Here is a 113,939-nt window from a genome sequence, read left to right on the forward strand (position 1 = left end):
CAGAGTGTTAAATAAAGAGCGGAGAAATAGTTCTGATTCTGTTTCTTTATTCCTCTTTCTTGTGTGAGTGAGTTTGAGGGTGAGTGTAATTATGAGTGTGGTTTCTATAAAGAGAGAAACAAATTACAAATGAATAAATCAAACATATGCATACACTCATTCCTCTCTAAGCACTAATATACATTACTAAACAAAGCAAACAATAGTCAGTATATATAACTATACAGTATATCTCTTAAACTCTAATACTGTAAGCATAATGTAAAGATTCAAACACTTATTATAAAGGATCCTCAGATTTTCTATCATAGGTTACATTCCCACATAGAAAGCACTTACTGTCATCTATGATAATCCACTTTATAGCTTCAACTAACTAAACAGCTGGATGGTTTTATTATGAAAAAACCCCGTACTGAATGCTATATTCCATTCGAGCTAGCAAAGCCTTGACAGAGAAACCTCGATAGCGATCCAAATAACAATATTTACCACCACTTACTTCTTTATTTACTCAACCACAAAGTACTGATCAATCCTAACAACAAATATGAAAGTATGAACACATCTAAACACGATATTACATATCGTTAACTCGACGTACTAAATCAGACGAGTCGAAGCTCGAGCGTGAAATGAATGAACTGGGATATAATTAGCACCACGGTCGCATAGCGACTGCTTAAACTCCTAACTCTTATCCACATCAAATAACAGAAATAACTAGTTTCACAAATAATACAATATCACAGATGTACTTACTCTTCTCATTTACGCACACTCTGAAGAAAGGTGCAGCTCACATCTACAATCCGACCGACCGACTGACTGACTATCTCTATCGTACTGCATACTAACTGTGTGACGTCAGATAGTATACAAACCAGCGCGCGCTTCGGCTACCGTTACAAGCACTGAATAAACGGAAGTAAACGTGAAACATAAAGCCTAATATGGTCAACTACACTAAATAATATCAACACTGACATAACTTTGGGGCCTTTTCTACAGTGAGACCTTCGCTTGAAATTTGTCCCTTGATCGGAAAACAGCTCGGCAGGTGTTCCTCTACGGGAAATAAACCGACGAAGGGACATCAGAAAAGCATCCGTATCAATAGAGGTAAGGAGGTCCAAGTGCACTGCCCTCGTTGTGAGGCACTTGAAAATGATCCCCCATCTCTTCTCCCGGCGCCGGCCAACTTTGACCTCAAATGGCCCAAAGCAGTCCATCCCTGTAGAATAGAAAGCCGGCTTGTAAAGGCGCAGACGGGCTGATGGCAGGTCTGCCATTTTCGGCACTGCAGGTCTTGCCCTCCATCGCCGACAGTCAGCGCAGCTATACTGGTAGCGCCGGACAGCCTCACGCCCTCGCAGGATCCAGAAGGAGCGTCGAAGCTCAGCGAACACCCGCTCTGGGCCTGGGTGGCGTAGGCGGTTATCGAAGTCTTGGATCAAGAGCGTAGTCACTCGATGACCTGGGTCTAAGATGACTGGATGAAGAGTGGTCAGTTCTAAGCCTTCTGCTCGACGGAGTCGTCCTCCAACACGAATGAGCTCTCCCTTTTCATCCAGCTCTGGAGACAGCGTGCGGAGTCGACTGCTGCTGGGAACTGGTTTACCAGCTTTCAGGAGGCTGTACTCTTGTTGAAAACTATCCCTCTGAGCCCTCTGAAGTATTAACTGTTCAGCCTGTCGGTAGTCTTCAGCTGTGGGCTTATCATTAGAGTTGGCCGCCCCATGCAGCTCCTGCACTGTCTCATCCAGCAGCTCCTTCCACGAGCCGTATTGACTCACGTCTGAAGTCGACTGGCTTGATGCAACTGCGGCGACCCCACAGAAAGTAGACTTGCGCAGCTCTGAGGTATCTTCTGCTTGTTCAACAGCAGGGTCCTCTGGCCATGAGTCTGGACTGGTCAGGAGGAAGGCGGGTCCCAGGCTCCATCTATTTGGCTGAACAAGCTCTCTCAGCTTCTTCCCTCGTGTTACGTCATCAGCAGGGTTTCTTGCGGTATCAACATATCTCCAGGCATGCCTGTCAGTCAGCTCCTGTATCTCGGCCACGCGGGTGCCCACAAAAACCTTGAATCGGCAAGATTCAGACCTCAGCCATGTCAGCACCGTTGTGGAATCTGACCAAAGGATTGTATGATCAATGTGGATGGTAAGCTCCCTCTTCAGCACCTGCGAGAGCTGTGCACCCGTAAGGGTAGCACAGAGTTCTAATCGGGGCATAGAGTGAAATCGCTTGGGAGCAACTCTAGAACGGGCCATCAGGAATGACAGATACACTTCACCGTGTCTGTCAGTGGTCCGGAGGTATGCCACTGATCCATAAGCCTCTTCTGAGGCGTCGCAAAATACATGCACCTCTCTCTGAAGACCGGAGGTGTCCACGTCCTTCGACAAGTATGGTCGGGGCAGGGTGACTTGAGATAAGACTTGTAATTCTTCTTCCCAGTCTTTCCACTGCTGCAGAAGCTCCTGCGGTAGTAATGGATCATCCCATCCCCTGTGTTTGTCCCAAAGGTGTCGGACAATTATCTTAGCCCTGGTGGTGTAGGGTAGGATGAACCCCAAGGGGTCGTACTGACTCGCCAGCACCTTATAGATATTACGCATCGTGGGAACCCCGTACTCCACATGGCGATGCTTGTAGCCAAGTACATCCGTGTGGAAGAGCCAGCTTAGCCCTAGAGTAGATTCTGGGGTATCTGTCTTGTTCTGAGCCAGCCATAGCTCAACACTGGCAGAGCAGCTCTCTTGTGGTAGGTGACTTATTACACCTGGTTCGTTGCTTGCCCACTGACGCAGATCAAAGCCTGCAGACGCAAGAAGGGCTCGTAGCTTGTCTACTAGGTGCCTCGCATCAGCAATATTGGGAACACTCTGGAGGCAGTTATCTACATAAAAGCATTTCTCAACTGAGAACCTCACCTCTTCATCTGGCTGGCTGTTATCAGAGACGTGGCGCTGTAAGGCGAATGTGGCACAGCAGGGGCTACATGTTGTACCAAACGGTAGCACCTGCCACTCGTACACTGCAGACCGACCGACTGACTGACTATCTCTATCGTTCTGCATACTAACTGTGTGACGTCAGATAGTATACAAACCAGCGCGCGCTTCGGCTACCGTTACAAGCACTGAATAAACGGAAGTAAACGTGAAACATAAAGCCTAATATGGTCAACTACACTAAATAATATCAACACTGACATAACTTTCCGTATTAGCTTAAACGTTACCTGCTGCTCGTTTGAAGAGACTCGCGCGAACTGCTGCGTAGTGCGTACCAGAAACGTTAAATGCGTATGAGGCGATGCAAAGGAAACTCCGCCTACCACTTCTCCGCCAAATTGTTTTTTATATAATATTTGTTTGTATTATTATTGTTAGTGGCAAAGGTGTGTGTGTGTTTCATTTATTATAATATTTACAATAATTATTATTATTATTTACAATTATCAGAAAAGGGCACAATACATTTTGAGACAAAAGGGGCAGGGGCGTACAATTACAATGCAATTAATTCCAATGGCATTTAAGAGTACAAATAGTTTTAAGCATATTAATCACAGACAGTTATTGTTATGAGAGGGGGTCCTTGGAAATTTCTCTCCGCTCTAAGGGGTCCGGGGTCCCAAAAAGTTGAGAACCCCTGCGCTAGAGTATAGAATTAGCCCCCAGCTGACGTCGATGTGTAGACGTGCTAGGGTATAGGGTTAGACTCTGCCAACGTCAACTGTAGACGCGGTAGAATATAAATATTATAAGACGTAGTTAGGTTTAGGAAAAAATCTACGAGACTCCCAATTAAACATCGTATAAAGTTTAAAATATTGCTGATTACTTACAAAGCACTAAATGGTTTAGCTCCCCTGTATTTGAGCGAGCTCTTAACGCATTATAGTCCGTCACGTCTCCTGCGATCTCAAAATTCCGGCCAGTTGATAGTACCTAGAATATCAAAATCGACTGCTGGCGGTAGATCCTTTTCCTATTTAGCACCAAAACTTTGGAACAGTCTTCCTAGCATTGTCCGGGAAGCAGACACACCCTGTCAGTTCAAATCTAGACTAAAAACACATCTCTTTGACCTAGCATACACTTAACACATTATAGACTTCTATAATTCAATGTTAGGCTGCATAGATTAGGTCAGTCGGAACTGGGAACACTTCCCATAAATCCTGATGTACCTGACGTCTACGCTAATATTAGTCTCTCTGTTTATCTCGAGGTTTAGCGCAGTCCGCCGGATCCAGGCCGTATCCGGATCTGATGAAGCACCTGCGCCTGGACACGACGACAATGCAGTCCAGAAGTGTCAACTAGTCTCTCCACTGTGAAGGCCTCCCTCCCTTCCCTTTACCTCTGTACAGATAAAACTTTGTCGGGATAATTCCTGTTCAGGTGGCTACGCTTTTTGCAAATGAGCAACCAGATCGCATTAAGGGTTTTCTGTTAGAACAGTGTCATGTTAGCGCACCCTAAGTTAATCAATAATGATCGTTGCGATGGAAGTGAATCAATCAAAACTAAATTTAGCTAGACAATTACTTTATTCTAGAGCTGCTGTAAAGCCAAAACAATCTCTGTTACTTTAATTTCCTATCACTGTAAAGCTGATTTGAAACAAACTATATTGTTAAAAGCGCTATATAAATGAAGGGGACTTGGCTTGACTTAAAAAGCACAAGAATGTATAGAGTTTGGACCAATAACAGGGAACTCATTTACATATAGACATCTCGACAGTTTCACTTGGAATAGCTGACTTTGTTTTAGACAGAATTACGGCATTAAATTAGAAAACACTGAAAAATATAGAACAATATGTCTAAATGTTTGTGTTCTTTACATAAATTATTTTATTCGTCACAATATTTTTACTCCACCAAGTTCCAACCACAATTGAAAAGTATTTCTACCTGTTCAGGTAGTATAATGATCTCAATACAACTTTTAACACTAAAATTATTCAACTGATTAGAATGTTACATATGGGACCAGCCGCGTAGCACAAATAAAGGAAATAGGAAAAGAGCGAAATGCGGCATCTTGTTTCATAATTGTTGGAAGCCAAAAAAATAAAAATTAACTAAACACAGGCCTGCTTTATTCTTGAGATCAAGGGGCCCCCCCTGGTGGTTCGGGGGCCCCCTTGTTCGATTTCTTTAAATTTGTGTTGGATTCTCATTGGCTGTCAATGACTTTTTCAGGGATCGCTCTGAAAGTGATTCCAGCGATATTGCTCTTCGGTGTTGATATCGTTGTATTGTACCAGAACTCTGGTGTGGACCCTATATAGAACTTGGTGGCTCATGACTTTTTTGTAAATATAGTAAAGACTCACTTAGACTGAGTTCGCTATAGGATCCGTATCATCAGAAAAAAATGCAAATTAAATATATTATATAGCTTTACATATGACTAATAAATTAGAAATAAGTGTTTTAAAAAAAACGTATTAGTTGACTTTATATAAAAATGTGTTATGGGCTACTAATGTCAATAGAAAAATGCTGACACAAATTCCCTTAAAAACCTTGATTCCCGAAAGTCATTGAATAATTGAGCAGATGATACCGTTTTAGTAAGAATAACAGGAAAAGAAAACATAGACAATCACAACAAAACATGAAGGTTAAATAAATAAAATTGCAAATTACAACAATGCTTAGCTCAAAAAACACTTAAGCATCGGATCGTAGTGTTTGAACCAATCACACGGACCCTGCGGCTGGCGCAATGAGTTCAATGTGTGAACCAGCACAAAATGCTGGAACCCAATTCAGACTACTCTCCCACCGCTCTTTTATCTTAATATAAAATATTTATACATTTAAAGAACATTGACCGCTGAGACAATTAGTTGTCTTCATTTATGCTGGTATTGTGTGTCCTTTTTGTAGGCTAAATAACACTGTTTGTAAACTATTCTTTTTTCATACAAGGCGTAGTTTACATTAGTGTTTTCAAACCACAAAAGTGACAAAATTATAGCAACAGTTTGCTGCTCCTGCACTAAAGCCCATACACACATACAATAACTATAAAGATAACGAATGATAATGGCATCTAGTGCATAGACTTCTCGACCCAAACCCCAAAATGACCCGCAACCCCTTAATCTGTTCTTTCAGAGCAGTTTCACTATTAACCAACAACAGTGATTCGAAACGCTTAGTAATACAATTAAAAACAATAGGACAAATAAAACCGAAAAAAATATATGCAGGAAATGAACAATTTAGCCTACTACTAATAATAGTCTACTAGAGATATTAATAAAGTAATCAAATGTAAAAAAAGAAAAAGAAAATATTGCATAGCCTTCTCTGTATTAATTAAATTGATTATTATTGAGTTACTAATGTTATTCAGTGAAGAGCAGTGAATGATTCTCTGGTTTTCTTTTGTTGTTTGAGTAACATTAAATGACAGAGAGCCGCGGGTTTATTTAGGCTGCTGTCACTTTAACAACAAATACACAGACCTAATAACCTGAAAAGCATTCAATTGTTCTCCCAGTTGTTTATGTTGTTCACTGAAGACATAACTGCATTTCTCTGTTAAAGCACACGCCAGAAGGCCAAAGTAGCCTGTACTTGTCTGTGTTTCACTCCATCTCAACAGCGTCTCTTTTGCAGCTCAATACGCTTTTACACATGATTACATGATTTGACTGATTTGAATGTTAAGTATGGTGACAGGCAGCGCACCGCTAAAGGAAAGGAGCGGAATACTGCATCATGTTTTCATAATCAGAGGAAGCCAAAATAATTTTTTTTTAACTAAAACACAGGCCTATTTTATTCTTGAGATCAAGGGGGCCCCCTGGTGGTTCGGGGGCCCTACTCAACTTGGGTACTTTCCGTATAGGGAGGACCGGCATTGATGGCATCCACAACAATGTACCATAACGTCCTGTTTATTAAGCGCACGCTGCAGTCTGCAAATGCTCGAGTTCTTTAAATTTGGGTTGGATTCTTATTGGCTGTCAATTACTTTTTATCGTTCATCAACTGGGGGAAAATCGCTCTGAAAGGGATTCCAACGATATCGCTCTTCTGTGTTGTTATCGTTGTGGTGTACCAGAACTCTGGTGTGGACCCTATGCAGAACTTGGTGGCCTATGACTTTTTTGTAAATATAGTAAAGACTATCCCACGTAGACTGATTTCTTTTTTCATACAATAGTTTCAACAGTGTTCTTGAAGCAAACACTGTTGAAAAAAGTTGGATACATTTTTAATACAATGCGCTAAACCCACAACAGTTCGCTATAGGATCCGTATCGTCAGAAAAAACTGCAAATGCAATATATTATAGCTTTAGCCTACACATGACTAATAAATTACAAAGTCAGTGTTTTTTTTTTAAACGTATTAGTTGACTTTATCAAAAAATGTTGTGTGGGCTACGTCAATAGAAAAATGCTGACACAAATTTGATTCCCTTGATTCCTGAAAGTCATTGAATAATTGAGCAGATGGTACTGTTTTAGTCACATTAACAGGAATATAAAACATAGACAATCACAACAAAACATGAGGGTTTAATAAATAAAATAGCAAAATACAACTTATTAAATGCTTAGCTCAAAAAACACTTAAGCAGCAGATCGTAGTGTTTGAACCAATCACAGGGAACTCATTTACATATACCCACCTCGACACTGGACAATTTCACTTGGAAGAGTTTGTTTTAGACAGAATTACGGCATTAAATTAGAAAACATTGGAAAACATAGAAAAATATGTCTATATGTTAGACATATTTCTTTACATAAATTATTTTATCCGTCACAGTTTTTTTCTTCTTCCTCCAACCAGATTTGAGAAGTATTTCTACCTGGTGAGGTAATATATGGATCTCGCAAACGCATCATTGACCGGAGCGGTAGGAAGTTCACTGTAGAGGTTACAAACTGGGTGTTAATCACTCGTCCAATAAACCTCGGGGAAGGTCTGAGACAGGAGCCAATCGCTGTCCTCACAGGACATCATCTGAACGGATGAGCGAGTGCACAGGAAAATGGGTCAAAACGCGGTGTTCACGCACAAGACGTTGGTATAAGCAAAATAGCGAATCGACTGATGCGATCCCCGTGGACTTGGAAACACTCGCGGCTGGCGCAATGAGTTCAATGTGTGAACCAGCACAAAATGCTGGAACCCAATTCAGACTACTCTCCCACCGCTCTTTTATCTTAATATAAAATATTTATACATTTAAAGAACATTGACCGCTGAGACAATTAGTTGTCTTCATTTATGCTGGTATTGTGTGTCCTTTTTGTAGGCTAAATAACACTGTTTGTAAACTATTCTTTTTTCATACAAGGCGTAGTTTACATTAGTGTTTTCAAACCACAAAAGTGACAAAATTATAGCAACAGTTTGCTGCTCCTGCACTAAAGCCCATACACACATACAATAACTATAAAGATAACGAATGATAATGGCATCTAGTGCATAGACTTCTCGACCCAAACCCCAAAATGACCCCCAACCCCTTAATCTGTTCTTTCAGAGCAGTTTCACTATTAACCAACAACAGTGATTCGAAACGCTTAGTAATACAATTAAAAACAATAGGACAAATAAAACCGAAAAAAATATATGCAGGAAATGAACAATTTAGCCTACTACTAATAATAGTCTACTAGAGATATTAATAAAGTAATCAAATGTAAAAAAAGAAAAAGAAAATATTGCATAGCCTTCTCTGTATTAATTAAATTGATTATTATTGAGTTACTAATGTTATTCAGTGAAGAGCAGTGAATGATTCTCTTGTTTTCTTTTGTTGTTTGAGTAACATTAAATGACAGAGAGCCGCGGGTTTATTTTGGCTGCTGTCACTTTAACAACAAATACACAGACCTAATAACCTGAAAAGCATTCAATTGTTCTCCCAGTTGTTTATGTTGTTCACTGAAGACATAACTGCATTTCTCTGTTAAAGCACACGCCAGAAGGCCAAAGTAGCCTGTACTTGTCTGTGTTTCACTCCATCTCAACAGCGTCTCTTTTGCAGCTCAATACGCTTTTAGACATGATTACATGATTTGACTGATTTGAATGTTAAGTATGGTGACAGGCAGCGCACCGCTAAAGGAAAGGAGCGGAATACTGCATCATGTTTTCATAATCAGAGGAAGCCAAAATAAAAAAATCTATCTAAAACACAGGCCTATTTTATTCTTGAGATCAAGGGGGCCCCCTGGTGGTTCGGGGGCCCTACTCAACTTGGGTACTTTCCGTATAGGGAGGACCGGCACTGATGGCATCCACAACAATGTACCATAACGTCCTGTTTATTAAGCGCACGCTGCAGTCTGCAAATGCTCGAGTTCTTTAAATTTGGGTTGGATTCTTATTGGCTGTCAATTACTTTTTATCGTTCATCAACTGGGGCAAAATCGCTCTGAAAGGGATTCCAACGATATCGCTCTTCTGTGTTGTTATCGTTGTGGTGTACCAGAACTCTGGTGTGGACCCTATGCAGAACTTGGTGGCCTATGACTTTTTTGTAAATATAGTAAAGACTATCCCACGTAGACTGATTTCTTTTTTCATACAATAGTTTCAACAGTGTTCTTGAAGCAAACACTGTTGAAAAAAGTTGGATACATTTTTAATACAATGCGCTAAATAAACCCACAACAGTTCGCTATAGGATCCGTATCGTCAGAAAAAACTGCAAATGCAATATATTATAGCTTTAGCCTACACATGACTAATAAATTACAAAGTCAGTGTTTTTTTTTAAACGTATTAGTAGACTTTATCAAAAAATGTTGTGTGGGCTACGTCAATAGAAAAATGCTGACACAAATTTGATTCCCTTGATTCCTGAAAGTCATTGAATAATTGAGCAGATGGTACTGTTTTAGTCACATTAACAGGAATATAAAACATAGACAATCACAACAAAACATGAGGGTTTAATAAATAAAATAGCAAAATACAACATATTAAATGCTTAGCTCAAAAAACACTTAAGCAGCAGATCGTAGTGTTTGAACCAATCACAGGGAACTCATTTACATATACCCACCTCGACACTGGACAATTTCACTTGGAAGAGTTTGTTTTAGACAGAATTACGGCATTAAATTAGAAAACATTGGAAAACATAGAAAAATATGTCTATATGTTAGACATATTTCTTTACATAAATTATTTTATCCGTCACAGTTTTTTTCTTCTTCCTCCAACCAGATTTGAGAAGTATTTCTACCTGGTGAGGTAATATATGGATCTCGCAAACGCATCAATGACCGGAGCGGTAGGAAGTTCACTGTAGAGGTTACAAACTGGGTGTTAATCACTCGTCCAATAAACCTCGGGGAAGGTCTGAGACAGGAGCCAATCGCTGTCCTCACAGGACATCATCTGAACGGATGAGCGAGTGCACAGGAAAATGGGTCAAAACGCGGTGTTCACGCACAAGACGTTGGTATAAGCAAAATAGCGAATCGACTGATGCGATCCCCGTGGACTTGGAAACACTCGCGGCTGGCGCAATGAGTTCAATGTGTGAACCAGCACAAAATGCTGGAACCCAATTCAGACTACTCTCCCACTGCTCTTTTATCTTAATATAAAATATTTATACATTTAAAGAACATTGACCGCTGAGACAATTAGTTGTCTTCATTTATGCTGGTATTGTGTGTCCTTTTTGTAGGCTAAATAACACTGTTTGTAAACTATTCTTTTTTCATACAAGGCGTAGTTTACATTAGTGTTTTCAAACCACAAAAGTGACAAAATTATAGCAACAGTTTGCTGCTCCTGCACTAAAGCCCATACACACATACAATAACTATAAAGATAACGAATGATAATGGCATCTAGTGCATAGACTTCTCGACCCAAACCCCAAAATGACCCGCAACCCCTTAATCTGTTCTTTCAGAGCAGTTTCACTATTAACCAACAACAGTGATTCGAAACGCTTAGTAATACAATTAAAAACAATAGGACAAATAAAACCGAAAAAAATATATGCAGGAAATGAACAATTTAGCCTACTACTAATAATAGTCTACTAGAGATATTAATAAAGTAATCAAATGTAAAAAAAGAAAAAGAAAATATTGCATAGCCTTCTCTGTATTAATTAAATTGATTATTATTGAGTTACTAATGTTATTCAGTGAAGAGCAGTGAATGATTCTCTGGTTTTCTTTTGTTGTTTGAGTAACATTAAATGACAGAGAGCCGCGGGTTTATTTAGGCTGCTGTCACTTTAACAACAAATACACAGACCTAATAACCTGAAAAGCATTCAATTGTTCTCCCAGTTGTTTATGTTGTTCACTGAAGACATAACTGCATTTCTCTGTTAAAGCACACGCCAGAAGGCCAAAGTAGCCTGTACTTGTCTGTGTTTCACTCCATCTCAACAGCGTCTCTTTTGCAGCTCAATACGCTTTTACACATGATTACATGATTTGACTGATTTGAATGTTAAGTATGGTGACAGGCAGCGCACCGCTAAAGGAAAGGAGCGGAATACTGCATCATGTTTTCATAATCAGAGGAAGCCAAAATAAAAAAATCTATCTAAAACACAGGCCTATTTTATTCTTGAGATCAAGGGGGCCCCCTGGTGGTTCGGGGGCCCTACTCAACTTGGGTACTTTCCGTATAGGGAGGACCGGCACTGATGGCATCCACAACAATGTACCATAACGTCCTGTTTATTAAGCGCACGCTGCAGTCTGCAAATGCTCGAGTTCTTTAAATTTGGGTTGGATTCTTATTGGCTGTCAATTACTTTTTATCGTTCATCAACTGGGGGAAAATCGCTCTGAAAGGGATTCCAACGATATCTCTCTTCTGTGTTGTTATCGTTGTGGTGTACCAGAACTCTGGTGTGGACCCTATGCAGAACTTGCTGGCCTATGACTTTTTTGTAAATATAGTAAAGACTATCCCACGTAGACTGATTTCTTTTTTCATACAATAGTTTCAACAGTGTTCTTGAAGCAAACACTGTTGAAAAAAGTTGGATACATTTTTAATACAATGCGCTAAATAAACCCACAACAGTTCGCTATAGGATCCGTATCGTCAGAAAAAACTGCAAATGCAATATATTATAGCTTTAGCCTACACATGACTAATAAATTACAAAGTCAGTGTTTTTTTTAAACGTATTAGTTGACTTTATCAAAAAATGTTGTGTGGGCTACGTCAATAGAAAAATGCTGACACAAATTTGATTCCCTTGATTCCTGAAAGTCATTGAATAATTGAGCAGATGGTACTGTTTTAGTCACATTAACAGGAATATAAAACATAGACAATCACAACAAAACATGAGGGTTTAATAAATAAAATAGCAAAATACAACATATTAAATGCTTAGCTCAAAAAACACTTAAGCAGCAGATCGTAGTGTTTGAACCAATCACAGGGAACTCATTTACATATACCCACCTCGACACTGGACAATTTCACTTGGAAGAGTTTGTTTTAGACAGAATTACGGCATTAAATTAGAAAACATTGGAAAACATAGAAAAATATGTCTATATGTTAGACATATTTCTTTACATAAATGATTTTATCCGTCACAGTTTTTTTCTTCTTCCTCCAACCAGATTTGAGAAGTATTTCTACCTGGTGAGGTAATATATGGATCTCGCAAACGCATCAATGACCGGAGCGGTAGGAAGTTCACTGTAGAGGTTACAAACTGGGTGTTAATCACTCGTCCAATAAACCTCGGGGAAGGTGTGAGACAGGAGCCAATCGCTGTCCTCACAGGACATCATCTGAACGGATGAGCGAGTGCACAGGAAAATGGGTCAAAACGCGTTGTTCACGCACAAGACGTTGGTATAAGCAAAATAGCGAATCGACTGATGCGATCCCCGTGGACTTGGAAACACTCGCGGCTGGCACAATGAGTTCAATGTGTGAACCAGCACAAAATGCTGGAACCCAATTCAGACTACTCTCCCACCGCTCTTTTATCTTAATATAAAATATTTATACATTTAAAGAACATTGACCGCTGAGACAATTAGTTGTCTTCATTTATGCTGGTATTGTGTGTCCTTTTTGTAGGCTAAATAACACTGTTCTAAGTGTAAACTATTCTTTTTTCATACAAGGCGTAGTTTACATTAGTGTTTTCAAACCACAAAAGTGACAAAATTATAGCAACAGTTTGCTGCTCCTGCACTAAGGCTCATTCTATGAAGGTAAAATGATGCCATAAAGAATCGCATGCGCAGGGTAAGATTTGTGAAAGAGTATAAGATTGCAAGAGTAAATTAAATTTGCATGTGCTGTGCAAGAGAAGATTTGTAAAGGAGTAAATCGCCCTTCAAGTGTAATAAAAAATATTTGCAGCATTTAACTGATATTCATAAGTGTAATTCATGTATTTTGAAGCGGCAGCTTCATGCTAACGCGAAATAAATAGGATCTGTATTCTGCAGACTTTCATTTTTCCGCGCTTACACTTTTGCCACGGCTTTTGCGCACAAAAACGGCCAAAAGCATTGCAGGCCTGTGAACAGCATTTTGCAACCGAAAACAACAGAGGCAGGAACTGCAAAACAGATTAATTGCGTAAAATCAAACTTTGTGTAAAAAAATAAAGAGTTTATGAAATAAATAAAATGTCTAAATGACTCCTGCATAGTGCCGCTTTAATACAACTTGAGAAACCTGTTTATATTTATCGTTTTGCAAGTTTTTGAAGAGGAGGGCGGGTCTACCTTCATCATGTAGCCAATCAGATGAGCTTTGACACACGATTTACTCTGATCTGATTGGTTCAATAAACACGCCAGTCACCAGAAAACATCTTCATTTGGCTCAGAAAAGTTCTCATTGCCGAAATGGTACTTTTAATGCACACTAAGTAAATAAATGAACAAATAAACAAACAAATAAATAAATCATGATTGTTTAATAAGCTGTGCACCAGACTGACTGACATTCATATTGAATTTCGAGCTGGTGTTAATATTATTGGATTTTAATTTTATATAGGCCTGTTACTCCACTGAGCTGTTGTTAAACTTTGCAAACAAAACATTTAATACCCATTCTTTATGTAATAATACCATTCTGATGCAGTGTTTTTCACATCATGTCTCTGTTCATGGTATTTAACAACACTCAATTATATAATTTGAAATATTTTCTTGCACTGTTAATATTGATTCTGATTACTTCCGTGTGACTGATCAAGCTATTATATGTAGCTAGTATGAATAACAAAATACTTTCTCTGTGTCCAGGTTTGACTGTAATGAAAAACTGATACTAAATCAACATGAAGTCAACTTTGAGAAAAAGTAACTTATTATGTCTGAATAAAAACCCAGCAACCAGCCTTTATTAATTATTATTGCAGAGATGGGGTTTGGGGCTGGGGCCGTGGGACTGTTTCTGGGGGATGAGTCTGAGGGAAGAACAGGAGACATGGGTAAGGAGAATGCAGAAGACAAAAGGTAGGTGAAATAAAAAGTGTCTGGATCAAAAAATCTAATTACGTACACAATGCACTCAATGCCCAAACCCCATCTCTGCAATAATAATTAATAAAGGCTGGTTTCTAAAGTACTTCCTGTATTAATGTTCATGGGTAGCATAAATGGGTTCCATTCAGACCTTAATATTAAATAGTTTACTGTTATATGTCAACAAGATAAAAAAAAAATTTCACCTGGCTATACCCAATGTTTAGAACTGTTTGGGTAATTATGCAAATTAGCTAATACGTAATTATATTATGCACCGTTTGTCCATTTTAACAAACAATTTCAAAAAACTTGTAATACATTTTTTGTTTGTCTGGATGTAAGTAATCAACTCAGTGATTTTCATGATGATATCTAAAGGTTAAAATTTTTACCCTTTTCACGTGAGAAAAAAAATTAATAGGCGTATGAATGGGATATATTTGGGTCTTTTTCGAAACTTTCCCCTAATGGGATTCTTCAGGGCTTTTTTTTCCTTACTCAATACATATTGAGGATACAAAATCAGTTGAGTTTGCTTCTGTTGCAATTTGTTCAACCTTTTTTCATAAAATGACTGGACTATAAAGCAATTCGTTACCTCGCGAGACCTGATATCACACGATACTATAGAATCAATTCTTAATGCGCATGTGAACGCCATCAGCGTCTATCACAGGTTCACGTTTAAAGTCTGTTTAGAGAGAACGGTGTCGTCTTAGCGGCCCCTAATTTAATAACAAATGATCATTTAGACGGAAGTGAATCAATCAAAACTAACTTTAGCTGGAAAAAACATTTTTCAAGAACCACTATAAAACCAAACCAATCTCTGTTACCTTAAATTATGTTTATCTCTGTAAAGCTGCTTTGAAACAATCTACATTGTTAAAAGTGCTATATAAATGAGGATGACTTGACTTGACTTGACTTCCTAACACCAAAGAGTATAGACACTGAGGCCGGCGGCCCGCAGGCCCAAAGTTGCAAGGGTGGTTTTGCGGCTCACAGGCACCAGTGCGAGACGACCACCATTCAACACGAAATCAGTAATATAAACATTACAATGACTCCAAAGCTGTTTGGTTAAGGTAAAAAAGTTACTTAGTTCTGTTTTAAAAGCTTGGAGTGAGATCACATGCGGTTAGGGGATAAGCCCTAATGGAGCCCCGCCCTCACCCATCCCCGCCCCCAAGTTTTACCCATTGTTCATAATTAACCAGCACAAATTGAAATTATAACAATTGGTAGATCTGATAATTGACAGAGCAATTCATCACATCAAATATACTCTTTAATGTTATATTTCAAAATTACAAAAAAATTACAAAAATATAACAAATTGCTTCAAACAGTTCTGAAAAACAAATCTTTTTTGCTTTTCCCTGGCATCTTAGAAAATTACAAATGCAATGGAAATGATTAATGTATGTTTTGACAGGGTATAAAATATTACCCAGAGCACATACAATATTAATACAGTATATAATTTAAAATAAAATGAAGAAATACATCTTCATTCCTTGATTCCTTCCCATACCCACTAACATTTCCCTTAGTTTCAGATAACGAAAGCTAGCTAAACTGAGCCAAAGCTTCTGGCCTGGTTGCAAAGTAGTTGTAGAGTTTTTGACTGCATCAATAATAATGTATAGCCTACGATGGGGCGAGCTATATATTAAATGTTCAAGCCTAAAAATGTTAGACAAGCTTTCTTCGTGTGTTCGCACGATGTTTTTGTTACCTAGTAGGCCTAACGAACGTACGGTGGCTGAGAATTTTCCGTCAACTTCCGTGTGTTCGCGCATCTATTTTGCCTAATAACGAACGCAATCTAGCCGAGATACGTGCCTGGCGGCAGGAAACTTCACTTTGTGTGCCTGCGCCTCGTATACAACGTTATATATAAAGCTTGCATGACAACTTGGTTGACATTGCCTTTTCAGCGTGAGAAATACACGGTGTGGCGTGTGAGCGTGTGAACTGGTTGAATTGCGTGTGTCTCACGGCCAAAGAAGACTTGAGAAGATAACCAATGATAATAGCATCCAGTAAAACCCACGCAGACTGTTTTCTTAGGCCTATAATAGCAAACACTGTTGAAAAAACTTGGAAGCAATGTTAATAAATAAACTGTAAATCGAGTTGGCATGCTGAGGTAACCATATCAACAGTTCCCTGATCCATCATAAAAAAAAATGCAAGTGCAATTTATAATTGCTTTAAACATTAATCCCAAATCAGTGTTTTGTTTGAAACGTATTGACTATCCAAAAATGTTTTTCGTGAGACTACTATTAGGCAAATAGAAAATTGCGGACAAATTCCCTTAAAACCCCATTGAAAAGCCAATTGAGCACAATGGAACTGTCTAACTTATGTCTATTGACTGTCACTTTTCTAAAGGCAAATGCCACAATATATTTAGGCCTATATTAATTTAACTTTTGAAGGCTTCAATTAAGTATAAGAATTTGTCATCTATAAGAATTTACAGAATCTTTTTTATTTCTTGTCATGACAGTGGTGGCTGTTATCAAGTTAGCACCGTTTTACCAAGTGGGTAACTATGGTTACCACCACGGTAAATCTTCGAAAGGACAACAAACGCGTGGCTTCGGGGCTGATGACTCGCGGGTTTATCATAGAACAGTAACCCAAACGACTTTCCCGCTGGAAACAGCCTAGTCGCTCATATTTACTCGCCGTCTTAACATGCACACTCTCAAACGGTGTTTTTGATTCTTCTGTGAAGGCTGGCTGTGTGGTTATGTGTATTTCGTGCCTTCACTGCTCGGTGTTCCAGTAGGCTACCGCGCCCGGATGGAAATGTGTCTTCCGGGGAAAAGCTGCTTTCAGCAAACGAGACACCGAGCACATCACGGCACACAGCCTGGACATCTGCAGCTTTCAACAGAAGCTTGTGCCTTTCTAAGAACGCAAGTGGTTTAAGACGCAGATCTATGGCCAGACCTATGCGTCCCAGAAGGGAGAAGAGCCGTGGAAAATCTGATAGAGACCCGTAAGAGCTCAAACCTCGAATTTTGCTATTTCATTCTGATCTTAGTACCGTCATTCATGGATGTGCACGCAGAGGCGGGTCCGTTGCACGTGCAAGCGGTGGATGAGCCACCGGGAGGCGCCACCGTGACCGTGGATGCCGCACAGTTTCAGGTCCAAACGGTGCTGGGGATCGACGGGGAGTTCAGCGAGAATGACTCGCAGACGGTCGCTGTAGCTCAAACACCGCTGTTTGATCCGATCACAGAGATCGAGAACGACGATGGTGCGTGTGCAGGGACGGACACACCGGACGAGGACATCGACGGGCAGAGCGCGGGGAAAACGGAAACAGTGGGTTACAGTTGCAGCAACGAGAGCTGCATCCCGACCCCAGGCTGTCGGATCTGCTTTCAAGGAGCCGAGCAGGTGAAGTAGGACCGTTCAATGCAATCGTCTGCGCTATTTATTGTGGGTCTATGCATGTATGCGTCAGACCGACGTCTTTGGTTGTTCCAGGATTATGCGCCATTCAGAATTGAATTGAGAATGCCCCTACATTCCTGAATTTGAACCAAGTTTGAATTAAAGAAGCAAATGAAAAAGAAGTTTAGCAGATGCTTTTCCAGAGCGACTTATGAGTAACACCACAATCAATTTGTCAAAATAGTCAACCAACATTAGTAGTGCAAAATAAAGGTAACAAATAAATGAATGTATATATATATATATATATATATATATATATATATATATATATACAGGTCCTTCTCAAAAAATTAGCATATTGTGATAAAGTTAATTATTTTCCATAATGTAATGATAAAAATTAAACTTTCATATATTTTAGATTCATTGCACACCAACTGAAATATTTCAGGTCTTTTATTGTTTTAATACTGATGATTTTGGCATACAGCTCATGAAAGCCCAAAATTCCTATCTCAAAAAATTAGCATATTTCATCCGACCAATAAAAGAAGTGTTTTTAATACAAAAAAAGTCAACCTTCAAATAATTATGTTCAGTTATGCACACAGTACTTGGTCGGGAATCCTTTTGCAGAAATGACTGCTTCAATGCGGCGTGGCATGGAGGCAATCAGCCTGTGGCACTGCTGAGCTGTTATGGAGGCCCAGGATGCTTCGATAGCGGCCTTAAGCTCATCCAGAGTGTTGGGTTTTGCGTCTCTCAACTTTCTCTTCACAATATCCCACAGATTCTCTATGGGGTTCAGGTCAGGAGAGTTGGCAGGCCAATTGAGCACAGTAATACCATGGTCAGTAAACCATTTACCAGTGGTTTTGGCACTGTGAGCAGGTGCCAGGTCGTGCTGAAAAATGAAATCAGATGGAAGCATGAAGTGCTCCAAAATCTCCTGATAGCTAGCTGCATTGACCCTGCCCTTGATAAAACACAGTGGACCAACACCTGCAGCTGACATGGCACCCCAGACCATCACTGACTGTGGGTACTTGACACTGGACTTCAGGCATTTTGGCATTTCCTTCTGCCCAGTCTTCCTCCAGACTCTGGCACCTTGATTTCCGAATGACATGCAAAATTTGCTTTCATCCGAAAAAAGTACTTTGGACCACTGAGCAACAGTCCAGTGCAGCTTCTCTGTAGCCCAGGTCAGGCGCTTCTGCCGCTGTTTCTGGTTCAAAAGTGGCTTGACCTGGGGAATGCGGCACCTGTAGCCCATTTCCTGCACACGCCTGTGCACGGTGGCTCTGGATGTTTCTACTCCAGACTCAGTCCACTGCTTCCACAGGTCCCCCAAGGTCTGGAATCGGTCCTTCTCCACAATCTTCCTCAGGGTCCGGTCACCTCTTCTCGTTGGGCAGCGTTTTTTGCCACACTTTTTCCTTCCCACAGACTTCCCACTGAGGTGCCTTGATACAGCACTCTGGGAACAGCCTATTTGTTCAGAAATTTCTTTCTGTGTCTTACCCTCTTGCTTGAGGGTGTCAATGATGGCCTTCTGGACAGCAGTCAGGTCGGCAGTCTTACCCATGATTGCGGTTTTGAGTAATGAAACAGGCTGGGAGTTTTTAAAAGCCTCAGGAATCTTTTGCAGGTGTTTAGAGTTAATTAGTTGATTCAGATGATTAGGTTAATAGCTCGTTTAGAGAACCTTTTCATAATATGCTAATTTTTTGAGATAGGAATTTTGGGTTTTCATGAGCTGTATGCCAAAATCATCAGTATTAAAACAATAAAAGACCTGAAATATTTCAGTTGGTGTGCAATGAATCTATAATATATGAAAGTTTAATTTTTAGCATTACATTATGGAAAATAATGAACTTTATCACAATATGCTAATTTTTTGAGAAGGACCTGTATATATATATATATATATATATATATATATATATATATATATAGTTGGCTACTGTGCAACATTCTTAGACACTGTATTTTCACACAAAAAAGGCTTTAAGCCAGATATTTATCTTTTGCTATAGTGTGTCAGTATGAGATATCAGTTTACATTTCCAAACATTCCTTTTGCAATAATCCAGTGATATTATTGAATGCACTAGCAGTCTGAAACAGACCGGTGCCCCACACAGAAATCCAATCTCACATCATCAAGTCCATCTGGGATTACATGAAGAAAAAAACTAAAAACTGAGACTAAATCCAGGAGAACTGCAGCAATGTCTCCAAGACAAAAAAAAAAAAAAAAAAAACGACCTGCAAAGCTACAGTTCTGTACGAAGTTTTAGGCACTTGTGCAAAAATGCTGTAAAGTGAGGGTGCTTTCAAAAATAACGCCATAAATAGGTTTTATTTATCAATTCACTTCCATTAACTAAATCAAATCAATATTTGGTGTGACCCCTCTGCGTTTAAAAGTTTTTAGTCTGTTTCTTCATGTAATCCCAGACGGACTTGATGTGAGATTAGATCTCCGTGTGGAGCACCTGCTGTTGTAAAACTCCTTGTTCATACAAAAATCACTGGATTACTAAAATTAATGGCAAAAGGAAACTAAATGTAAACTGATATTTCCTGCTGAGTCTGACACACTACAGCAAAATAAATAAATAACTGGCTTAAAACATTTTCATGTGTGTGTGTGTGTGTGTGTGTGTGTGTGTGTGTGTGAGAGAGAGAATTATTTTTGCGAAGTAATGTATATATATATATTAACTTTTGTGGACAGGATGGAAGAGCAGTATCCCAGAATGCACTACCTGTGTTGAATCTCAGAACTGAATTACAATTCAGTAAATTCCTTTTCCTATCATTCCAATTCAACTTCAGTTTCAACTTCCTGTGAGGTGTGGCCAATGCAATTCAAATTCAAGCTCATATATTACAACAGAGCCAGTTCTTGAATTTTTGATCCAGATGTCCCATACGGATGTTGTCCTACACAGGTAACAACATAGCAAATCAGAAATACTGCACATCCAGCTGTTGACAAGTGTTAGGACACTCTGAGTAAAATAAATATTGTAAACATCCTTTTAATTGATTATGGGCCTACATAATTCATGCAATTATTAGAATATCGGAAACCTCAGTGATTCGTAATGCTTTAAACAGACAGTATGGTGGTGTGTGTGTGTTGGTGAGATCCATTAGAATATGTGCTGCTCCATTCATGTCTAATGCTCTTCACTTCCTGCAGCTAATGTGCTTCCTTGAGGCGCCTTGTGTTTGTGTGTGTGCAAAAAGTGTTCCACTTTGTTTCAGACTGGTTCCTAATGAGGATGTTTCTGAAATAATTCATGAATGCACAGATGAATCATTTCCCATCCACTCAATGAGATGAATCTCTGTCATTGTGTGTACAGTGTTTCATTCACTCAAGATGTTCTCGTCATTTAGACGAAACAGCTCATCTCCTCCACAAACGCAATGCTCAACTCATCTTCAAAGGCACACAATAAAACAACCATCAATCATCAGCTCAATCCTCTTTGTTTTATCATTGTGTGTTTTGATTGGCTGATTGTGTGTGTTGGCTGTGATTGGCTGCAGGGGGAGCTGCTGAGCCCGTGCCGCTGTGCTGGTTCTGTTCGACATGCCCATCAGCAGTGTCTGCTCAAGTGGATCAGTGAGAAGGGCTCCTGGAGCTGTGAACTCTGCAACTACAGATTCAACATCCTGCCTATTCATATCAAACCACCACAACAGGTAAACACGTACACAGTGATTTATAATATAGGAGTGTCTATTTACACTAACTCCTCCCACTGACGTCTGAATTATGGAAGATGCTAGATTAGGCGTGTGGCAGAAAGTTTTGATTCAAATCGACCCGAGTTCTAGTGCCGAACTCGTTCTTTTCCCATCACATCTCAGATTGGAAAGGCATTTATTTTCAATAAAAAGGAAGACAATATTTATAAGTTTAAAAAGCATCTATCTACTGTTTATACTTAATACAAAGAAAATACTGCTATTTTCACATAGTGTAAACAGAATCTATTGCTATTTAAACAGTGTTAATAGTGTGTTTTAATAGTGTAATAGCATTGCTAAGAAAATATGCTATTTTCACTTAGTGTAAATAGCATCTATTTATGCTGCCTTATGATATATTGGTCAAGACTTCATACTAAGATATTCACCAGCCAAAATACTTTTTTAGTTGACAAATTAAAGAATCGCTCAATTCTTATTCAGATGTTCTTTAGTTTCCACTTGATGATGGTGAATTGTGATTCTAATTATGCCATTATAAATGTTACTCGTAACAATTGTTATGCCTGTTAAAAAACATAACATATAACGAATAACGTAAGTCTTGCAAAAGTGTATAGTAATTATTCCTGGTTCATTTTGAATCAAAAAAATGATTCATGGTTCAGTAATGGCTCTCAACAATTTACTTACTGATTCAAATGACTAAAGGCCTGTTCACACCATGAACAATAACTATAAAGATAACGACATTAACATCCACACCAACATAAGCTTGTGGTGCAGTAATGTCATCTGCCGCTTTACATGCTGGAGCTCTTTGAAGTCGGATGGATTGTTATTGGCTGTCAATGTTTTTATTGTTCGTCAGCTGGAAATAAGATTTTCAAAAAGTGATTCCTTAGTGTAATTGTCATTATAGTTGTGGTGTGAACTGCACTATTCTTATAGAATTTAGGGCTGGTCCGAATACCATTTTTTGAGCTTCGAAGCTTCGGTATAATGAACATCGAATATTCGAAGCTTTGGAATCTCTAAAGCCTATGTCTGTCTGTCCGTTTCATTTTGATTATTTCGAGAACCGTTCATCCAAACGACTTCACAAGGGAGTGCAGTGTCGTATTTGGTGCAATATAGATAGACAGGCGAGACGCGACACGTTCAGAATTTATAAACTTTTAATAAACTACAGAACAGCGCGAGCCGGATGCGCGCGCGCCTCACGCGAGCAGAGCTTATATGCTCCGAGAATGGACACTGCACTAGTGATATAAAACACACACACGTCTGTTAACTTAAGCAATATTTTTAATAAGGTAGTCTAATATTTTTCTCACTAACAAATTACTGACAAAGTAGGGTAGATTTAAATAAAGAAGCGGCGCGCCTCACGCATGCAGGGCATATATGCTCCGAGAACGGACACTGCGCTAGTGATATAAAACACACACACACACACACACACACACACACACACACACACACACACACACACACACACACACACACACACACACACACACACACACACACACACACACACACGTCTTTTAACTTAAGCAATATTTTTAATAAGTTAGTCTTATAATGTTTTTCTCACTGACAAAGTAGGGTAGATTATAATAAATAAAAACGAAATTTAAATAAATAAAAACGAAATTTAAAAACAGAAAAACGAAATTTAAATTCAGAAAAACGAAATTTAAATAAAGAAAAACGAAAAATAAAGGTGACGTCCCAGTAAAATCTCAAAGTCTCCTATATTTAGCTGTAGATTAATTTAGATTGATAAGGGTAAAAAGGATAATACATTTTGTTTCTATTATTCTATGTTCCACAATGTCAAAGCAACGCAGCTTAACCCAAAATACAAGCTCATGCATGCACTTCTGTCCATACAAACTCCGCTGTTCTGCGCTCTAGTCAGAGAATACTCCCATTGCAGGAACACACTTAGTAGTCCAAGAAGAAGCAAATATATTTAATAACGAAGTTATATGTTAAGTATTATATTTCACCAGATTTTATAGTGTAAAACATATTCAAGCGCGAATGAGAACCGTTTCGAGGGGGATGCCAGGTGTGCAAAAAAAAAGAATATTCGAATGTCACATTTTCAAATCGAATACTAACACACCGAACGAATATTCGAATATCCGGGTAGAATTAGATCCATTATTAAAACTTTATAGTTATAATTATCGTTCTTGATGTGAACGCCCCTTAACAAGCGAGTTCACAGTGGTTTTGTGATTCGTTTTGACTGATTCTGTAAAACAAACCAGTCATTTGTTCATGAATCAGACAACACGGCTTGTGCTGTCGCCAATGTCGACTAGATTCTAAATAATGATAATAATAAAAAAATATATATTTTTGTCACATTTGTGTTTATATTAGTTGCAGTCTGGAGCTCTGACCTGTGACTGTGTTTGTATGTTTTGCCAGTGGCAGACTGTTACCATGACTCTGGTGGAGAAGGTTCAGGTCATTGCAGTGATGCTGGGTGGCATCTTCCTATTGGCCAGTGTGTCGTGGCTGCTGTGGTCCGCACTGAGTCCAGAGGCACTATGGCAACGCAGTGACATCCTGTTCCAGATCTGCTATGGCATGTATGCAGTCATGGACCTTGTGTGTATTGGTGAGACACTAATAGATACACTCAAACCACATTAGTCCTATACAAAGCCCTTTTCTCAAGCTAATATATGCCAATTTTGTGAATGCATGTCCATTTAACTATGGCTGACAAATCGAAAATAATCACACAAAAAAAGTTGGGCTGGGTTGACCATGTCTATAAATCGATTTTAATCAATCTTCATTGTGATAAATTGATATTGATTCAAAATCCCAAGATCTTTTAGTCTATTTCAGTTGATGCATCAACAAAATATCAAAACTTATTTTAAAGCTTATTTTACAGTAAGACTACGCGCTGCGTTACCTCACAAGTTTCATTCGTCTAATAAACTGACCTGTGTGAGTATTAATACAACACTTGTGGGTAGTTCGGTTTAATGAAATGTCCTTATTCCTTTATATCCGCGGGAGGCGCTGATATCTGTCTCTCATTAGCAATCGCGCCCTGCATCAAACCACAGTCATGTTAAAAACATCCATAAACATTATTAGATCCATCAGCATGACGACAAGTTCCATAATTCCGCTTATGCATTATCAACCTACGCCTTTGTTATTGTAAGAGGTTAGCGACCCCTAGCGGCGAAGAAAAATTACATATTGTAGCTTTAATAAAACAACAGCTTGTAAACAATGTCACATTACTGTAACGATGAGGCAAGGACGATGCGGAGAGAGAATCCAAATGCAAGCACTACTTTAATAAAACAAACAGGTAATCCAGGGCAAACAACAGAACATGGAACTCAGGGCAGGAACGAGGAACAGCAAACAGCTCAAAGCAACAACGACCGACAAACAACAACTGAAGCACAGAGGTTTAAATACACAGGCAAACAAGCTAAACAAGATAACAAGGGGCGGGGCTAATTAGAAACACCTGGAGAGACTAATAAACAAGAAAAACTACAAAGGACTACAAAACATGGCACAGGACAGGAAATAACAAAAGTCCACACAAGACAAGGAGAACACCAGACAGGAATCATGACAATTACATTCAATGTCCATAACTCAATATTATTTAGCTAGAAAGAGCATTGTTATTTTTTATTATTCATATTTTTTACTTATCCTGTTAGTGATATTTAGGCCCGGTTTCACAGACAAGGCTTAGATTAAGCCAGGATTAGGCCTTTAGTTAAATTATATTGTTAAATATTAGTCGTCGACCGATATTGTTTTTTTGATGACCAATGCCCATATCTTAGAGATATGGAGACGGAGAATGTGAGTGAGCGCTGTGTTCTTCTCATGCCTTGTTTATACTTTCGCCTAGCTTCGCAGCGCGAGCCTCCGCTGACTGCGCGCGCGCCTCCCCAAATCGATGAGGCATTTATATTTGACGCGCTTTGCCGTTGTACTATTCTTTGAAATGAAAGGGGGCGACTCGGTGTAATTGTCCTCTAAAGCATCAACACTCGTGAATGTTTATTGTAACACTTTAGTACATCAAAACCACACTACAAAATAATCGTGTAAATCTGTAAACCTTGAGATTATAACTTGTGACATTAGAAAAATAAATAAATGGATATGCCGATATTTTAAAAATGCCAAATATCGGCCTATATATCGGCCTTGGTGATATATCGGTCGACCACTATTAAATATAAAATCCGCCTTATGTGCAATTTAAATGTTTGTATACAACACTTACGAGTTTTGATTATTATATCTAAAAATAAATAACAATTTAATTTAATAGTTTGGTCTTGTTTAGTCACAGCTTTAGTTCAGTTCTTTTTTCCCTCAAGCAAATTTGAAGTACTGTACTATATATATATATATATACAAATAATCCATATCGAATCACATTGATATCCGAATCAAATCATGAAATCTTTCAATAACCAACCCTACTAAAAAATGTGTGTTTACATGTGCTAATAATACATTTTTGTTTCAGGTCTAATTGTTCATGAAGGTGGTGCTGTGTACAATGTACTCATGCGCTGGCGGGCCGTTAATCTCTTCTGGGATGTCCAGAACTACGATAAAAGCCGAGACCTGGAGACCACACACAGCCTTCACCGCAACCTGTGGCTGCCTCTCACACACACACACACAGTCTCCAACGCACACTCACAAACCACCCGACTGGAGTCATCACCTCGATGCCCCCTCCACCTCTTCTCCATGTGCCTGAATGTGACCTCTGACCTCTCCCCACAAGAGCAAAGCTCAGGCGAGCATGTCGTCAGGGTCACGTCAGTTTGACATGATATTAACTCTTTCAGGGACCAATCCACTCTCCCTGCACCATCCTGTTGTGGGAGGGGCTAACCAGTGGGAGGGGCCTCAGTGTTGGGAGGAGCCTTACTTGAAAAGCACTTTAGAAGATACGCAAACTGATTTAAATGATATATTGAATTGTTACTTCGAGCCTGGCGTTCGGGATCAGCCTTTGAGCTTCTAAGTAAGACTACAAAGCACAGACAGACTAAAATTATAATGCACACAAAATGTATTACTGCTGTTAGACGAATGAATGTTTCTTTTAAACTAACCTTTTTCGTTCAGGTTTTCAATTTCCATACTGATAAACTAGTGGTAGTCGCATGGAACTTTCAAATTGGTTGTGAAGCAGCCATTCCTCTCCTTATTCACCATGGTAAAATATATCCACACAAAACAAACGAGTGCTGATACATTTGAAAGAAATTCATGGTAGCTTTTCTAGGGCTAATCAATGTAATCAATTATGTAATAATTATAAAATAATAATTTATAACTACCCATTTTACAGAAAGAGGGTTTAAAGAATAACATTTTAGTACAAAAATATTGGTAATTCTTACCTCATGGTTCTAATTTTGTTTAGGATACATCATATTCAGTCAAGTGGTCATATACAGTCTAGCTGCAAATTTTCAAATACTAATTGATTTTATGAGGAAGTAATGGAGAAACGGGATATAAAAAAAGAAAACATTCAAATAAAATACCAAAAAACGACATGCTTTTATCAAAAATGACGTACAGTAGAGGAGCATAAGCAATTTGTCACAGTACTTACAATAATCATATACAATGCCAGGTTTATTAGAAAGCTAGATTAGAGAACAAGCTAGTGCATAGGAGCTCATTGCATTACATTGGATTTTTTTCTCTCAGAACTGTGAGTAGTGTTTGCTTGTGTAAAACATGGAACCACAATGCTAGGCTGTTGTGGGTGGTTGCATATGATATAGATGCAAAAGTTCAAATATTTAAACACAAGCTCAAATCAGATCCAAAAATTCTGCATACGCATATATTCGTAATGCTACACAGCTCCCAAACTACTCTCAATTGGAAATGAATGATGGTCTGTTGTTTGTCAGAGATAGTAAAAAAAAATGTACATTGATTTCGCAAGGAAGTAGTGGAGAAACCAAGGGATTTCAGAAGTTCAACAAACATTGAGAAAACGTTAACTTTGCAACAATGCTTTCTGTTGTAGGCATCTGTGGCAATGAAATTCATAAGATTGAGTCAAGCTCTCATTTTACACCATTCCCAAATGATTTTAAATTACCCTCAGAATGATCTTACACATTGTCATCTTCCAATGCTTGTGTGTATTACAGCAAAAACTAAATAGACTGACTTTGGATTATTAGACTCATGCAAAATTCATGAAGTAATGGAGTTGGTGGTTAGATATTGCAGTAAACTGTGTGATGCTGGTAATCATTGTGCCCTTAAGATCCAAACCCTGGCTGAGTGATTTCTGAAGCTACTTGAGAGAGATATATGTTATATATAATGTTAGGAGTGTAATAATTACAAATGTATGTTTTAACATCATAAGCACATTGAAAGCCTTCTTAAAACATCTTAAAAGAAGTCTACATAGAAAATGCAAATACATTCTATAGATTTTCACACAAAATCTGCACTGAAAATACTCAAAAGTCTGCTGATTCCATCTGGGCATGTTGTACTTCAGCTCTGGAAGCTTGACCAGCGTTCATGACTTGGTGCTAACTGATAAGCATAGCCTACAAAAGATATCATTTAGATGTCTCAGAGGCATCCAAAGTGTTAAATCAGATAACTTTCTGATGGTTCTGCGCTGCAAAGAGGGAACGTGGATGAACATTTTAATGAATGTAAAAGTCTTTGAATTTTTGTTATATTTATTGCCTATAAACTAATGCACAGTAAAGATACAAAATGAGAAAGATTTTCCTGTTTTTAGTGTTTTTATAGGCTTAGAGTAGAAAAATAATAGGACCAGAGGGAGGAAAAACCAATAGTATAATCACAATCTTGCAGTTCAAAAGAAAAGGTTTATAAAATATACAGCTCCTCAGAATTATATAATATACAATATAAACATTGCACATATAAAACCGACCTAAAGGACACTCTGTGTGTTTGCATATCTATGTTTGTGTTTTTTTTTAAAGGCACTGGATTGAGTGCTTCTTATTTCTGCCTGCAGAATTCCAATGAAATGCAACTGGACTTGATTTAAAAAGTTAATACAACATAAAATATGTGGTTTGATGAACAGACATGTACATGTGGCACAGTTTTAAGCACAACAACAGAATGTGTGTGGAACATGATAGTGTCTGTTGTGAAAGTGTCTCTTGTCTTTGGTTCTTTTGCACTCAGCATTGAAGGATCACTCTTTTTTGTGATTAAACATTTTGCTGACGTTTATCCTCAAAGGCACATTTAGGAAAAGAGTTTGTCAGGAATGAGAGATCACCAGTTGCTGCCGTGGCTGCTGATGGATTGACAAGTGCTGAAACGTTTCTTCACTATTAGACTGATGTAAGCCTTCATGAGCTTTGCGATGTCCATCACCTACAGAGACAATCAAAGAGGAAACCAGTGTTATTTTAATATCATTGATAAATTATTATAGTTTTTTTTTATCAATATTCTAAATTAGTTTTTATTTATATATTTTACACTTATTTTATTTTTGTTAAATAGTTAGTAATTGTGTTGTTTACTAGTTTTTCTTTAAATATGTCTATAAATATATAATAAATATTTATTTCAGATTTAGTTGTACTTATTTGTAGTACTTCAAGTTATACTAAATGAAAAGGAGAAATAAAATGAAAAAATTAATGTTAACGTTTAAATTAATGTCAGTTAACGTTTATTTTATTTCCTTTTTTTTTAAGGTTTTGATTAAACTAAAACATGGTTATTCAGACCTTCATAATGACACCAAAAAATAAAATGATGTAAATATGAGTAGTGCTTTCCTGTGAAAAACTTGCCATCACAATGCTAGTGTGTATGGGTGGTTGTTAAGTGGCAATGGTGGGCAGTAATGAGGCATTATTACTCAAATACTGTACTTAAAGGTACAATATGTAAGAATTTTGCAGTAAAATATCCAAAAACCACTAGGCCAATGTTATATATTTTGTTTAGTTGGTTACTTACAATATCCCAAATATTTCCAACTATTTGTAAATCGTGAGAAAAAGCAGGGGTGAGGAGTCGCCAGTCAATGGCGTCATATCTGCGTTACCCTCGGTTTCCGCAGGTTTGACCTCGCACTGCCATAGTAACCATGGCGACAGACGTGGACAACTGGGTTATGGCCGTTATGCCTAGCTGGACGCTCACGCTGTTGTTGTTTTGTTCAAACACTATGGACCATGGCAAGCAGACTTTGAAACAAAAAAAGGACTAAAACGAAGATAAGCATCTTTCGAGATGCCGAGAGCTCCACGTCCGCGACTTGACAGAGACGCGAGTGTTGTATGTACTTTATTAGACAGGTGAGCAAATGTACATAAAACTAATCAATGTCATTTAGTTCAACATGATGAAATGTTAGAATATGATCTGATATCTGATCTGATGTTATTCTAATGTTGATCTAGCTTACTGCTAGTCTCATACAGCCAACAAACAACCTAACTAACAACATTCAACACACTCAAATGCCGTTTAGTGTGATAGTGTAACTTAACTGTTAGAGCAAGTGAAACAGCGCTGCGTTACCTCAAGTTTAATTCGTCTAATAAACTGACCTGTGTGAGTATTAATTCAGCACTTGCGTGTAGTTCGGTAGAACGAAATATCCGTATTCTTTTACATCCGCGGGACTCGCGTTGCGTGTGGCGCTGGTATACGTCTAGCAATCGCGCCCTGCTTCACACCACAGTCATGTTAAAAACATCACTGTATTCACTCATCCATAAAAGATCCATCAGCTTGAGGACAAGATCCATAATTCAGCTTAATGTGGAATATACGTCATTAATATACGCCTTTGTTATTGTAAGAGGTTAGCGACCCATGGTGGCGAAAAATCCTGCATATTGTACCTTTAAGTACATTTTTCATGTATCTGTATTCTAGCATTAAGTTTGGGAAAAATTCACTCTACAGCTAATCAATGCATTATATCTTACTTTTTATTCAACTACAATGTCAAAGTTAAAAAACTAAAGACTCGCTTTGGCCCTGTTTACACCTGGTATAGAGATGCGTTTCAGTCGATCGCATCACAAGGAGTCGAGGGAGACACATTCCCATTTACACCTGGTGTTTTGTTCGGTCTCTTTTCTGATTTCTTCGAGGGGAGGGTCTATGGGCGGGTAAATGTATGGGCTTTTTCTGATCTTTCGATCCAAAACGAAATAAGCTCGTACAATTTACATATGAACTACACCGGAGACGACAAAACGAAAGAAAAAAACACACGGAGAGCATCAGATTTCGTTTCTGCTCTGAAGACTCGCAAGACCAGCCGAACTCTGAGTGCGTGTTAGAAATCAGGAATGAACATTGTGCTTGGTATGTTTTTCCTCTTCAAATAAACTTAGGTCTTTAGCCGACAAAATTTAAATCCCGTCTATTTAATTGGCTACCGCTTCTAGGCTTTCTTTTGCGGCTGTTCGACTACATGAGCATCTACACAACGAAAGCAATCCAGTCGAATGTGTTTTCAACTACCTCTGAAAGTAAAAGTGGACAAGTACAAAATGTTTTAGACCCTGTTTACACATGTATTTAGCCTCGTCCACTTGTGATCGGATCGACCAAAACAAATCTTTAATACCAGGTATAAACAGGGCCTTTGAGATATCAGATCCATGATGAATCATCATGACCCGCTTTTCTTTATCCATCGACCTGTTGAACTCATTCAAAAACCACACTTAATGATTCATTCATGAATGGACTGATTCGATTCTGCAATTCTCAAGCTAAGAACTAAAATCTGATGAGTTAAAAGTTTGAATCGTGGGTCTTAAGTTAACAACTCACAGAATAAATTGGGTTTAAACTAAAATGATCCTTAAATGTGGAGAAGAGCGAGAATTAAGATAATATAAATAAGAAATGTTAGTGTTGTGTATTGTAGAAGTATGGGAAACACTTTGTACCATGATAGTGTTGAAGAGCAGCTCTCGTCCCTCCACGCTGATCTTGTAGATGTTTGACTGCGGTGCACCAAAGGACAGAATGACCTCATAGAGAAACACCTCCAGAGGCCACGCCTCCCCACGCTTGTACACACACACACCCTTACGACTCACGCCCAACCACAGCTCTCCAGGATATACACCATCGACACACTGATGCACAGAGAAAATATAGTCAGACTGTATTACATGAGTGTCACTGTACCAACATTATGAGGACCCAAAATTCTTATAGTGTAATGTGTATTCAGGTTTCAGGCCACGCCCCCTACATTATGAGGACACCCCAATGTACACATACTAAATAATTCTTTATTCCAAATGTAAAAATGATGGGTAGGTGTACCAACATGTGTGTGTGTTCTCACCTCCACATCAAAGAGGGTTGAGCCATATCCCTGCCATTCCTTGATGAGACCCATGTACTTTTTCATGGCTTGGTCCTGTTCCATCCCCTGCAGTTTACGCCATTTCTCCACCAAACAGCTTCTCAGCCCCGCCTTCTCGTCTTGCAGCCATGCATCTATGGCCCCAGGCTCCTCCCCTTGGCGCTGTCGCCCCAGTGACCCCCGAAAGCTCCGCCTCAGAGTGCCTTCCAGGAAACTACCTCTTTTTCTGTCTGTGGATGGTGTGGCAGATGCAAAGCACCGAGCGGACTGCTGTACTCGAGCACGCAGACGGGCCATGGGGAACACCTGCTCCAACTCAGGCAAGACACTCTGCGTAGAGTAGTCTCCCATCAAATACTGTAGCCGAAGAGCAGCCAGAAACTGCAAAGTCTCTTCTGGGGCAGGATACTGACCCCTAATGACAGCTTCATGAGCCTGTGAGAGAGAGAAAGATTGAAATCGCATTTGTGAAACATTTACATTGAAGAAACTGCCCTGAAAATCTTTCGTTTTTGGCTTGAACGTCAATAGGTTTATTATCAAAAAATTGTACATGAATGATTGAGTGTGTATTTGTGTGTGACCAACAGAAAAGAAGACAACGATGATTATGATGATCTTAAAAAATGTGGCACTGTCGTTGTGAGATTCTGAAAACAGTGAGACAATGCATTTGTTTGCATGTGCACATAGACCAAAGATCAGGCCATATGTTGACTTTTAAAGCCACTTTTTTTTGTAATGACTACACAATGCTTTCAGCTGCCACATTAATGTAATTGTAATTTTCTCTGCAATTATTTGTAAATGTGATTAAATAATAAATATAAATGTATACATATTTAAGTGATTGGCAGCCCTGTTATTTATGTGTTTAAGGCCAGATATTAAACTGAAATCAGACCTGCTCAAACATGAATGCAAACTCCACACTGTCAGCAGGAACGCTCTCAGGTTCTGAGAAACAGAAAAGCTTGAAATAAAACTTCCAGCTCTCTCCTTCCTGTTCTTTATCTGCCAACCTGAATGAGAGAAATATAGAGAGTGAATAAATAATATCACAACATTTTTCCCACATAATGAAAACAACAATAAAATGTGCAATGATTTTTTTGGTAATATGATGCTTAAATAGCATCCGACGGAAATCACACCAGCTGATTAACAACCCAATATTTAAAACATAAAATTTTAAGGTATGTGATTCAAGGTGAGACTCACTTCTCAAACTTAGCGAGGACGTCGGCCACCACAGTCCTGCTCTCTATGGCTCGGTCTGTGATGTCATTATGTTCAAACAAAGCGAACATGTTCTTACAGTCGTCCATTGAGAGACCCTTCAGCAGCTTCTCAACCACCTAGACACACACACACACGCACGCACGCACGCACGCACGCACACACACACACACACGCACACACACACACACAAACACACACACGCACACACACACACACACACACGCACACACGCACACACACGCACACACACACACAAATATAGTTACTGTGGGTCTGAAGCTCACATGTATACGTGTGTGGATGTGTTTTTGTGTTGTGTACCTCTCCTGCAGTTGTGTGTGAGTTAATGGTGATTTTGCAGGACCCGCCACCATGGCAGTAAACTGTCGATGTCATTTCCTGTCTGCTCAGTATGGCCCTCAGCTCCTCCTGTGAAGGAACGTATTCGCGGCCACGCACGTGCCGCAATGCGTCTTGGGAGAATACAGCGTACCGTTCCATCTCGGTGCCTGGGTACAGCTCTCGTGTCCTGAGTAGAAAATCAGTCACAATTTATTTTTTAATTTATTAAGACAAAACAATATACATTTTTCATATATTATTTAACTATTTATTGGTTATTGTAGTATTGGCCCGAATTTTAATATCCTATCCTTTTTGAGGTCTTTCTGACTTAATTATTTGATCAGAATGCCAAAGTTTTACACAAATTATGATTTAAAAATCCAAAATAACAGTATTTATTTCCACTTAATTTGACACCATTCACTAAATGAAACATGCAATGTAATGTGACAATGTTGTGGACTACTGTTCGATTTCAGATTTATTTTATAAAATGGCCTGCAATAAATAGTATACACTACTGATAAAAAGTTTGGGGTCAGGAAGATTTTTTAAATATTTTTAAAGAAATCTATTGTGCTCACCAGGCCTGCATTTATTTGATCAAACTTAAATAAAAACAGTAATACTGTGAAATATTATTGTAATATAAAAAACCTGTTTTCTATGTTAAAATAATTTAAAATGTAATTTTCAGCATCATTACTCCGGTCTTCAGTGTCACATGATCCTTCTAATATGCTGATTTGGTGCTCAAGAAACATATCTAATTATTATCAATTTTATTTTACCATGATACATTTTTCAGAATTCTTTAATGAATGGAAGGTTCTTTAACATTATAAAGGATCAATTTAATGCATCTTGCTACTGAATGGTAGTGTACTGTGCAGTAAGCAAGTATTGATCTTAAATTATCTAATTTATCTCCTTTTTAACCCAATGGTATTCTGACAAGACAAAATACTCCAAATACAAGCCCACATGCACACTGACCTTTTCAAGTGAAATTTCAGGTATTTGAGAACGCTTCTGGAGGCGGGGCTAAATGTGCAGCACATGCAGGCTATGACTCGCCAGCCACTAATGTGTGCGGGGCCAGCAGGCTTCGGGTGGTGTGCTGTCTGTTTGATAAGCTGGCAGAAGAGCTCGTCTCTTAGGGGTCGTAGGTCATGCGCTGTCTGCAGGAGCCCCTGGATGTGAGGGATGGGACTGGCTTCGGCCTCAAGCTGATGAAGAACATTGAAGATCTTGAGGGCCTCAGCCTGCAGCGTGCCGTAATTTCTCCCTTTGTCAGCTAAAAACATGAATATACAGAGTGATTATTACCGTTAGGGTGTATTAGAACATTTATGTCAAGTCATATTTATTTATTTAGCGCTTTATACAATACAGACAGTTTCAAAGCAGCTTCACAGTAATAAACAGGACAATAACAGTGTCAATCAAGTTCAATCATTTTAAAACAACCTCAATTTCAGCTAAAATACAGCTCTACAGAAGGCAGTGTCAATGTTGATTCAATTCAGTTCAATAACAGTGTGAATGTTCATTAGTTATGAATCAAACTCAGTTCAACTATAAAAAAGCTCTACAGAAGATAATAGTGACATTATTCAGCTAAAGTCAGTTCAGTGTTGATTAGGTTCAGCTCAATAAGTGTTCAAGTTGCAGAGTTCATCAATAATGGAAAAAAAAATGATTCAGCTATAAAGCAGCTCTGCAGAAGACAATTATCATTATCTAGCTTAAATTAGTTTATTTTTTGTTCTCATCCAATAGTTTCAGTTAAGTCAAATTGATAATAATACTGAATTGTATTTTTGAAAAGTGTATTTTAAATGTGTGTGTGTGTTTCACTCACAGCTGAGCTGTGCATCTCCATAGGGTAAAGGCAGGAGGGCTGTATGTAGAGGGTGGTGTGTGTAACGCAGTATTGGGTTCCTCTTGTAGATCTGCTCCACCACCTCTGAATTCAGACAGTTCTCCTGAAAACAAACAATAACAACAACAGCATTTCAATAAAAGGATGTTAAAAAGCATAAATGCATATGCACTTGTGTGCGTGTTACCTTGATGTCCTGTATAAGTTGCTGTGTGTGTGTATCCATGAGCGGTTTGCTGTCGATGCCAGTCTGTACTGCGCTGGCCCATCGACTAGCCTCCGTCTGCAGCTTAGAGTACAGCCTGTATGAATGCTTACGACCAAACACGCTCACGTTCCAGTAGCCTAGAAGCACACAAATATAGTATACAGTCTGATAAAGAGTCTGAATGTTTGTTGGTATACTCTACTGTTTATGTGCAAGCATGTGTGTGCTTACCGGTCTCTTTGAAGACTCTCTCATCGGGAACGATCACGGAGCAGAGGCTGTTAAGCACTAAAGAGCCCAGTTTAAGAGCGTTTCTCTCCGAGCTTTTATAATAATCCACAGAATTGTGAGTCAGCACAAACCAGCGCTTCTTCAGCTTAAGATTCCCACGACTGCTGCCCCGAATCTCTTTATACAACCAACCTGGAAACCAAAACAGAGAGAGAAACAGACAGAGTGAAATTTATAATTTCACACATTTAAAAATTCAGTTTGTAGTTTGAAAGTGAACATTATAACATGTAATTGTGGTCTTTTCTCTTCACTCTTTATTTGTCCAAAAACTAAATAAACATCTTCAAAAATTAACCATCAAGTATGTAATACATATTACGTTAAATTAATATTCATTAATATAACTCATGTTCCATATCAAATCAATTAGGGTCATTCTGTGTGTCAACTCAACTAGAGGTCCCCAGCTCAAATTTTTCATTTTGTTCATATTTCTTTCTGAAGAAAGACAAACATAAATCGTAATATTATAAATCAAAATATGAATCCACTATTGTGTAGGATATCTTTAATACAGACATGCAAACTTTGGGGGAAAAAACACACACAAAGTGCTTTTCCCATTATGAATGTGAAATGTCAACATTGGCATATAATTCAACAAGGATTGCTTAAGTCAATAGATTTTACTAATAGGTCTACCTATCTATATGAAAATTCATTTTCGCCCACCTGTAATATGGATCCAAATCTCAGGTGAAAATTGTTATTTTGACCCCCCTCCACAAAATAGTGGATTACTCGGTAAATACACATCCATTGCATTTATTAATTTGGTTGATTTGGCATGACCCAATAATGAAATTAATTTGCATTCCAAAAATCATACAATGTGTCAAATCCTTAAATAATCATAATAAAAAATGCAATCCTGTTATTATCTAACAAAACTAAGTTTATCGTTCATCCAGCTTTACTCTGATTCTATGACTGACTAGGAAAAGTGATGAAACATCCTCATACAATGAGAAATAACTAATGTAAAGTATTTAATGTACAAATAATCTACAGACAATCCATTAACAATTGAGCATGGCTTTTGATTTGTGCGAGCAGGTGACCTCTCACCCCTGATGATGAACTCCTGTCCTTGCACACGTGTGTCTCCTTTCGTGCGTTGGAGCAACGTAATCCAGTGATGCATTTCTTCTGCTGACTCAGCCATGCAATGTAGAACACGATGGGCAGTAATTATAACGAAGGCATTTGGCCTGGATAGAGAGAAAATGCAAAAACATTGTGAATATTTTATTGTCTACATGATAACGCATGTTATCTCAATTATGTTTTTGTCAGAAAAAAAATAAAATGGCTATTGTGAAATTAGGTTTAAACATTTACATTCATTTCGCAGATGCCTTTATCCAAAGCCTTGTTTCAAATGAGGAACATTACAAACTGTGATAGAGTCAACAATATACAATATACAGTACAATGTGAAATATAAATTCATAATTACAAAATGTTGCAACTGAGAAAGTCACAATTGTTAGATATAAAGCCGCAATTATAAGAAATTTGTTTTAAAAAATGTAAACAAAATAAATGAACAGAATAGTATATAATCTAAAAATATAAGATTTATTATATATAATGTAAAATAATAGAAATATTTAAAGAAAGGTCAATAATACAAGTGCAGATGACCAAACCACTAAACTGCCTTTTAAATTTTTTGTTTCAAAAGCAACAAGACAGATAGAGAGGACAGTGTGTGTGTATACCTTTCTGGGTTGTCAGAAGCGCATACAGAATCAATCATTCCCACATCCAATGTGCCCTATGAAAAACACAAACATCTTTTCTAAATATCTTATGAATTGTCTCCAAATTTGAGTGTGGTCCTGGTAAACCAAATTTTTGATGACCAAATTTCTCCAAAAAGACAGTAATACCAGTAATTTTTGACCTAGTGGGGACATTTTTGGTCTCGATAAGTAAAATAATAAATTATGTTAGAGATTTCTGTGAGGGTTGTGTTTAGGGTTAATGGATAGATTATACAGTTTGTACAGAATGAAAATCATTATGTCCCCATGAAACGTGTGTGTGTGTGTGTGTATGTGTGTGTGTGTCTAATACTTACCACAGCATTCTGAGGATTTGCTTGTTCATCATGCATCTCTCGAATTTCCTGTTCTGTCGACATGTGCACCTGACTTAACACGCTAAACCAATGACTGCACACAACACAGAGAATAATTAAAAACCTCAATTGTAAACATCAAGGTTTAAAGCACACAGGATTAAAAAACACAAAAAATAACCACACTTACCTGGAATCTTCTGCAGTTTCTGCAACAAGGTGGTATGTTCTTCCTGGCATAACAATGTCAATCCCATTCTCCTTTCCTGTTACATCAATAATCTCTCTAATAAAACAACACAAAAAGAACAGGTCAAGTCAGCTTCATTTATATAGAGCTTCATACATTACAGATTGTTTCAAAGCAGCTTTACAGTTACAAACAGGAAAGTAATGATCAATGATGCAAACAGAATTAAACGTTTGCTGTAAAGCATCTCTAAAAAAGACAACAGTGTCATTATTCAAGCTGAAGCCCGTTCAGTGTAGATTCGAGAGAAAGATAAATAAACAAATACATTTTGTTGTCTTTTTGCGGTATTTGTATGTGCTATTAGTATTTTTGATTGATAGCTTAAGCCCTTTAAAAGTGTCAAGAATAATGAGGCAATAGAAAATGACCATAGCTCTCCAGATCTAGTGTCACACTGATTGTGTACTGAACTTCCTGAGGTCTTACTTAGCTTCGTGCATGTCCAGCATGCCTTTCATCCGCTCCTCTGTGTCGTTCTCGTAGTAGATGAGTTTGCTCTGTCGCAGGACGAACCAGCGGCGTCTCCAGTTGCGACGAGAGAGTGTGGAGGATCCTCCGCCTTTCTTCAGCAGCCAGCCCTGTTTGAGCGCCTCTTGTCTGCTCCTGAACCACAGAAACGTTTCATCCTTGAGCACACACCAACGACGCTTCCAGGAGTTCAACAGGCCACCTGCAACACACATCCAGGCACATTCAAGCTATTAAACGTGATAAAATCTGTCTCTTTCAAGCAAATACATTTTTTGTCCTAATCAGATACAGTTGCCACAAATAGTTATTGGTTAAGATTTTTTAATGATTTGTGCTGGGTAACCCCGCCCACTGAAATCTGATTGGTCAAAATCCTGCTCCACAAACATTAAACAATTTTAAGTAAAGTAAATTTGAATTTAATCCAAAAAAGTAACTATTTTTTTTATATATATAAATAGGCAGCACACCTAAAGCTGAAATAAGGTTCAAAACTGTACGCTGTCTTGCAAGCATGTAATTAAACAAACATAATAAAGGAGATGAGTTGAGAGAAAAGTTGGCAGGCTATTTACCTTTAATATAAAGGAAGCTGTGGAAGTAGGGGAGAGTGACACAACTATAGACAGAATCCCGTCGGTAAGATGATTCATCGTCGGTGTCAAACCTTTCAAAGTCATCTTCACTGTCCTCAAACTGAAGGAAAGAAACAGGGATACACAATCCGCAATTAAATGTAAACAAGCATTAACAGCACATGCTTTTAAAGTCATGAAATGACATTCACAACTCTTTTTCCTTCAGTAATGTTAAGTGCGCAACCATTCAAAAGTTTGGGGTGAGAAAGATTCTTTAATGTTTTTGAAAAAAGTCTCCTATATTTACCATGAGATTTATTTAATGAAAACAGAATTTTAGAATAATAAAAACAGCAATAATGGGAAATATTATTACAATTTTAACTTTTTTTCTATTTATTTTCAAATGTAATAGTACAGCAGCCATTACTTCAGTGTCACATGATCCTTCAGAAAGCCTATTAAAGGCGGGGCATACACTGTGCGATGTCTGTGCGATTTCAGCAAGGTACCTACTCACACTGAACGAGTAAATCGCATGCGATGTAAAGCCAAAGCTCGGGATTTATGTGCTCACACTATACGGTCCAAACGTCGAGCTGCGATGTGACTGCTGCTCACACTACACGTGTGAAATATGTGCGATAAACCCCCGTGCTGGGTTGGTAGACTATATCATGTATCCAGAGATATTGTCAAAACAAGCATCAGCTATCAATATCAAGATGATTTAGCACTTCCAATTTATGTATTAAATTATTATTAGTATTATTGTATTAGGGAAGGCTAATTTTATTATTAAATTGATCTGCTATTATAATTAATTTGCCACGCAATAATTTCACAGCACATCACCGCAATGCGCTGTGAGGATAATAAAATATTACATAGAAGCTTACTCCACGAGGAATAATAAAATAATAATAATAATATAATTATATGCCTATAATTCATTGTAATCGACCTAAATGTTTTAGACAATTTTCAATGAGAATCCTCATTGAAAATTGTCTAAAACATTTAGGTCGATTACAATGAATTATAGGCATATAATTATATTAACAGTCTATAACATGTCCAAACACTGCAATAATTAGTCATCAATGAAAATTAAAAACAGGTTTATTTAAAAAACATGGTTTAACAAATTAATAAAAGGTGCATGGTGCTCCATCGCAGGTGGCTTGGAAGACGTGGGTAATAACTGGGAAAACTGGAGGTAAGCAACAGTAATTTGTAGCTAGTTTGAACTACAGAACTTAAAGAGTTCCCTCTTTTCGTTTTTTTTTCTTTCTGCAGATTGTTTTCGCGCAGGCGCAGTGAGGGAAAAAACACTGAATTTAGGGCAATCGGTTCGTAGCTCTGCTTCAACTGTGCGATATAGTCACGAGGTTAATCGCCTCTCATTTCCCCTTGTATACTGCACGAACACTGCACGAACACTGCACGACAAACGACGCACGACAAAGCTGAAAATCGGCCCGACCCGAAAAAGAGTCGCACGAGTCAGAATTCGGCTCAAAATCGGATGAAATTCGCACAGTGTATGCCCGCCTTAACCGACAACAGAGCACCATGAACATGGAAATGTGTTGTTAAATGACAATAATTTTTAGGAAACCCTGCTCTACAAAAAAGAAAACCTTGAATCTTTTAATGAATCTGATTCATCAACCATGCAGAATGTGTATGTAAAACTCACTGAAGATTGTGGCCCGTCTGAGCTAAAGCGGTACGCCCCTGAGCTGACACTGGTGCTGGTTGCAAAGGAGCTGCGATGGTCACGTGACCAGTGGTCATTGTGAGGTGGGAGGCTGGGAGGTCGCATAATGAGACCTCCATCATAATCATCTGCATCATAATCTGAATCTTCATCGGGAGGGATTAGCTCCGCCTCTTCTTCCTGAACAGCGTGAGAGTAGGTGGAGCCACTGCTTGAGGGTGGAGCATGATAGGCTGAGGGCATGATGATAAGCGGGGCTAAGGGCGGGGGCATATGGTCATTAGCATAAGGATCCTCCTCAGAGGAATCATCGCTGGTGCGGATTCCACTGGTGCGCTGGCCGTCTGAGTGGCCGTGCTCGCTGGGATTAGGCGAGTCTTTAAACCCGTCATCCACTCCCAGACCTTCATCCACCTCATCTTCCTCACCTCTGGCTACCCCCTGCTGTGAGCCACTGGATCCCCCCAGCGAGCTCTCGATGTTACGCACGCACTCGTCGATCTCATCGAAGTTGAGCGATGTGAGGAACTGCTGCGCAGCCTTGCAGGCCTCTTCTTCCAGCCTGCGCAGCTCCTGATCACGCAGCCACTGCAGACGATGCAACGAATGTGTGGTTAGACTCTGCTCCTGAGCCTCTTTCTGTCGCCGCAGGCCTTCAATCTCACGCTCCAAACGCAAGATCTCCTCCACCTGTGATGCCTGGTTTGTTTCTCCTTCTAACACCTCGTCAAACACCTTCTCCGCCAATGATTTCTCTGCTACTGGGCTCTCAGGAGGGCCATTCTCAAATGGGCTACTCTCTGGTACAATACTGTTCACTGGTGTGGTACTCTCAGGTAATACATTTTGAATCTGCTCATTTTTCATTTCTTCCTTTAATCTTCGAGCCTCTTCTGCCTGCATAGAAAAGACTGCGTTACCCAACATGCAATATAAACAGAATGTCACTTGAGTTGGTTGTGTTTTGAATTCTGCTTTAAGATAGATAGATAGATAGATAGATAGATAGATAGATAGATAGATAGATAGATAGATAGATAGATAGATAGATAGATAGATAGATAGATAGATAGATAGATAGATAGATTTTTTTCCACTAACCGCTTGTGCCAGGAGCTCCAATTCCATGCACTGTCTCTCTCTAAAAAAATAAGCATCACAAGAATATCAGAAACTAACATTATAAACACAAACATAGGTATAATAATACAGGCAATTGTCCCACCTCTCTAGTGCCTCCTGTTCTTCTCTTCGTCTCCTTTCCTCTTCTTCCCTCTTCCTCTTCTCCTCTAGAAGGTGAATGTAGAGCCGTCGTGCCCTTTGTCCTCTGAGCCTCTTCTGTAGGGTGATGGTGGCCCAACGCATTGTCTGGAAGCGCCGGCGCCAATACAGTGCACGGTAGTTTTTCTGAATGACAACAATGCACTGCAACAGCCGCCTGTATTGCAACCTATAACCAGCAGAGGGCAGAGAGAGAAACAGAGGGAGTGCATTAGAGTTGACACCAAGCATGAGTAAGTTTATGTGCATTTGCAAGTGTAAGTGTGTTTACCGTGCTCTATAACCCAATATATGTGCTTGGATAATTGAAGCCGCTTTGAGCACTTCTGTTTCTCTTTGTTTCTCTAACCGCAGCTCCAAACTCTCTCTCATAAACACCTACAAAAATACAACCAATGAAAAGCCATCATTTACACCAGATCCACTAATCATGATGGATCTAGAATATAAAACCAATAAATTATTAGGTTTAGATCCAAGCATCTTTCAAACTGCTTCACTTTCACAAAAGCTTGCACCAAATTTTTCCAATTGCATATGCACCAGCCTATTCAGTATTCTTGATAGCTGATGCATTTAAAAAAAAAATTAATGGAAACATTTTAGGTTAAAATTTACATAAATGTAAAAGGGAGAGCGGTAATCTTAGGTTACCTCTTAATTTGGGTTAAAGTAACACCAGGTAACTTTTGCTCTCGGGGTCCCCCTACAGTTGGGAAACAGTATTGTCCTCTACTACTGTCGTAAACTCTGTCATCGTGCATTTGTTGACAACCATGATAGCCCTGAACACTGCAGGAGGAGGTCACATGCAGGTGTTCTGCTTGCATCACGTGTGAAATGTCTTCATCCCAGGTACAGTGGCATATATTTCAGCATGTCATATGAATATAATTTCATGGGTTTTATTTTTTTTTCTAACGACAAATGTTCGCGATGATCACGTTTACAAGCCAGTGTCATTATAGTAGCCTAGTCTATTGGTTACCGTTTTACTGAATCTATATGATACTTCAATGCAATGTTTGAGTGGTAGATAATAACCATATATCGTCAATATTATAATATCAAGCTACCATAAATAAATCTGCAAATTTTACAAATCGATTTGCATTATAGCTTGAGGCAAGACAAATAATCATTACCTGATTCAAGAAGATAAACGGAGGATAAAATAGCTTCCGTAACATAGTCAGGCAGACAAAAAAAACACCCCAGACTACAGGGTGTCATTGGTTGTTGCGTTAAATGTTACCCAGATACAATAGTGCTATTTTCTGATTGGCTAACAACACCAGACGAACAACACCAGAGGAGACGCGCTTGAATTCATGCCTGTTCCACAGTGAGAGCGGCACGGCCAGAGTTTTAGGCGCTGCGGCATATTAAATATACTACAAATAGTTTTTCAGCGTGAGAAATACAATGTGTGGCGGGAGAGCGTGACAAAAGACCGAAATGAGTGACTGTCACGCTCAATGCGTGACACTTGACAGCCCTGCGATTTTAAGGAAGTGGGGGTGGTGGTGGAAGTGACATATATGCCGTAAAGCAGTCGAGTTTTGTAGTTCTCTTTATTCGACGGTTACTACCCGAAACCCGAAGTTTAAAAGTACGATTAAAAACGCTACAGACCCCGTCAGGCTATGGCAGACGTGTGATTCAACCTATTGTAAGTCGATGTACCATCACAAGAGACTTGGAAATATATTATGAAGGTTGATAAGTTACCTGGTGTTACTTTAACAGTTAGCAAAGTAATGATTAAATTGTGTTGTGAAGAACTTTCCAAAAGTATTTTATGTCAGCTACCAACACAGTCCCACATTTCAAAGAACATGTTTCTCACCTTGGTTTTTCCCAGCTGCCATTCAGCACTACTGTTGTCATAGATCTGCAGCAGAAGGAAGCACCGCCCCTTGATGTCATCTGATAAAGCCACGCCCCTCATCAACACATAGTACCTGGCAAAAACAAAATAAAACTGTGATTGAACTGTCCTGCAAATATGGTTCACAATAAAGTCAGTTAACATTGTGAATCCTTTTATTTTCAAGGGAACAGAACAATGCAAAATTATGATTTATCATTTTTGATTTATAAAATTATACATTGTGTGACCCAAAAATTGGGAATGGTTTTGTTGCACATCCACCTGTGTGTATTTTAGACAAATCCAATTCCGCTTATATCAAACTGATCGGTCACTTTCCACAGCCTAAAAATGGATCTTACTTTTATACGCCAATATTGCATTCAACTCTGTGTCCATGTATCCACTATATGATTACCATTCAAAAATGTAGGAAATGCAGTAAAAACAGAAAGCAAGCAGTAATAGCACAATGTTAATTCTGGGTGTCAAACAGAGTGAGTTTTGTGAATAAGATGCATTCTATTAAAAGTGTTATTTGCATAGAAAGGAGGACTGTTTGGACTGAAAAGAATGACAATGACTTCATTTAACTATGCCTAAAGAGTTTTTGGAAAAACTTAAACTTTAAATATAAAAATCCCCTTTGCATTTTCATTTGATAAAAATGATGGAATGGAACATTTTCTGAATAAATCATTTTTCAGTTTCAGCATTTTTAGGGCACAAACCTGGAACAAAAATCATTGAACGTTCTCCTGACAGGAAACCCAGAACGTCTGATTTTAACCGTCTCCAACATCCCAGAATATCTCAGCTGGTTGAGGACTACAGACTGCTCAAACTGATCGGGCATCTGCGAAAGAGAGTGACAGAGACATTTTAACTATTTAAATCACCACATTTGCTCCATTTTAAAAAGTGTTTCAGCTTCAGACTGAAAAGTTAGAGGCCATAAATCTAAATTAGCTGAATTAATTCTGCTTTCAAATATAGACGGGTGGAGTTTTAAGTGGATTCATTCTTCAAACACACTAAGTGGGCCATCATCACCCCCTCCCCCTGACCTCCGACCCTGTGTGGGGGTGAGGTCGGAAACGGGGCGCTGTGATCCCCGCTTCTAAATGTCATCTCTGTGGAAGGAGGAATGAACCAGAAGGACTGGCGAATGAAAGTGAGATGAAGAGATGAGTGGTGAATGAGCGCTGTGAGAGGAAGGTCAATACCAAAACACACTCACACAATCATTCATTATAGTTAGAGGCACATTAACATACTGATACATGCAGCACAAGTCACAGAAAGCAGACAGGATCAATGTCAGGGTGCTTCATGGGGGGAGGGACAAAGTCTCTCTTTAATTTTCTCCCAGCAAAACAAATACTAGCCACATATTACATGTATTAAAAGGATAGTTCACTCAAAACTGACAATTTTGTCATCATTTACTCATCATATTGGTCCAAAACCTGTATGAGTGTCTTTCTAAAGTGGGACACAGAAGATATTCTGAAAAATGTATCAGTGTTTTTGCACATACAAGTTGTTTTGGACCACATTGACTTTCAAGGTATGGGCAAAACAGTCTTCAAAATATCTATGTTCTACAGAAGAAAGAAAGTCACAGGTTTGGAACGATACAAGTAAATTATGACTGAATTGTCATTTTTTGGGTGAACTACCCCTTTAGGAATCAAACCATGAGAACATAGCAAACATTTTTCATAAATCTGTTCTTTAATAAGCAAAAGCTTCTTAATTATCCAACAGGTAAACAGATAGACAGCAGTCAGACATCTGGAAAAACTCTCAGCATCTGTCTAAACACCACTGTATCAGTGCTGTTCTTCTACATCAACAATGTAACTGGCTATTGGCTAAACGTTTAGTTTAATAATATATGAACTCGTCTCTTACTGTACAGAAAAGTGTCCTTTCTCATCCTGTGCCCGTCAGCAGCTCTGAGTGAGTGTATGTTCACAACAAGCCAGAGATCAACTGGTCAGCTCACACACATACACACCCCCCAACCCCTCCGCTCTCATTCACACACTGCTGGTTACCATGGAGATCGGACCCATGCTGGGCTAATTTGTGCTCAAGGGGGAGGGGGGTGTTTGAGGGAAATGCATTGTGGGTAAAAAAGGGGCAGAAGCCACCCCAGCTGTTTACATTCAAATAAAGTGTGGGGACAGTGGATAGAGAGACATAGAGATACAGCTGAAGTAAACTTGACAGAAAGACAGATATACAGACAAATGTCTATAGATGTCATACATAATTGTACATTAAAATTATTTAATTAATTCATTAGCTGTTTATAATAAGCAATTTTTAATTTAATTTGTAATTAATTTTAAATATTTAGATAAATAAAAAAACAGATAAATTAATAGATGTCATATGTATGTTTTTGTAAATTAGATAATTTAAAAAATATATGTAAATTTTAGATAATCATTTAATTGTTTTACTACAATAAGTCAAGTCAAATTTAGAGAAAAATAAAGGAAAAATAAGAAAAAATAAAATTTAAATATAGTAAAAAATTTTAGTGGTAAAAAAAAGAAAGAAAATTGACATTTTCTTGAAGAATGATTTTTAAATATTTAATTTTGGATATAAGCAGACAAACATGTTAGACATAAGTAGCTGTAAATTATTTAGTTTTATTAAGTTATCGTGTTAGTTTTAATTGTTATAATAAATATTCTACATTATGAATTATTACATTATGTGTTAGCTTTTTCTTTTACTTTTTTGCATTTTATATATACTGTATACTTGTGCCTTCTGCACGAGGCAACTGCATATTGATTTACTTCAGCAAAGATTTGTTTATGCCCGATCTGAAAGTGACAGTAGAATGGAACAGAATTGATGTGTCCCATTAACACATCAGTTCTGCACTGACCTCAAACAACTGAACAAAGAGGTACTGCCATACACAAAACACACATGTAGTCTGACATCTGCTGTAGAGTTAATAGGCAGTCTGCTGAATAGCCTCGGGTCCAATGCAGTCGGAATAGAAAAGTGTGCAGAGCATGTGTCTGTCTCTCAAAGGAGTCGTATATCTCCACACTGAGTTTATGATGTCCCTCTGTCACTACTGAATGAAAACACACAAAGATATACAGCCATACACAGAATCGCCATCTGATAGTGTGTGTGTGTGTGTGTGTGTCTAATTGGTGTGTTTGTATTAGATGTCTGCACTTGAACCCGGCCCATAAACCTGACCAGATGCAACTGGCATTCTCAAAATAAACAAAACAACTCTGAAGTGATATTATAAATTAATTTCAAACCTGAAACCAACATAAACCCAATGTTTTACAAACTGACACCAAGTAAGACATCTAATGTTCATATGTTTGTGTCTGTGACGCATACCTTGCTATTGTTGGGTTTAATGCAACGTACAAAGAATGGATTGGAGGAACTGAGGGTGGACATCAGGGAGTGCAATGAATTCTGGGTAGAAATAAATCAATCATCTGTTACATATTGTTTAAAACGTTTTATACCAAATGCACTTACCGGGGGTTTCAAAGACAAGGCTTAAACTAGTCCTGGATTAAAATGCATGTTTTAGCTGTGTTAACTGAAAGCAACTTATTTTTTAAAATATGTCAGTGCCACTGTTGAGTCTTAAGATTCACTCCAGTAATGTTTTTTTTCTTAGGCACATTTATAAAAGCTACTTAAATTAATTGAATTGAACTAAGGCCCAATCCTAGCTTAGTTTAAGCCCTGTCTGTGAAACCAGGCTATAATATACTAATAAATACTTGATGTTTGAGGTTATTAGAAACAAACGATAAACATACAATAAAGTGTTACACTTTTTAAAGTGTAAGAGTAAAAATGGCATCTTTACATTCACTTACATTTAAATTGAACGGTTGTTTACCTGTTCTAAAGCATTATGCGAGTTGTAGTTTCTTACCTTAAATTGGGAGCTAACTGTAGGTCTGCGATACTTTGAGCCACACTTGACTGTGTCCTGTCCAGTCCAGGTGTTCACTCGCTCAAAGAGATCATACACAAAATCCAACCTGAGAGAACAGGAGCGTGTGAATTAATGGCCTCAGTGAGAACAGTTACACAACTACACACACACACACACACACACACACACACACACACACACACACACACACACACACACACACACACACACACACACACACACACACACACACACACACACACACACACACACACACACACACACACACACGCACACGCACACACACACACCTGCTCTCCCTGAGTAAGTTGAGAATATCATCTCTGAATGTGTCTCTGTTCTTCTCCAGGATTCCTCTGGCATCATACACAACCTGCAGACAAATAGCAGGATGTTAACCAGAGACATGACACCTGCAGTGCTGACGTTGACCAGCGTTGATCTTTTCCCCTTATTCTCCATTATATAAACCATAACACATGAGATATGTGATGCAAACAAGTGAATAGACTATAATTTTTATCTTTCTTTTCTCAAAATAAAACCACCATCGCTAAATTTTTAATGTATACAAATTCTTTGTATTTCTTTGGTATTTACCATGATCACCAACTTGTGGCTGGTAACTGACAGACCATATTGTATCAAAAGTCTATTTAATCAAATATTTAATAAAATGCTATGTATGCTAATAAATAATGCTTCTTAACCCTTTTATAAGATAAATACTCCCTGAAATTACAATCAATAAATAGAATAAACAATATATTTTCCTGTACCTATTATAAAATATGACCTATTGTAAAACACTGTACCTATTACAGACATTGCATTTGGTATATGAACAAAATGCCACTTAAAGGAAATGTGAAAGATGCTTATACTGTAGTTGCTAATTTACTTGTATGGATATGGTAAAAAAAAACTAACAATTTTATACATTTATATATATATATATATTTTTTTTTTTCCTGTTTTGTTTTCCTATTATTTTTTTGGTAGTTGAAGATGCATACTGTGAAAGATCAATACAACAAAAATAAATAAATAACAATAATAAAAACAGTAGACGGTGCCTACCTCTCCTGCGTAGTGCTTGATTCCAAACTGATGAACTGCAACACGGGGTTTAACATAGAACGGATTCCTCTAATCATATGGAGAGAGAAATAGATAAGTGATTATAGTTATCATATCCAAGTTGATGATTATGCCAAATATTCATATAAGTGGTTGATCAATATGAGTTTGTTTGGTCCCCTCCAATTGGGTACATTCCTGCCAACAGTTCTTGCTGAAGCAAACCTACTGCCCTTCAGAAAAATGTGTGTGTGTGTGTGTGTATGTGTGTGTGTGTGTGTGTGTGTGTGTGTGTGTGTGTGTGTGTGTGTGTGTGTGTGTGTGTGTGTGTGTGTGTGTGTGTATGTGTGTATGTGACGTACAGAATGCTGGCTATGGAGTTTCTCCAACAATGTGCCATCAGTGCCTTTAGGAAAATGACTCTCCTCATTCACAAGAGCAAGCAAACCCAACTTCTGCAGAGGAAACACATGCACAGACAGACTCAGATCTAGAACATAATTTACATTTACATTTATTCATTTAGCTGACGCTTTTATCCAAAGCGACTTACAATTGCTACATATGTCAGAGGTCGCACACCTCTGGAGCAACTAGGGGTTAAGTTTCTTGCTCAGGAACACATTGGTGTCCCTCAGTGGATTCAAACCCGGGTCTCTCACACCAAAGGCATGTGTCTTATCCACTGCGCCACTTATCCACTGTTTTTACCTTTTCTATGAGATCAAGGCACTCTCCATTGTCCATCCAGTTGACATCATCCCAGACCAGCCCTTCTCTATGAACGCAAACACAAAGAAAGTATTAAAACGGCAGAGAATTAGACGTGCACCCTGTGCTTTGGTTGATGGTGTTGGTGATGCGTTGGGTGTGTTTATATTTTTAATGACTTACTTGTTGTACTCAAGCTGTTCTAGAGAGAAAATGTGCTTGTTGAAATACTCCTGTAGCTTCTCATTTGCATAGTTAATGTTGAACTGCTCAAATCGGTTCACCTGAGAAGGAGAATGGAAATGAAAAAAGAGTGGAATAACATTAGTAATGACAAGTGTGTTAAAACCTCTGTCTGAAACTAGTCAGCATGTCTCTCACCTCAAAGTTCTCAAACCCGAAGATGTCCAGTATACCGATGGATCTGAAGTCTTCACTGCCATTGATATGGTTGTTCAATTTACGAATGATCCAAGTGAAGCACTGAGAGTAGAGAGCCATCGCCATAGAGTCCCGTGAGTCCACCGCCTGATAAACACACACACACACACACACGCGATGTTATTCCGACTACAGAAGGGTTTTTAAGCCTTTATTACTGAATTAAACATGACTATAAGTATTTTTTGCTTTTAAGCCATTTGTAGCAAAATCCTGAAAAAGTACTTCAGTGATCTTCACTTTTTTGTGTGCCAAAGGCTATTTATTTGTGTTTATGTGTATTGGATTTCTTTATTTAAAGATGTATATTTATATTATTTATTTAACTATTTTTCTATTTATTTATTTAAATATGAATGTTCATATTTCAATATTTAATTGCTGTACTGCTTTTATTGTGTTCTTACTGTCATGTGTTTTAATATGTTGTGTTTATGTATTTTTAACAGAAATAAATAATATAAACTTGGCATGGAATTTAATTTGGAAATACTGTGTTAAGAGGTCAAGTTGTAATGTTTAATGGGAAGCAAACTTTAAACCTGTCCATATAGTAATAAAAGGGTAAATGTCTGAGGAAGGTGAAATGTTTAATAAGATTTGCAGTTACATGTTCAGTCCTCTAGAGGGAGTGAGAGTTTCTGGACCTGTTTTTGGTGACTGCAGAAGTATTCTGATGAAATCTATATTGTGTCTCTATTGTACTGCTTTGCCTAATAAAACACTTTTCTCAGTCTCTGTTATATGATGGACTGGAGTTCTGAAGGAATTTAAATTTCATCATTTTTCTTACACTTAACAGTATTAGGCTACATTAGCTTTTAATTAAAAGGTATATTGTTCCAAACCCAAGACTTTCCTTCATCTTTGAAACACAAATTAAGATATTTTAATGAAATCTATGAGATTTCTGTCCCTCCATTGACAGTTCACGCAATTACCACTTTGAAAGATCATAAAAGTAATCCATATTTATTGAGCGCTTTAGTTCAAATATTCTGAAGAGACTCGACCGCTTTATACGATGAACCGATTGAATTTAGGCTTTTTTTTTTTAAATTCACATATTTTTTATTCACATATAAATATTCATTTACTCTCAAATAAGTTGTGGTGTGTGAAGCTTGGAAGCTCAAGTATGTTCGCTTGATGTGTGAGAACTAATGAGGTTCATTCTCTTGTTATGTAGCACGTTTGAGCTTCCGAAAGAACCAATGAGGTTTGTTCTCGCACATCAAGCAAGCACAGTTGAGCTTCGGTTTATGTTCGCTGATCAATGTTTTAGATTTAATTTAAAATATCTTCATTTGTGTTTCGAAGATATATGAAAGTCTTACAGGTTTGGAACAATATGAGGGTGAGTAATTAATGTCATTTTTCTTTTGGGGTGAACTAACCCTTTAAGTTGTTATGTATGATTTTACAATTTCACACTACAATTTAATGTTTGTTTGACTGTGTTTTGTGTAACCTAGTGAGTGTGTAACACCCCTGTTACCTGCTCTACAGTGAGGGGTGTGGTGATCTCCTCTCCTCTGAGGATCATGGATCTGTGGGTCAAAACCTCAGCCAGCTGGGTACAATCCAACCCCAAAAGATCTGCAGCTTTACTGAGAGCTACACACACACAGATTGTACGAATATAAATGTAATGCAATTATCATCAGTACAGTAATGTTAACAAAAAAGAAAAAGAGAAACAGAGCTAAAGAGAGTGGAGAAGTGATTACCTGCTTTAGAGCAGACTTGTGCTCCACCTGCCGTTAAAAACTCGATGTTTCCCACATGCAGGATTCCCGACAGGAGCCTCAACACCTCCTTGATGTTCTCTTCTCCAAATTTCATTGTCCTCAGAGCATTCTAACACAAAACACAGTCAACCACCATTGAAACACAAGAAAACCATATATTTTATATACTATCTTTTAGAAATGAATATTCAAAACAATTCAGAAAGGATGCATTAAATTAATCAAAAGGGACATACAAGAATTATAAAAAAAAACTTTTCTTAAAAAAAAAAACATCAAATAAATGCTGCTCTTTTGAACTTTCTATTCACCAAAGAATCCTGAAAAAATGTATTGTAAAAATATTAAGCATGACAAATATTTTCAACACTGATAAGCACCAAATCAAAAATGTATCCAAATAGAAAACAGTTATTGTAAATTGTAAAAAATGCAGCCTTGGTGAGAATATGACACATATATGCAAAATCATAGTATCTCATTGGATGAGCCAAGACCAAATCTGTTAGAGATTATGGATATTAATTGCTATTGCCAGTACTCTGTAAAATCTACAAAAATCCAAATACACTCTAATTACAAACATTGAAAAACAAAATGTGTGTTTATACAGTAGTGCATTTGGTTGCTGTTGTACAGCAGTGGAGTGTGTGTGTGTGTGTGTGTGTGTGTGTGTGTGTGTGTGTGTGTGTGTGTGTGTGTGTGTGTGTGTGTGTGTGTGTGTGTGTGTGTGTGTGTGTGTGTCGTACAGTAGTCATACAGTGACGTGTTGTCATGTTGTGACTGTCTCACCAGCACTTCCTGAAAAGTCTCAGTGTCATCAATGGCTTTGTCCTTCACACATCCTGACTGACCCAGATAATGAAAGCCCTCCGGAGGGGAGAGGGAGAACGACTCTGTGAGAAAATGAGTGAGAGCGATAAACACAGATCTTAAACAAACTGATACTGTGCAGCAAACAGCACTGATTCACTGTGATAGTATGACCTTCTGACTTCTCAATCTCATTTGACAGTGACGTCAGCAGACGCTGAACCCTGGCTTAGGTGACTAAACTAAGAAAAACATGAATAAAAACACAGATTTCCTTCATCTTAAATTAAAATAGATGGAAAATCTTAAGTGACTTGGTTCAGACAGGCAGCAAAATTTTGTGTGTATTCGACTTAAATCTGTTTAGTTGCTTGTGATGTTAAAATGAAAAACGCAGTAGTGTCTACCACTTACTGAATTTATTTATTTGTGCTCAGACGTGGCTCTCATTAGTGAATATCGAGTGAGTGAAGGCCACATGAGCCAACCATGTGCTAACCAGGGTTATTATAGATATCTAAAACTAAAAACATAAAATTTCATACTTTTAAATAAAAGTTAATTGAAATAAAATAAAATATAAAAATTGTATTTCAGCTAGTTAACAAGGCAGCATTTCTGGTTTTAACTAGATTTACTAAAATAACTTAAACTAGAACTGAAATAAAAGTGAATTAAAGCATATTGAAATTTTTTTAAGTAATAAAAATGACAAAAACACAAAGAAAATGTAAAAAAAATATTCAATGCAAAATATATGAATAAAAACAAATATAAAATCAAAGCTGCAAGCAGCGATGAAGAGGGCCCTCGCACCCGTGCCGCCGCCACCCGGCGGTTTTAGGAAGACAGAGCACGGTGGGCAGTATGTAATGATAATAAATATAGGAGGACTATGTCAAAATATTTGTATTTGCCACACTTCCTGCTACCAGCTGGTGGCGCTATTGCTATAACCAAATATGAGCATGGTCATGTGTTCAGGACAGGACTCTTATCAAACATGTGAAGTTTGGATGAACCCTGCCAAGTTCATCGCTTCCCGTTGTGTTTAGGGCTATGCTCCAAGATACTTTTTAGTAGGTATTGGGTTATTACATGTATGTACCGAATTACCAGGGGCAATTAGTCGAAATATTTGATTGCCCAACTTTTTGCCCCACCCAATTCTGAAACCCATATCAGATGTAAATTTCGGACCCGTGCCACCACCACCCGGCGGTTTTAGGAAAACAGAGCACGGTGGGCAGTATGTAATGATAATAAATATAGGAGGACTATGTCAAAGGATTTGTATTTGCACACTTCCTGCTACCAGCAGGTGGCGCTATTGCTATAACCAAATATGAGCATGGTTATGTGTTCAGGACAGGACTCTTATCAAACATGTGAAGTTTGGGGCAGATCGGACATTGTATGCCTGATTTACTGCAGGCTGTCTGTGGTTGCCTAGCAACATCGGAACTGCAAACAATATTGAACTATATGACATATTCATGCACAAATCACCAAAAGGCTGAAATTGGGTGTACATTTGTCAGGCCGCCAAGGGCACACCCTTCAAAGAAAACTCAAGATCTTCGCAATTTAACGTCGCAAAGGCCTTAAGATTACACTCACCAAATTTGAAGAGGATCAGATCAAAACTGTAGGAGGAGTTCGTTAAAGTACAACGTCTGGAAATGGCAAAAACTACACAAAATCTGAGAGGAAATTCAAAATAGCTGACTTCCTGTTGTGTTTAGGGCTATGCTCCAAGAGACTTTTTGGTAGGTATTGTGTCATTACATGTATGTACCGAATTTCACACCTGTACGTCAAACGTAGAGCCGGGGCAATAATGTAGGGGGCGCTATTGAGACATTTTGCCCCACACATTTGTCAGGCTGCCGAGAGCACACCCTTCGACGAAAACTCAAGATCTTCTCAATTTAACGTCGCAAAGGCCTTAAGATTACACTCACCAAATTTGAAGAGGATCAGATCAAAACCGTAGGAGGAGTTCGTTAAAGTACAACATCAGGAAATTACGAAAATGCACAAAATCTAGGATGAAGTTCAAAATAGCTGACTTCCTGTTGTGTTTAGGGCTATGCTCCAAGAGACTTTTTTGTAGGTATTGGGTCATTACATGTATGTACCAAATTTCATACCTGTACGTGAAACGTAGAGCCGGGTCAAAATGTGGGGGCAATAATTTACAGTATTTGCCCCACCCAATTTTGAAAACCATATCACACGTACCTTTTCACCACTTCTGAAGCGTGTGCAAAGTTTCATGAGTTTTCGAGCATGTTTAGGCCCTCTAAAAAGCGATTCATTTTGGAGAAGAAGAAGAAGAAGAAGAAGAAGCGGAATAATAATAAACGGAGCAAAAACAATAGGGTCCTCTCACCATCGGTGCACGGGCCCTAATAAAATGTAAAAAATACTTTCTACTAAAACTTATTTATCTTACTAAAAAAATTTAAACTGAAAAGGAAATTAATAAATGTATATAGACAATGAACAATGAAAATGCAAAAATGTAAATTAAATATATAGAAATAAAAACATTCAGAATATTAATATAAACTAAATAGCATCTCTATCCACTAAAATAACACTTGTGTTAACAAAGCCTATGTTCATTTGTTCCTACATAAATATGTTTTTCCAGATTAAAAGTCATCTATATCGGCCTTAAAAATGAAAGCACTTTGAAGGGTGACAAGTCTTCAGTCTCCAAGAAGGGTTAGAAGACACCTCAAACAGAAATACGTGGACAATGTAGACACTTGACAGCCCAGACTCACCCCTCTGTTCTGCGCTGGTTCCGGCCAGCAGAGCGTAGAATATGTGATAATTTCTTTCACCGGGATTTTGACGCACAACCCGATTCTGACAGAAAAGCACACACACAATAAGAGTCCAATGACCATGCAAACAAAATCATACATGCAAAAGTTTCATGACTATTAAAAAAACTCACCTTTTCTAAAAGGTCTGTGTGTTGAAAATAAAAGAGTCAAGGCAAATGACATTATCAGACATTATCAGAGCATTACCATCTCTGTAAATTAACACATTTTCTTTCAGGGCAGATCTTGATATTAAATGCTTTTGTAAACAAATTATCTTTTAAGTCACCACAGATCACTGGATGCTTTGGCTAAAATAGCCTAGAAAATGAATCCTGCTGCTATCCTGCTGGTTCTTTCTGAACCGTCTGTGCTTCGCAGGACTGTTACTTCTGAAATCAGACATCTCTTCTAGTACAATGGTGTTGTTAAAAAAACACCAACTGATCACAGCGTGTGTGAGTTTCAGTTGCTAAACGGGGTTGCATATCACAAACTTTCAGACCCAAAATAACTCAAAATCTGATAGGGATTACTGATAACCAGGAGACTGTAACAAGTGGTACCACAGAACAGGTGGATGAATAAAGCTACAGATATGAACTAACAGCTGACACAACCAAACAGAGGATACAGTCTGTGATTCTTCCTCCCTGGATGTTTCCATGCTGGCTGAAATGAAGCTGGATGAATTTTCCAAAGCGACTAGAGTTGTTATTATGAACAGTTTTAGCATTTCCGAATGCCTCCATTATTGGACTACAGAGACAGAGAGAAGAAAAATTCAATGAAATGAGAGAGCACACTGTATATGGAGGGTTTTGTATTATTTAATATGCTTATGTACCTGCTCTCCAGAATTGCCTCCTCTACATGTGATGATGCCGTCTTCGTAGTTGAGAGCGCCACACTTTGCTGACTCATTGCAGACAGAAAGCGCAGAATCATCTTTGTGCTCTCAGTTTTACCTGCTCCACTCTCCCCACTGACGCACAAACACACATACAGAAAATGTCAGCGCTGAAAGATGAATATTAGTGGAAAGAGTTGTAATGAGCTGATGTGATCAGCAGAGGGCAGTTGCATTATGGGTCTCATCCAAGGAGCCTTTCAAGCTTCGAGAAGCTTTACTGGCTCAATAAAAAGAGTTAGCACATTGTTAAAACATAAATATAACTCTTTTTTTTTAAAGAAATACTTTTATTCAGAAAGGTTGCATTTAATTGGTCAAAAGTGACAGTAGTTTTACCGTACAATATATTCTATTGGTGCATTTTCAATCAAAAACAATGCAGTCGTGGTGAGCAAAAGAGACTTCTTTCAAAAACATTAAAAAGCTTACCAACCCCAAACATTTGAACAGGGGACATATAGCACTATCCACACATATTGGATTACAACTCTTAAATAAAAGTGTATTTCAACAAACACTGTAAAAGAAGGTGTTAACCTTTTAGAAAATGTTGCTTGTCAACCTCAGGTGGTTGAGGTAAAAAAAAAAATTTTTAGACAACACTGATGTGTGTCATTTTGCATTAACATCAAATTTAATTCACAAAAAAGGGCAAAACCTATAGCATGACAGAACAAAATAAACATTTTAAAGGGGATACATACAGTTAAAGTGTGTAAAACACAAAAGTATCATTGCAAAATGATGTTCATAAATGTAAAAGTATGTTATATCTGTGCAAAGCTTTTGTTTTTATGTCCTACCCATTGCCCTTTTCATTAGGCAAGACTTGTTTGCACTCCCTGTGGTTTCATCCAGCAGATCTGGGAGTTTGTAGGTATTAGATTTCCATTGCAATTCTTTGTTGTGGTTTTCAAAAATGGCAAAAGAAAGCGTTCTGGAATCGTGTGTAGTTACAGCTGGAGTGTAAGAAGCATACTTCAGTTTCTACCTTGATTTCTGTGCAGTACGAGCAAAGCCTGAGGTAGCCCTATCGGTGTCCGCATGTTTGCTGAGTCTGTACATGCTCAGGACTTTTCATAGTCTAGGCTTAGCCATGGCGGTCAGGTATTCTGCCAATTTGTATCCTCTATGTCGGCTTTTGCTAAAGCTGATGAGAGATCTGCATCGTTGAGAACAACAGCAGTCTGCCACCTTTAACCTCTACATGCTTGTGTAATGAGTGCTGTCAGGCAGCAGCCATGAGTTTGACCTCACACCGTAGTGAGAGGTCAGAGGTGAGGGTTAAGGTCATGGTGGAAAACTTTAAGGTTAGACTGACTGAAAAGTAAATTAAAATGAGAACGCAAGCGATAAAACTCATTTCAGAGCGTTCAAAACGAGGCTTGCTGAAACCAAGTTTGTTAAATGCATGTAGAAACACACCTGATGAGCACACACTGGTTGTTGGAGCGCTTCCACATCGATCTGTAGCACTCGTTTGCAATGGCGTAGATGTGAGGGGGAATTTCTCCCAGGTGATGTCGACTGTATCGTTCTACAGCTGTGGTGTCATACAGCCCTGACAGACTCTGATAAGGGTTTACTGCTGCTAAAATAGAGCCGATATACGTCTGCAAACAGAGAGAAGAATGGAGAGACAGACAGAGGATGAGGAAAGTAGAATCTTAAGTTTGAACAACCATATTTTATAAACACCCTTTGCATGTGTCTGAGCATGTGGACATGTGCTTGTGTTTTGGTATCTACTGACCTACTTTTCTAACCACTGATGCAAATAAATCGGATTGGTTGTTGAGATGTTTTGATTTGAATACCAAATAAGTGCAAATTGGCACCTAAACGGTCAAATGATCAGGCGAGTTTAGGACTTGTGATACACTCCTGTCTCTTATCATCATATCATATGTATTATCATATATATAGTACATGTATGACTGAAGATGACATTTGAATTTATATGATATAAAAACAGATTTAATATACATGTATGTACTGTAAATCTGTGTATAAAAATGGCAAGAATATCATATCTGTAACTCTAAAGGCGCTTTAAAGGGATAGTTCACCAAAAAAATGAACAATCTGTCATTAGTTACTCACTGTCATGTCATTCCAAACCTGTATAAATTTCTTTTGTGGAACACTAAAGAACAAATTTTGAAAAATGTCTGTTTTTTTGTCCATATAATAAAAATCTGTGCAATCCAATGTTGTTTTCTAACCCACTGACTTTCATTACATGGACAAAAACAGTTAAAATTCTTCAGAATATCTTTTGTGTTTTGCAGAAGAAAAGCTGGAACATCTGTAGCTGTTTCCTGTGACTCCACTGAAAGCAATGACTGTCAAAATCAAATTTCTCCCACACAATCTACAAAGGATGACACTTTCAATAAGCTTTGCATGTCTTGTTGATGAGTTCTGTTCAGTCAAATCAGCGATATGAATTCACACAGTAGGTTTTATAGTAATATTTTTGGACTGTAACTCAGCGAGAGGCAAATGAAAAACAGGTACAGTATAATAGGAAGGCTTATGCAGACGTTAAGCTGTCAGTATGTGGTCCTCAGGGAAAGCCGTCTTATTGAGACACAGGTGTTATCAGTTTATTCTCAATGTAAGTGTTTTTTAAAAGTAGTACGTAAAACTGTACAAGAACAATGGTTTTTCCCACCAGTAGATTAGTTTAAAATACTGCTGTCTGGGACACCGTGAGTCCGGAAACTGTAGTGTGCACTTAAAACATTTTTTTTAAATGTGTTCAATAAATAAATGGTGCTCATAAATGCCTATTGATTATTCTCACTTTAAAATGCAGTAGAAGCTTGTATCCTGAAACAGTATTCAATATGTCATGACTTGACACGCGGATAGCCATAGATTTCCTGAATGAGGCTTTCACATTGGCAGTTTAGTTCGAAACAGATCACGGTTTGCATGGGGAATTAGAAGCTGTCATGCAAACACTGGAACGCACCCGTGGTACTGAACCCAAGACTAACTGTAGGAGGTGTTCTGAATTCAGTTGCAAGGGTACTGTGGCGCACTCTGACTCGTGTACGCACAACCTGTGCATGCATTTTAGTCGATGACAACGTCATTAGTTCAACAAAACATATATAAGAGACGACCTTGGACAAAACCGAGAGTGAGCATGCAGTGTAATCGTGCAGAATGAGCGCAATCTGAGCGACAAATGAGCCATTTCTCCTCCAAAGTGTCTGTCTGCAAGCAGCAGAAAGCCGCCTTCATGCAACACACATATAGTACACCCCTTCATTCTGCTGTGCACAATAGCACAATTGGAGCACTCGGATTCGGGCCGCAGCAAACGAGCCCAGTGTGAAACCCCCTTTAGACAATGTTAAATTTGGAAAAGCATACTACTCTAACTATTTTATCCATATAAAGATATGGTAGAAATAGTAACAGTGATATGGTTGTATGCTATATCGAACTCAGCCAAAGTGTGACATGCTACCCCAGTGAAATCCCCCAGATGTCCCCGAGAGGGTTTAGTCTCCATAAGTGCTACCTCAGAAATGCAATGAAGGTCTACAGCAGCCACGTCCTTCCCATAACCTCCCCTGGGTGTGTCTGCAAATGTGTGTAACAGCACACTGAGGGGTTTAATTGGGAGTGAACAACATCAATGTGTGCATTGCTGTTTTAGTTGGGCTCAGTCCAATGGTGCTACTAATATCTTTAAAGGGATGGTTCACCCATAATAAAAATTGTAATCATTTACTCACCCTCAAGTTGTTTCAAACCTGTATGAATTTCTTTCTTCTGCTGAACACAAAAGAAGATATTTTGAAGAATGTCGGAAATCAAACAGTTGATGTGCCCCATTGACTTCCATGGTATTTTTATCCAAATAGTATGGAAGTCAATGGGGCCTATAAACTGTTTGGTTACCCATATTATTCAAAATATCTTCTTTTGTGCTCAGCAGAAAAAATTTATTCATATAGATTTGGAACAACTTGAGGGTGATAAAATGATGACAGAATTGTAGTTGTATGTGCACAGACAGAAGCAAAAATGAGATTGCAGTCTAGAGAGACAGCTGAGAGCGAATGCTAAGCATAGCGATGCATAATAAACTCAGACACATTACACACACACACACACACACACACACACACACACACACACACACACACACACACACACACACACACACACACACACACACCGAGTGTGTAAGGTGAGAGTTGAAACATGATCTGGCCCAACTGAAGCAGAACTATTTCCTGCAACATGCTTACACTACAAGGAAAGAGAGAGGCTCAAAAAGAATTAGAGAGAGAGAGCAATAAAATGAAAAGGAGGTAAACCTCACATGCAAAAGACATTTTCTGGATCACCAGCCCCCTTTGTGTGTGTGTGTGTGTGTGTGTGTGTGTGTGTGTGTGTGTGTGTGTGTGTGTGTGTGTGTGTGTGTGTGTGTGTGTGTGTGTGTGTGTGTGTGTGTGTGTGTGTGTGTTTGATGTGGGAAGCTGCTCTAGCATTTTATGTCCAAATGTGAGCCAAAAAAAAGTCCACAGCTGTTTATAATCAGAGTGAGCGCGAGAGAGAAACGTCTTTGTGTTTTAAATGCTGTGGAATCGGATCTCAGCGAGACACACATTCCTGAAGATGAAATACACACACATGCTCAACCAGACGCTGTTATTTTCATCATGACTTGTATGTTGTTGTTTTTTTGGCATGGAGAATGTTACAATTTATTTGTACTGAGACTAATAACTTTAACCTTAGTAATAAGTAAACAAACTATCTGTGATTTTACTAACTATGAATTCATTTTTAATATAATATATAAGTTAAAGAAGATATTTTGCAAACCACCATAAACAAACCACACACACCACACACAAATAACACCCTAATTCATTCTGATTGCTCCCATATGTCACCAATTAGCCAATCAGTTTAGCAGACCTGTGGCGGCTGCTCTAACTAGCCCATCAATTCTTTGGGTTTACAAATGAGGATGGTTCGAGATAGTTTTTCATGTGATTATATAAATGCGAACATTTATGGGCCATTTACACGATGCCATTTTCCAACTAAAAGCTAAAACTTTTTATGCATTTTGGTCATTTTTACATGACAATGGCGCTTTGGGGGCTTGAAAATGCAAACTTATGAAAACGTGTTTTAAAATGCAAATTTCTGAAAGCGGTTTAGTCTTGCACATGCATATTACATTGGTTATTAAGTTAAAAAATAAGTAAAATAACTCGACAATGAAGAAAAATTTGTTAGTACTGTCAAATTGATAAATCACGATTAATCGCATCTAATACAAAAGTTTGTGTTCATGTAATATATGTGTGTGTGTGTATATATATACAGTATATATAGTATATATTATATATATATATGTGTATGTGTATGTGTATGTGTATATATATACATATCACACAGACGCATATATGCACACATCTAATATATAAACATAATAATGTATATAATATATATACACATATATAAACACAAACCTTTATGTTATATGCGATTAATTATATCTGTTAAAATAATAATAAATTGTTAAGTTGCCATCCTCGTTTTGAAACCAAAACACAAACCGACATGTGACAAAGACATGTGCACATTCATTTAACTGTCAAAATGTTGATGAATGCATTGTTTCATTAAAAATGTAATCGTGACACTTGGGTTTTGCTTGAAATTCAACTGATAATAAACATATTAAAGGCATTTACATTACTTTACTTGTTATTGGGTTATTAAGCTTAATGGGTGTAAGAAGATATGTCACTAAAGCTATGTTTATATATATACAATTCAGTCCTTTTAATCCTTTTGCTAACCAATAACAAGGTGTGAGAAACGTAATGTCGAAAGAGGAAGTGTGTATTTTCTCATGATGAGTGGGTAACTGTCATTATTGAGATAACCATCTCATACCTGCAGACCACACCCACACTCGTAGCTTACTGGTTAGCTCACACTCAAACTGATCCAATCACACAGCCTCACGTCACAGACAGCCAGAGAGATAGGAGTTGTATCCTGGATTGACTCCTGTATCGTTACGTCATAATACTTAATGACAGGGCAAAACAGGTTATCTTTGTATCTGTACATGAAGATGAAAGTTTAAATTATTATTATTATTTTATTATTATTTGGTAGCAATGAAAAATTCCAATTACTGTCCACACTTTATTGTCTTCATTATGTTTGACAAATTAAACAACTCACTGACTGGACATATGAACATACAGTGTCTCATATCATTTCACACTGTAAAATCGCTGTGTAAGGAGCAGACTGAAATTACATTTTCACGTAAAGTCTTGCCATCTGCTCTAGCTCTTCTTGGCACGTTCATGAGAGAAGCAATCGTGTTCGATTTGCGCACAAATAACTCTTTTAAATCAGATGTTTTCAATGAATCCTTAATCCAGTTAAGCAAGATTTCATACTTTTATGGAGAATTTGTGTCCTTTTTAAAGCATGACAGCCTCAGTCCATGATGGAAGCCATTTATTATATTAAAAAGAGCTACAAGGACATTCTTTAATACATTTTATTAATTTCTGCTCCACAGAAGAAAGTAAGTCCAACAGGTTTGGAATGACACAAGGGTGAGTAAATGATGGCAGAATGACAAAATTCTGGGGTGAACTATCCCTATTAATACCACTTCACAGAAGTGAAGACATTAACCTGGAAAACCCCCTAAATGCACACACATACAATCATGTATTAAATGGACTTGATGCAGATCTGTAGAAATAAAGACTTCAGAGTGTCAATGCTATTCAGAGAGTCAGCAGTAGCATGTTAACTCTGTTCCTTAGAGTCAGTCTGGAAATCTGGAACTAGACTAACTGCTTTTGGCACAGCCCACATCCCGACAACGTGCGCACGCACACACACACACTCACACACACACCGAACACAGCTGAAACAGGCCCAAAGAAGAACACAGTACACTGTTGTGAGTAAAGGCTCAAAGAGGCAGTATAGAGAAAAGAGTGAAAGGGAGAGAGACGTGTAATTAAGCAAATATATTTTACTTTGACAGAGACATTAAAGAGCAGAAAGCCATCCAGCCACCTGCACAACAACCCTGTATCCTTGACAAATATGTCTTTCACCACAGCTGAAACATTCACACACTCGTACACACAATGCATGCTTGATGAACAAAAAAATGTGATGGTGAAGGTGTGTATGATTTTAGTGTGTTTGCTCACATATATGCTCTTGTGTGTGTAGCGGAGCTGCAGGTTGTGCAGAATGGCCCCGTCGTGTAGGTCCTGTAGGGTTGCCATGTCCTCGACCCCAGTGATACTGCTGCTGTGCATTGGATAAACCCTCTGCCTGCTCACAGCGTTCTGTTTGTAGGTGTAGACCTGAACAAAACACATTTGAATGCATATTACTGTGTGTTTGTTATCATATTTGTGTAATGACTATGAGAGAAACAAAAAAGAGAGTAATATACAATTTTTTAAAAAAGATTATTATGTTACCGCTCTAAAGTCTGATTGAATAATCCACAAGTAAAGTCACTGTAAATAGTCAATATATGCACTACATACATCTTTGCTGGCATGTTAACTGAATTCAAGATTAATGGGTTTTAATGGAAAGTTGGTATATTTTGCGTAATGCACTCTCTTTCTTCTCTCATAATAAAAATGCCTTCCGAAAAAAACAAAACAAAAAAAACAAACAGTAGGTCAGACCAGCTTGCAGACGAGTTAAGACCAGCAAACCAGCTCAGACCTTGTTTAAGCAGTTATTTCCAGCACTATATTTAATATTTAATGTGCATTTATTTTATTGGTAACTCTTTAAAATAAGGTTTCATTAGTTAAAATCAGTTAACTACTGTTGTTAACAATAACTAAAAATAAACAATACTTATACAGCATTTATTAATCTTAGTTAATGTTTCAACATTTTCTTATACATTACTAAAATAAAATGTTGTATTTGCTAACATTAGTTAATGCACTGTAAACTAACATCAGCAAACAATAAACAGCTGGATTTTTATTAACAAATTGTAACATGTATTAACATTAACATTTACAAAGATTAATAAATACTGTAACAAATGTATTGCTTATTGTTTGTTCATGTTAGTTTGTATACATGTTAACAAATGAGACCTTGTGTAAAGTGTTACAATTTTATTTATTTGGCCATTTATTTATTTATTTTTTTCTTCTTCAAAATAAAATACAAAAATAATGACCACCTGACAGAACATTATCATAATAAATGTTTTACTTATAAATGTGATTATTTTGTATGACTGTATGACACATGGCTGTTAATGCTTTTTTATTAAAAAAATAAGACTAAAATCAATTCATAAAACCATTTTTATAATAAAAAAAAATCACTGTAATGCACAGAATTCATAGAAGGTGTTTATTGCTTTAACAAACTATAAGGATCCTGAAGGTAACAGGCTGCAGATGATCCTATTGACCAGAAACAGAAGCCAGGGACATGACAAAAATATGTGTGTGCTTGACTGCACACGCAAAAATATGAGATGCAGACTCAAACAGTTAGAGAAACACACAGTAAAATACAGAGCCCTGCAATGACGCGCAGACACATATATAAATACAGTTGTGGACAGAATTATTGGCACCCCTGGTAAATATGACCAAAGATGGCTGTAAAAATAAATCTGAATTGTTTATCCTTACGATCTTAGTTTCAACAAATTTGCAAAAATGTAACCTTTCATTGAAGTAAAAGAATTGAAAGTGGGGGGAAAATCACATTACGAAATAAATGGGTTTTTTTCTCCAAAACACATTGGCCACAATTATTGGCACCCCTAGAATTTTTTATGAGTAAAATATCTCTGAAGTATATTCCCATTAATATTTACATTTTTTTAGCACACCAGGGTGACTAGGAACATGAAATTGTCCAGCTATTGACTTGTTTCACATGAGTTTAAATATGAGGAAACACAAAGGCCAAATTCCCTTAATCATCCATCACAATGAGTAAAACAAAGAATATAGTTATATAGAATATAGAAGAGGATGTGTGTTTTTATCTTCCTAATGCACGGCGAGGAGGAAAGATTGAGAGGAAAAAGACTCTCCAAGGATCACAGAGGGAGAATTGCAGAGATTAGTTGAGTCTTCTTGGGGTCAGAAAGCCTTAAAAAAAAATCAAACATAACCAAATGTTTTTTGGGAGGGTTTCTAGAAAAATCCTCCTCAATCACCCAAAAAACGAACTCCTGTTTATTCAGTTGTCAGACACGACTGGATCTTCAAAAAGGACCTGGTTCTATGGTCAGATGAAACTAAAAAAATAGCTTTTTGGCAGCAAAAAGTACACCACGGTTAAGTACACGGCTAAATAATACTGCTGGATCTTTAATGTTGCGGGCCTATTTATTTGCTGGAGGTCCTGGACGTCTTGTTCAGATGCATGGTATCATGGATTGTAGCAAATACCAACAAATAAAAAAATCTGTTTTCAACAGAAATCAACAGAACCAAACCCCCCCCCACACACACACACACACACTTTCAATTCTTTTACTTCAATGAAAGGTTAGATTTATTAAATTATGCACACAATATACTACTTCGTTCCCTCAATTTAGTAAATTTAGTAAAAAATAAATGATTATGAATTATTATATTGTGCACACGATTTTGAAAAACAAGGGAACAAATTATTATATCGTGCACACTATTTACTTAAAACGAGGGAATGAATTAGTAAAACGTGCTGACGTATTAATAAGTCATTGGAACGATTTGTTAATTCGAGATCACAATACATATTTTTTCCTGCATGTCATGGGGGCTCCTTAGTAAAACAAACACAGGTACTGCTCGGTTGACATGCCGGCTTAACTGAGTTTGTATACCTGACAGACTCTATGGCAACATGGTCTCTTCTAAACAGGCGGGTGCACAGACAAGTGTGTGTTTGTGTAAAATGAGAGCACACCACCTGTTCAGCAGTGCCTTGTTGATCTGAGGTGCACAGAGCAGATGTTATGCCACCGTTCCTGTGTAATGCATACACCCACCCCCACTTACCTGTCCATAGTCAGTGTTAAAGACCACCACTCCACCAGAGCACGAGTCCACTGTACTGGGGACATAATGATCCTCCACCCAGAGCCACACACGACAACCCTGTCAAGCACACAAACACTGGTAAGCAACATACTGACAATAGCGGAAACACAAACAACTGTTCTAAAACCATCTGTTGGATGTAATTCTGGATCTCGAAATGAAATTGTAAATGGTAAAGGACATGTTTAAGAACATCCTGTGTGAAAGAAAGATCATCAAACAACTGCAGAAACAATTATTATTTGTAGTTATGCATCTTTAAATTAAGTTAGAAATGATTAAGTTTGAGAACAGTCTGCATACACTGCAGAAGTTGTAAATAAGATCTCTGTAGTATCTCAGTTGTTTCTACACAGTCACAGCAGTGACATACAATGGAGAACAAATAGAAATTGGTCTCACATGTGTCTCCACTAGAGTTTAAAAACAGATCTCATCTCAAAAATATCTCAAACTGTTCTCATATTTGCAAAGGTACCAAAGTTTGCAATCAAATATCAGAGATCTCTATATGTTCTCAAATATTTCTCATCAAATTTTCCAAGATAAAATCATCTGAGCTATCACCTATGCTAAAGTATCTACATGAATTTTGTAACTCAAAATTCTTACTCTGTCAATTCAACAATTGTCTAATTTTTACAACAACTTTTTTTTTTATCCAAATGATGGCAAAGTTGATACTCAAATGAACTTTGAACTTTATTAAGTGTCCTAAAACTGAAAGATGACTCAGAGCAATCTCATTTTCCTCTGGAAGTCCCTCATCAGGACTGTTTGTACATTTGGTCAAAAAGGTATAATTACCAATAACTGTAACTCAGAGTAAATCCCTCCCTCCCTCCCTCCCTCCCTCCCTCCCTCCCTCCCTCCCTCCCTCCCTCCCACACACACACACACACACACACACACACACACACACACACACACACACACACACACACACACACACACACACACACACACACACACACACACACACACACACACACACACACACACACACACACACACACACACACACACACACACACACACACACACACACACACACTCTATTAGAGTACATGCTGATGGAAGAAACACATGGTGATCTGAACAGGCATGACTGGCTGTGAGGCCCCGGTGAAGCAGACACAGTTGAACTTTAACCACATTCCCCACTTAAATGCACACACACATACTATCGGCACTGCATCAAACACTGCAGCATTGTTTTAGGGTCAGTGCCACTCTGCATTGTGGGTATTGCAGTTGTATACACTATGCGCACATGTACTAAATGCAGAATTTACAACTCAGTTTTTCACATGGAAAACATCAGACTGAATCTATAAATCAAATTAAACATGAACAAAACAAAGTGATTATGTTTGACCACAGTACAAATAGCAAGTTCAAATTCAAACTGTGGAATGAGAAAACTCACCGAAAGTCTTGAGAATCTGAAAAATTACTCTTAAGAATAGTAATTATGATTATAAACATTTAAAATTCCCCATTGTTATCCTGTCACCCACTGTCTCAACATCTTATTCATGTAGTGGCATATAAACTCAACAGAACTTTATAACTTAGAAGAGTGGAAACACACACACACACACACACACACACACACACACACACACACGCACGCATGCACGCACGCACGCACACACACACAGAACTGCTGAATGATCAGACTGAACTGCAACAGAACCGCTGTGCAGCTGGACGCACACAGTTGAACACTTTCTCCTATCCCAGCATAATATGCAGAAACAACTAGAAGTTGCCAAGCCATTCCTAGGCTGATTTCCACGGAAAGCATGTCAAAACATTGTTTGTTCGAGCAACATTGACTTAACAAATGACATGAGTTTTGGACAGGACCATTCTTTTGTTTTTAGCTTATCTTTTTTTATGGCCTTCAAGATGCATTGGCTATTATTTGACAAAGCATTGGGCAAGATGTGAAATTATTTCAGTACAACATTTGAAATAAAATTAGGCTTTTTGTCCAATTACCTGATTACATAATTCGACAGATAAAGTTTTTTGCAGCCCAAGAGTAAAGATTATTCTATTAATAAAAATACTTAAAGGCCACAGTAACCACAGAAAAAACTTTGGTTTGGTAAGAAAGACAAAAGTCTCTAGAGGAAATGGACAGTTTAAGTAATTTTCTCTCTGATTGCTGTCACGTGCACATCTTCATGGTTTCTAACAGCCTGCACACTTGTCGTACTGTTAACCTGCCATTGGTTTGCTAAAGTTAGTAGCTGTAAAAAGCAAAGACAAACTGATAATAAATAGAGCAAGAAAAAAAGGGAGACTTCACGTATCGGACCATGATTATTACACATTGTGTTAATTAAATATTAAAATACATTAAGAAATATATAATATAAGAATCAAGGAGGAAATCACACTTTTAAAGATGACTGATCCTTCCTGGTATGCAGTATAAGGACTGCATGCCGTTACAATACGGATTAGTTTGCATGGAGTGTTTTGAGTAACATTCAGTGTTTACTGTTGAAAAGGAATCAACTCTGTATTGGATTTGCTATAGTTTCAAATTACTTTAAAAGCTCAAAACTCAGAGTCAGCCCCATCAAGTTAGTGCATCTCTAACCCACACAAACAGGAAGCTGTTTTCCTCTCTAAACCAAGTTTATCTCAGGAATTCCAGGCCTCTAATCCAATTCACCATCTCTTGCTGTAAACCAGGACACAGTGACATAGTTTCCCAACATTTGAATCAAGCACTTAATGGTGAACTCGAAAGAAAACACATTTCTCCACAAGATAGGTTAATGTGTAGTTCATCTCTAGAGCCATGTTAAGGAAATTAATGCTAAGAAACTTTTGAATTGTTCATTGTTTTATTATTTTTTTAGTATGTGTGCATTTACTTAAATGATGAAAATGCCCCTAGAAGATTGCCAAATCTTACAAAATCTCACTTTGGGGACATCCAGGAATGTGTCTATGGTGGTTAAGACATTGAACTTGTGTGTGTGTCTGGTTTCCTTGACAGAAGCACATTTCGAGTTAAGCAGCTTTGACCATGCCTTGTGTTTATCTGCAAACATTAGAAGATTAGAACTGCTCAACCAGTTTATGACTGCAGACGTTCACACACTGCAGTTTATATATACTATCACATACATAATTGTCTCTCACAAGTCAAAAACATTCTGTGTGCTTAAACATTTCCAACTTACCTTTTTAAATGACATAAAAACCTTTTATTAGCATGTTTACAAGCACTTTAAAAGCTCAATTTCAGCAAAATAAAAAAGTCATGTAAACGCTTTAGTCCAATTGGAAACTGGCCAATCCAGTTGGACGAACCGATCTAAAAATAAATGTTTATTAAATCCTAAAAATAGTTCTATTCTAATTGTGTTATTTGACACAATGTAAAAAAAGTTTACTAATAAAAAAGAACAGAGGAAGAGTGAGAGAAAAATAAAGAAATGTACATTCAAAAGTTTGGGGTCATTACATTTTTTAAACAGTTTTTTAAAAGAATTATCTTATGCTCACCAAGTCCACATTTATTTGATCAAAACTACAGTAAAAAACTTAATACTGTGAAATATTATTACAATTTAAAATAACTCATTTCAATTTGTTAATAATATTAATAATGTTATTTATTCCCATGTCAAAACAGAATTTTCAGCATCATTATTTCAGTCTTTATTATCACATGATCCTTCATTCTAAATCCAATATGCTGATTTGTTGCACAAGAATAATTTCTTATTTCTTACTGTACAACAATTGTGCTGCTTAATAATTTTGTGGAAACCATGCTATATTTTTTTCAGGATGAATATAAAGTCTGTACGGTTACATTTGATCAATGTAATGCGTCCTTGCTTGATAACATTTTATTTAAAAAACGAACAAAGTACTGATCCCAAACTTTTGAATGGTAGTGTATCTGCCAGGTTTTCTGGCCAATATTCACTTCCTGTACTAAAATAGACGGCTCAGAGGAATCACAGATTTAAACAGGTAGCAAGAATCCAACTAAAACATCACACACACACACACACACACAGAACTTATGCACAAAGACATCCAAATCAAACATCAACGACTTTCTATTTTTGTTTCATGTTCAGATGAAAGAAAAAGTTCACTTTGAAGATAAAAAGTGCACTGTGTGCATGCATGTCTGAGTGTGTCCTTGTATTGTGTATCTAAACTCTTAAAATAATATCAGAGTTTTGGAGGGCGGTCAGGCTGGGCAGAGTAAAGGATGAAACGGACCAGAGATACTCTGTAATCTCAATGCTGCTTACCGAGCATGTTTAGAGCAGCTTACCACACACACAGACACACACACAGACACAGACACAGACACAGACACAGACACAGACACAGACACAGACACAGACACAGACACAGACACAGACACAGACACAGACACAGACACAGACACACACACACACACACACACACACACACACACACACACACACTTCTCCATAGCTCTCTTTCTCTGTCCCCCTTTCTTGCTCTCATTTGGCTGCAGGAAGTGAGGGATCAGATATCGTTTGGGTCAACAGGAAGGCAGGCCAGTGATGAAGGGCATTCCTGCATACTTCGAACCCAAAGATCCAAAACTTTAGCTCTCTCATGTGCAGGGTGACCCGGGCTTGGTGTTCAGAGTCAGACTGGTCTCCTCGACATATAACTTATTTCTCCAATCCAACCCCTCAAACACACTCACATATACACGGCATGGCTGCTTGACCTACTTTTCTAATGCACGCTCATTTTCTCTCTCTCTCTCTCCTAACGTGAAAAATGTGTGTTTATACTTCACGACAAGAGTGAACGAGGGGAAGAGAGCTGTATAAACTACGCAGAACAAAGGCAAAGACCATCTTCGTGCTTGTATGCATGTGCATGCAGACGTACTTTGTACCTGGCAGTTTTGAAGCCTCAGAGATTGCGATTGTGATGAATCATAAAGGGAAGTTGACTTGTTTTCTTCCTCTTTGTTTAGATATTATAATGATATCGCCATTCAGGAACAAACAGACTAATTAGGCTTAGCATGTTAATTGACATGACTCAAGATTAAATGAATAGTTCATTCTAAAAAGAACATTCTGTCATCATTTACGCATCCTCATGTCATTCCTGACTTGTATGACTTTATTTCTTCTATGGAGCACAAAAGGGGAGATTTGGAGATTTCCAAGCAATTACAATAAATATAGAACTGAAGCTTTCAAGATTCAAAAGAAGCACCACGAAAGTAAGTCCATTCAACTCGTCAGAAGATCATTCAACTTGTCTCGACATCTGGCCTAGCTTTCCTTCAGTTTATGAAAGTATCAGAGATTATTTGACTCAAAAGAATCACTCTTAAGTCAGATCATTTCATAGAATCAGCTGATCTGGTTCAAAAAATGGTCTGAATGATTTGTTCACATATCGGAGTGAAATTATTTAGTTAAACTCATTGACTCAATAGAGTCACAAAGGTTCACTAGAGAAGATTATTAGTTAATAACAACGTACATTTTTTTTGTCTATTTTTTACCAAAAGCTCTCAGAAGATGTCTTCAGAAGACTTGGCATATCACACATGAGTCATATAGCGTACTTTTATGGCACTTTTGCTGTCTTTCTGATGCTTGAAAGCACCAGTCCCCATCATTCAGGACATCATTCAAAATGTGTCCTTTTTAGATTCAATGAAAAATTATGTATAAAGAAATATACACACACTTTAAGAACAAAAGTTAACAAATAATAAAAAAAAACATTTTCTCTTCCAGTATTTCTCTTTCCCAGTGTAGGTGCTGAGGGAGTTTCCTGTTCTGAGTTCCTTGCTTTGAATCACTATACTGTGTAATCATTAAGCTACTCACAAGATTTAATGTGTGTGTGTGTGTTTGTGAGATAGACAAGAAGGATTACTTGACACCAAGCAGATGAGGAAACCAGAAGGGGGTACATGGCCAAGTGTGTGGCGGGTTTACTTAGAGGACAAATCTAACATTTATTTAAATTTTTATAGATATTATAAAATAATTTAAATTTAATTTATTTAAATGTTACGAAACCTCTATTTGGGGATGTCAGTGAACATTAATAAATATTTGATATTTAATAATATATTAGAATTTCTTCTAAAAATACACATCAATTTTCTTTAAAGAACTAGAAGTCTATGGTACTTAAAATAGGTAAATAATATGTGTACAGTGTCTCATGGCTGTTGTAGCCAGGTGGTAAATAAGCTCCACCCCTTTGTGTTTCACTACTTTAAATAACTAAGACCTTTGTGTTTGTCTGCTTAAATACTAATAACAATTTAGCAGGGAAAAAAAGATGACAGAGAGTTTTAACCTTAAAGAGAATTCAATGTTAATTCTATGAGATTCTCATAATTATATGAGATTTCACAATTGCACCCAAAGCATCTCTGATCCTATGAGACTTTTGCTTTAGGTTTCAAAAAAGAATAACCTGGAGTGTTTGTTTTCCCAGAATGGCAATCCTCTGCACTAAAACACAACTGTCAAACAGTACCTGCGACTCTGATTGGCCAATTCACATGAAAATAGAGAGGTTTACCTTTGAACAAGCTCCGCCTATAGAGACTGCAGGGAGGCAATAACCTCAGCGACACTGCTGTGCAAATATGGCAATACACATACACACCTAAAACAAAACCAGCCTTCAACCAGAACTGCAAACAGAAATGTGTGCATGTGCATCCATGCTAAACCAAAAAGCTGAAGAAAATTGCTAAAGGGCAGATTTGTGCGTGAAATCTCCCTCTGTGAGGTTAGACATGTTTGTGTGAGACAGGAATCATACTCTCTGAGGTCAGTCATGTAGAAGAGCAGTGTGTGAGACAGGCATTCACGAGCTCAGCTCTTCCCCACATTCCGCACGCATGTTTCGGCTGAATCTGTTTCCGCACACACAGCGCTGTCTCTTTTTAAAGACTGCTTCTTTTGTCCAGAACCGATTCGCAGGCTAGATATGCAGCAGCCGGCGGACATTTGACACTATTGTGTAAACCTGGTGCAGTTGAAGCTCCCTGCTTTTTGTGCTTCCCTCTCTGACCATCTGAAACCCTAATATAAAGTCTATTGCTGTTTCCGAAATCGAATTATACCCTATATACTATAATGTGTGAAAAACAGTACGCCAACTGAGTAGTATATCTGAATACATAGTACTCGAAATACATAGGTGAAAAGTACCCAGATGACCTACTACTTCCGGCAAGATTCTGAAGTGTGCATTCGATTGACACTTTACTATCTCATGAGGCCACAGGAGAGGATCTGTTAATAGCAGTAAAGCAAGGCAACTGATGATGGTAGGTCACATGACAGTGACAACATGGCAGATTTTGTACGTCTGAATTTTATTCCTACTACTACACACATTTATACTATATAGAACATACTTTGGTTACGCTTTTTTTTAAGGTGACATAGTTACAATGAACTTACTCAAATAAGTACTGAGTAATATTATACATGTACTGTACTTACTATAGAGTTAGGGTTAAGTTAACAGTAATAATTTACAGTTAATACTATAGTTAGTACATGTAGTAGCTAGTTTGTTTCAAACCAAATGTAGTACCTACGCATATGCAGTATGTGGATTTTGACACAACCCATGTTTCTGAGCTGGTACAGTTGAAAAGTTTTATTGAGATGATTTATTTAATTACGGCCACGCCTTCACAGGTGAAAAGCACAATATGGAGGACTAATGATCCACCTCAAGCCAATATTAGAAGCCTTCACTTGCGACTCATGTGGCAGCGGCACAAGGGAGCGGCTCGTGCTACTGATCATCATCTCGCTCTCATTTCAGTCAGGTCATGAGGGATGAATAATACTATTGTCTCATTTCCATCAACACCAGTCCTGACAAGTATTCCCCAAAATTACCTTTTGGTAACACTGTTATGGATTAATTTAATTTCCATATAACATACATTTCTATTAAAATATGAATGTATTAAAATATTATATAACAAAAATAACAGTAATATACTTTAGAATTATAATTTATTTTTATTGAATTTTATATATAAATATATATATATATATATATATATATATATATATATATATATATATATATATAAACATTTACTGGCTTTAAATTAAGTATTATTTGCAAAAAATACAACAATTTGGTCATTCATGGGATTTGGGGCATTGTGTGTCCCCAGTAAAGATCATGATCTTACTGCCTTAAAATGTTGAACAATATTAATTTTAAATCTGTCTTAGTCATAAAAAACACCATATTTACTCTATGCATATGAAGTTGATTAAAAAATTATTTGAAACATTTTACAGCATTTTGAACCACCATATAACCATTTTCCCTGTGTTCCCAGGCCTTTGTAACAACGCTTACTATACATGAAATTTCAATGAATAATATTGTTTTTTTACATTGTTGGGTATATCAGTAATGATTCTCTATAGCATATATATACTTTTTTCAATTATTAAATTTATTTTAACAATTATAATCAAGTTTTTAGCTTGTCCCTTAATTTACTGTCCACTTTGTTATTTTTGACTACCTTGTTAGCTTGATTTTGCTCAGATATATTATTATTAAATGATATTTCTAAATGCCATGCTTTTTATAAAGTTATCACTAATGACATATTAATTCAGCCAGCGTACAGTGAACGTTTCTAATAATAGCGCTGGGATGTAGACTAGGAAACGAGAAGAAAGGTAAGGAAATGCATGAGAGCTATATATATATATATATATATATATATATATATATATATATATATATATATATATATAGCCTACAGCCGGTTATTTTCTTAGTAAAAACTACAAACCCAATGGGATTTGTTATATTTTTCATGTATTTTGTTTTCTGGAACAGAAACAGCAGAACATCCTTCTTAGCTATAGCAACATGAAAATAGTATTTTCATATCCAACTTACCTCGGTGAAAAAGTTATCCATTGTCCTTATAATAATGAATCTCTGGGGTCTTCATAGGAGTCGACGAGCCTAGCCATACGTGTCAGTGAAAGGTGTCATGCGGTCCCTCACTGCATCTCACTGATCTCTAGACCCCTGGAGCCAGTTTGTTTCTCTCTCGCGCAGAGACACGTCTTTGTTTCAGACGATACAGATGTTGGAAACTATCATGTGTCCCACTGCCAGTCGCAAGAGCAGGAAAAAGTTTTCTCTTCCACGAGCTCAGTGACACCGGGACTTGCGAGGCGCGCTTCGGGATGGGATATAAAGACGGCGCAAGGTTACTTTGTATGCCGGTGTGACACGCGCCTCGGTAAACAGCGAGGGCTTCGGCTCCTGCCAAGTTTGCAGAGACTCCGCTGAGTCGGTTCGATGCCTGTTGGCTCCGCCCCCAGCGCAGTTTGAATGGCAAAACTTCTGTAGATCCGTAGCCTCGCGCGCACCTCCTGCTGTTCCCGTGGTGAGGGCGCGCGGGATACTCCACACAAACTATTTGTGTTGATTCACTGGTTGTTAAACTAAAAGCTCAGCTGTGAAACAGGAAGCTCAGTTCAAACGCACATGTAAAATTAAATAAATGAATACATTTGCTTAAATGCATCCTATAAAAAAATATTAAGCTTCATCAACGCACCTGCTCAATCAATCAATCAATCAATCAATCAATCAATCAATCAATCAATCTATCTATCTATCTATCTATCTATCTATCTATCTATCTATCTATCTATCTATAGGGGTGTAACTTAAATTACAAAGTTCGGTTTTTCTCTCGGTTTTAGTGTCACGGTTTCAGTAGGGTTCGGTATCCCTATGTTCAGGGAAAAGGTATTACTGTCAAATAAAAATAAAGAAAATAAGAAATAATCAAGCTACAAGCAACATCACAAAAAATAAAAAAGATACAAAAAAATAAACAGTGCTTTTCAGGGTATTTAGGTATCTAACAATAATTTTCTGTTACAGAAATTTAATAAAGTCAAATGTAAAATAAATAACATTGCATATAATCTTCACTATATTATAAATCAAATAAAGATGAATCATTATTGAAGTTACAAAAGCTAATCAGCCAAGAGCAGTAAGTGATTTCTTATCTTTTTTTGTTTGATTAACATTAAAACTAGTTTTAAAGGGACAGTAGCCAATAATGCTGTCTTTCAGTAAAGTTAATCAAAGAACAAAGGGAACAGAGAAAATTACTCTCTGCTCTTGACTAAATAACTTTTGTATAACTAAAGAACTTCTTGTGCAGACTGTTTGATAACTTTATTAAATTTCTGTATATTGTTTTGTATACATTAAACAGGTAGGAAGGGCAAAGGTAAATAGGACATTTATTATAGGTTTATTTGAGGATTGTTTGAAGTTCACTTAAATTTAAAGTTGTTTATTTTTTGAAGCCTAATAAATGTTTAAAACAATTATTACATTTTAAATTATATAAACTAAATATAAACCTAAAAAAATGTGTTTTTAATTGCGATTAATCACAGGAATTTTTTTTATTCATCTAGTTATTTTTTTAATCAATTGACAGCACTAATAACATAAACAGCAGGAATATAAGGCTGCTGTCACTTTAAGACATAATGCAATGATCCAGCACACTGATACTGCACACGTGCATTGTCTTTCTCGACAACTATACTTGCTGAGAAAAGGGCATATTGACATATTCTTTTGTGTTAATTTGTCCGTTAAAGCGCAAGACATGAAAGAGAACTCAATATGTGTGCGCTGTCTGAGATGCGGGTTTCTGTGTGAGCGCTTCGTGTGAGTACACACACAAATCACACAAAACAGAAACATACATTAGTCTAACTCTGTCAGTATGTATTACGCATTGTTATTTTCAACAAACCATATTATAGATGCATATGCTGTCAGATTTGAGATGAACCGCGGCGCAAGTGCATACCGAACCATGGGTGGAGAACAGTTTAGTTAATTTTTTTTATAGAGAAGAACCGTTACACACTATCTATCTATCTATCTATCTATCTATCTATCTATCTATCTATCTATCTATCTATCTATCTATCTATCTATCTATCTGTCTGTCTGTCTGTCTGTCTGTCTATCTATCTATCTATCTATCCATCCATCTTAACTGTTGTAATGAGTTTCTGTATAAGACTGCCTTCTAGTGGTCGTGTTTATTATATATTATATGACTGGCACATTTGCACAGGTTTTAAAACCAGGAAATGTTTCAGTTCAGAGAAATAGAAACCTAAGCTCAAGCTGCTGTCGAACCATTGTAGATGTCTCTCCATCTGTGCAATAAAATGGCAGAATCCAGTGTTTCTTTGGCTCAGTATCAGTTCAGTTGTTCAATCTGTCTGGATCTACTGAAGAATCCAGTGGCCATTCCCTGTGGACACAGTTACTGTATGAGCTGTATCACAGGCTGCTGGGATCAGGATGATCAGAAGGGAGTCTACAGCTGCCCTCAGTGCAGACAGACCTTCACTACAAGACCTGTTTTAGGTAAAAACACCATGCTGGCTGAAGTGGTGAAGAAACTCAAGAAGGCAAAACTACAAGCTCGTCCTGCTCAGTGTTACACTGAATCTGGAGATGTGGAGTGTGACGTCTGTACCGGGGAAAAAAACAAAGCCATCAAGTCCTGTCTGGTGTGTCTGAACTCTTACTGTAAAAATCATCTTAAACAACATGAGATTTTCTTCAAAAGTAAGAGACACAATCTAATGGATGCCACTGGACGACTTCCGGAGATGATCTGCCTTCAACATGAGAAACTGCTGGAGATTTACTGTCGTACTGATCAGACCTGTATATGTTATCTGTGTACAATGGATGAACACAAAAACCATGACACTGTATCAGCTGCAGCAGAGAGGACTGAGAAACAGGTATGAACTCAGTAGTTGTGCCGCCTATAACAATCTTTAATCCCATATCTACATAATCCAAGAAAATTTTCCAAGCAGTTACTTCCCCCTGATCTCCCAAGGATCTGATTTTTTACTCGAGGCAATTACTTTTTATGCAGTATGATTTATCAGATTCCTTTTTGTTTGTTATTCCTACAGAGACAATTGGGTAAGATGCAAAAAAACAACCAGCAGGGAATCCAGAAGAAACTGAAGGACCTTCAGAAGTTAAGAAAGGCTGTAGAGTCTCACAAGGTGAGTTAAGAGCAGAAGAACTGCTGGAAGAGCTGTTTCAGACTCAGTTAGGACTCTCCTCAGTCAGTCCGTGAGGAGCCAGTGCTGGAGCTCTTTCAGTCCCACTGAAGCCCACTGTGGGGAACAGGCTGTGTGGGGGACCAGTAAGAGCTGAGTGAATGGACTGGTTCTAATGCGTCTCTGTGTGTGTCCTAACAGCGCTCTGCACAGGCAGCAGTGGAGGACAGTGAGAGGATCTTTACTGAGCTGATCCGCTCCATTGAGAGAAGCCGCTCTGAGGTGACACAGCTGATCAGAGACCAGGAAAAGACTGCAGTGAGTCGAGCTGAAGAACGACTGGAGAGACTGGAGCAGGAGATTGAGGAACTGAGGAGGAGAGACACTGAGATGGAGCAAATTTCACACACAGACGATCACATTCAATTCCTCCAGGTAACAGAGATCTGACAAACAGAACAGTGTCTTTAGTAATGGAAGAGATTGTTTTTCTATCAAATGTTTCTGTGTCTTTAGCTAATGTTTCTATTGTGTTTTTGTGTCTGTGTAGAGTTTCCAGTCTCTCTCTGTCCCTCCTGGATCTACAGACTCACCCAGCGTAATTATCTGTTCTCGTCTCTCTTTTGATGATGTTGGTAAATCTGTGTCTCATCTAAGAGAGAAACTGGAGCATTTCTGCAGAGAGGAGATACAAATTTTATCTGGTAGAGGTAAGCTTTTCCTAACATGTATTACATGTTGTAATGTAAAAAAAAAACATATATAAAATATTCTAAAATGTTCGATAATTAAATATATATTTTATATTGGTTTCCGTAGTGAGAATCATTAACATCATTCCCACCCCTGAACCCAAGACCCATGATGAGTTCCTCCAATGTAAGTCTCTATGATCATACATGTACATAAAGAGAAAAACTTTCGTTCTTATTACATCAACAATCAAACTGAACTGCATACAAATCTTGATATACATGAGACACATTTACTCTGTTAATATTCAAAGTACAATTAACTACAACAAATCAGGAATGATCATATGATAGTTAGTTTATCTTACTGGGTTAGTTAACTTAAAAAGTCCTGGGGACACATGTAGGCCTATAAAATGTTGTGTAGAAACCATCCTAAATTTGATCTTACGATCATTTCTCAAATGTGCATATGTGTGATTCAATCAGAGAACGAGATGTGAAATTTATAAATTGCAAATGGTCTTGAAATTGTGCGCAGCCGAATGGTTTCAGATCTCCGCCTTGTAAACGCGACCTACTGAATGTAATTAATTATGTTTTATTAACAAAGTTCGGGGGGAGAACGTTCATCCACAACAGTTTTTCCAGGATCCCTCCAGGATCTCTCCCAGCAACTCCTCACTCTCGATTACTCCTTTATATGTTAAGGGGTTAGTTCACAAAAAAATGAAAATTCTGTCATTAATTAGCCTACTCCACCTCATGTCGTTCCAAACCTGTAAGACCTTCGTTCATCTTCGGAAAACAAATTAAGATATTTTTGATTAATCTTTCTGACCCCCCCATAGACTGCAACTTTGTTACCACTTTCAAGGCCCATAAAGGTAGTAACGACATTGTAAAATAGTCCATGTGACTACAGTGGTTCAAAATTAATTTTACGAAGCAACGACAATACTTTTTATGCGCAAAAAAATACATAAAATAAAGATAATAATGACTTTATTCAAAAAGTTCTTCTTGCAAGTCAGTCTCTGATGCGCAGTGTTGTGCCTGAACGTGTTCATTCAAGGATAGTTCATGAACTCGTTCATATTTTGGGCGAACGTGAACTGAACGTAGGCCACTGTATTAGTGCCCGATGAACGTTATTGTGAACGCGTTCATTCTGGTGTCTGTGAACGCACGCTCTCTCAGTTTAACTTCGTTCAATATGGTGCCAGATATCTATAGTCTTCCAGGCGAAAACCCGGATAAAACACACGTAAACAGGCCTTAATATGTAGCGGAAAAAACACCCAATCTGGCAACACAAGCCACCAGTGTCGCAGCGCGGCCGCCGCATGTGTCATCAAAACAAAAAGCAGCATGTAGTCGACAAAGCAGCGAGGAGGCGTCGTATCGTATGCTCAGTTTTAAGCATAGACTGTAAAAAAATAGGGGTTAAGACAAGGTCGGTGAGGATGGGAAAAATCTTACATTTCTGTGCAAACTTTGCCCGCCGATAACCGCTGTCTGTGGTTGTATTGTGGCAATAAAAAAATAATAATAAAAAAATAGCTCGCAGCAACATATGGAAAAAAGAACTATGAACTAGTTCATTTTTTGGAACCGTGAACTTAGTTAAAAATTGCGAAGTATGAACTATGAACTGAACTAGTTCATTTTAACATTTGTGAACTGAACTTTGAACTAGTTCACGTAGAAAGTGAACTTTCCCAACATTGCTGATGCGGTTCAAGTTGTAAACAGTGCAGGGGGTTGGGGGGGTTGCACAAAAAGTATTCTCGTCGCTTCATAAAATTAAGGTTGAACTACTGTAGTCACATGTACATTTCTGGGCCTTGAAAGTGGTAACGTTGCAGTTTATGGTGGGGTTACAGAAAGCTCTCAGATTTGATCAAAAATATCTTAATTTGTGTTCCAAAGATGCACAAAGGTCTTATGGGTTTGGAATGACATGAGGGTTAGTAATTAATGGCAGAATTTTCACTTTTGAGTGAACTAACCCTTTACTTGTCAACTTGTGAAACATAAAGATCACTAGTCAAAGTCCAAATACTTTACTTGAAAATGGCGAGTGACAAGAATTGCTTAGATTTCCAAATACCTGCATTTCTCAGACTGCTTAGACCCTGACGTGGCACGACACTCTACTTTCAAATCTGTGCGCACCCGTTTTATAAATGAGGCCACTGGTCTGGTCACTTGTGTTCATCACTCATTGCTAGGTTCTGTTTTGGCAGATACACATTAAAATAGACCTTCAGCTCAACTGTACAGTTTGTGAGGCTGCTGAGTTTGTACAGCTGCTGAAAAGAGATCTTAAAACATTTAAACAGGACAAAAAATAAATAGAAAATGTGATTTGACTTTTCAATTCTAAATTTTTAACTAACTATAATTTCTGATGGTCAACTCCAAACACACGCAAACACACCAATACATTAATGTTAACAGTGAGGCAGATGTTGTGAATCTTTTTTTCCTAAAGTATATAACATGACTATAACTTTCGATGTATTTAAAAACCTAAATATAATAAACCTCTGGTGTTTTATTTTTAAGACTGAAAGTCATGTATTACTTGATAAATGCAGATTATGTGTTTTATCTTCATCAGATTCCCGTCAACACACTTTGGATCCAAACACAGTTAATAAAAACCTGGTACTGTCTGAAGGGAACAGAGAGATTAAATACACTGACAAAGTCCAGTGGTATCCTGATCATCCAGACAGATTTGATGGTTATCCTCAGGTGTTGTGTCGAGAGAGTGTGTGTGGACGCTGTTACTGGGAGGTTGAGTGGAGTGGTGAGGTGGAAATATCAGTGTCATATCAGAGCATCAGAAGGAAGGGACAGGGAGATAAATGTGCGTTTGGATATAATGATCAGTCCTGGAATTTGTCCTGCTCTGAATCAAGTTGCTCATTTTGGCATAATAACAAACAGGCGAAACTCCCTCCAGTCTTCAGCTCCTGTAGAATAGGAGTGTATGTGGATCACAGTGCAGGAACTCGGTCCTTCTACAGAGTCTCTGACACAATGACCCTCATTCACAGAGTCCACACCACATTTACTCAGCCGCTCTATCCTGGCTTTAGAGCTACTATATCATGGACAGGACAGCGCTCAAAAATGACACTCTGTGATCTAACAATATAGAGATTATATGCAGAGATTCTACAAATAATATTGTGTGAGATATTCTCAATATATCATTATCATGTTTTGATTTTGACAATGTTTCTTATGTTTATTCCAAATATTATCAGCACAATAATAATCCTTTTTATTCACAAGTTGCAGTTATGCTTGTTACTTATGTCTGACGTTGTCTTTTAAATAGAAATCAACTATATTTTCTTCACCTAACAGATAAAAAAAATTCAAAGTGATTGTTCTTTTCATTATTTAGCGCTGACAGCTTTGTATCTTGAAAGAGTGTAGCCTATACATGCAGTTCTAGCAGATAACATTCAATGAACCACTGAATAAATGCATTTAATAAACTAACTTATTCTCTCTGTTCCTGCAATTTCCCCAAATCCCACATAAATTACCTCTTATTGCCATTATTTAAAGAGAGGGAGCCCACAACACATTAACTTAATGGAATTAAAACCTAAATTAGAGATGATTTGTAACATTACTTATCATGAGATGACAAGGATTTGTGGTCTCAGTTTAATTCTGTAAGCACTCCAAAAAACTGCAGTCAGTTTCAGATCACTAATCAAATGTTGTGTTAGTCTCTTATTTTGGTAGCTGTCAACATACACAAGTGGAGGAATCACAATTAAACTGAATGGTGGACAACTGATCACCTGTCCAGTTTTAACTATCTGAACATTGATCCTCATCCCTGAGAGCTGATGAAGTCCAGGACATGTGCTGCTGTAATCGTTCTCTGAAGCATGTGTGTGTTGCAATGGACTGAAGACGGTCAGGTTTTATTTGCTGACAGTGTTTTTTTTTAAACTGCCACCAGCTCAAAAAAATTTGAGAATTTCCCTTTTGCCCTACACTGTACATACCCCTAAAACCTACAGATCATTAAACCCTCAACAAAGATTTGTTTTACCAAAAACAGTAAGCAAAAACTTTCCTGTAGCTCAAACAGTAGAAAATTGTCCTATAAACACCAAGGTACTGGGTTCAATTCCCAGGGAATGCATGATTTGATGTTAGGCAGTATAACTTGCAATGCAATGCAATCCCTTTTGACAAAATAATGTAAATGTAACTTACATTAAAAGGGTCTCTCATTCACAAAGAAGAATGTAAACGGGTTCATACTTGATAATCCTGTGTGAAAAGAACAGAATGACTGTTACAATAAGCATAAACAACAGATTTTAATATATCATAAAATTTCATGTATAAGTCTGCCATCTAGAGGTCGTGTAAATTATATGACTGGAACATTTGCACACGTTTTAAAACCAGGAAATGTTTCAATTCAGAGAAATCGAAACTAAGCTGTTGTTGTCGATGTCTCTCTGTCTGTGAGTGTGTGAAATAAAATGGCAGAATCCAGTGTTTCTTTGGCTCAGGATCAGTTCAGTTGTTCAATCTGTCTGGATCTACTGAAGAATCCAGTGACCATTCCCTGTGGACACAGTTACTGTATGAGCTGTATCACAGGCTGCTGGGATCAGGATGATCAGAAGGGAGTCTACAGCTGCCCTCAGTGCAGACAGACCTTCACTACAAGACCTGTTTTAGGTAAAAACACCATGCTGGCTGAAGTGGTGGAGAAACTCAAGAAGGCAAAACTACAAGCTCATCCTGCTCAGTGTTACACTGAATCTGGAGATGTGGGGTGTGACGTCTGTACTGGAGACAAAAACAAAGCCATCAAGTCCTGTCTGGTGTGCCTGAACTCTTACTGTCAAAATCATTTTGAACGTCACGAGGAATTTCACCCAGGAAAGCGACATAAAGTGGTGGACGCCACTGTACGACTTCCGGAGATGATCTGCATTCAACATGAGAAACTACTGGAGATTTTTTGTCGTACAGATCAGAACTGTATTTGTTATCTCTGTATGTTGGATGAACATAAAAACCATGACACTGTTTCAACTGCAGCAGAGAGGACTGAGAAACAGGTACGAACCATGAGTAGTTATGTTGAATAATAAATGTTTCTTCATAATTATATAACATATATTCAAAGATCCTTTTCAAATAGTTCTTAAACGAAACAGATAATGTAATTTCTACTCTTTGCTCATGTTTAAAACAGTTCTTTGTGACATTCTCTCGAAGAGGCACATGTAGGGAGTTGTATATTGACTGTATACTAAATCTTATAGAGACAGTTGGAGGAAACCCAGAGAAAATACCAGCAGAGAGTCCAGGAGAGACAGAAAGAGCTTGAGGGGCTGAGAGAGGCTGTACAGTCTCACAAGGTGAGTTAAGAGCAGAAGAACTGCTGGAAGAGCTGTTTCAGACTCAGTTAGGACTCTCCTCAGTCAGTCCGTGAGGAGCCAGTGCTGGAGCTCTTTCAGTCCCACTGAAGCCCACTGTGGGGAACAGGCTGTGTGAGGGACCAGTAAGAGCTGAGTGAATGGACTGGTTCTAATGCGTCTCTGTGTGTGTCCTAACAGCGCTCTGCACAGGCAGCAGTGGAGGACAGTGAGAGGATCTTTACTGAGCTGATCCGCTCCATTGAGAGAAGCCGCTCTGAGGTGACACAGCTGATCAGAGACCAGGAAAAGACTGCAGTGAGTCGAGCTGAAGAACGACTGGAGAGACTGGAGCAGGAGATTGAGGATCTGAGGAGGAGAGACACTGAGATGGAGCAGCTTTCACACACAGACCATCACATCCATTTCATCCAGGTAACAGAGATCTGACAACAAATTGATTTTGAAGTTGATATTTCCTTGTGTTTATATTGTCTCTTTGTCTGTGTAGAGTTTCCAGTCTCTCTCTGTCCCTCCTGGATCTACAGACTCACTCAGTATCAGTTCTTGTCTCTCTTTTGATGATGTTGGTAAATCTGTGTCTCATCTGAGAGAGAAACTGGAGGATTTTTGCAGAGAGGAAACAGAAAAGATATCTGGCAAAGGCAAGCTTTTTATTTACTGGCATGTATCATCATGTAAAAAACAGTGCATGTTTAAAATATTTTATAATTAAACTTATTATTTTACAATATATACAATAAAATGTCTGTTGGTTTCCATAGTGAGAAACATTAACATCATTCCCACCCCTAAACCCAAGAACCATGAGGATATTCTTCAATGTAAGTCTTTATGATTACATGTACATAAAGAGACAAACTTTATTTCTTATTATATCAACAATCAAGCTGTGGAGAACTGCATTTACAGGAGACACATTTACCCTGTTAATATTCAAACTACAATAAACTATACCAATCAGGAATTATCACAATTATAATTACCCTTACGAAAAATAAGTATACTTTGTTCATTTTATGAAGTTTAGGCCTACTTAAGTAATGAGTAGGCCTATATTTTTAAGTATACTTTATGCAGTAGTAAGTATACTAATGTCAATGTACTAGTATTAAACTTCAATACTGCTTGGGACTAAATTGGTATATAAAACCAATTTACACTTTTAGTATATAAAAATTATACGTTTAAGTGTACTATAAGTGTAACTACGGTTACGCATTGCTGCCTCATACATATTATTTTCCCACTCAATTATGTGGTAATAACGAGATCTTATGTCGTTACAACGAAATATTATTCTCGTAATAACGAGATTTTATGTTGTTTTAACGAGATCTTTTCTCGTAATAACGACATGTTATGTCGTTAAAACGACATATTTTTTTCGTAATAACGACATGTTATGTCGTTAAAATGACATATGTCTTATAAGGACATGTGTAGTCATGTACAAAATATGCCTTTATCCACATTCAATTTATATAGCCTATCATGCCTTTATCATACTTCTACTTCAAAAATCTGAAGCAATTAGCAACCCCTAATGGACATTCATGTTAAAAGATCAAATTCTGTACACACCTTAAAGCATATGTAGCCTACAGAATAGCAGATGAGCCCAGAATACACATTAAGCGTTTTCCTCTCATATGGAACCCTTATTATAAAGAAAAAGCTTAATGTGGCTTAATAGGCTACTAAGACAGTGATAAAGATCAAATTCTATACACATCTTATTAATAAACCATACTATCCTACAGAAAAGAAGATGAGCCCAGAACATGCAACGCAACGCATTTAATTACACGTTAAGCGTTTTCCTCCCATAGAAACCCGTTATTATAAAGAAAACTCTTAACGTCGCTTTCTATGGGAGTATGGCATTGCGGTTTCCACAACAAATCCTTTAAATGGGTTATTCAATTCAAAACAAAAACGAAAATATAAGTAGCCTATAAAATAAACATAAATTATTTTGGCATTAATTAGCCCACAGACAATATTTATTTTAAAGCCTAAACTAATTAGTTTAAAGCAAAACACCAGCGTTAGGCGTTTATCTGTAGGCCTATATGCTAAGTGTTGTGTTTCAGCCGCCCTTTTCAAACTGGCAGCGCTTACTCGCAGTAGGTAGAAAATGCATGATTTGATTTGTTAAATATGAAGAGGACTTAACATGGCCTCTCCCTCTAGTCAACCTAGATAAATGTTCGCTATATTATTAGGCGCATATTCAAGTGTTTGTGTGGAGTGTGGAGAGCGCTCACTGCATGACATAGAGGCGCCTGCGCAAACACTTGCATTTTCTATCAACAACAGTGGCAGCAACTTAAAATACTACATAATTTCTGGTCAAACAGAAAAGAATAATACATCATTTGACTTCTTTTATTTGTGTAAACTCACAATAACAAGAAAACGCTGTGCTTTTGTAAAAGAAAAGAAAACGAACAGGACACGCTTTCATGGTCTCCGTGAACTCAAAAATGGAAAAACAGCGTATAGACTAGCCTCACAGACATGAGAAATATATCTATATAAAGCTTGAAATGTCCACCAATAAAAAAATCGAATTGAAAGCAAATACGGTACCATCTGAATATGTAATCCTGTCCGTACTCTGTGCATTTCTCTCTTAAGGCGCATTTACAGCAGAGATGGAGATGGAGATATGTTAGCAACACTGATTTAGAAAACACTAGTTTATTAATAAACAAGTAAAATACTTCGTTATTTCTTCAGACACATTTATTATTATTAGCCTACTTTTGAGGCAAGATTTATGCATGCGCTTGAGCGCTGAATAGGCTAGCCTACATGCACCCAGGATTGAATATAAACGTGCGATTAGTCCTAATTGCTATGAATGTCTACTACTCAACAAAAATCTTTCAGTCTATGGCAAGTCTAATCAATAGCCTACATTTAATAGTTGACATTTTTTCAATTAGTATAGGATAATTAGTATCCAGGGCTGGGTTTCCCGAAACCTTAACGCTACGTCGTTCTTAAGTTACACCTAGCTGTACCTTATCGTTAATACGTGTTTCCCGAAACATTCTTAGTTAAGTATACCTTCTGTAAGTCATACGTTCGGAAGGTTTGTCTTGACCACTCTTAGCTTTACCGTATCACTGTTGCAGGTCTACGGATATAATTCTGGGGTTTTAATACAGTGTTCAAAATTAGGCTAATTCAATTGTTTTCATGCAAAGAGTAAAATTGTCATTTTTAGATTTTTAATTATACTATCCAAAAGTACATCAGCTGGCAAACTATTAAAGGCTTAATAGTCTATTTAAAGGGAATGACAGGGACATTGGGGAGATTGCTCATATAGCAGCGATACAGCGAATAGTTATTCTAAAAGACGGCGCCGTCTGCGGAGCGCTGTCAAAGGCCAGTGAAAGCACACTATCAGTTAAGCCCTATTCGGTCGCTAATTGTTTCTCATGGGCTTGTACGGTATTTTAAACATTTACAGGGGCAAGTCTGTGATTTTATTGCCGTCCAATCCATAATGTCAGTGTTTTTTCTCACCCAACCCGCGTAAAAATCCCTGTCAAATTACCTACTGTTTTTTTTGAAAAAACAGGTCGTGTGATAGGCTAATTTAATTGCCGTCTGAATCCACATCTCTGAGTTTGCAAGAAGAGATTCAAAATTCACCGTTTAAATCCTTTTTGATCACTGCCGAGCACCGTATGTAGCCTACACTTATATTACTGAAATACCTCAGCGAACAAAAATGGGAAAGAGAAGAAAACATGTAAAAATTTGAAATGGTTATTGTGTTACCATTACCTTCCTAAAGTATGGTTCCTGAAACACGCTTAGAAATGGTATACCTTTAGTTAAGTTATACCTTAAGATTCTTCGTAGCGCGCTATTGGGAAACGCAAGCCAGTTCTTTACATTAAATTAGTTGAGTTTGAATAATTAGTTAATGAACTAATAAAATAAAGTTTATATTAAGATGCTAACCATATATTTCTATATAGCATTTCTTATTCCACCACAAGGACTGTTTTTAATGTGACAAACCGTTATACATGTGAAGATTGTAGGCTACTGTATCTTAAAGTTTTTTGTATTGTATTGTATTTTCTGTTATAAAGACGATGATTGACATTTCATTAATAAAAAAAAAATAAGAACACAATGTTGTAAAAAATAAACAACTTAGGCTATGTTCTGTTAGATGTGTTTTGACTACTTTTTGTTTAATTATATCTCTTGGTAATGAAGATATTCTACTAACAAAAATGAATCTTATATATTAATATATTATAAAAACGTATAGGCCTATATAAAATATATTTTAAAATAGGGGCTTCTCTGATCGGTGGCTGCTATTTGCTTCAGCTTTTTTGAACGTAGAAGTATGATAAATGTATAATAGACTATATACATTTTATGTGAATAAAGGCATATTTTGTACATTACTACACATGTCCTTATAAGGCCAAGAAAATATGTAATTTTAAGGACATAGCATCTCGTTATTACTTTTCATTTCTACATTTTTAACCAATTTCTTCAGGTTAACTTCAAACACACACAGACACACCAATACAATGATGTTAATAACAGTGAGGCAGATGTTGTGTAGAAGTATCTAACATCACTGACTTTTATTCATATATATAAAATACTAACTGCAATAAAGGTCTGGTTTTTATTTTTATGACTTTTTATCTTAAACAGATTCCTGTCAGATTTCTTTGGATCCAAACACAGTGAATAAAAAATTGGTCCTGTCTGAAGGGAACAGAGTGATTAAATACACTCGCACAAAACAGCCGTATCCTGATCATCCAGACAGATTTGATAGTTATACTCAGGTGTTGTGCAGAGAGCTTGTGTTTGGACGCTGTTACTGGGAGGTTGAGTGGAGTGGTGAGGTGGGTATATCAGTGTCATATAAGAGCATCAGCAGGAAGGGATGGGGAGATGAGTGTAGATTTGGACGTAATAATCAGTCCTGGTGTTTAATCTGCTCTGACTCCAGTTGCTCATTTTGGCATAATAACAAACAGACTGATCTCCCTGTAGTCTCCAGCTCTTGTAGAATAGGAGTGTATGTGGATCACAGTGCAGGAACTCTGTCCTTCTACAGTGTCTCTGACACAATGACCCTCATTCACAGAGTCCACACCACATTCACTCAGCCTCTCTATCCTGGGTTTCGAGTTATTGGAATTCATACACGAGAAATATGGTTGATTTGTTCAAAAGTGACATTCTGTGATCTAACAATATAGATGGTAGAGATACAATAATGTGAGAAATATTCTCAAAATATAATTGTCATGTTATTTTGTGATGCTTACTCAAAAAATTAACAACAGAATTGTAATCATTGGCATTAAGTGATTTTATTTGTTATGTCCGACATTGTCTTTTTAAAAATAAATAAAATCTGTTTTCTTCACCTCACAGAACTAAGGAATTTACTTGTGATTCCCCCCCCCATTTTTAGCACTGACAGCTCTGTATCTTCAAAGAGTTTATTTACATCCATCTGCTGTTTCCATGAGCTTATTCTCTCTGTTCCAGCAAATCCCTTGCATAAACAAATGACCTTTAATTATCCTGATCAAAAATAAAGGTGTCAACACTATATTAACTCACCGAGCCTCTATCCTGTGTTTATGGAGAATCCGAACCTGGGTATTGTAACAATACAGATTACCCAATTGTTATTATGAACATGTGAAATGATAAAAATGCGATAGACATTTTTCTATGTGCACATTACCCTAATGGTAACAATCTTTTTTTTAAATTGGTGTATATTTAGTTTTCATTGTTATTTCTTTAAAATACAATGTTATGTATTTTTGTTAAACATGCATAATCTTCTACTTATACATTTTACCTCTTACCTCTTAATATATATATATATATATATATATATATATATATATATATATATATATATATATATATATAATTGATTTTAAAGAAAATAGTACACCTTACAAATAGTTTCTCTGCAGCATCAACTGATGGCGCCAGAGGGCGCGCCAAGACAAAATAAAAAAAGAGTTATTGAGCATTTTAATCCCTATGCGCTGGGTTATAGCTGGAAGTTAAGAATGAAATATTTTGAATTCATCACACATTGACCAGCTTTACAACTACTAGACAAAATAACACACTGCTTTAAATATCTTACTAAAACACAAATTAAAACCGAAGACCAACAACGTGTATTTGTAGCTTATTCACTTTTCTTCTGATAAGTCATAAAAACAACTATTTTTTGCGGGACTTGATCCCGGTGCGGCACACTTCCGTGTCTCGTTCTTAGTGGCTCGCAGCACGTCGCGCGCCCCCCCCCCCCCCCCCCCCCCCCCCCCCCCAAACCGAATACGAGTGCGCGCGAGAAATGCAGCGCGAGACACACACCGAACAGCCCAGATAAACCCCGCCGAATCCACGCGCACGGGAAAAAAGGCATTGAAAAAACACCAGACGTTCGAGAAAGGAGTGACAAGTCCACCGCCGACGGTAAGATTCTTTCACTCTTTTAATAGATTAAATGTGCACTCTGCCTCAGTTAGAATTTGTCTAGTTGGAGCGTCTCTGATAAATAAAAGCGGCTCCCATTTGGAGTGCCGGGGCGCACGATAGTCAACCGGGTAAATATATAAATAAGTACAAATTAAAGCACGTAATTCAGCCGGATGGAGGAATAATGTATCTGAGCTTATTTGATTTCTGAGATGAACAAAAACATTTCAATAAATCAGCCTTGGAATTCACGCGACTGAACTGAGTGGAGAGGGGCGTGTTATGAACAGACAAGCACTGTCTCTGCGCGTGCATGCCGTCGCTCTTGCACTGGTTATTAATATTATTTAAATACAAATACTGAAAGAAAATTGCTTTGATATGACTTAAGGAATATTAGGGTGAAACGTAATGTGTAAAGCGGGTTTTCTGATGCGCAAACTGATAAATTACGGGTTTTTCAGAGAAGTCATCGTTTTATATGGGGTAATGTTTTTTGTTGTTGTTATGATTAGCCTACATTAAAAATGCTTCGTTTTACTGTTTACACAGATGCGGATTTATGTTCACCGCCTCTTTTGTCAGAGCTGGCACACATTTTGCAGCGCTGTCTAACTGGTGCACACGCGTGCGCGCACACTCACTCTCTCTTACCCACCCACACACGCGCATACACACAGATATTACGGAACTGAAGCTTTTAAATAATATACACACGGCACATCCTTATAATTAATTAATAGTGTTAATACACATTTTCTTTACACTTTATGATGCTACACAGTGCCAAATAGACAATTTCTTCACTCTGTCACTCACTAATGTAAAGTGAATATGATTCAGTCTTTTTTCTTACTGTATCAACGCGCCTTTTATGATAATATATCTATATTTTTAGTTTATCTATCATTTTAAGCTATAACCGTAATTGCCTGATCCTTTGTCTCTGCATGGCACATGCGCATTGCGCGTGGGGTGTGGATGGACAACTGATGCTTTTACCCTGTATATCTCTCAAATTGGCTACTAATATACTGTATGTCAATTTACAACTGTTTTTATGACTTGAATACTATTTTCCCGCAACTGTGTTCATGAATAGTTTGTTTGTAGAAGGATCTTTTTAACGTTTCACGCCACGGCGATGCGGCAGACAATGAACCGAGTGACCGTGCGCTCGCGCTCGCCTCCCGTGAGAGGAAAAAAGAGCGCTCAGACACCGCATATTGAAATAACACTGTGTAAAACGTCTCCGCCCAATAATCTCGTCTATGGTGTTTTTTCGTATAAGATTTTAAATTATGAGACTGAGGTGTGTTTATGAGGTGTATGAGTAGCTTCATAATCCTCACGTTCACACGGACCAATAAACCTCCACTTGAATGAGTCACGCGTTTCAACCTGGAAACATCAAACCAAACTGAGAACTGAACGCAGATTTTGGCTTGAAAATTTTAAAGATGTTCGCAAAATTTTAGTCATTTTAAATGTACAAAACTCAAAACAGTGAAATAGTTTGATGTTAACACATGAAAAAAATGTCCAGTGTAAAAACGGTCTGAAAAATAAGGTCTTAGGAATTGAATATTGATCTTACTTAAACAGGATTGATGACATAAAATGTTGTTATAATGGTTGGTGCACTTTGGAAATTGCATCTCACGTTCACTCCCTCCACACAGAGAGAGAGAGTTGTAGAGATAAATGAATATCTACATCAGTTATGGTCTCATTTATTTGTCCAATGAGTTTGTATAATGTAGAAGAGCCTGAACGCAACTCACACAGTCACTCGCCCACCAAAAACATTATTAACCCTGCATGAGTGAGTGACAACATTTACAGATCTGCACATTGGTTCTGCATGCATGTTCATGAGTTGAATTAGCAATAATCTTGATTAAATTTGTATTCTTCATACAGACTTGTATTAGGTCACCTATTGAAACAAGAAGAGCAGTCAGGTGATTCATGTCAGTGTGAGACGCCAGGTTTTAAGCCCAGCTGGAGTTTCTGTTGCAATAGCAGAAAAGAGCAGGACTCAAGAGGAAGCAGTGAGAGTGAGAACGATCTGTATTGTCTGATGGGTTAGTTCATGATTGCAGATCCATGTAAGAGGAGATTTACAGTCTGAATCAGTGAATATTTGTCTAGTTTCAGTCGGTGAGTTGAGAAAGAATGGATTATGGGCTTTTTATTTGCATTTATTTACATTTATTTTTTCTATCCATGCAATTTGACTACACACCAACAATAACGGCCAGTTGGCGAGTATCACATTTTGTTTAATTTTGGATGGTGGCTGAAATGAATGATGTAAATGTAATTGAAAACGCAGCATTTTTTCCCTCGGATTTACGAATTTCACATGGGTGACATAATTCAGGTCGGAAAATACGTAAATCGAAAAATTTCCCTGAGGAAAGTGAAAGAGAGAAAGAGAATGGGATGATGATAACCCAGGCTAGATTTGAACCTGGATCCCTGCGGGCCAATAGCTCACAACACCCAAGCCACCAGACAAAACTCCCTAGCAACCATGTGATCAAGTGTTGTACCTCAAGTGCGCCACTAATTAAAAAATACCAATGAAAATCATTGAAAGAATCATAGTGAAAACTTTTTCAGAAATCTTATACTGAATTTGGTGCACCAGGTTCTTTCAATTGAATATTTAGGCGATTGCGATCACAGTTTTCAGTGTTTGTCAAAAGAAGAGCGGGATAGACATGAAAGCAAGAGAAAGACAGGAAGGAGGCAGTGAGACAGGATGGCACTGACAGAGACAGAAGCAGCTCAGCCAAGCAGAGCTTTGAGTGTGTGTGTGTGCGTGTGTGTGTGTGTGTGTGTGTGTGTGTGTGTGTGTGTGTGTGTGTGTGTGTGCATTTGTTTGAGGAAGATCATTGAAAGGGACAGATAACTCAAGCACATCTGAGATGGTCCCAAATTAGAGATGCATTCAAAATCACAGTTATTTTTGGACTCGTAACTTAACACACACACAAAAAAAAACATCTCAAAGTCTACGTGCTCATTCTGTCACACTGTTGTTAGCTACTTCTGATTAGTGGAGCATTCTTTTATTATTTGATGTTTTCCTCAGGCAGCCTTAGTTGTGTCGGCAAAACTTGATAAGTTTTAGTGTCAGTCACTAGTCAGGTTCTGTCCCATCATCCTTTGCGGTCTGTGTGCACCGTGTGGAAAGTGATTGGTGGCTTTATGTGCTCTGTGAGAGGAGCTGCAGAACTGAGCCACTGAGCCTGCTATTTTTTCACATTCACATATGTACATTTTACATTTTAAGCTTTCTGAATAATTATTTTGCTTTTAAAATGAGTTATTAGTTGGAGTTGCAGGTGCTTCTGAAGGTTGTTTTCTGTTTTCCCACATTTTTCTAACAATATACAGCAGGTAGTTGTGAATTCTGAAGAAATAAAGGGATAGTTCACCTAAAACTGAAAAATCTGTGTGAAAATTGTTCTGTAGAACACAAAAGAAGATTTTGAATAAATCAAAGTCAATGGGATCGAATAGATTCTGGATACATTTAGAATTACGATTTATTTGGTTGCAAATACAGATCACGATTTCCCCACGATTCTGAACAGACCACTAATCTAAAAATAAGTAATTTAGAAAGTAAGTAAATGGCTCTGACAAAATGTTGCTCCAATATAAATATTTAATTCGTTTGAATGATTTAAAAAAAAATCTATTTGAATGTATGATTCAATAACTCACTCATAAATACTTGATTCTTTACTGGATGAATCAGTGTTTTTGAAGAAATCTCTTGAATGGATGATTCATTAAAGGGATAGTTCACCCAAAATGAAAATTCTGTCAGTATTTACTCACCCTCATGTTGTTCCAACCTCGTAAGACCTTCGTTAATCAACGGAACACGAATTAAGATATTTTTGATTAAATCTGAGATCTGGATCACTCCTCCATAGGCTTCAAAAGGATTGAAACTTGCCGGCCTCGAAAAGTTATTAAAGACATCATTAAAATAGTTCAAGTGACTACAGTGGCTCAATCTTAAGTTTATCAATCGACAAGAATTCTTTTTGTGTGCAAAAACAAACAAAAATAACGACTTTATTTCAACTATTCATTTCCTTCTCTGTGGCCTCTAGTCAGTTAACTTAGTGTAATAGCGTAGAGCTACGTCACACGTAGGCTCACTATTGGCCGACGCTGGTCATGTGTGGAATAGGTGTGACGTACAACAACAGAAGCTCTACACTATTACACTAGTAAACTGACTCGAGGCCCAGCGAGAAGGAAATGAATAGTTGAAATAAAGTCGATATTTTTGTTTTTTTGCACACAAAAAGTATTCTTGTCTAAGATAAACTTTAGATTGAGCCACTGTAGTCACTTGGACTATTTTAACGATGTCTTTAATAACTTTTCGGGGCCGGCAAGTTCAATCCCTCAAGAAGCCTATGGAGGAGTGATCCAGCTCTCAGATTTCATCAAAAATATCTTAATTCATGTTCCGAAGATGAACGGAGGTCTTACGGGGTTGGAACAACATGAGGGTGAGTAATTACTGACAGAATTTTCATTTTTGGGTGAACTAACCCTTTAACAAATAAATTTTTTAACAATCACTTGTCGCCACCTACTGGTGTAACGATGTAATGATATAATCATTATTTGAAGCGCCAAGTCACTTTCAAAAGGTGATTTGCTCTATTTTGCTCTATATCGCTACCGTAGACATCAGTGTTTATATCTGAAGTGTTAACATTTATCATAGTAGATCTGTGATTAACTGAATATTTGTAACAGATATAACCATACTGTGGTGTTGAAAAGACTTTTTGTGAAGCTGTTTCGTTTCTCTCTCTGGCTCAGCAGCGCGAACACAGATTTAAATGTTCTGATGTGATTTTGTCAAAGTTTAATAGACAGGAAAATCCCTGTCATTTAGGAATAAGATCGCATCGGTGTTTGAATCGAGATCGCAATCTTTTAATCATGCACCTCTATAGGGTCCAGTATTGTTTTGGACCCCATTGACTTGAAACATCCTTTAAAATATCTTCTTGTGTTCTATAGAAAAAAAAAGAAAGAACATGAGAGTAAACGATGACAGAATTTTCATTTTTAGGTGAACTATCTCTTTAACACTTATCAACCTACAAAATGCAGAGTAACAGAGTGCACGTTTTTAATTATTTATTTATATGATCATGTGTTAATTATCAACTGTTACCTAGCAGCTCAGATTCCTTGATTCTGTTGATGTGTGTGTCATCATCATGGAATCTCTCTCTGGGTTGCCATGACAATGACCTGAAGGAACTGGAAGAATGAGCCAGAATGGCAGCTCTCCTATGGTTCCTACGGCAACAGCCAATCAAAGGCCAGACCCCCACTGACCCCACCTGTCTGTTACAGTTCCTTGGAGAAAGATACACACAAAACACAGTATTAGCACTATATGAGAGCATTAGACAGGACAAATACGACAATGACAAAAATGTACAGAATGACAAGACGTTTTATATCAAATTCAGAACAATAAATGTATAATTATTTATTTCCTGCATAGAGCGTTGTGAAAGGACAGACAGGAGTGAAGGCGTAACTGTTGTGTTCAGGACGTTGACTGTATAATCAAGGCATAATGAACAATGCAGTCGCCTCTTGTTAGGACAGCAAGTTTCCCACAAGAACGAAAACATTAAACACTCAGTAGATTTGTGTGTCCATGTTTTTTTTTTGGTGATATGTGGATTATGTTTAGACTAAGCATAAATCTCAGATATTTAAGACAACATAACACGTCTTTTGTAACTGTATGCATCTTTAAAGAGTCAGATATGAAACCTTAAGTCCTTCTTATAACCTGATAAAAATTAATTTAAAAACTATTTATGCCCCAGAGTTTGATTTTTTATTAAAACAACAGTTTTTCTTATAAGAAAGTCGAGGAAAATTTTACCATGCCTTCATCATAAAAAAGAAAATTGTGCTACTTTTCAAATTTCTTCTATATTTAGATTTTTTTTTACCTTTATCTCAGACCCTGTTCAATCTTAAAATATTAAAATCCATCATAAAATATTATTACAAACTATGATAATTTAAACAATTAAATTATGTAGAATTGTGTAGAAATTACGTTGACTATCCCTCAGTTGTGGTATCATTTCCATCACAGCCAAAAAATTTTTGTTTTATATTTATGATAAGAGATGTGAAGGAAAATCTACATAAATAAAATGTATCCAGTCACGCTGTAATTCTGTAAAGCTACTACACAAGAAGTGTAAAATTGATTTCGAGTTACATAATGCTAGAAGTAAAGCTGTGTGAATCTGCCGTTTTATTTCTAAAATGTTCAAAATGTAATTTCTACAATAAAAGCATGTTATCAAACACAATACAGAATTTGATATGTAGTGGAAATTACATTTGTTTGTACAGAAAAATAACAGAATTCTCCGGTAATGCATGTATTACTGGCATTGCAAGTTGACAAATTAAAAGTGTCCATAGCTGAAGAAACAGACAAGTATGCACTACATTGACACAAGAGTGTGTTCAGGAGAGGGAGCTCACATTTCATTTTATCAAGCATCTGTTAGTAACACGATTTATGGATGTTTGTACTTGAAGGACATGACATGATCAAATCTCACTCACTATCACGAAACACACATTGCAAGGCTGCAAACTCAGGGTGAGACTCAGGGATTGTGTGTGTGTGTGTGTGTGTGTTACTATCTCGGACTAGCTCTAGTAAGTTGTTAGGAGCATGGCAGTCTTAAATAAACACACACACTCAAAGTCACAGTGCATTTTACCGTCAGTGAGCCGCTAAACAGTCATCAGAGTAATGTGGAGTCTGCACACTACTGAAGAAAGAATCTCAAGGTCTTCGTGTGTGTGAGTGTGTTTTTGTCTGCCAGTGATGTTTATGTTCCCTCGCCATTGTTTTCATTAGAGCAATTTCCATCCTGAGAGATGGCTCTGTGCGTGTAGGATGAAGAATTTTACCAGGTCAAAGTTTTCACAGTTCTCAAGACATTGTCCATTTGGGTTAGCAAACCACCTCTGCGCTTCCAAATGTGCTTTTAGAAAAACAAATCACGATTTTACATATTGACATCTGACTATCTTGCTTTCTTTCTCTCTCTTTTCATTTTAACACTATTTATCTTAGTACTGGCTGGGGATATGTTTCATTGAATTCGTGTTAATTTAAAGCATTCCCTCACGCTATTGTTTGTGTTTCTGAAACAAACACACACACACACACACACACACACACACACACACACACACACACACACACACACACACACACACACACACACACACACACACACACACACACACACACACACACACCTACCTAAGGTCCTAATATTTACCTAATATTAAACAAACAAACAAGAAACAATTTGAATAGACAAGGCACATTCCTGTCATTCTAGGTTTATCTCTTACTTTTAGACTCAATAAATGGGAAGTTCACCTATTACTCCAGCTGCTGCGGGTTAGAACAGATACATTTTGGTTCATTTTGTTGCTTATAAAGTACTTCAAGCTTGGCAAAAGAGCTATATAAATTAATCTAAACTCAATTGCATAATCAACAGCTCGTTTCTTAGAATTTTAAATGCCTGCATATTTACTCAAGATACACATTTTAGTCTTCAGCCTGCTGAATAAAGCAAAAAGGCATGAAATGTTGTGCATTACAGTGCTTCACACAGTTAAGAATGGGTATTGTTACCCATAAGGCTTATTGCCTTACCTTTAAAGGTAAAAAGGAAATAATCTACTAAAATGTAACATGTCCTTGTTGAAAAAGAGTATTCGTTTTTTTTCTTCTTCAAAAAAATCGTACTGACCCAAAACATTTGAACGGTTGTGAACTAGGAGAATGTGTAAATCACATTTTTTTATGTCTACGAACAATTCCAGGTAAATTAGGATCATTATAGAGAGCTCGGCGCTGTTTGCCTGGCACAAATAGTACAAACTTCCAACATTTTTTAGTACATTTTCTACTGATAATAACAGCAGTAATTCATCAAATGATGGAGAAGAACACTTTTTTGTTATATTTTTGGCATTTTTATGGCTTTATTGTATAGGACAGTGTAGAGATCAGACAGGAAAGCACCGGGTGGAGGAACGGGATCGGCAAAGGACTTGAACTCAGGTTGCCGGAGGCACATTTGCGATATACTGTATATGTCGGAGCGCTGCACATTAGATTATTGGTTCTGACAAGAGAAGAACACTATAAAAGACACCCAGACTGTGGTGTGCTCAAACACACTTTCTGCATTTGTAAGAGCCAATTAAGGTGTTTGGATAAAGTATGACAGATTGTAGTAGTCTGCATCATCCTCCAGTAGCTTTTAGAATCGGCCTGTAAGATGGGGAATTACAGCCTGCAAATTGTGTTCATCACCAATTTTGTAGGTGCATTCATGCCGTTGCCTAATTTACATAATGCCTTTACTGAATTGTGCACTGAACGAACTCAAATACGTTTTTTTTTAGCAGCCGCAATTCATGTTTTGTGAGTTTCTCTCTTCGATTTTAGTTCCATAGTTAGTGTGTCAGTTAACCTCTGGTTCTCAGACGGTTATTAAGAGTCTAAACCGTGTGCACTGATCAGGACGAATCAGGAAGGAAGTAGTGATCACTTGGAACACACAGTTCTGACCTTAAAAAAAATATGTAGGCTACTATCTGGTGGGGGAAGTTTAGAAATTAAACAGAACAAGTTACCTGGAGTGAAATATGTCAGCCTCTTTCTGTCAACAGTCACACATTCAGTCTTCCTCAAAGCACATCCACAATTTGGTGCTTAAATCATGATCTGTGTAAACAGGAATCACCAATAAAACAATCACAATAATCATCATCACATTTACTTTTCAAATCATCATTACCGATCAAACAAAGAATAAGAGTTTCCAGTTTCGCTGTCTGCTCTGTGTTCTGGTCTGGAGTTATTCATTAGCCTGAGCTTGTGTTTACGTAGAGGCCCGGGCCCTAGCCAACAATGTGCTAGTGTGTGGCGTTTGTTTGAGTACATCTCTAAGGTTATGAGCTTGTGTGCATGTGTATGCGTGTATTTGAGCTTGGAGGACAGATCTGAAGTTATTAGTGTGTGTGTGTGTGTGTGTGTGTGTGTGTGTGTGTGTGTGTGTGTGTGTGTGTGTGTGTGTGTGTGTGTGTGTGTGTGTGTGTGTGTGTGTGTGTGTGTGTGTGTGTGTGTGTGTTTGAGCTGTCACATTCTCTTTGTCCTTTCTGTCCCTCCACTCAAGTCTGGTCTTCAATAAACATCTCAGAGATGTGGCTCCACACTTCCCCCTGTTGACCTGGAGGTTAAACATCTGCATCTGTATTCAACATACTAACACACACATGCACATAAGAGTGTGTTTGTGGGAAAAAAAAGGATAAAAATGGTTGGATGAGGATCAATATTAGCAACTTATCTGCTCGTTCATGTTTATATTTTCCTGACATACACATATACTTTAGAGTCATATAGATATGAAAGGGGAGGTTGGCTGAATACAAACAGAAGTCAGCAAAATTATTCAAATGCGGATTGAGAGGCTTCTAATACCAATTTACTAAAAAAAATTGTCCATATGCAATGTAGTTTATTGTATTTGAATATAAAGTGCTATGAATATGTGCTTGCTCCCAGAATGCATTGCTGCTGCTACAGCACAGTGATTGGGTCAGATTTTCTGCTCCAGTTCTCCACTCCCCCCTCCCCTTGCCTGTGTGTGTGTGTGTGTGTTGGAGTTTTGAGTTACATAAGCAATTCATGATTCAAAGGTACTCGTTTACAAGGCAACCCACATACATCTATACTACCGTTCAAAAGTTTAATATCAGTAAGATTTAAAAAAAGAAAAAGAAAAAAAAAAGATTTATTTTATTGAGCAAGGTTGCATTAAATTGACCAAAAGTTACCGTAAAGATGTTTATATTGTTAACAAATTTCTTTTCTTCAAATAAATGCTGTTCTTTTAAACTTTCTATTCATCAAAAAAGTCTGAAAAAAAAATCATGGTTTCCACAAAAAATATTAAGCTGCACAGTTTCAACATTGATAATAATAATAAAAAAAATGTTTCTTGACAACCAAACCAGCATATTAGAATTAATCATGTGACACTGAAGGAACAGGAGTTATGATGCTGAAAATTCAGACTCTGCCATCAAAGGAATACATTGCATTTTAAAAGTGCATTAATTTTTTTCATCACAGATACAGATATCTTGCTCAATGCTCTCCAAACTTCAAACATTGCAAATTTATGTCTGTGCAATCTATGTTGTGTGCAAATTGTTTTAAATATATAATATAAAGTGTGCAGATAAAACTATATAAACAACACAATATGCAACAAAATAAACAAATAAACTCTCAAAGCAGCATTTCTGAAAACAATCAAATTTATAAAAAATAAAATAAATAAAATAAAATTTTAAATAAAAAATAAAACGCAAAGGATGATATTGCTCATTGTCTGTAATCATGTTACGGAGAAGTATAAATAACTCATTGCTCGCTTTATATATAGGAACAAACTCATTGTGATTAATTTAAAAGCTAAAATTAATGTCTAAAACAAACATTTCTTTGTTGCACACTGATTTCAATAATGATTTTTTAAAATCAATTGTTGCAGCTCTAATGACCAGTAAACTCTTGTCACCTACTCTCTCCACTGTGCAGCTCTGTCCTGGGCCCTAGCCTCTACGAAGGAGCTCTGTCGTGGGGCCTAGCCTCAATTATAAAGCTTCATCTGAAGGTTTAATCTTACTGACACATTGTTTCTCATTATTAAGTCTCCAATGCTTGTCTTCCCTTCAACTGAACTCTTTTGTATTGCTCTGTATTGGAGCAGGAGCCCAAATGTGCCATTTATCTGCTCCTTTAATTTTGAAGTTTGCGACAGGGCTTTTGAATATGTGAAGTACACACGCTGACACTTTATGCACCGACAGTTTACAAGCCACAGCAGGATCGCATTTACTACCAATCAGCAGGTTTCACTCAGTAAGTGAATTTCAAGCCCCCTGTACAGATGAGACAGCTCACAGACGCACACACACTGCAGCGTATTGTTTAACGCTGAAACAGCGTGCTGCTGTCTGCTTGATTCAGTGGAGACGGGACAGATAGTGTCTATTGTTCTCTAAGACACTGAAAGAAAGACTTTCCATGTTTGCATTGTCATATGTATTCAACTCACATGTTGGCTTCACATGATTACAGTTCTCCTTCTGTCTGGAGAATAACTGTATGTGTGTGTGTGTGCAAGTGTGTCATTACACAGATGGTTGTTGAGCTCAGGAACGCTAAAGCAGCCAACAGGGAGATTGGAGTGAGAGAGCGAGAGAGAGCGAGAATGTGTTTCACTGCTCCTTATTCGGAATGGGTCACGTGACCACCCGGTTGCCTTGGTAACTGCGGTTCTGAATTGCAGGTAGTATGGCTCAGAGATGCTGTCCTCTGAAACCCCCTCCATTTTTCCAGATAACTATCAGCGTTGGAGTCTGATTACTGATTAATGATCTAGTTTTGATGCTTGATATGATAGAATCTTGGCAGAGATGTGAGATACTTAGAGATGTGAGTTTAGCCTGCTGAGCTTTTATTAGCTCTCTGTATCAAGACCGAAGCAAAAGCACATGTACTAAAATTAACCCAGAGCAGAACATACAAGGTATTTTCTCATTATGGCACCTTGTACAGAGACCCATTTGCAGATGTTTTTTGTTTTTTTTTGGTACCGATTAAAAGCACGAATTGCATTTTTCTTCTCAGTATACCATTCTGATTATGCAAGACATGTAGCGTTTGACATGCTACACTTGAATTTCCACAAAATAATCCCAGAGGAAAATGTTATTGCTCAGTGGTTGCTCTTTCATGGCTTGGGAAGCAATAGTTACCTTTTTACATATATGTCTTTGATGTTTTTTCTTAAATGAAGAAAGTATAATAGTATTTCATAAAGTACAGTATAGTTTGTAGTATAGTATAGCATATAACTCAAGGTTTTCAAACTGGGGTTCGCAAGGAACTACTACAGGGTCTGTGGAAAAGTGAGAAAAACAGTGGAAAAAATTTCAAAATAAATACACAATAAACAAAGATTAAAATAAATAAATAAATAAATAAAACATAGATTAAAATAAATAAGTAAATAAAAATGAGATAAAATAAATAACATGTATTTATTTTATTTTAATATTATTAAATATGATCAATAATATTTTGCAAATAATGTTTTAGACATATTGATATTTTTTTCACAGTATAAATTGAGCTTTTATACAAGAAACTGTATAGATATTTTTCAAATTTTAGGATTGGGGATATGAGGATAATTATATTTTGGGGTCTGTGACATCTTAAAGATTGAAAACGGTTTAGTCTACAATATCTTACCATATGACCGAATCAGTGTTGGGAAAGTTCACTTTCTGCATGAACTAGTTCAAAGTTCAGTTCACAAATTTTAAAATGAACTAGTTCAGTTCATACTTCACAATTTTGAACTAAGTTCACGGTTCCAAAAAATGAACTAGTTCAGCTATTTTTTTTTATTATTGCCACAACCCATATACAACCACAGACAGCGGTTATTTTATCGGCGGGCAAAGTTTGCACAGAAAGGTACGATTTTTCCCATCCTCACCGACCTTGCCTTAAAGCAGCACTATGCAGGAATTCCGTTTTTGTCAAACAGCGACCCCTAGAGTCGCTGTAGAGTACTTGTATTTAACGTTACTGTCGTAATAAAATACAACTCATGCAGAGCGTGACAGTCTATGATCTGCACTCACGGCCTCTCCATTTTATAATAATAAAGTAGCCTACCGCGTTAGGCTAACCTGAGCCTAAATGCCAGATGACAAGTTACATCATGTACGTCGCATTATTTCATAACAATGTCCGTTATTACGATGCTGTTAGACATGATTATTGCAATTTATCATAATAGTTTACAAATTGCGCTCATTTACACTATTTACAACGTGTAGGCTTATTTATGTCCTGATAATTATGTGAGATATTGACAACTGTTCTCATGATAATCGCAGGAATCAACTTTAACAGTGAAAGCCTGAGCGAGTAGGACTCTTGTCCGGTTCCTAGCACTGTCAGATTCTCGTTACCTTTTTCTAGACTCTTCCGACAGTGCGCGCTTCGTCTTTTTCTCCATTCTGAAAACGCAGGTCCGATATTTACTCGTGACTCCTCGCTCGGTCAGTCTGCCGTTTCCTCTTTCTCTGTTCCTCCGACAATGCTTTCCTAGCTTTCTGCTTCTTATATGCCAGTATAGCCATGACGATAGTTGTTCTTATAGCTAGCCGGATCCTGGATGGGGGCGTGTATGCGTGTAATGTGTGCAGTGCCGTAAAGCAATTCGTTACATCGCGAGAGCTGGGCGGTCCGCCGGCCCAAAGTTGCAAGTGCGGTTTTTCAACTCACAGGCACCAGAGGGGGGCGAGCCGACCACCATTCAACCCGAAAAGAGTCATATAACCATTCCAATAACTCTGAAGCTGTTCAGTTAAGCTAAAAAAACTGCATAGTGCTGCTTTTTGATGATGCATGCGGCGGCCGCGGTGCGACACTGGTGGCTTGTGTTGCCAGATTGGGTGTTTTTTTTCGCTACATATTAAGGCCTGTATACGTGGTTTTTGCCTGGAAGACTCTACAGATATCTGGCACCCTATTGGATGAAGTTAAACTGAGAGAGCGTGCGTTCACAGACACCAGAATGAACGCGTTCACAATAACGTTCATCAGGCAGTAATACAGTACATTCAGTTCACGTTCGCCCACAATATGAACGAGTTCATGAACTATCGTTCAATGAACGCGTTCAGGCACAACACTGGACCGAATATTTAAATAATTGGATGAAACATTTTCTTATTGAACATTATTCAATACTTCTTGTAGACTTTGGTTCATATTAGCAAATCTAAAAACAATCTGAGAAGTTGTTGAGATCTGAAGACGTGAGAGTTTGCTTCTCTGTAAGAGTTTGCTTTCTCTTTTCTCTTTGAGTTTGCTTCTCTTATCGGTACCAAACAGCAGAGTTAGCCAAAAGATTTCATTGGATTATCTGAAATTTAGGAAACAGACCCTGTTTACACCTGGTATTAAGAAGCGTTTTCGTCAATCCGATCACAAGTGGGCAACGCTACAATACAGGTGTAAACGTGGTCTAAAATGTTTTGAGCTTGTCCACTTCCAGGGGTGGTTGAAAGCACATTCAACCGGATTGCTTTCATAGTGTAAACGCTCCGACTGCTCTCCGCCTGCTGACCTAATGTGTAAACATTATGGGAAGTGCGCTACCTAGACGGGATTTAAACTGACGTCTGAAGACCCAAGTTTGGTTTGAAGACGAAAACGTCCCAAGCACAATGTTCTCTCATTCCGAGGGCTGGATATCGAGTTTGATACTTTTTAGGTACCGTCCGAATTGCATCGATACCATCGAGTACTGAAACCTTTCTTGTCGTTCGGTACAAAATTTCGATACCTAGGTTAATCTCGTCAACGTCAGTGAGCAAATAAGCATGCAGCATTATTGGCTGGGGCGGAAAAACACTAATTTATGCGGTTGCCCAAAGAGACGTGGCTCACACATGAGGCTGTAGTGTGAGCGTCCCAACCCACATAGATGGAAAATATGTGGAAAGATCAAAAGACTCGATAGCATCAGCGCTCGATGCAATATTTGCGACAAGATGATTGCTGCCAAGACCGGCAACATGACAAATCTGATGAAGCACTTAACAGCGCACAGAATAAACTTATGAGCAGAAAGTTGATCCGTCTTCGACTGCAAGAAAAACTGGAGCACGTCAAAAATTAACCGAAACTCAGCGTATAGGATACTTGCCTCACATAAAATGAGAAATAGGCCTATAGTAGCTTGAAATGTCTACTTTTAAACAAACCAATTAAAAAAAAATTAGTTTATGCAATCCAAAGAAAAGGTGAATTTCTCTCTAGGCGCACACACGTTCACTACACTACAGAGTCAGCATCGCCCAGTAGTCTATGTTTAATTCAATTCACATTTATTTGTATAGCCTTTTTCACAATACATATTGTTTTAAAGCAGCTTTGTAGAAAATGCATGTGTCTAAATTACAATTTAGAGTGATTTGTTATCAGAGGTGACTGTAAGTAATGCATTTCAATTAAATTTTCATTCAGTTTCATTGTTAAACAATGCATTTTAATGCATTTAATGCAATGCAAGTTACGGCAGAAACAACAAGCTCATTGAAGTAAATAATACATGTTGTTAAATGATTAAGATACATAGAAAAGTCAACAAACTGAACAAATTATTTTTGAAGGTAATGTAATGTTGTTAAAACGGATTTCTTCAGTATTGTTCAGGAACCGGCATCGGTATAGAAAATTTTTGAACGATACCCAGCCCTACTCATTCCTGATTTCTAACACACACTCGGCTGGTCTTGCGACTGTCAGAGTAGAAATGACAGCTGTATGTTTGTCCGCCATCTCCTTTCATGTTCATATGTCAATTGTGCAAGCTTATTTTGTCTATTAGATTAAAAGATCTGAAAAATCCCATACATTTACTCGCCCATAGACCTTCCCCTCGAAGAAATCAGGACAGAAGTGTTTGAAAGTGGACAAAAGAGACGGGAATGTGTCTCCCTCGTCTCCTTGTGATCCTATCGACCAAAACGCATCTTAATACCAGGTGTAAACAGGGCCTTAGTGTTAATGATTCAACTAGAATCGATGAAGGTGAAAGCACATGAATGTATCCTTCTGCAGTTTAAAGACCTCGTTTTGGATTGCACAAGTCACTCTGCACATTGCAGCCAGTGTTGATTGTTCTGTTTCTCTCTTTCATAGGTCAGAGGTAAAATGGGAGGGAAGCTGAGCAAAAAGAAGAAGGGATACAATGTGAACGACGAGAAGGCAAAAGAGAAGGACGCAAAGACGGAGGGAGCGTCGGCGGAGGAGAGCGAAGCTCCCAAGGAGAACAAGGAGGATGCTCCTGCCACCACCGAGACAACCAATGACACGGCGGCAGCCACCAAAGAAGCCGCACCTGGTGCCGAAAGCAATTCCACCGCACCCAAGGAGGAGGAGAAAAGCACCGCTCCTCCAAAGAAGGAGGAGCCTGCGGCGAACGCTAATGCTAATGCTCCTAAAGCCTCTGACGGTAAGACCAGCGAGGTTGCTAAAGCAGAACCCGCCAAAAGTCCAGATGCCCCTCCTGCCAAAGTGGAAGAAAAATCCACCCCTTCTGCAGCTCCGGCAAGTGAGAAAGAGGCTGCAAAAGAGCCCGCCCCCGCCGCTAAAGATCCCGCCCCTCCTGTAGCCACAGCGACGGAGAGCAAGCCCGACGCTGAGTCTAAAAAGACTGAGGCTCCGCCCGCAAAGGAATCCGCCCCAGAGCCGGTCGCCACGGAGACCAGCCCCACCCCCAATAAGGAGCAAGCAGTCGCTGTGAAGGATTAACAGATGGAGGAGTGAACGACAAGATTAATGACAAATGAAAAACGAAATCAAATCTAAATAATAAAACTAGCCCGCCCATTTTAAATTATATCAGTAATTATAAAATGAATAATGATAATAGTAACAAAAACAGTAATGATTTTAACAGGCTGGACTTTGATCATTGTGTTGGTGATGGACATGATCATGGTGAATAAGACTGGCAGTTATGATGATATTATCTTTAATATCCAATTGAACTTTGATACAAACCACCAGCCCCCCAACTTCTTCTCTCTTTCTCTTTCTTTCTACCTCCATTCAATGAGGGGTGGAATAAAAACATGGAATCTATTCATTCCCACCCTCCAATTCTCACTTCCCTCCATTTGAGTGTGATGTTATGGCAGTGGGAGGGGTTATTATCTGTGTGTGTGTGTGTGTGTGTGTGTGTGTGTGTGTGTGTGTGTGTGTGTGTGTGTGTGTGTGTGTGTGTGTGTGTGTGTGTGTGTGTGTGTGTGTGTGTGTGTGTGAGTGAGTGGTAGTAGTAGTAGTCCAGCCTCCCTGATGCAAACTTCATATTTCCAGTTTGCTGCTTTCTAGTTAGTGATTGGCATTGTGTCTTTGCTTATCCCCAGACTTTCCTACTGTATTTGTTTCTCTCTCTCTTTTTCTCACATATCAGTGGAAACAAAATCAGTGTACAGCACAATGCATCAAACACACATCATACACACGCACAGTATTGAATGTTAGCAGTATTAATGGTTTTTAAAGGAACAGTTCACGCAAAAATGCCAATTCGTCCATGTCTTTATAAACCTGTATGATTTTTTGTCTTCTGCAGAATGTGAAAGGAGAAAAATAGCTGAAAGAGCTGCTCTTTTCTATGCATAAGTGAATGGGGACTACATCTGTCAAGGCAGATTTTCAATGCAAGATTATGAGTAAAGAATGATTTAAATTTCAAAAGACTTGGAATATAGTGCATGAGCCGTATGGACTACTTTTGTGATGCTTTTATGGTGCTATTTTGTCCTTTTTGGAGCTCCACAGTCTTTGGACCCCATCCACTTTTACTATATAGAAAAGAGCAGCATGAACATTCTTCAAAATGGTTACTTTTGGGTTACACAGATGAAAGAAAGTCATACAGGTTCGGAATAACACAAGGATGAGTAAATTATGTTATGTTATATATTTTAAGGTGAACTATTCCTTTATTTTGTTGTTTGAAGGTTCAATTAAAGTGTGTACGTGTGTGTGGAAGGATCCAGGGTTTTATGTGAGTGTACAAATGGAGTTATGCATGGTATGAGCATGCATTTTCTGTGTGTGTGTGTGTGTGTGTGTGTGTGTGTGTGTGTGTGTGTGTGTGTGTGTGTGTGTGTGTGTGTGTGTGTGTGTGTGTGTCTGTGTGTGTGTTAATTGAGTTCTGGTCTTTCTGTACTTTGAAAGCAGCAGTTGTCATGATGTCAGAGAGACAGAGAGAGAGACAGACCTCCAAACTCACCAAACAGGACACACTTCACACACAGATCTCTCAATGATATACTGACAGAACAATGTGAGCGTTGTGTGTTTCTATATGTGTGAGGCTGTGTGTGTGTGTGTTTTGCATGTCAGTGGTTGGCTCTATTGTTGTGTATTTTAGTTGCTGTGGAGATAATGTTGCTACAGGTGATATTTCATTTGAATTAGCACTCTCTCTGTTCCTTTCTCTATCATTCCTTTTCTTTCCAAAATTCCCTGGTTAAATAAAAAAATTAAAATTAAATGGAAGAACTGAGATATATGTACTTGTATACATGGAGCAACATTAATAAAATGAAAGAAACAGATTGAAAATCAGCTCACATGTCTTGATTTTCTGTTTTCATGGATAAATTCAGTTTTAACATTTCTCCCCAACACACATTTTTAATCTATTTTTTAATGCTCAAGAGACAGTGACAGTTCAAACAAACCAAAACTTCTGAACTCGCATCTTGAAAAAAAAAGACTAGTCTAATTTTATCTGCAACAAATCTAAACTGTTATATAAGCTGTCACTGCAATAGAGTCACAAAAGACACGTCTGAAGTAGCATACATACAAAAAACCATGCGATTACACAAAGAAATGTTGATTTTCATGTACAGCACTAACTGAAACTGCACAAGCTACTAATCATTTGTTAATCTACTATTAATCATGATTACGAGCTGGTCGCATTCAAGTGCTTTGTTGTCGGAAATTGGACAAGGAATCATGGAGGACACCAGGTTTATTCTTGCCTGTGTTTATTGGGAAAATGTCACTAAATCCAAAATGATATTTAGCAACTCATTCATTGACAACCATATGCAGTGATCATTCACTGCACTGTCGAGATAGTCAACTGCTGATAATTTTGGAATTTCTGTCAAATACAGGCTATTTTAAGTGCATAATAATAATTGTATGTATTATTTTATATATAATATTATATATATTATTTATATAGCACTTTTAAATCTTCTTAGCACAAAGTGCCTCACAAATGACATAAAGGCATGGAGAGCATTACAAAATATAAAACCAACATAATTAGTACCCCCCCCCCCCCCCCCCCCCCCCCACAGAATACTGAATCCAAATACTTCACAAAGTAGTAAAAGACCATTTACACAAATAGTTTTTAAAAGAGACTTAAAAACAGACAAAGACTCCGCAGATCTAATACCCATTGGCAAACTTTTCCATAACATTGGAGCCTTTTCACCTTTTGTTTTATATCTAGATATTGGAACAGCCAATAATCCATGATTTGTAGATCTGAGACACCTGACTGTTTCATTAAACTGACAGTTGCATGTAACAGTTAGCGTAGCCTACAGTAAATGCACTTTGTACCGTTATATGCTTGATTTACCTGTGATTGGACAACGGAAAATGCATGTTAATGTCACCATGAAATCACATATTTTGCACATAATGTTGCAGTGTTTATTATAAGTGCATTATGCATGCACATCATTATTTATTTATTTTAATTCATGTGCACTTGGTCATTTTTAATCAAAAACGTTAGCGCCCTCCCCCTTTTTCTCATTCTAAAAGCTGTTTCACGTTGGATATACTGTGACGTTTATCCAACAATAGGGAAGAAATTACTATCGCAACCTTAATTTTTTAACCTGTAACCTGTGTTTTACCAACCTTATACCTGTGATAGTGCACTGGAACGGCAGTCAAACCCGTGACTTCCCACCCGCGAACTCGTACTAGATCGATGTACTCCCAGTTATGAGCTCTGACGTCACATAGCCCGCGAAACCATACAAAACAACAATGGCAGCCCCTACGGATGCAGAGTTTCTGCAGGCGGTACATGGTGAGAATATACTTTAGGACAATATAACGTTGCAATCAAATTAATAATAATAATGATAATAATACACACACGATTATGTATTACAATGCTATGTGTCTGAAACAATAAGTAGCCTATGTATATTGTGCTTAGGTAGTTTGGCGTGACTGGCATGGAAGGCTACAATGTCGTGAGTCGTGATTTACGTGCTCAAAAACCTGCCTGGAACGCAGCATTACAACCAGTCTTCTTCTTACACCATTCTTATTCACGTATCATTTCCCTCTGATTTAAGGGATAAGATATAGGTAGGGTTATGTTTAGGGGTAGTATAGGGTTCGGATTATGTATTTGGACAGGAATGTTGTTCCAGGATCAACAAAAGATGTTGATCAAGGTCAGTGGCGTAGCAAGTCAGTCCCGGGCCCATATGCAAAAAAAATTTGTACGGGCCCCCCTAACCCTGCCCCCCAAATACATTGAAGATTAATTTATAGACGTTCACTGTAGTGTATCAAGAAAATACCATACCAAACAATACCATAAAAAACACTCTACCCAACAACTTTTCACAACCAGAACGGAACAAAAACAAGTCTAAAACCAACCAAGGCTCACCCAATGTCAATAATAAACTACTGATCTTGGCACCGCGGCCCAAAATGTAAAAAACATAAAACTACTTACTCATTTAGTTGCATTCTCCGGGCCTTTCTTTCGGCAAATTTATCCACGAGCACGATGTCACTGGTGTTTAATTCATGGCTTTGTGCATTCTCGATGGAAATAATTGCCCGTCCCAATAGTCTGTTTATTAGCTTCAGTTTTGAAAATGAGGGCTCCGCTGAAGCAACAGAAGGGATGGTAAGAAAGAGAACTAAACCGGTCTATTTTAGTTAGTTTTTGTGTCGCAACTAACTTCTCCACCTTCTTTTTTCTCTTTAAGGCCCCACTTTTATGTTTGTATTTTTCCATCCTTTAATGTTCAATTAGCTAGCATCTAGCAACCTCTCTCACACTGTGTTTTCTTTTTTTAATTTGACGCAGCGATGCCGTAAAAAATGACGGTACAGTTCTACGGCAGCCTCGGGGTGCAAAAAATAATAAACGCATAATAAATGCACACAAGAAATGACGGAGAAATTAGACATTATGGAGAAACAAGAAATTATTACACATGACATGCATACAAAAATATATTGATTGTGGCTACACTTTAAAAATGAATTAACCTGTTTTAATTAAAAGTTCCCCATGGGTGGGCCCCCTATCGGCCCGGGCCCATTTGCACGTGCATACCCTGCATGCCCAGACGCTACGCCACTGATCAAGGTCAGGAACATATCTTGCCGCGGTCACACTAGACTTTGAGCATTCAAAATTTCTTCCAACACTGCAATGGTCTTGATATGACGTCACGCTCTGCAGCGTTCTTTTTATAAACATGAATTCAACATATAACAAATAGTAATTAAAAAAATAAAAAGTAAAAAATATACAATATACTCGACTATCGACTACTAAAAATATTGTTCTTTTAATTTCATTCAGCCAAGAGGTCACGCTGTGACGTACCTATCTTCTACTGGTCACAGGCTTCACTACGCAGTATAAAATGCTTTTGTGGGAGATCCGCTAATCTTTTAATGAATCAACAGCCAATCAACTAATCTTCAACATGTTTGCTCTTAAACATCCATTTTGGATTGATCTATTTTAAGAGTTTACTCCAAAAAAACACTGTTTCAGAAGAGAAGTCATGAACAAATGCGTGTCAGGTAAGATTCAGTAGTTCATGGCACTTCTCATTAATTTCAATGGTATCTGAAAACAGTGACAGTCGCACAACTCTGAACAAAATTCAATGACGTCAAGGCTGTAACTCGTATCTCACAATAATAAGACCATGTAAACTTTTCGCATTAGCTTGTGTTTCTGGTCTGACGCATTCGCATGCGTATAGGAATGGAAGTCAATGGAACATAAAGTGTAGTGTGACCGCCCCTTTACTTAGCAATATAACGCCGAACAAAATTGTTGGTATCTTCAAATACACAGGAAACATAGCTCTCTGAGTAATGACAATTAATGGGATAGTTCACCCCAAAATTTAAATTCTCTCATTAATTACTCTTACCTCATGTTGTTCCAAACCCGTAAAACTTTCATTCATCTTCGGAAGAAGATTTTTTAATGAAATCTGAAAGCTTTCTTGCAGAAACAAACCTCTTGCAGAAGCTCAAACGTGCTGCGTAAGACAAGATTG

At 37.8% G+C, this 113,939-nt stretch overlaps 5 protein-coding genes across 6 annotated transcripts; 4 read left to right on the forward strand and 1 right to left on the reverse strand.

The window, feature by feature from the left end:
• The first annotated feature begins 17,083 nt into the window (after positions 1-17,083).
• marchf11 (membrane-associated ring finger (C3HC4) 11) lies at positions 17,084-28,474 on the forward strand. Its single transcript, XM_077222444.1, has 4 exons — positions 17,084-17,934; positions 21,505-21,660; positions 24,118-24,310; positions 26,222-28,474. Exons 1-4 carry the CDS (start codon positions 17,584-17,586, stop codon positions 26,530-26,532), a joined length of 1,011 nt encoding a protein of 336 aa, XP_077078559.1. The 5' UTR covers positions 17,084-17,583; the 3' UTR covers positions 26,533-28,474.
• myo10 (myosin X) lies at positions 28,419-76,372 on the reverse strand. 2 transcript variants are annotated; one of them, XM_077222436.1, is made up of 41 exons: positions 75,963-76,127; positions 66,948-67,046; positions 64,104-64,262; positions 58,288-58,475; positions 56,797-56,934; positions 56,584-56,708; positions 56,081-56,094; positions 55,905-55,989; positions 53,089-53,192; positions 52,276-52,405; positions 52,044-52,162; positions 50,486-50,632; positions 50,288-50,388; positions 50,105-50,171; positions 49,756-49,848; positions 49,394-49,462; positions 48,604-48,686; positions 48,290-48,398; positions 47,734-47,814; positions 45,069-45,193; positions 44,314-44,428; positions 42,736-42,842; positions 42,409-42,633; positions 42,285-42,324; positions 41,163-42,080; positions 39,458-39,578; positions 38,838-39,081; positions 38,349-38,444; positions 38,159-38,252; positions 37,797-37,852; positions 37,141-37,283; positions 36,010-36,201; positions 35,758-35,915; positions 35,550-35,673; positions 34,682-34,982; positions 33,662-33,869; positions 33,320-33,456; positions 33,003-33,120; positions 32,078-32,533; positions 31,671-31,862; positions 28,419-29,115 (listed from the first exon to the last, which is right to left on the reverse strand). In XM_077222436.1, the coding sequence occupies exons 1-41, from the start codon at positions 75,981-75,983 to the stop codon at positions 29,014-29,016; spliced, it is 6,204 nt and encodes a 2,067-aa protein (XP_077078551.1). In that variant the 5' UTR covers positions 75,984-76,127; the 3' UTR covers positions 28,419-29,013. The 2 variants fall into 2 exon arrangements, with proteins under 2 accessions (XP_077078551.1, XP_077078550.1); XM_077222435.1 differs by lacking the exon at positions 56,081-56,094 and having other exon boundaries at positions 56,570-56,708; positions 75,963-76,372.
• A 1,839-nt stretch (positions 76,373-78,211) lies between these two features.
• Positions 78,212-83,367, forward strand: LOC143731464 (tripartite motif-containing protein 16-like). The gene is made up of 6 exons (XM_077222440.1): positions 78,212-78,880; positions 79,061-79,156; positions 79,355-79,588; positions 79,704-79,863; positions 79,973-80,032; positions 82,472-83,367. Exons 1-6 carry the CDS (start codon positions 78,269-78,271, stop codon positions 83,014-83,016), a joined length of 1,707 nt encoding a protein of 568 aa, XP_077078555.1. The 5' UTR covers positions 78,212-78,268; the 3' UTR covers positions 83,017-83,367.
• Positions 83,368-83,759: 392 nt separating this feature from the next.
• LOC143731466 (E3 ubiquitin/ISG15 ligase TRIM25-like) lies at positions 83,760-90,922 on the forward strand. The gene is made up of 6 exons (XM_077222441.1): positions 83,760-84,965; positions 85,173-85,268; positions 85,467-85,700; positions 85,777-85,930; positions 86,051-86,110; positions 89,997-90,922. Exons 1-6 carry the CDS (start codon positions 84,378-84,380, stop codon positions 90,551-90,553), a joined length of 1,689 nt encoding a protein of 562 aa, XP_077078556.1. The 5' UTR covers positions 83,760-84,377; the 3' UTR covers positions 90,554-90,922.
• Positions 90,923-91,673: 751 nt separating this feature from the next.
• basp1 (brain abundant, membrane attached signal protein 1) lies at positions 91,674-110,190 on the forward strand. Its single transcript, XM_077222446.1, has 2 exons — positions 91,674-91,805; positions 107,749-110,190. Exon 2 carries the CDS (start codon positions 107,761-107,763, stop codon positions 108,358-108,360), a length of 600 nt encoding a protein of 199 aa, XP_077078561.1. The 5' UTR covers positions 91,674-91,805; positions 107,749-107,760; the 3' UTR covers positions 108,361-110,190.
• Positions 110,191-113,939: the final 3,749 nt, after the last annotated feature.

This window comes from Siphateles boraxobius, unplaced genomic scaffold (assembly GCF_051911475.1).
Source record: "Siphateles boraxobius isolate OS27281-9 unplaced genomic scaffold, OSU_SipBor_1 86, whole genome shotgun sequence".
Taxonomy (NCBI): Eukaryota; Metazoa; Chordata; class Actinopteri; order Cypriniformes; family Leuciscidae; genus Siphateles; species Siphateles boraxobius.

Excerpts from the sequence above, each read along its gene's own strand:
- myo10 (XM_077222435.1), bottom strand. The coding sequence starts at position 75,983 with ATGGATAACTTTTTCACCGAG. Across the intron at positions 38,445-38,837 it reads CTGGACATGCACGAAGCTAA|AGAGATTATTGATGTAACAG; the intron begins GTAAGACCTCAG and ends TTGTTTTATTAG. Across the intron at positions 37,853-38,158 it reads CAAATCCTCAGAATGCTGTG|GGCACATTGGATGTGGGAAT; the intron begins GTAAGTATTAGA and ends TGTTTTTCATAG.
- LOC143731464 (XM_077222440.1), top strand. The coding sequence starts at position 78,269 with ATGTCTCTCCATCTGTGCAATAAAATGGCAGAATCCAGTGTTTCTTTG. Across the intron at positions 78,881-79,060 it reads CAGAGAGGACTGAGAAACAG|AGACAATTGGGTAAGATGCA; the intron begins GTATGAACTCAG and ends TTATTCCTACAG. Across the intron at positions 79,589-79,703 it reads ATCACATTCAATTCCTCCAG|AGTTTCCAGTCTCTCTCTGT; the intron begins GTAACAGAGATC and ends GTGTCTGTGTAG.
- LOC143731466 (XM_077222441.1), top strand. The coding sequence starts at position 84,378 with ATGGCAGAATCCAGTGTTTCTTTGGCTCAGGATCAGTTCAGTTGTTCA. Across the intron at positions 84,966-85,172 it reads CAGAGAGGACTGAGAAACAG|AGACAGTTGGAGGAAACCCA; the intron begins GTACGAACCATG and ends TAAATCTTATAG. Across the intron at positions 86,111-89,996 it reads CCATGAGGATATTCTTCAAT|ATTCCTGTCAGATTTCTTTG; the intron begins GTAAGTCTTTAT and ends TATCTTAAACAG.
- basp1 (XM_077222446.1), top strand. The coding sequence starts at position 107,761 with ATGGGAGGGAAGCTGAGCAAAAAGAAGAAGGGATACAATGTGAACGAC.
- marchf11 (XM_077222444.1), top strand. The coding sequence starts at position 17,584 with ATGGATGTGCACGCAGAGGCGGGTCCGTTGCACGTGCAAGCGGTGGAT. Across the intron at positions 17,935-21,504 it reads GCTTTCAAGGAGCCGAGCAG|GGGGAGCTGCTGAGCCCGTG; the intron begins GTGAAGTAGGAC and ends GATTGGCTGCAG. Across the intron at positions 21,661-24,117 it reads ATATCAAACCACCACAACAG|TGGCAGACTGTTACCATGAC; the intron begins GTAAACACGTAC and ends ATGTTTTGCCAG.